Source organism: Mauremys mutica, chromosome 4, assembly GCF_020497125.1.
Source record: "Mauremys mutica isolate MM-2020 ecotype Southern chromosome 4, ASM2049712v1, whole genome shotgun sequence".
Lineage (NCBI taxonomy): Eukaryota > Metazoa > Chordata > Testudines > Geoemydidae > Mauremys > Mauremys mutica.
Window position 1 is genome coordinate 136,670,247 of NC_059075.1, and position 128,251 is coordinate 136,798,497.

The 128,251-nt window shown below is 50.9% G+C and overlaps 1 protein-coding gene across 4 annotated transcripts; it reads left to right on the plus strand.

Moving 5' to 3' along the window:
• Positions 1-19,670: 19,670 nt before the first annotated feature.
• ATP2B4 (ATPase plasma membrane Ca2+ transporting 4) lies at positions 19,671-116,858 on the plus strand. Of its 4 annotated transcripts, none has more exons than XM_045015293.1 (22): positions 19,671-20,266; positions 65,865-66,454; positions 77,272-77,469; positions 80,131-80,388; positions 81,123-81,248; positions 82,003-82,128; positions 85,437-85,472; positions 87,954-88,115; positions 88,824-89,038; positions 89,752-89,994; positions 90,990-91,231; positions 92,412-92,646; positions 94,672-94,851; positions 95,047-95,134; positions 95,806-95,912; positions 99,317-99,508; positions 99,788-100,001; positions 101,795-102,006; positions 103,294-103,401; positions 103,926-104,108; positions 108,792-108,984; positions 116,127-116,298. In XM_045015293.1, exons 2-22 carry the CDS (start codon positions 66,259-66,261, stop codon positions 116,150-116,152), a joined length of 3,540 nt encoding a protein of 1,179 aa, XP_044871228.1. In that variant the 5' UTR covers positions 19,671-20,266; positions 65,865-66,258; the 3' UTR covers positions 116,153-116,298. The 4 variants fall into 4 exon arrangements, with proteins under 4 accessions (XP_044871228.1, XP_044871229.1, XP_044871226.1 ...); XM_045015294.1 differs by having other exon boundaries at positions 19,673-20,266; positions 108,792-108,908; positions 116,127-116,858; XM_045015291.1 differs by lacking the exon at positions 108,792-108,984 and having other exon boundaries at positions 19,677-20,266; positions 116,127-116,858.
• Positions 116,859-128,251: the final 11,393 nt, after the last annotated feature.

A 128,251-nucleotide genomic window follows, 5' to 3' on the forward strand; every position in this document is an offset into this window, starting at 1 on the left:
GCTTGTTAGCTTTAGCGAATTTCATTGTGCACAATGTAAATAACTGGGTTGCTATCCTCCCGGCAGGCCCAAATGTTCCCTTAGTGGGATCTCACCCTTCTCCACCAGCCACCAGCCAAGCTGAATGGGTCAGGAGGTTGATTCTTTAATGACCCGGCCTGGCATTCACTAGCAGCTTGGGATAACAATACTGAGCACTGACCCCATCCAAAGTGCTCTCCAGACATAATTCATAAATCCTCATCCAGAGATGGGTGCAGGTACCCTCCTGGGATGGACCAGGAAGACAGCCATGTGACAGGGACATGAAGAAACTGGCATGGGGCTATAGGAACTGACAGGGACCTCAGGTGTTTCTGGCATGCAGGCCGCTGCATTGTAAACCTCAGTGTTATCCACACCACAATAAGGTCTTCACAGGCCAGGAAGAGCCTGAGGAGGAAACAGGAAGTGTGATCCAGAGGCTTTGGGTGGGATGCTGATAGCAAAAGGTTCTGTTCCTGGATTTGCTGTCACATTGCCTGCTCCGTGACTCAGTTTCCGCTCTGTACAGTGGCGCCAGTGATGCTGTCCCACCCTTACAAAGTGCTTTGAGATGGCTGGCAAGAGCAAAGCGTGATTAACGTGAAGGAGCCTGTTTCTCTCTTGCAACTTCTGCTTGGACTGACCCTGCTGACATAAAAGCAAGACAAAACCACTGGTGCCCTGCAAGGAGCACAACAAAGAGCCTTGAGACCCTTAAAATCTCTGTGGAAAGTTACTGTAGGAGTCGGAATGGCTTATAATGAAACGTAAGATTGAAAAATGAGTCTCTACTGCCAGTTATTAGAAACCTCGCCAGCCGTCACTTCCCTTGCGCTGCCATGACCATTATTCGTCTGAACCCCATGCGCTGGGGATTGCAGACAAAACCAGCAACAAAGAAAGAGGTTTTCAGGGCACACAATGACAATATTGGGTGTGGGTTTGGAGCCCAAGCACTCCCACCTCATCACGTCTGGCTTCTTTCTTCCCTGCCACTCCCCCCACATCCCCATAGTAACCATGCCTTCCCCATCCTCACTTCTTGGAAAAATAAAATGAAAATCCCCAGCAAGCTGGTAAATGAGCATGACATTGTAGGCACAGCACCAAAGCACTGTACAAGCAACAGGCTGTACCGCTTCTCAGCTGTAGTGCAATGCAGCTTTCTCTGGGGTGGGAAGATGGCTGCCAGCATATCACACAGCAGTGGACAGAGAGCAGATTTCGGCCTAGACACTGTTGCAAACATCTACTCTTAAGAAAAAGGCTCTGGAGTAATATCACACAGAGACACCTAAATACCCCATATATGTGAGAGCCTGCATAAGACAGTGTTGTCTACTGGTTAGATCAGTGTGGCCTGGAATTAGGACTCCTGGGTTCTAGTCCCACCCCTGGAAGGAGAGTGGGGCCCAGTGGGTTATAGCAGTGGGGAACAGGAGTTAGAATTTCCTCAGCTCTATCCCTGTTCCAGGAGGAGAGGAAAGAAGAAACCCTGCAGTGATGGGTTAATGCACCAGCGAGAGAGATTATTTACGTTACAGCAGTACTGTGACATTACCCAGGGTACAATATGGACCAATGAACAGCTGTGTCCCCTCAGTTCTCCAACCTGGAGTGCCTTTTACTCTGCTTTGCTGTGAGAGTTACCACGCCTGGTTTGCTCAGACTCAGCCTCCAACATGTAAATTCATCCCAGTTATACCGGATGAGTACTACGGCCAGCCACCGCAGCAAAGCAAATTCCCAGTCCCAGATTTCCCCCCAGAAGTGTACATCTTGTACTTCCCAGCTCTCTCCTGGACCACACAAGCTCATATAAGTCCATCATTTTATTAATGGAAAAGGATATGCAACAAACTCTGTTATCCCAAATGGAGTTTCCCAAATGCTTCAGTCCAAACACACTAGTCTAGATAAAACAATTAAAACAAGTTTGTTATCTACAGAAGGATAGATTTTATGTGACTACAGTTAATGAGTCATAAAAGTCAGAATTGGTTACAAGTAAATAAAAATGTGACTAATGCCTAACTTAACAAGCTAAGTGATTTCAAAGCCAAAAAAGGCAGCTCTCACCACATGTTCTAGCCATCTTGCTAGCTGACTTCTTTCAGCCAGGATTCCTCCCCCAGCCCAAAGCTGTTTCCTTTGTTCTCCAGGTGTTATGGATGCTATGGGTAGTAAGAAAAGGAGGAATACTTTAGGAGGAAAAGGAGGCATATGATCTCTCCTTATAGTCCTTTCTCTTCTTTGACAATCATCTCCAGCTAAGGTTCATAAAGTCTATGTGGATGGGAACCCCCAGCTGTTTCTTTTGTCAAGATGTAGATTTTTGCCCACATCCTCTTTCCTGCCCAAAGAATGACCCCTTAACCAAGTGATGGTCCATTTGATTTTGTTAACATCTGGCTGAGGTGCCGGATAACCTTTTGTCTCTCGGGAACTGGTTTGTGACTCTTCCCCAGACTCAGAACGTGTCTTTGGTCATATCATACATTAGCACCCTATAACTTTCCATACAATGTTGCCACACATATTTTACCAGGACAATAATGATCAGTAAAGTATGAGTTTTCAAACAGCAGCTCACAGGGCATACTTTGTATGAAATGTATCATAGTCATGTAAAAGGGGTGAACATAGGGGTAACAGGCTGTCACAAGTACCTAGACACCCCAACTGAGATCAGGATCTGAGTGTGCTAGGTGCTGTACAGATGTAGTGTGATAGGCACTGCCTGCCCAAAGAAGCTTGCAGTCTACAGGTATGTCTGCACTGTAATCAGGAGGTGTGACTGCAACACGTGTAGACAGAACTAGCTTTGATCTTTGCTGTACTGAGGGACCCAGGCAGGCAGGGCTCACCCATGCCACAGCTTGTTACTCAGGATTGCTCACGAATGTCTACACATGCTGCCATCACACCTCCTGGTTGTAGTGAGACATACCCTAATAGACAAGGCTGATAGAGGACATAGCTGGGTAGTGACTTGCCCAAGGTCATACAGGAGGTAAGTGGCAGAGCTGGGACTAGCACCCACATCCAGGCTTGTGCCCTAACCATTGAGCTACTCTGCGTACATCCCAGAACACATCTATCAGCACCAACTCCCATAGCAGCCACTGGAAAGACTCTGCCCGTATGTGAGATTACGCCACACAGGACAGGAGAGGTGGGTGGGTGAGAAGCCACTTAGGCCGTTGTGTGTGTGAAAAGTAATGTGTTTTCTGCATTTGCATGATTAAAATCCCCCTTTCTGCCCCTTTCCCCCCCACAATTACACTCATTTATGCAAATCTTCCCATTACTTCTCAGACATAAAACATTTATGATTCCCTACATTAGGGCTTTTTTTTTTAATGTCTTCCACTCCGGCTCCCTGAGCTCTGCCAAGGCGCGCCACACGAGGAACCGTTTCGTTTTAATATAACCAGTGAGCAGAGAGGCTATGAGGAATAATTTAGATTTTGCTCAGGGAATGTAATGCTTTTTTAATTGCCGTCAACTGCAGCTTCTTAGCAATGTATTATTGATAGATATTATTCAAATAAAAGTCCCTTTATTTTCCTTGTGTACGGGACTGGTGACATTTATATTGTTCATCAGGCTCTCACTCTCTCTCTCTCTTTATCTCTTCTCTTCCCATTCTCTTTGCAAGGGTTTTCTTATTCCCCCTTTCTTTTTGTTCTTTCTCATTCTGTCTTCCCCACTTCTCCCTTTCGCTTGATCTCCCATCCTCTCCTTGTTTCCCAGTTGGCTTTCTCCATGATCTCCCCAGTTTATGTAGCAAGCTTTCTTTTCTTACATCTTTTTCTCTCGTATCCTTATTTTTCCCCTCTTTCTCCCTACCCGTCTGTTTCTCTCTTCCTATCTGCTGCCTCTTTTTCTGGCCAGTCCTCTCCCTCCTGTGTACCGCACATAAGCTGGCACCTTCCAGGCAGATTCCAGAACCTTCCTGCCCTGCTGCACGATAAACTGGGTCAAAATTGAGGTCCTGAGTCTCAGCACAAAAAGCACGCTCGATTAACGCAGCCAGCTACCGTCAGGTCTATGCCAGGAGTACTGTGCCAATACAGCAATACCACTACACTATACCAGCAAAGCACTCCAAGTGTGGAGGCAACTCATACCAGCAACAAACTTTTGCCCATATAGCTTATTCCAGCCCCCTCCCACTCAGTGAAAGAAGCTGTATCGGTAAATGGAGGCAGCACTACCAGCAAAGCACTAGAGACACTTTTTAATTATATTGTCCAGGGGTCACAGAGCAGCCTTAATCAAGGCTTTGGGTAGCCCCCAGCACGTTGGTGAGTAGTAATCCCCTAAAGTCTGCCTTCCTACAGCGAGGCTGAGGAGGTAAGCGCCTGCCCTTATTAATGATAAGTAATACTAGCCCTGCAGGGTATAGTGAAAGTTGGTGCCGATGGGATGGTTCTAACTCCAACCAGACCCACCGCTCTGTGCAGGGGTGATCGGTGATGGGAGATGTGCAAGGGATGTAATTGGCTGCTGTTGATGCTGTGCTTTGATCACTGCTTTGGGTTGCGAACCAGACAAGGTTTTCCCTAGCTGAGCTGCCAGGAAGCAATCCAGGACAGAGGAGATCCTTTCATGCTGCTTTTCTAGTTCTCCTGAAGACAACTTGTCCCTATCCTTTGTCTTTTGGCCATTCCTGACCCTGCTGTGATTAATGGATCTAAACACATGGTATGAACACTGGGGACTTCCTAGCATGCATTCCACTCTGCTTCTGACCTCAGCAGCAACCTCTCTCTGCAATTTGACTGTTTTCTCCTGTCTCCAGCTGATCTGGGAAGCAGTGGTGGTGGTGGCAAGGGGAGGAGAGAAAGGCGAATGCAGAGGTTCATCTCCCTTGAAGGACATAAGATTAACCAGACCAGATGGGTCCAATGACCTGTCAAGTCATCTGCTCTGATGGGCTTTTTTGGACTGGGTGTTTGTGTATAAAGCACGGTTGCAGACATGCAATACATTTCCAGACATGGCAGTGCAGGGATTCCCTAACTTATTAGCAGCAAGCTTCCAGATCTGGATGAGGGAGTTATAGGCACCTGCTTCTCTCTCGTTTTCCTTATCTAAATGTAGTATCTTTCCAGTGACTAATATATGCTGGCTAGCATATAAATGTATATCGTATTAATAATATGTATTATCCACACCGTAGATACCTGTTAGAAGGCATTAAGTACCAATAACATTAAGCACAAATAGTGTAACAGTGATATAGCTTAAACTGGCCTATCCCATAATCCTGTTCACTTATGCTAAGTATCCCATAACTCCTTGCATTTGCTGAAGTAAGGATCTGGCAGAAGCGGATAAGAAACTTGTCAAAATCAAGATACAGTCATTCTACGTCTTAGTACAAGCTTGCGCAGTACCTGGAATGTGAGCATAGGCGCCAGCTTCCTCCGGGTCCGGGGGGTGCTCAACCCCCCGCTCTGCCCCAGACCCCGCCCCCACCCGCTCCCTTCTCCAAGTCCTCACCCCCGCTCCCTCTTCCCGGCCAATTTCGCCCCCTACCCTGAGCGTGCCCGTCCCTGTTCCTCCCCCTTCTTCCCAGAGCCCCCTGCACGCTGATTGCAGTGGGGGGGGCCTAGGAGGGAGGGAGAGGAGTTGATTGGCAGGGCCGCTGGCGGGCAGGAGGCACTGGGGAGGTGAGAAGCTTGGCTGCCAGTGTGTGCTAAGCACCCACTAGTTTTTTTCTGTGGGTGCTCCAGGGCTGGAGCGCCCACGGAGTCGGTGCCTATGAATGCGAGTATTCAAAACAAAGCTAGGGAAGGAACAGAACAACAAGTTAGGGAAGTGGGACAAACGGCTGGGTTGGATTTTAGTGACATGTAAAGAGATGTGTAACTTGTAAAATTATATAAATACCAGCCGCTGAAATGGGTTACTTGGGGAGCGCACCTTCTGTACGAGGTCAATGTAACATCGCTGCACGGGGCTGCTCTTTGGAGACTCCTCTACCACATTAATAAACCAGACCGGCATTGGTTATTTGGGCTCTCGGGTATATTTCATAACAAAATAAGGAACCAGCGTGTGATTAAGCAATTGACCATACAATTTCTCAACAACTGGAATGCAGGAGACCTGGGTTATATGCCCAGCTCCTCTACTGACAGCTTGCTGTGTGACCTTGGACAAGTCTCTTCCCTTCTCGGAGTTTCTCCTCTCACCCTCTGGCTGCATTGTCCATGACATTTTAAATTCACTGGGGCAGGAGCAGTCCCTTACTATGCACCCAGCGCAATGGGACCCTGATCTCAGCTGGGTCCTGTAGATGCTACTGTCATACAAAGATTCATAACGGGCTCTTCCATCCTCTAGCCTCTTGTGCAGGCTGTATCTGAAACACCCTAGAATTAAAAGAAAGGATGTGAAGGGACAATACTCATTTGAGATAAAATTGAGACCCCTCCACTACTCAATGAAAGGCTTCCCACTGACTCATGAGAGGTGGAGTGTGAATTCTGACCGTGTCCATTAACATGGCACCAGTCATGAAAAAGTCAACATTCTACTTACATCATCACCTTGGGATTTCGAGATACCAGAGCATTTCCCTGAACTTGGAACAGGAGACCATAGAGGACGCATCTCAGGTGTTCTTCTGCAGCAGCTCTTGGTAAATGTAGACGTTGCAGGGGTAGAGACTAATATATATAGGGTTTGATTCTACTCTGGACAAAGCTAATGGCAGAACTGAAGGGTAGGATTCCACCCGTTCTCAATTATCCAGCCCCAATAGGAAAAAAATATCATATCTCAGTTTTTATAAAAGTCTAATAAAGAACTGCTCGGTTTAGTGAATGATTTTGACTCATCATTACTTTCATAAAGCAAAAATTTGCCCAAATCCCTCCTGTACCTTATTGCCAGTTGTCCCCATAATAAAAGTAATTGCGTAATTAGAAATTAACAGGGCTTTTACAGTAATTGATAGCAGTGACATTCTAGCAGATTAGTGCTTGACAGAGTAGTAGTGGGATGTTCTGTGATTCCTTTTGTGGGCTCAGAAGTGCTGTCGATTCACTAGCAGAGTTGCTTTTCTTGGAAGTTTCTGCTTTTGTTGCACTGAGGGAGAGAAAGAGACGAGATCATGGAAGGCAAGCTAGTGAGTCAGTCTAAATAGCTTAGGAAAACAAAAAGCGGGAGGGGTGAAAACAGAGGCACAGAGAGGGGAAATTACTTGGGCACCATGAGAGGTGATGCGGGAGAGCTGCTGTTCCACCCGCATCCGAGTCGCTCTCCGACAAGCAGCAGCTGCGAAGCAGAGGGGAGGGATAATCTTTCTGTTCTGCAACCTTCATTTGTTTAGACTGTAAGCACACTGGGGCAGCGACTGCCTCTCACTAGGTGCACGTACAGTACCTTGCACCTGATCTCAGCTGGGGCCTCTAGGGGCTACTGAGCTACAAACAATAACCAAGAGCCCCATGCAACAATGAAGAAAGCATTGGCAATGTGGGACAAGGCATATTGTGCGGGCTGGTGAGAGAGAAAGTGCAATATAATAATAATACCTCACTCTTATACCCCACTTTTCATTATCCCCATTTTACAGATGAGGAAACTGAGGCACAGAAAAGTGAAGTAATTTACCCATGGTCACCCAGCAAGGCTGGGACTAGACCCCACATCTCCTGAACTCCACTCCAGTGTTTTAGCCAACAGGCCACTTTGCCGAGCCCCACCAGAAGCACTAGATTGGGGAGGACGGGTTTAAGAAGTCCTGGCCCCACCACTGCACTTGCTAGATTCAGAACAAGCCCTGAGCCCTGCATGGCTTCATCTGTCACCCGTGAGCATCTTCTCAGGACTAGTCTATATGAGAAGTGCTACAGTGATGCAGCTGATCAATGCAGCTTTGCCGCTGTAGCGTGTCTGGGGAAGATGTTCTGGCGACAGGAGAGAGCTCTCCCATCGGCATAATAAAACCTCTTCCACGAGCAGCAGTAGCCATGTCAGAAGGAGAAGCTCTTCCGCCAACATAGCGCTGTCCACACCGGTGCTTAGGTCGGTGTAACTTACATTGCTGGGGGGGGGTGGCTATTTCCACACCCCCAAGCAGGGCTATAACCAGGTCAGGGCGAGCGGAGCAGCTGCCCAGGGCTCAAAGCCATAGAGGCGGCAAAAATGAGGTGGAGAAATAAAGGGAAAAAACGGTAGGGGGCAGAAATCTGCTTGCACGCCCCGGGCGCTAACATGCCCTAGTTATGACTCTGCTCCGAGCAACATAGGTTCTACTGACATAACCTGTAGTGTAGACAAACCCTTCTTTCAGATGATTACATGGCCATTACGATTGCAGGTGTTCTTTACTCCTTTCCCACGTGGAAAGGGCTTGTAGAGGCTGGTGGACTCTTCCATAACCCCCCGGCATATTAAACAATCCCACTCGCCACACCAGCGTGTTCAAACATTTATGCGTCTACAGGCACATAAAACGGAATTACTCACACTCTCGCCTATATTTTGCCCGGACTGGAGAGAGATTTTACAGCCTCCCGGCACTGTCTTGGGTTTAAGAGTAAGTCCCTGTTTCCATTAGAAACCCTGAGAGTCAATTCTGCTCTCCACTACCCCAGTGCAAAGCTGGATGAACTCCGTTGTAGCCACTCTGGATTCACCTCGGTGTAGACAAGATCAGAATCTGGTCCTGGGTTTTGATGGGTTTATAACCTGGCTGATTTAACTCACTGCGGGTTAATATGCCACTAACAAGTTCCCAGCCTGGGAGACATTGAGAAAAAAATCATTATCAAATTCCTTATTCTTTTTAAAGGGGGCACCACCAGCTAACCCCAAGGTTTTACAGATCAGCCCAAAGCTCTTTTCTATTTTGGGCAAGTGGCTTCTTTGTTGCCTGTCTCTTTCTGTCTTGTCTTTTAGTTGGAAGCTGTTCGGGGCAGGGAGTGCGTTGTATTTTGCATTTACAGCCCCTAGCACAGTGGGGCACCGTTGGGGTCTTCAGGTGCTACCAGGGTACAAGTAATACAAAGACTCATCCCTGTTGCCTCTGAACTCCAAGGTATAGGCCAAGCAACTTCTCACTAACAGGGCTTAGGGAAAATCTTTCCCAATGGGCAGGTTTTCCAGTCACTGCCTACTGCGGCAGTTCTTATGCCCGAAGCAGCCAGTGCGGGCCACTGGCAGAGACGGGATACCAGGCTGGGTGGATCCTGCTGTGATCCAGTCTGACAATCTCTATGTTCTATATCAGGGGTCGGCAACCTTTCAGAAGTGGTGTGCCGAGTCTTCATTTATTCACTCTGATTCAAGGTTTCGTGTGCCAGTAACACATTTTAACGTTTTTAGGTCTCTTTCTATAAGTCTATAATATATAACTAAACGATTGTTGTATGTAAAGTAAATAAGGTTTTTAAAATGTTTAAGAAGCTTCATTTAAAATTAAATTAAAATCCAGAGCCCCCCAGACCAGTGGCCAGGACCCGGGCAGTGTGAGTGCCACTGAAAATCAGCTCGCGTGCCGCCTTCGGCACGCATGCCATAGGTTGCCTACCCCGTTCTATATTCAAGTCAGGTTCCACCGGGAGCTTTTTGTGGCTGGCACCACCAAGGTTCTGAACTAGGCATGTCGTTGTAGCTGCGTTGGTCCCAGGATATCAGAGGGTCAAGGTAGGGGAGGTGATATCTTTTATTGAACCAGCTTCTGTTGGTGAGAGAGACAAGCTTGTAAGCCACACACAGCTCTTCTGCAGGTCTCTCTAATGTTCTGAACTGTCCCTTTATAGGGAAGTTTCAGACATCTCCTCCTCCCACCCCTTCCTGATACTTTCTGATGAACTGCATCTGAGCGCAAAGCATCTGCAGCAACATGGCAAACAAATCACGACCTTACCCATTGCGTTCTGTTCCCCTGGGTGCTTGTCGGGCCTGATTCTCCCTGCCCACTGGGCAGAGTTGTAGACTGTGCAAAGCAGGTGGGAAATATGGCCCTCTCCGTGCCCGGGTATAAACGACTGCACCTTATCCAGGGTGCAGGAGAATCAGGCCTCTCCTCTGCCCATCCTGAGGCTGCTCTCCAAAGAGCGACCTTATCCTGGTGCTTGCTGGGCTGTAACCGGATGCCCACCCTGCAGCCATGTGCCAGGGCTCAGAGCAGGCCACACGTGCTTAGCGCACGCAGCCAGAACCGTAGCTTATTCTCTGCTGAACAAAAGAGAACAAATTAAATATCCAGCCAGCATCCAAGAGAAGGAGGCCAAAGGTGCAGGCACAATGCGATGGAGCTGCTCCACCAAGGCTTGCCAGCAGGATCCCTCGGCACTTGGCCATGTGCACTCACCCAGATCCCCATAATGAGCAGCCTGGCCCCACCACCACCATCTTTATTTCAGAAAGTGCCCGGGTCGATCTCCGTTTCTCCGGCTCAGGACTGGCCTCACGTGGGACAAGTGGCTGCTTTGGGGATCCTTGCTTCCTCACAGCTCGCTGCCCCCTTTCCAGCAGCCTGACCGCCGAAGAAAATCACAAGCCCCCCTGCCAGTAGCGAGACCGTAGGAGGCAACAAATCATGGGACCCGCAGTCAGTGGGAGCCAGGGCCAACTTTAGGCCAATTCAACCAATTCCCCTGAATTGGGCCCCGCCCCTAAGAGGGCCCCACACCCAAGCCCCAGTACGGCGTACTGGTAAGAGCCGATGCGCTGTACTAGGGTGGCCCGGCTTCCCCAGGGGGCAATTTAAAGGGTCTGGGGCACCCAGCAGGGGCTGGAGCCCCAGGCCCTTTAAATTGCCACCAGAGTCCCACTGCTGGAGCCCTGGGGTAGGGCTGCGGGGCTCTGGGGGCTATTTAAAAAGTCTGGGGCTCCCATTGCTTCTACTGCCCCGGCCCTTTAAATAGCCGCTGGAGCCCCACCGCTTCCCCAGGGCTCCCGTGGCTATTTACAGGGCTGGGGCGGTGGAAGCAGGGGAGCCCGGGCCCTTTAAATAGCCCCCATAGCCCTGGGGTAGCGGGGGCTCCAGCTGCCTCTGCCACCCCGGTTCTTTAAATAGCCCCCGGAGCCCCGCCGCTTCCCCAGGGTTCCCTCGGCTATTTACAGGGCCGGGGCAGTAGAAGCAGGGGGGCCCTGGGCCCTTTAAATAGCCCCCGAGCCCTGGGCTGCTGCTGCTACCTCGGCTGGGCCCCGCACTTCCTAAAGCCGGCCCTGGTGGGAGCTGTGGGTGCTCTGTCCTTCTAGGCATCTATTATCCTCCCATCACGGGGTGTCCTCTCCTTCCTGAAGCTGCGTGCCTGAGGGTACGTCTACACTGCAGCTGGGACCGTGCTTCCCAGCCGGCGCAGGTAGACAGACGCGCGCTAACTCTGCTTGAACTTGGCTGCAGCGGCATGGGTGCCGGCTCAGGCTAGCCACCTGGAGTATGTACCCGGGGGCTGGGCGCAGCGGTACTTGGGCCTGCTGCCGCGGCCACACTGCTGTTTTCAGTGCTCTGGCTCTGCTCAAACCAGAGCACGTCTGTCTGCCTGGGCTGGGAAGCACGCACCCAACGGCAGCATCAGAGGGGCCTGAACTGCAGTCGAGACAAGCAGTTCGTGCGGGAGCTGCACGCCCACGGCCGCCCACTCCCGGCACAATGCCCCGTTTCTAGCAGTAGCAGGGAACCCCAGTCTCTAGGCTCTGACACCGAACCAGGACGCGAAAGCCCTTTCTGGCCCAAGCAATGCAAAGGACATCCTGGCAGCAGCTCATTCCTGCTTGGGGTCCTGTTCCAGGGAGCCTTGGAAAGCCTGAGGCCAATGCAGTGCCCAGGCTGGAGGGCCTGCCCGATGGACGCTGCACCTTTTCTTGGGGTTTTGGGGATTGGAGTGCAGCAGGCAGGAGTGGCACAAACTTTCCAGAGCACCCAAGTGGGGAGGCTTTGCCCCCTTGTGACGGGACAGGGCAGCCCCGGGCAATAGAACGGAAAGGAACAATGTGATACACTTGATGGAATGGGATGCTTGGCTACCTTTCATCATGCAAGCCCCTGGCTATCATTAGCTCACCCGCAATGCCCCCTGGGAAGTCAGAAGTGTTCTGCTCCTCCCAGGGGGAAACTGAGGCACACAGCCACAGTAACTTGCTACAGCGTAAATGAGAGTGACTGCTGGGATCAGTTGGGAGCTCAGGAATTCCTGGCTCCCAGGCCTGTGCTCAGACCACTCCCCTCTCTTGTATGTGGTGCCTGCTGCATGTCCCTGGCGGATTATTGTCACTTACAAGGCTGTCGCATTAGGGCCTTAGTGTGTGAAGAGCTCCAGGTGGGGGACCTGTGATGTTTTTACCTGCTCCGGGCCAGCGACTGGAGAGGGGAAGATTGGGCCAGCCCACACATTGCCAAGTCAGCGCATGGCCCCAAGGCTTTATTCCTCCCTAAAGCTGTCTTTGGAGTGTGTGGCCAATAATAGTAGGAAAGAAAAGACCCGCTTGGGTCCAGTGGGGCTTGGCAGCTCCCTGGCAGCTGGCACTGAGTCACCAGGATTCATTCCTTGCCCCCGGGCTAGCGTGAGCAGAGGCTGCAGGTGCAGCTGGGAAATTTCTGCATCAGAATCACTGCTGGGCTGGGAAATAGAATAGTCCCTTTCTGCCTTCCCTGTGCGTATGTGCAGCCTCATGAATTCCTCAGGCGACGGAGCAACCTCTGTCTCCCCAGGCATTGGCCTAGGAAACCGGTCACCTTAATATGGCTCTGGTGTTTCCGTTGAGCAGGTCAGGCATGGATTTTTCCAGCTGACTCTGTGTGGCCTTTGGATGCTCTGCGCTGGCTCACAAGATTCCCCACCTAAGACACCAACTTCTTTATGGGAAAAACTGAATTTTGTGCTGGTGGGAAAAAAAACAAAGAAGAAGGGCCCAGTCCTGCAGCCACAGCTGTGCTGGCCGAGCTGTGCAGCCCTGAGCGCATGGGCCTGCCCATCCTGCTGTGGGAGTGGGGCTTTCTAGTCGTGGAAAATAATGCCCGCTACAGAAGAGGGACCATGGGCAGCGGCAATGCAAGCATCTCCCCTGTTCCAGCCCACCACTCCACCAGCTTTTTGCAGGCTCCTGTCCCCATCCGGGGGAAGATTAGGCTGGATCCCTTAGCTGTATCATCTCCCACTGATCAACCGCATCATGGAGATCCCCATTAGTAACACCTCATGTGGCACTGAATGGAAAATGGACCGGTACCCCCTTCCCTCCCGTGCCACACCCCACCCCTAGTGCTGGGACAGACTGTCTGCTCTCCTCTAACAAATGGAATTTAGGGGCTTGCTGCAACCTCTGAGGTCACATGACATTAGAGTTGCATCACATGTTGTGCCCCTTGCACTCTGCTCTGCTATGGGGAGTGTTTATTTAGAGGGATCACAAGATAGTGACAGTGGGTGGCCTTGTGACCTATTACATAACGTTGGCGGGGCAGCGAGACACAGCTCTCAAGTGTGCATTGTGCTCTGGGGCTGGGGGGAGGGAGGAAGCGGGAGGATACCCGCTGCTACGGCTCTTTAGGGATTCAGCACGTTCCCTTCCTTTGCCAGCCAGATCTACTTGCTGCAGAAGGAAAGGAGCAGAGCCAGAGCACCATTTCCTCTCCATGCCTTTTTGGGTGGCTAGTAGCACCGTATGTAACTTGCAATGTGCAGCCTTTGGGCCTCAGTTACACTAAGGCCCCTTGATGCCACTCGGGCAATGTAAAAGGATCTAAACGTGGGAGCAAAGGTCCCCTGAAAATCCCCCATGGGCAGGGGGCCTCCCAGGCCATGTCCTAAGGGGTGAATCAGGGACATATCTAGAGTGCCCTGCACTATGGCTTTTCTCTGCTTCCAAGGACTCAGAGGACTAGCCACCAGTCCAGAGGTCGGGGACAGCGGAGGGAGGGTTATGATGCATAATTAGTCCATGGGCAACGTTTGTGAAGCCAGAACCTTGAAAAATCTGGAGTAATTTGATTGTCTTCAAAAAACTACGGGGAGCTACTCCAGGTTTACACTGGTGCAGCTGAAAGTAGAGTCTGGCCCTGGGTTTGCAAATAATAATAATATTAAGGGAGAGACTAGAAGTGAAATAATATAGTTTATTGGGCCGTCTTCTGTTGGTGGAAAGGACAAGCTTCCTCTTCCAAGACCACCAAATCACACAGGGAACAGGATGACTGCCTCCATAAGCACCTAACCATAATGTGTATGGAAAATAGTTGAGTGATCATGGGGGACTTCAGTGGATGCTGGAGGTCTCATCTGGCTAGTACTAAAACATCCTTGGAATTTCCAAACATTATAGGTGACACCTTTCTAACTGGGAAAGGACTGCAGCCAACACAGGGGAATTCTATACTAGACCTTCCCGTAACAGATAAAGAGGATCTGATCACAGAACTAAAAGTGAATGGTAGCTTAGGTACAAATGATCATGACTTGATCACATATATATGGTGCTTTAAGGGGAAATTTCACAAAGACAAAAACAATTATGAGTCAGATCTGTTGGGATGAAGAATTTAATCAGAAAAATGCGACTGATAATTGGGAATCTATTAAGAACACCTTAGTAGATGCCCAAAAAAGTTAAGGCAGCTATAAATACAACATGCACGTTTAAAAAGAGCTGGCGGAGGCGTTTGCTGGACCATTCATGTTGATTCCAGAAGACTGTAATGAAGCTATTGTTGTGTCAATTTTTTTAAAAAGGGTAAATTTGGAATAACGTGGTTAATTATAGGCCTGTCAGCCTGACTTCGATCCAGAGCAAGATAATGGAGCAGGTGATAAAGGACTCGATTAATAAAGAATTAAAGGACAGTAATGTAATGAATGCAAATCAACATAATTTATGGAAAATAGATCCTGTCAAACTAACTTGATTTATTTGGTAATATTACAAGTTTGATTGATAAGGTAATGGTGTTGATGTAGTAAACTTAGACTTCTGTAAAGCATTTGATTTGGTACCTCACAACATTTTGATTAAAAAAAACTAGAACAACATAAAATTAACATGACACATGTTAAATGGGTTAACAACTGGCTAACTGCTAGGTCTCAAAATGTAATTGTAAGCAGGGAATCGTCATCAAGCAGGTGTGTTTCCAGTGGGATCCCACAGGGATCAATTCTCGGCCCTACACTAGTTAATATTTGTATCAATGATCAGGAAGAAAACATAAAATCATCACTGATAAAGTTTGCAGATGACACAAAAATTGGGGGAGTGGTAAATGATGAAGAGGACAGGTCACTGATTCAGAGCGATCTGGACCATTTGGTAAACTGGGAACATGCAAACAATATGGCTAAATGTAAACATATGCACCTAAGAACAAAGAATGTAGGATCCTATTCTGGGAAGCAGTAAGATTTGGAGGTCATGGTGGGTAATCAGCCGAACAGGAGCTCCCAATGTGATCCTGTGGCCAAAAGAGCTAAGGTGCTGTTGGGATGTGTCGACAGGGGAATCTCAAGTAGGAATAGAGAGGTTATTTTACCTCTATATTTGGCACTGGTGGTGCGACTGCTGCTGGAAGACTCTGTCTTATTCTGGTGCTGACAATTCAAGGAGATGTCGATAAACTCAAGAGGGTTCAGACAAGCCCTGAGAATGATGAAAAGATTAGAAAACCTGCCTTATAGTGAAAGACTCAAAGAGCTCAATCTATTTAGCTTACCAAAGAGAAGATTAAGAGGCGACTTGATTAGTCTAAAAGTATCTACATGGGGAACGAATATTTAACAATGGGCTCTTCAATCTAGCACAGAAAAGTGCAACATGATCCAATGGCTGGAAATTGAAGCTAGACAAATTCAGAGTGGAAATAAGACACATTTTTAACAGTGAGGGTAATTAACCACTGGAACAATTTACCAAGGATCGTGGTAGATTTTCCATCACTGACCATTTTTAATCAAGATGGGATGTTTTTCAAAAAAGCTGCTCTAGGAATTATTTTGGGGAAGTTCTATGGGCTGTTATGCAGGAGGTGAGACTAGATGATCACAATGGTCCCTTCTGGTCTTGGAATCCGTGAATGCTCACATTAAGTGATCAAGAGCATAAGTGTTCGCAGGATCTGTTGTTTAGATGGTAAGCTATAGTAAACAGAGACTGTTCTCTTGCTATGTGTGCATGCAGTGCTTAGCACAACAGGGCCCTGATCTTGGCGGGAGCTCCTAGGTGCTATTGTAATCCAAATAATTAATAACAATAAAATAGAAATCCAAAGAGAGATTTGCAAACGTACTTTCAAGTCCGCTGTTGAGCACATTGTAACCTTTTCTTTTCAAAACATACACCCACGACTGCGAGCTGAAGTGATGTGTGAAGTGCAGTGATTTATCTGTGAAACACCTACAGGGGGAGGGAAGCCAAGCAATGGGCTTACGGTTGCTGCAGCAAGGTAAATAGTGAGTCATAATGCACTGGAATAATAATAGAAATCACAAGAAACAGAGAGGGGAGAGCCAGGAAGGATGGTCTGTTGGTTAAGGTGCTAGCTAGAGATCTGGGTTCACTTCCCTCCTCTGACATTGATTCCTGCATGACCTTGGGCATGTCACTCAGTCTTTCTGGGCATCAGTTAATAATAGCACTACACTGCCTCACAGAGGTGTTGTGAGGATAAATAGAGATAGTGGACATGCTCAGATACTATAGCTAGGTGGATATATGGTGGGAGGCGACCAGAAAGTCATTGACTCAAGGAGGATAAAGATCAATGATCTTTTTTAAATCAGAAGAATTGGATTTTTTTAATGTAAAACAGATTTTTTTTATTTAAATCAGATTTTTTTGATAAAATGTTTTTTGAGGAAAAACCCTATCTAAAGATAGTTTTAATTAAGATACATTATAGCTCAAAGATCTCTCATCATGAAATAGGGATTATAAATTCTATTTCTATAGTATGAGACAATATATTCATGTAGTGTTTAAGAAAAGTTTTATAAGTGAGTTCCAATAGTTCATGGATTAGGGACCCAATTTTATGGGGTTCCACAGGCTTCTGTATCTACCCCATGGGACTCAGTGCTCAGTCTAGAAGATACCATCAGAGATGCTTAGTTTTGCAATTCTCAAACTGTGGATTTGTGTCTCCAGAGATAACATGTGTGTTAACAGCAAAAATGTTTTAAAATAAATAAATAATATACAGAGGTGAGAAATAACAGACCTCAATCCTACTGTCCCTCTGCAAATTTGTGTACACAGAATCAATCCCTTACCTCTCTCTAAAAGTGCAAAATTTCAAAAAGTGCAATGAATGGAAGATCGTTGGGGGCAGAACAGATCTGGACAAGGAGAAGTCTGGAGATAAATGTGAGAAGCGAGGGACATATGCTTGTTTTTTTAAATATTATGTTTGCTTTTGAAGAAAACAATCAGGGCCGGCTCCAGGCACCAGCTCAGCAAGCAGGTGCTTGGGGCGGCCAAGGGGAAGGGGCAGCACATCCGGCTCTTCGGTGGCAATTTGGCGGCGGGTCCCTTGGTCCCTCTCGGAGGGAAGGACCTGCCACTGAATTGCCGCCGAAGAATGAAGCAGCGCGGTGGAACTGCCGCCGATCGCAGCTTTTTTTCTTTTTTTTTTTTTTTGCTGCTTGGGGCGGCAAAAACCCTGGAGCCGGCCCTGAAAACAATCCAGAATACTTAACATTGTTGTTTTAGTTAAATAAAACAATTTAAATGTTTGTCTGGTGATGTTCTCCTCCTAATACAACATGGCAAGAAAATCCTCCAAATATTAATGATTAACCTGTCGAACTGGAGATAGTTCACCTCCCAATGACTTCATAAATATCTGCTTCAATTACCTTTGGTAAATGAAATAACCAAACAATCGTTCATTTTCTGATATAGCTGTAAAACTAACCTGAAAAGTTTTCAAAATAAATCACTGTTTAAAAATGTATAGCATGTACCTTCTAAAAATGAAACCTACATCTATCTCTGAGTTGTGAAGAATATGCATTAAGGTTATAACAACCAACAAGAATGCACTTTTATGTAGAAAACCATGATTAAATTGAGTCTTCCTGACTAGTGATTAAAATCAAATCCACCCTGCATTGACTATTTAAAGGATGGAAGCAGCTAGTTTAGAACCCATCATTTTGTATGTTCAGTTGGAATTATGTTTTCCAGTGTACACTACTTTGCTCTTATCAAAATTATATTTAATCTGTTTTGTCACTCTTTTGTGAGATCCCTTTAGAAGTCTTGAATTATTTTGTATCCTCTGCAAACTTTGCCACCTTATTGTTTTCCCCCTGGGTCCTGGGTAGATCCTTGGGGGACCCTGCTATTTACCTCTCTCCATTGTGAAAACTGACCATTTATTCCTATTGTTTCCTATTTTTTAACCAGTTACTTACCTATAAGAGGAGCTTTCCTCTTATCCCATGACTGCTTAGTTAGCTTAAGTGCTATTGGTGTGGAATCTTGTTAAAGACTTTCTGAAAGTTCAAGTACACTATCAACTGGATCACACTTATCCACATGCTGCTTGACACTCTCAGAGAATGGTAACAGATTGGTGAGGCATGATTTCCCTTTACAAAAGCCATGTTGACTCTTCCCCAACATATTGTGTTCATCTATGTCTGATAATTCTGTTCTGGACTATAGTTTGAACCAATTTGCCTAGTAATGAAGTTAGATTTTCCAGCCTGTAACTTCCAAGATTGCCTCTGGAGCCTCTTTTAAAAATTGGCATTACATTGGCTGTTCTCCGGTATGAATTTATTATTTTGCATGGAGCAGTCTTCAGATCAACAGGATCGTCTCCATAATTAGTTCTTGCTTTACAAGGAAGCAGGAGGATTTGGTATATACATTTTGGACTACTTGTCTCTTACGGTTTGCAACTCAATTTTTTGGCTGGGGCATGAAATCTCAAGAGTGAAACCGACTAGAAAAAAGTGGAACTGATCAGCCTACTTTTCACTGTCCAACCTGAGTGAAAACACAACCGAAACCATCACCAATAACAAACTATACCCCCTATCTTGCAATGACCTCTGTACAGGCAAAGCTCCCCTGCACTAATGTCATGGCAGGCTCGGGGCCCCAGATGCTTAATTTCTTCCCATTTTACTACTCCAGGCTCCAATCCTGATATCTAATCCACATGGGTGAACCCCTGGGCAGGGGCCAGCTACCATGATTCATAATGGAATATTTACTAACCCAGGGAAAATTAGGTAGAAATGTCTTTTTAATGTTTTTCAGTAAACTGACAGGGTGCATCCATTTTTCTCCTGCTTTCACTGAGTTTGTAAAGATAGGAGGCCTGGCAAGAGATGGCAGGGAAGAAATGAGCAGTGTAGCGTGTGCCCCCCGTTAAAGATTAAGAAAGCTTTCTGCAACACCCAGCCCTACCATAAACCCCACAACCCTCTCCCAGCACTGATCTCCCCACCGGTTTCCTGCTCAGAAGCACACATGGATCTATTAAAGGGGTGGGGTTGGGGGGGGCGGACTCTAGGAGAAGGGAGATCTGCCTTTTGCCTCTCCCCCTTAAAAAAAGCAAAGCCGAGAACCAGCAGCAGCGGGGCTGGGACTGTGTCTTGTGAAGCCACCTTAAGAGACTTCCTCCTCCTCTCTGGGATGGGGCGAGGCTGGCTGGGCTAGGCAGCAGCGTTGCCATGACAAGCATTTTCTTAAGCGAGCGCTGCTCGTGCAGGACTCGCTCAGTTTGCAAAGGGCTGGCTCTGAAAACGGGGAGAAGAGAGGGCGAGGGAGAAGAGAAAAAACAAACCCAAGCCTCCCCCCCATCTGCTGATTAGCTTCGGTGCAGAGAGCGCTGTGGGCTTGCTGCTTTTTTTTTTTGTTTTGTTTTCTTCTTAAAGACCTTCAGCGTTAAAGGACATTGGTCTCTTTCCAGCTTCCTGCTTCCCTCCAAACTTTGGGAAGAGCACAATCAAGCGCAGAGGGGGAGTGGAAAAGGAAGGGCAGGGGGTGGAAAAGCAAATCCAGGAGTTTGGGGATTTTTTTAACCCCTTCCCGTCCATGGCAATCCAGGGGGGTTTCCCCGCCCGTGGAAGGCTGGATTACTGGAGGCGGAGGGAAAGCAGCGAGAGCAGCCGCAGCCTATGAATTGATTCAGTCGTGCAAAGCCATTGCATGGCCGCTGCCCCCGCCCGCAGCCTGCTCTTCGCCAGACTGAAGCGCCCCAATTTGAAGCAGCGGGGCGGGCGGTAATCCTCGGGCTGGAGGAACCTCGCCTCCCAGGAGCACGGTAAGTGGTTTTTCCTGTTGTGCTGACAGCCTGTAGCCTCTGCCAGTCCCCTGCCACCATGCACGGAGCTGCTGCTCCACGCAGGGGCAGGGGCTGGGATTTCTCTCTTTGGGGGGGGAAGGTGGCTGCCTGGCTTCCTCTCTGGCTGAGGAACAGGCACAGAATGGAAAACTGTTGCAAACATATTTTCCGTGTCTGTTTCTGTCTGCTCTGGTGCTAGTTGTCCGTAGAGCGAAAGGAGGCAGAAGAGAGACTGTCACCCGGGGAGGCTGGAAAGCAGAGTTGTGTGTCTGTCTCAGCTCTCTCAAAGCGCTGGTGGCAGCAGCACGAACAGCTTTTTTGAGGGGGGAGGAGGAGGAATTCCTTTCTCCACGGAAATCCAAGCCGGTGACTCGCCCTGCCATGCTTGCAAAAAACAGCCCCTGGGAGCCCTTCGGAGTTTGCAAGTTATAATTAACTGTGGAAAATTCAGGGAGTTCCCTTAAGTGGAGCTGGCTTTAAAACCGAGAGAAAAGCACTGTTGTCGGGGGGGGGGAGGGCTTCTAGGAGAAGGTATCCGGGGAGCGAGGAAGGAATATTTGTAAGAATGGAAAGTGTTGTGCTGGTATGTGTTTTAATCAGGCTTAGGAGGGTGACAGGGCTGGTTACTGGCTGGGTTGGTTGACGTCTTTATCAGACGCGGGGGACTGGGACAATTTTTGTAGAGGGGGGCCTGAGAGCCATTGAACCCAACTGTAAACCCTGGATATAATAGAAACCACAAACCGCTTCAAGTCAGGGTGTGCGGGAGCACCCCTAGCACCTAGGATCAGGGGAACTTTCAGTTTTATGGAGGGGGGCTGGGGCCCATAAGGCAGAAGCCTCTGGTCCTGATGACTTGGTTTTTCGCAGGTTGGGGGGAACTTTCCCCCGGCTCCCTGGACTCAGATCTGATCAGGTGATGCAGCAGTATTTTCTCGTGCATTTTTCATCCTCACATTTTTTTCTACCTTCCTTCCTTCTACCCGCCAATGTGTCTTGCACTAAGAGCCTCTCACTGAAGAGGGCAGGGAGGTGGTAGTGGAGCTGAATCCAGGCCGGCGTGGAAGATTTCTCAAAGGAGGACTGGGCGGTGGAAGAGTGTTGGGAGCTAGCCAGCCTGCCCCTGTGAAATAACCGACAGCTTAGACAGTAAAACAGGCCGTGTGGAATTCTGCTTACCTGCATGCGGGTGCCTGCCTGGCTGGAGCAGACTACAAGTTCCCTGGGACAGGGGCTGTCTCTGGCTGTGTGCACTGGAAGCCTGAGCCTCGCTGGGGCCTCTGGGCACTATGGTATATAAATAAGGGGTGTGTGGGGGGGGTCCGTCCGTCATCCTCGGCACTAGCACAGTGACATGCTGCTTTATTGGTTGGGAGCACAATGCCGGGTCTGTCACCCCTACCATGAGCCTGGCTTCATCTGAAAGGGGGGAGCTCATTGCCCTGCCTCTCCTAACCCCCACCCACTGGGAGGGCTGCCAGGCAGATGGGGAAAGTGCCAGCTAATTGGGTGGGGTGTGGGGGGATGGGGTCAGAGAAACATTTTGCACCCCCTAAGGGACCCACCAGTGTCTAGTCTATAGGGGGATTTGCCAGGGGAGCAACAGGACACTGGTCTGGCTGGGATGCTGTGCTGGGAACATGTGCTCCCAGGGCTCTCCTGCTGCTAGGGAGGGTGTCAGCTGGTTCCGCCACTGCAGAGTTCATTCATCAGGGAGATGGCTGGAGGCACTATGTGTGTGCAGGGGGGGGGGGTTGCCCTCCCTGCTCGCACATGATCCTGCTGTGTCGCAGCCTGGCATGCTGTGGCGCAGCAGGTGGGATGGGGGATGCTTTTAAGGAACAAACAGGTCATGGGAGGGGGGCTCAGCCAGGAGCCAGCAGGTTGCCCCACATCTTTGCAAGAGACATTGGGGAGAGGGGGCGGCTCCTGGGGGTGCAATGAATGACAGGCATGAGGACAGGATGGAATGGGTGGAGGGAGAGGCTGCTGCCTCCATCCCTCCAAAGCCAAGGAGGAATTGCACACTGTGGGGTACAGAGATGAGGGGCAGAACAGGCCAGCTCAGGCCACCGAACTGGCTCAGCCTGATTTCCAACAGGTGCCAAGATCTGGCTTAGCTCTCCTTTCAGAAGGGTGGGCTGCCTCTTCCTTGCTCCCCTCAGATCTCCAATAGGGGGCCGTGGGCAGGGTTCCATCCCAGGGGGACACCAGCAATGACTACGGGGAGAGAGTATGGGGCCTATGCTGGCAGCAGAGCTAAACTAGTCCCGGTGGGGTGTGGGACATGGACAGAGGTGGCTTCAGGGGGCACACCTCTCCTTTATGCCACTCGATGAGAGGATCCCACCCTTGCAGCAGGGTGCTCCAGGGCCCCCTGGGCTGGCTGGGTTCAAGCCCTGCAGTCTGACCCCACTGATCCATTGTGCTGGAGTGGGTGGGCAAGGAATTGAAGGTGCCTCTCCCCTGGCCTGCAGCATCCAGGCAATCCTGGTTGACTCTCCGCCAGCCTCGTGGCAGGTGGGAAGGAAGAAAACTCCAGCCGGGGAGACTCCCGTCTGTTACTACACTTCTCCTTGGGAGAGCTGCAGTCATATACCTCTCTCCGGCTCCTGCTGCTTGGTGTCTGGGTGGGTCTCCCTGACCTTGTTAGGCTGCCCTTGGGGTCATAGGGAGCATCACCATCTGGATTCCCCCATGTCCCTCTGTTGCTCAGGAGGGATCACCCATATGTCTTGTCTGGTGGTCTGGGGTGGCTGGCTGCATGCAGCTGCAGGATAGATAGATTCATTAGACTGGCATGAGATGGGCAGTGTGCATCTTTCCCCTCTGGAGTGCTGATCCTGAGCAATCTGGCTTCAGGCACCAGTGAGAAGAGGTTCTCGCGATCTCTCAGCTGGGTGATGCTGAGCCATGTGGCACTGTTGCTGGTCACTGTTGGGGAAGGGCTGAAATAGCTGTGGGGCCGGGGCTGCAGGTTGGGGTTGAGGCGCACTGTTTGGCAGGGCTGTGTGGGAGTCCAGGACTGAAATAGTGGGGGAAGGGAAGAGCATCAGGTGTGCTGCGAGGCAGCAAGCTTTGAGGTGCCCTGGTAGGGCTGTGTGAGCACTCAGCTCTGGAACAGGCAGGGATGTCACAAGTGTATTGGGAGAACCAAGCTGGAGCAGCACAGGGCAGAAATGCAGGTGGGTGGGTGGACGAGCCGGTCCTGGACTAGCAGGATGTGTTTCAGGGTGGGATTGTGGTGCATTGGCAGCGCGATATGGGCGCTGTTTGCTCCATGCTGTGCCTGGCTCTATCGCGCCCTCCCTCCTGTCTCTTCCCATCCGTCAGATCAAATTAAAATAAAAAAATAAGCAAATAAGGCAGCAGGAAAAGCTGGATTGCAGCCCACATGGCCGGCAGACAAATGACTGAGAATAAGTACTCTTCCGGCTCTTATCTCTCCCCTCTCTGCCCCCAGCACCCTTTTTGCTTCTTGGTCCTGTGCTCTGTAGGTTTGGAGCATTCTTCTGTCACACTGAGCATCTGGTTTGAATCTGCATGCTTTGTGGAGTGGTTCTTCTTGTTACACAGCTGGGAGGAATGTGCAGCAGGAGCAAGGCCCCCTGTGCTCAGTTCACAGGCTCACTAACCTGCCCCAACCCTTGCTTTTCACTTGAGGGTGATGCTGAGGGTCTCCCTGCAGCTCAAAGAATTAGAGGGAGCTTCTGTGGGGGAGGTTGAAATCTGGGTGGTCCCTCCCTGCTTGGCAGAGGCAAATTCAGACCAGAACTGAAAGTAAAGGGGAAGGGCGTGGGAGCTGGTACAATGGGTTATTGTCCTTGTATCTCTGGGGCCCTGGGCTTGAATGGGGCTTAGATCATAAACAACATTAGTTTGGTAAAGTCGATGGGATTTTTGTCTGCAGTGCAACACACCACATTAGCGTACACCATGATTGTCAAGAGTCAGTGACGGAGAGGAATTGCAGTGGGTGAGTGGGGCTACAGCTGGGATTGAGGTAGATCACCAGAGCTTGAGACTGGAATAGTAGGGAGGGTTGCAAGTCAGGCTTGAGGGGCGTGGGGAGCCTGGGGTTGGAACAGCAGTGTGGGAGAACTGGCTCAGGCTCAAGATGCGTCGGCCAAGTATTGGGGGGAGCCCAGGGCTGGAATATGAATGGGGTGGAGGGTCAGGATGGCAGCCCCTCAGCACAGCCAGGCAGGAGGACTGGAAGAGCAGGGCAGGAGCTGGGTGTGGTGGCAGTATTTTGCAGGCTGCCTCTGCTCTGCCTGGATCCAATCAGTGCCCTCAATCCTTCACTTCTCTGAGCACTGAAATGCACCTAAATATTGAATGAGAGACGCCGACAACCTTGCTGCCCTCACATCCCAGTCAGAAGCAGTGGCATGAAACTCCCTTCCAGTGCCAGCGACCAATGAGGTGCTGCTGTGACCTCTGACCTGGCTGCTGGTGACTCCCCCCAGGGAACTGCAAGATAAGATGCAGGAAAGGGATGATTTGGGTGTGGGGTGGGGGTGGGGGCAGGACTGCACCATCTCTGGGTCTTGGCTTGGGGGGTGATTGTGAGTTTCTTTCTTGGTCTGCTGCTGGCTTCTTGGAGGCTGTGTGTAGGGAATCCTCTCAGCTCCTGTAGAGTGTCCGACAACCTCAGAGCCTTTCCTGAAACCGGTTGTGATGCCCCTTGACCCTTGCTGAGTTCTCCATAGGGCACCCGTCACCATGGTTTCTAGGTGTTGGTTTTTGGCAGGTAGAGGAACCCTCTTCTTGGATTCCCAGCAAGTGAACAGCTCAGCTGTGCCAGGGTTGGCATGAAAGGTGCCCAATCTGTGTCTGGTGGGGAAGGGGACTTTTGCTGTCTGTGCAGGGCATGCTTCTGGCATGACTGCCCAGAACTGCCAGGCTGCTGCACTCTGGGTGGAGTGGTGAGAGGCAGCAGACTGACCACTTTGGAGATCAGTCCTCTGCATCCGTGGAGCAGTGGCAGGGTGAGCATCCCCTGGGCTCTGAGCTGGAGGCCCTGCCTCTCTCCCCGGGGCAGATGGAAGTTCCATGTCCAGTCTGTTCAGCCAGTGATGACCCTGCTGATGCTGCAGTGTTGTGACATGGGCACCAGTCTGGCTAGATCTGCACTAATACCCCTGCTGGGAGCATTGCTGGGGAAAGGAGTAGCTGTGGGAGGAGATTAGAGGAGGGCCTTTGATGGCAGCAGGAAGGGGCGAGGGTTACTTGGTGATACGGAGAGCCAGACATATCTCCCCTTCCCACTCCAGACTAAACATGCGTCCTTTCAAGTGGGAATTCCCTGCCCTCTTAGTCTGTAAATCCAGGTGTCTGGCTGCAGATCTGCCTGTTGTCAGCATGCCCAGGGACTTGTCTGTCCCAGGCAACCCAAAGGTCCCACCCGGGCTATTCTTGTGGCAGTATTGGGAGTCCTAGTGCAGACAGGCCACTGGCACCCAGCAGCACGTTAATCATTGGGTCCTCGAGACTGGCATCAAGCACGTGGCTGAAGCTCCAGTGCCTTTTCTACACTAGCCCTCCCACTGGCAAAGGCAGAGGGAGATTTGAGTGGAGAAAGAACTCCTGTAGCTGCAGCAGAGGAGAGCGAAGCCAGCATGCAGGAGAAGGCAGGGAGGGACTGCGCTATTGTCCTCTAGGTAGGAAGAAGCTGGGTGGAGCAGCTGCTGTGAATGGAGCTCGCTCCTACTCTTCCTCCCCAGGAGTGCAGTTCCCAGAGGCCCTAGGCTGCAGGGCTGCCTGCACTAGATGAGCCTTCTCCACGTTTTCTGTTGGCCTAGCCCCATGCACAGGAGCAGCTGCAGGCATCCTGATGGCTCTGTTCTAGAGTAACCAGGTAGCAAACGTAAAAAATCAGGAGGGAGTGGGGGATAATAGGCAGGACTGTCCCTACAAAATCAGGACATCTGGTCACCCCATTCTGAGCCTACCTTGTTCTCCCACCCACCTCTGCCTGTTTTGGATAGCTTGACTCAGGGGGGCAGGGTCTATTGGCTGTCCCTTGTCTACAAAGCACCTAGCCCCTTAGGGGCCTGATTCCAAAAGTGGTACTCGTGTAGTGTAACTTGTAGTAACTCTACCATCCAACCCACATGGAGCAGGTGGCCAGTGCACCAGCAGCTGCTAGCATACTGTGTACTTGCATGTCCCCCAGTGCTGCAGTCACAGGTGGGGCTGACGTGGTGGTGACAGTAGTGGGGAAATGTAGCCTGGGCTAGGCTTGTTTGGTTTCTCCAGTGTCTGCCTTTTCCTCCTCCCACTGCTCAGCTTGCATCTGAATGAGCGGTGGGAAGGGGGTGCTGTACATCTCTCTGGGGACCTGGAATGGGGACACGTTTAGAGGAGACTGGCTGCATCTAATCCTGCTGTCTCCTAGGTAGGGCCTTTCTGCACGAGCAATATCCTCAACTCAGCCATCAGTGTAGCAGGGGGCCCAAAGTGCTGATGAGGATGTGCCAGGGTTTGCACTGAGTGGACTAGTCAGAAATTGTTACTCATAAAGCCCCCCTGAATGCCATCATCTGCACTAAGGGTCAGTACTGTTGCATAGACACCAGTTGCTGGCTCAGGGTTATCCCTGAGCATAGATAAGACCTGTGTCTGCTTTAGTAGGAGGCAGGTTTGGGGGAGCAAAGCTTCTTTGACCCCATTTTCCTTTTGCTCCCCTGGGCTCCACAAGGCTGTTTCTCTTTAGGCCGGTCAACTGCAAAATAAGATGTCTGGGAGGCCCCAGTACAACATGAGTTCTCTGGTTAACGTTGCAAAAGTGGGCCTAACAGTGTTTCTCATCCATGCTCCAGCCCCAGGCTCTCCATAGCTGGAATGCTATTAGGGGAGATGATTACATCCCATTTACTGAGCTGGTCTTGGCAGCATTGGGGAGCTTCTGTTTTGTAACGGCATCCCCTAGCAGGCTTGCCTAGCGATGCCAGTGATGTTCTTCCACTCCCTGTTGCTCCATTTTGTGTGATTTCCTCTGCACCCATCTGTCCTTCCTCCACGTTCTCTCTTCCTTCTACTCTCATGTCTCCTGTCTCTTGTACACAGCCCTGGGAAGGGCCAGCCAGGACTGCAGCATGTCTGGACAAATGCTGCTCCTCCCAGCTGGGGAAGGCTTCCCTCTGCTCTTCCGTGGACCTACCTAGCTCTAGGAATGTTAGCTGCAGGGGGCAGGTTCAGATAAAGGAAGATGGGGCTAAATCTCCTTCAGGTTGCAGAGGAGGAGAACCAACACAGTGGCCCAGCTTTGCTGATTCTCTGCCCTGGGCGGATCTAGCAGCTCTGACTGAACTTGTTACCTGCTGCATCAACAAAGCCCTCAAGGTTGTTTTTATATTTAGGCATGAGAAGCCATGTGGGAGGGAGCAGAGTGGCAAGGGATTGGTACCTGCTTGGTGAGTTTCCCCTGCAGGGGATTCAAAGGTAACTCCAGGTAATAGAACAGAGATCCCAGGACCAATGACAGGAAATTGCCATTTAAATACAATGAATGCACTCTCCTCTGGCTTTGGGAATTCCTGGACTGGGGGAAGGATTTCCTTCCCCATAGACCGCGCCCCAGCCTGATATTTCTAATACAGGAGTACCTTGAGGCTTCAAGGGAGATTGCACAGCACCCAGTGCACTGGGCCCCAAACACATAAGCTTCTGGCCCAATGAAGATCTGGCAGCCCAGGCTTCAATATGGGCTAGCTGCCTGAGTAATTGGCTTGTCCAGAATCCCAGACTGGCTTGTGAGCCTACTCTGCTGCGGCTTTACTGCTGTTGTGCTACTAGATCAAAGCTACATGGGTAGGTCTACACCTGCTGCCATCCCACTTACAAATGCAATGTAGACATGCCTCAAATGACTAGCTTAGGGAATCTGTGCCAGAGCTGGGAACTAAACCCAGTTCACTTCAATCCCAGTCCAGTGCCGTGGGCACAAACCAGCCTTCCTCGCCTCTGGTTTTCTCTCTCTTCTTGCCATTCACCCTCCTATACTTCCTAGCAGGGTTTGCCACTGATGTTGTTGGTACCAGTACCTGAAGTGCTGAGATGCTCCTTCACAGAAGATGCCCTTAATAGACCTAGTGGATGATCTGTCTCCTTGGAGGTGGTGGTGGGGATGTCTGATAGTTACACAGCATGTCATTCCAAAGGTCCTGAATAGAGCTGGTCCAAAAACCAGAAAAATTCCTGAAATTTCAAAATTGGTTCAATTTGCAGGGCTCAAAAGGGAACCATTCCCATGCTCAGATTTTCTTTAAATGTCTGTTTTTTTTAATCCAGTTTAGTTTTGATGTTTTCTAGCTCAGCGCTTGTATTGCAGATTGTGCATGGGAGGAGCTGGGGATGGCATGAGAGAGGCGGTTGACTGCACATGGTGGGGACCTGCAGGGAAGAGTGGGTGCCCTGTTGGGAGCTGGGGGAATAGGAGGTTCAAAGTGCACATGCTAGGGACCTGTGGGATGGGAGAAAGGGGGTTCAGATGGCAGCTGGGGAGGGCAGGAATGTAGGGGATGGAGAAAAGGGGCATTTACCCCAAGGATGGGGAGAAAACTGAGTGGGTAACACTGTCTCCCAGAAGGAGCGGGGCTGTACTGTTGTGCTGGAGGTAGGGGGGAGGGGAGGTCAATCAGAACATCTGAAGATGGTGGTGCCAGGGCTCTGCTAGCCTGCCCAAAGTCTGTAGTTTGCATGCATCTGAAGAAGTGAGGTTTTTTACCCGCGAAAGCTTATGCCCAAATAAATCTTAGTCTTTAAGGTGCCACCGGACTCCTTGTTGTTTTTGTAGTTCACCAAACACCCTTGGCCAGTCCCAGGCTATCTGCAGCAGCCTCTGATGTTTACCCAGGTGGGGTGCTTGGATCAGGGTGCAGTGTCCCAGTTGCAGGTCCTGTCTCAGTGTTTTCCCTCTGTTCCAACTGGCTGCAGCAGCTGCATTCCCTGGCATCCCCTGCAAGGGCTTTCTGAGGCTGAACTCATAAAACATCTGACTTTGATGCTGTTTTAATTAGTTGCTTTTGGCGTTAATGTGCAGGGATAACAGAGTTTCCATAGACTTATAAACCTGCCCCGCTCTTTGTTTTTTCTTTAATCAAGGCTTTTTTTTGCAGTGGGCAAAGGCTTGAGATGCACAAAACACCACAGCCATTTGCTCTGTGTGGTACAACAGTCACCCCTGGACAACAGCGGATTAGATATTGATGGTGATAATACTTTGCCTTCTGCAGCACCCTGTGTCTGAGGATTGCATAGCTCTTGGTAGACAAGAATGAGTTAAGCCTCCCATCACCCTTGTGTGTAGGGAGTCAGAGTTCTGTTTTACAAATGGGGAAACCGAGGCACAGAGAGGGGACGTGACTTGCCCAAAGTCTCGCAGCAGATCAGTGGCAGAGCAGGGAAGAGAACCCAGGTCTCAGTAGATCCCAACATCATCCTCCCAGCCAATTTTTCAGGCTCTTCAATCCTGCAATAGAGAGTGAATGGAAAGGAGGTGTACTTGGTGTCTTGGATGCAACTTTTCACCCCTCCATGCCTCGGTTTCCCCACCTCTAAGATGAGGATGCTGCTGCTTTACCTCCCACAGAGGTGGGATTGGATTGCAGGGGTGGGTTGGTTAGTATTTGTAAAGGGCTTTGTAGATGGAAACCCTGAAGGAGGATTTATTCCACACACTAATCAATGTCAAAACTAATCATCTACCCATGATCCCTGGAATCAACTCCTGACCCACCCCTAACGCGAGTGACCTGTGCATGGATGTGACACAAGGCTGGGGCCATGATGATAGGGCTGCAGATGTCCAATCAAGACTTGCAGGCAGTTCTATTAGCTGTCCAGGGTGATGGCAGCTGCTCTGGGGGCCCCTCACAGGGCGGAGTGGGGACTTCATGTGGGCCCTTGCCGTCAGAGTCCTTTGCTGATAGCAGCAGGTTATGGGGAGTGGGCAGGCCACGTGGGCCAGTGTGGAGAGCACAGCACAGATTCTGGACACCTGACTTTTCTGCTGACTTTAGGAGAGTTGCTTCCTCCCTCTGCCTCATTTTCCCTCACACCTTTGCCCGTCTGGTCTGTTTAGACTTTAAGCTATTTGGGGCAGGGATTGTCTCCTGCTATGTATACGCACAGTGCCGAGCACAGTGAGGCCCTGTTCTCTGCATAGGTGCTATTGTAAATGAAATAAGGCGCTTGTTTATTTCCAGAATGAAGGCAAGTCCAGATACTCCAAGAACAAATCCCAGCTGACCTCAGGAGGGTGGATGGTTTAGCACCTTCTTGTAATCCAATTACCTTTTACCATGTGGAAGATCCACTTAGAGAAGTTGAACCCCACCCCTGGATCGGCCTTTCTGTACCAAATAGTCCAGGCTTGAAGGCAACCTTGCGGGCATCCTGTCAACATCCCCTTCCTACCCCTGAAACTCACAGCAGTGATGGGCGCAAGTGGCTATAAGTTTTGTCCTCCCCACTCTCTCCCTCATGTCAGTGCCGCTTGTTGGTGGGAGCAGCGCATCAGCTGGGAGCCTGCGCAGGAACAGCTGTCAGAAATGGTAAGGAGCTTTCTGAATTCTTAATTCAGGCGATGATTTCATGTTTCTCTGCATCTCGCTTGGAGCATGTGCTCAGAAGCGTGGAGTGTGGGTTGGTTTTTTTAGAGAGATTGAGCTACACCTTCCAAGGAGCTATGCTGATTTACACCAGCTGAAATCAAGCTGAGGATTTGGTCCGCTGACTGCATGCTATGCTGATGGGGCAGGGGGAACTGCGTGTTGAATGTGTATGGCAGAGAGATGAGTCGGTTTGTTCTGAGCAATCAGGGACTCTTTGGGCATGTCTACACAGCCGACAGTGCTTTAATGTGGCTGGGTAGTTGTAGCTCCCAGCACTGTAGCTTCACCCCCGTAAGTGAAGAAAGTTTCAGCATTGTATGTGGCAGTGTAGGCAAGGCCTTTAGAAATGCAGGGCTGGAAGGGACCTCAAGAGGTCCTCTAGTTCAGCACCCTGCGCTGAGACAGGACCAAGCAAACCTGGACTGTCCCTCACAGGTTTGTCCAACCTGTTACTAAAAACCTCAAATCGGGAGGATTCTACAACCTCCCTTGGAAGCCTATTCCACAGCTTAACTATCTCTACAGTGAGAATTTTTCATAACTAACCTAAATCTCTCTTGCTGCAAATTAAACTCATTCGTACTTGTCCTACCTTCAGTGGACATGGAGAACAATTGATCCCTGGGCTTTTTATTACAGCCCTTGAGACTAACTATGCCCAGTTTTCTAAACCTTTCCTCACATAAAATCTGACCTAAACCCTTTATCTATCTTTCCTAAAGTGTGGCATCCAGAACTGGACCCAGTACTTCAGCTGGCAAATAACACCCAACTGCATCTATAGCCAGTGTGGGACAGTGCTTCTCAAACTCCTCTTTGCAATTCCGCTCAGGCCTGTTCTGCCAGGGCTGTTCCAGGCTTTTGGAATTGACTACAGCAGCTCCACTAGGCTGAGCACTGTACAGGTACACCAGGGGTCGGCAACCTTTCAGAAGTGCTGTGCCGAGTCTTCATTTAGTCACTCTAATTTAAGGTTTCACGTGCCGGTAATACATTTTAATGGTTTTTAGGCCTCTCTATAAGCCTATAATATAGAACTAAACTATTGTTGTATGTAAAGTAAATAAAGTTTTCAAAAGGTTTAAGAAGCTTCATTTAAAATAAAATTAAAATGCAGAGCCCCCCGGACCAGTGGCCAGGACCCGGGCAGTGTGAGTGCCACTGAAAATCAGCTTGTGTGCTGCCTTCGGCACCTGTGCCATAGGTTGCCTACCTCTGAGGTATACAGAAGAATGTCTGCCTGGAAGAGCTTACGATCAGAACAGAAAAGACAGACAAGGTGGGAGAAAAGAAGGATTTTTACAGATAAGACAGATTTAAGTGAGTTTCCTGAGGTCATCCAGGAAGTTTATGGCAGTGCTAGGAATCAAACCCAGATCTCTAGCATCCCAAACCAGTGCCTTAAACACAAAACCAGCCTGCACCCCTCTCTCTGCTTGCTCTGGGGAGTGGTGCCTTTAGTCCCCAGGGCTGCCAATACTATGTGTAGTGGAGGAATCAGAGTGGGACTAGAACGCTGCTCCATACAGATTGGTTCCTTGGCCCACTCTCTGCCCTCAAGTTGGGGGAAGTGGTAATAGGAAGCAGCATTTCTGAAACCTCCTTCCTTGCCAACGGTCAGAACGGAGAGATCCGCTCACTGGCTCCTTGATTCCCAAGTCTAAAAATAAGCCTGCTGGCCCTTGGAATAATGAGACTTCGTATCTGTTATGAGCGCCCCAGCCCTGGAGCTGCATGGGGGGCTGGTAGAGAATCTGAAAAGCCAGGGAAGGGCTGGAGGAGGTGGGAACCCCAGTGTGTTGGCAAGGGACCCTGGATTTCCTTCCCATCTCCTGAGCGTTTGGGTCTGAACTAAAGCGCACGTCGTTGCAGCTTTCTTAAACGCCCAGCAGTGACTCCTGAGTGACTTTTGCTCTTTCTTTGAGCACAACTTGGATCTAGCGATCAGATTTTCAGGTCTGTCTCAGATTTTGGACAAGGTGCCTGACTTTGCAGAACAAGATTTCCCAGGAGACGTGTTAAAGACCCCACCGTAACTGCTGAAGCTTTCTGTCCCCATGTCCCATGGATATAAAAGACAGGCCCCTTTCCTCTGCTTCTTCCCAATCACCCCCATGCTTCTCTGCACTGACTGCCATCTGTCCCATTAACCCCAGTTGTATCCATGTCCCCCACTCACTGGTCTCTCATTGTTTGCCAATGCAGCTTGCTGACATCAAATGCCAGAGCTCAAAACAGATTTCTGCAAACTTTTCACCCTGCCCCACAACCCCTGTTTCCTCTTCTACCATCTCATCACTGCAAGAGACTTAAAATTGTTTAGTGTTTAACTATCACGCCCCTTGTGTGTGCAGGGCTCCTCAGGCTGTGCTCGTCTCTCCTCTCTCCCCTGGCACTAACTACTGAAAGCAATCCCTGGATTGTTCTAACACTTAGCTGTTGTGGGCAAATCCGGGGCCTGCCGATTAAACTTTCCTGACCCACCTCCTGATTCTCCTCTCGTGTAAATCGGCAGTAATTCCACTGTAGCCAATAGGACAAAAGGGAGAGAGTTGGCCCTGCTGTGTGCTTTCTTGCTGTGCATTGCATTTTGCTTCCTATAGAGAAGAACCAGAATCCCAGGCCTGAGGTTTCTGATCTCAACTGTCTGACCACTTATGCTGGACTCCACCTCCAGCTTAGACTCATTCCATTTTAACCACATAGCCAGAAAAGAATTCCCTAGCCACTGGGGTAACTAGTCATTCCAAATTGTAATTAACACCTCTCTTGTGGCCAGTAAGATCTCCAGGGCAGGGACTCTTGTTTTTCACACTGGAAAGGACGATGGGTGTTCATGGGCTCTGTATAACTTGGGTTGTAAGCTCCTCAGGGCAGGCTCTTGTACATCTGTAACGCTCCTTGTAAACCACTGGCACTAGATAGAGCAGATCCTACATTAAACTGCTGTTAAAATGTCACTGCACTAGTCTATTGCTCTCCATGATGCCAAATGCAGTTTGCTCTGCTCATAAGTTAAAAAGAGACTTGTTTGTCTTTTTTCCTAATTGCCAGCCCTGCAAACTCACCCTGGGATCTGAGCATCAAGCTGGGTTTTGTGCCTCATGTGCTCATACCCATTAATAAGCATTTTGCAAGTGGAACTTTAATAATTCTCAGACTCCGTGATGATTAATCTTTGAACTCCCTAGCCTAGACAGATAGATGTGTGACACAGATTAGACATGAGCTTGCACTCCCATAGCTGTTTTACCCTAGCACCTAGGAACCTCAGGCATGGACCAGACCCCCATTGTGTTAGGTACGACAAACATGCAACAAGAAGACAGTCCCTACCCCAAAGAGCTTACAACTGAAGTGTAAGACATGACTAATAGTTATGGACAGATGGGGGCATATTAGCCAGCCTGGTCTCAGTGCACTACTGTTCTAACTGTTCTCAAGTTGTTTGTGGGCATGTTGGCAAAGTGGAGTTTTAAGGAGGCATTTGAAGGAGAACAGTGAAGTGGTTTTGTGGATATTCAGAGCTCCTCTCAAGTGTGAGGGGCAGCATGAGAGAGATCATGAAAGCTTGTTTGCAAACGTAAGTGGCAATGGCAGCTGGCGTCATGGGCCGGTGGGAGTGGATATTTTGATAGTGAATGAGAGATGATGGGTAGGGTGGGGATGGTCCACAAAGGGCCTTGAAAGAGAAGACGAGTCACTTCTGTGGGATGAGCTAGAGAAGGGTAGCCAGTTGGCTCTGCAGTGCTAACGGGAGTTTCATGAATATTCTTATTCTTTTCACTACAGTCTCTTATAAGGCACTGAACTGGGATTTGGGAAATCTTGGGTCAATTCCTGCCTCTGCCACAGATTCCCTGTATGGCCTCGGGCAAATCACTTCCTCTATGTCTTGTCTGTAAAATAGTGCTAATAATACTCCTTACCTCACAGGGTTGCTGTTCAGATAACTTGATATTTGTTCAAAGGTCTCTTATATGGCCCTGTACAGTATGAAGTGCTGAGCAAGCAAAGACCTGTACAGTAAGAAAATACCTTTTTGACATTCTTTCCATGATCACACATTCATGTGACAGCCAAATGCTACAGACACTTTCCAAGAACTTCGTAAAAATGCAGTTTATAAAAATGGAGTCTCCTTTTAAACGAGCGAGCAAGGGCCAGCTTTCCAGTGACATGCATTTTGACACACCTGCTGCTTTTATTGCCTTTGTGCTTCTGAAACTTTGGACCTACAAATATAACTGGGCCAAGTTTCCCTTCATAAAGGGGCTTTAGCCAAAGCGGTGACATTGGCAGAAGTGATGAGGTGAAACAGAGCTCGCTAAGGTTAGCACCACAATTAGCCTGTAAAGAGGAGCATAGCTCTGTGCCCACTCTCTTCTGAGAGAGGAGTTGCTGGAATAACCATATCTGAAAAGCTGGTAGGATGGCTTCTGTAATCAGAGGTCATGTTTTGGGTCATGCCTTGGAAAATGTACGCTTTGGAAGAGATCACTGATTTTTAGGTGCCCAGCTAGAGTCTCCTTGAGAGGTTTTTATTTTCAGAGGGTGAAGGGGTTAGTGCTTTCAGAAAAATCAAATCCCCTTTAAAATGTCTCCACTTGGGTATCCAAAAATGGAGGCACCCAAAATGGAGAATTCAGGCTGTACAAATCAATACATAACCCTTAGTGTGTGTGTCCATATACATCTGCATGCTCATGTGTCTTTTGTTGGGTATGTCACGGAGTCCCAGGCGATGATTTGGAACTGCTCCCCACAAAGTCAGTCAGGACTTCAGGGAGCTTCCTCTCCCTTGGAGCAGACTGTCTTCAGGGCAAGAAGCTCACACGGCTTCACCTTCCTGGGTCTGACCTTAGAGCATTCAGCATATGCCCCTCCGTGCGCTTCCCACAGAGAGTCCACCCAGGCGGGGTCCTGGGGAAGCCAGAGGGTCCTGCACGCACCCCCACTTTGCAGTCAGACGTGACTCTTAGCCAGCCAGTAAAACAGAGGTTTATTAGATGATAGGAACACGGTCTAAAACAGAGCTTGTAGGTACAGAGAACGGGACCCCTCAGCCGGGTCCATTTTGGGGCCCAGCGAGCCAGACAACCCCGTCTGCCCTCACATCCCGTCCCCACCCAGCTCCAAACTGAAACCCCCTCCAGCCCCTCCTTCTCTGCTGAGTTCCTGTCCTGGGCCAGGAGGTCACCTGACCTCTTTGTTCTCCCACACCTTTAGCATCCCCTTGCGGGGGGGGGAGGGGCCCAGGCCATTAGTTGCCAGGAGACAGAGTGTCAGCCAGAAACTGAGGCACCCACACAGTATTCAGAGGAAAACATTAAGAAATGTCCCACTTCGTCACAGGATACAACATGTCCTGGTGAAGGGGAAATGGCAAAATTTAAAGGAGGCACGTCAGTGTTCCTTAGAAAACAGTGAGATCTGTTGGGAGTGAAGAAGTTAGCTGAGAACGTACTTGGAGGAGGTTCTGGACAAGGAGGGGCTGTGGTGGAAATCTGCTATTGTTCCCGCCAGGATGAAGGCGAATGAGGACCAAAAAAATCATATTGAGGAGCTGAAAGTCACAAGCTTCTATATTCATGGACATCTGCTGGGTGACAAATGCAGTTAAACATGGCTCATGGGGTGGGGACTCTTACATGCCTGCCTCGCCCAGCCACCAACCCAATTAACGGCATTGTTCAAGGGCAGAGGATGGAATGAGCCTTGGTGACTGGACTTTCTCCTTGCCCTTAGGATAGGTCCCTTCAGGTCAGAGCTGAGTCATGCTGGCCGGGTGGAGGGGAAATTAGCCCTGTCACTGCTCATGGTGGATCTGCTCTGTGGGGAACCAAAGGCCTTCAGTCCCCAAGGGTCTCAGTACAGCACCTTCCATCAGTCCCCAAAGCTGCTTAAAAACCTCCTTGAAAGGGAGTTGAATCTTTGTGGAAAGTGCTCTGGAGGATGCTACCTTGGGGAGATGTGGACTTGCCTGCATTCCTTGAAACCAGTAGGATCTGGGGGTAAGTCAGCCTCTATGGCCTTTCCCCTGGAAGAGCATGACTAATATTTAGTCCTGCTGTGAGTGCAGGGGACTGGACTAGATGACCTCTCAAGGTCCCTTCCAGTCCTACAATTCTATGGTGGTGGTGTCCCACCGGGCTGTGTTATGGGGGCTCAGTGCCCACAACTGGTGCCAGATTTTCCTATGAGCATGGTGTCCAACATGCTGAGCTCCCCTGACGATCTCCCCCTGCCTCTGGCTTGCCTGAGGAGTCTGTGGCAGAGCCAGGAATTGAGCCATCGCTGCCCTGTGCCTTCACAACAAGACCCCACCCTTCCTCCTAGTTTCGATGCCAGCAGCTGCATCCTCCTGCTAGCACCCCTCCCCCAGCCCCACCAAGCCCTGTTGCTTTATGTGCTGGAGGGTGAATTCCTGCAGTGACTCACCGGACCGCTTTAATTTTTCTAAAGCTGTGCTATCGGCACTGTCTCACAAACACTCTCACCAGCCACCTGATGAATCTCATTTCATTCTCTTCTTTCCCTCTTCTCGCCTTTATTTATCCTTGCCTCTTCTCTTCTTCCTGCTCTCCATCTGAGCCAGCCATCTGCAGTCAGTTGCACTCTGCCTTCTCCAGGCACGGGCATGCATCTCCAAGTGCCAGCTCCCCTGAGCACCGGATCCTGTTGCTTGTTTATCTGGCCTTACATGGCACAGTGTAAGGTTCATATTTAGCAACGGTCAGTGGTTCCAGAAAAGAGACTGGGTGGAGGCAGGGGGGAATCTCTCCACCTCATTTCCTTCTGCTGCCCTTCCTCTGCTGTACCTGCCTGTCTCTCTGCAGGGCAGCTGGTGGGGAAATCCTGCCGTCACTGCCTCGTCCTGCAGTCAAACGTGTAATGCATTAAGTCCCTGCAAGATGCTGCAGATTATGCTGACTTTCTGCAGCACAGGGCGGTTCGTTCTGCAGTGCTCTACAGCAATCGGGACTGCCAATGCATGGGCTCTCCGCGGTGCTATGTGTCGCCTCTGGGCAGATTGTGCAGTTGTCTCAGAGGTCTGGGCTGGAGGAAAGCTGGGGTATTGTCCTGCCTGTAGCACTCAAATGTATTGCCATTTCCTTTTATCTTTGGAAGGGACCGGTCAGATTTCCCCTCTCTCCAAACACCCTTTCCTGCTTTCTCTCCCAGACAGACGAAGAGGACAGAACAGCTGTTTGCACAAGATCGTGGGGAGTCTGCTTTTATGGGCTACAGGGATAGTTGGGCGTCCTTGGTGACTGCTTCTAGCTCACCCCCTATTATTCCATCTGCTGAGGTGGGAACCCCAGCACAGTTCCTTCAGTGTGTGTTTTAAACCCTGCTGCAGATCCATCCCTGGTGTGAGGCCTAGTGATCTGGGAATGATTAACTCACCTGGGCTTTTCAGCTAGATCATGGCTTATATTTGTTTTCCCCAGAAAACAGGGTTGGGGGAGGAGAATTCACCCAATCATCATGTCAGAAATTCCTCCTATGTTGCATTCAGATCTTCAGGTTATGCAAGGCTCAAGAGGTTCCTGGGTTCCCTCCCAATGGCCTTTAAACTGGAGAGCTGGCTTCTTTCTGGCATTATTAATGTGTGTTTCTTAAAGTGCATGAGATATAGGACCTATGTAACTATGCCCCTGGCTGACTTAATCTCTGGATCTAAAAGCATCAGCCTCTGCTGCTAGAGGTAAAGGACCTGGTCCCTTAGGCTGGCCCACGGTAATTAGACCTGTTTCCATGTTGGAGATGCACATGAGGACCTTTTACCCCTGCACTTGCAGCCTGGCTGTGTCCAGAGTGTGAAACATTCATGTGCATGTAGGCTTCTAACTATGTTATGGGAACCTTATTATAGCCCTGGTCTTCTCAGGATTGTGGCTCAGATCCCTTAACGTCCATGACAACGTGGTTCGTTCTGGTCTGCCCATGCAAAACCCAATCACATTGCTGACCCTCCATCACACAAGCAGTGCTCCACTGACATCTTTGGGACCATGTGTAGAACCAGGCTCCATCTGGGCCCCATTGTAACAGGCTTGGAGCACCCCTGGACTGGAAGTCAATGCCCTAACATGACTGCAATTGCAGACTGCACCTGATTTGCAGAAGTAACTGAGGCTGAGACATGGTCACTGTGAGGAAGGTTTGAGTTCCCTACTTAGAAGACAAGAGAGGAGGGCTTCCAGGCCTCTGCTGGAGTCACCCAGTGAGTGACTCAGCAAGCAACGATTTTCCATTAATGCGAAGAATGGAAGTCAATGGGCAAGACTGTTGCTGGTCACATGGGTGTAAGCTATTCTTCCAAACATTCGCTGCAGTATTTGAGCATTTTCTGCCCTGTCTCCTCGCTCCTGCTCGCTTCACTCTGCTGAACCTCCCTGCAGTTTGAAAACTGTTCTGGGGTCCTGCTTCTGCAGAGTGTTTGATCTTCAAATTCTCCCCCGGATGGGAGTCTAAGGGTTGTGTAAAGCAGTGACACAGAAGGGATTTGTGAAGGAGCATGCCACAGCTGTTTGTTCCAGTTCAGTGTGGGATGACACTGAAAAACCAAGGAAATAGAGGAGGAGCTGTAGCATCAAAGGTATGGGTGCCAGGTTACTGTCACTGTCTCTGTTTTGCAGGGTTGGAAGCAGTGGCAATACTGCCAGGAGGGGGTGCAAGCTCCCATTAGCTCCAGGAATCCTGCCCAAGCAGAACTCAATTAGCAATTAAATGGGTTTGTGCTAATGAGGAAGACAGCTCTCCCTACTCCTCCACCCCCTCATAGTTTGATAAGTGGAAGTGGAGAAAAGTGGTCAGGTTTCAGAGCCGGGTGTGCGCAGGAATGTAGGCTGGGCCCTCGCTGTTAAGCCAGTCTCCCTGGCCACTTAGCATATTCAGTAAAGATCTTTCCTACAACTGCCTGCCTGCCATGTGGCTTATTGCTAATGATGCCTTCTGACACTCAGATTGCTGCGGTAATCGCCTGCCCTATCCCTTCTAAAGCTGTCACTATCCACAGATTAGCATTAGGGATTAGATACGTTATAAAGCCTCGCAAAAGGCAGAAACCATTGCAAAGCTTCCCTTAAATGGTTAAAATGCCAAGGGGTCCAACCTGTGCAAAGTTGTTAAAATGTCCAGCAGTCGTCCTGCATAACGCCCGTGCTGTGCAGAGCTCACAGAGCATGTTCGCAGGGGCACTGTAGCTGTCTCTTCTCTTCCCCTGTGTGTGGGTTTTTGTTTTTCCTCCCCCTCACCTCCCCACACACATCCAGGGATTCCAAGCAGAGGCACTTCATTTTTTTGTATTGTGTTAGCATCTAGGAGCCACAGGTGTGAACCAAGACCCTGCTGCGCAGGTGCTGTACAAACACCAAACAAACAGTCCCTGCTCCAAAGAGATTACAATTGAAACGTAAGACAAGAGACAGCAGGTTGGGGAGTATAAGGAAACCATGACAGTGTTGCTCCGCATGACAGGCCATGCTCTCAGTATACCAGCAGCCTGTCAAGTGTTGTGGTTTTTTTTTGTAGGCCTCACTGTTCTGCTGTATGGATTTTGGGCTGATAGCCAACCGACTGGGACTGGTAGATGGGTTACTTAGAATGTTAGGTCAGTTGGCTGTACTATCTCCCCGAGAAGAGAACAGCTCAGGTGGCTCATTGCTTTTGGTTCAAGGGCAAACAGGTTGGGGAGGTCTAGCTCGCATCTGCCCTGAACTGTGACAGAGAGCCCCAAGCCCCGCTAACGACAGGAGGCTCGCATCTGCCCTGCTGTGACTGCCCTCTTGACTGACTCTAGGGTCTGCCCCTGTGTCTGCAGCTTTTCCATCTTAAATTGAATGACCAAGCCCCAAGATGTGTAACCCAACTCAGTCCAGCCTGCCCCTAAACGGCTGCTGAACAAAATCCCTTCCTGACAGTGGGACTGTGGAAAATTCATCTTGTAATTTACATTCCCTCTGCCTACACTACCAAGCTCCTTGGGGTGGGGCAGACATACAGGGACTCTAGTTGCCACTGTCCTATCAGTGATGTGATAGTCAGTGCTGAGCTGCTAGAGGGAGCTTTGGTGGTGGGGGAATTCAGAGGCCCTTCATTAGAAAGGGAAGCTGGAGATGGAAGCGGTGGAGTCACTGCACCAGGGCAGTCAACCCATTTGCTAAATGGAAGGGCATGAGATGGGTGATCATGGCTCATGACTTCAGGTTGGTGGTTTGGAAAGGGGTGTTGGGGTTTTTTTTTGGTTTTTGGTTTTTGTTTTCCTTCTATTTTGTATTCATGCAGCCGGGAACCTGTGAGCCATTTCCCAAGACAGGAGCAAGAAACCGCACGATGGGGTTTGGGATGCTGCTGCAGTAAGTGGGAGGAGAATTATAGGTCAGAACCAAGCCCACTGTAGGCACAAAAATGTGTGTGAGTTCAGAGGCATGTTGAAGGTATAATTGGGTGCGGGGGGTGGGGGGGAAAGGAAGTACAAGTAGGCATTTAAATGTCAGTCTGTTCTCTGCTACCCTGCTTCAGTGGGAGTGGTTCTGGATTTATTCTGGGGTAACTGAATCCAGCCCAGGGTATAGAAAGGGAACAGGAAAAATGCAAATGCCTGGATGCACTGAAAAGAGACCAAGGCTTCCTTAGCTCAGGCTTCCAAAATCCTCAAGGTGGCAGTTCCATCCCAAGCACACGGTAAACCGGAGCCCAGCACAGGGGTGGAAATCTAAACATGCAGGGAGCCTCCTTGAAGCCAAGGTGAGCTGCAGCAGCACCAGTGGCTCTACAGGTGTAAGTAGTGTCTATGTGCAGACCTTGTCTTGGGTCAGGGAAGAGAGGGCTCTTAAATGTGCTAGCACTTAAAGCATGCTAGTGTTTAAAAATGCATATGCACCGTGGGTAGGCAGGTCCTAATCTCTTCAGCAATGTGAGAGCTGGTTGCAGGATTACGCTAGGAGGCTTGTGGTTGACATGGGGAATGAGCATTAATGGTCAACTGGCAGCATGTCTTGCATCAATCCCCATTTCAGCTGCCTGCCCCTGCTCTTCACAGGCTGTCACACTAGTTGCTCCAGCAGTGGTTGGTATTTATTCACTTATAAACCAGTGCACATGCCGTTGTGGACGCTAGTTGAAACCTGGCTCACGTGGGCTCAGCTGTGCTGGGAAACTTGCAGGCATAAGCTGAACTGCTATAAATAGTTTGTCACCGAGCAGGGCTTCTCCCCAGCTCCAAACTACACACTGTCATGCCCAGTCTTTCCAGAGTTTATTTGTTTTTCTGTTTGTTTCCTTCTATTAAGCAATCTTCTTTTAGCTCTCCTCACTTCCAGGCTTCAGCCCCACCTCTCTGACCAGCTCTGCCCCCTCTCTGGGACAATAGTCTCAGGGCTGTCTCCCTGGGCACCTAACCCAGGAGTTAGTGCTACTGTCTCCACTATGGCTTTCCCTCCCCAGGCACAGGCTGTCCCATGCCATCCCCTTCACCCCCTTCCACCTCCCATTTGCTGCCCTCTGGCAGCCCTTTGTAGGCCTAGGGGTGGCCCAGCCTCCTTGAATGGGCTGGATTGGACACAGCTGTTCTGAACCTGAGGGGCTGGGCCTAGTCCACCCTGTCTCAAATGCGGCCACCAGGGGGTTTCCCAGCAGCCACCGCAGCTTCCTGGGTGGTGAGGTGGGGTGGGGGCAAAGTGTTGCTCATGAATGTGCTACTCTGCACGTCTCTGGAGACAGGTGGAGCACAACGCTGAAGGACCAAGGTGAGCTCTCTACCTGTGAGGGGGAGACGGGCCTAGTGGGGCTCGGATTTCAGCCCTGGGTGGTTGTGCAGCGGGAACTTAGGCAGCCTGGCTGCAGAGTAAGGCTCCAGCCATGGGGCTTCAGACTCCAACCCCTGGCCACGCAGGGGCAGGCTCCGATCTCTGGCCATGTGGTGCCCGACTGCCATTTCCACCGGCGGCCGCTGGCCAGGGATCAGAGCCCATTGCCACGCGGCCTGGGGTTGGAGTGCGCTCCGACCCTCAGCCCTAGTCACTGTCCCCATGTGCTGGCCCCAGGTGCTGACCTTTGGCTCCAGCAGCTGCCAGCCCGGGGTGCAGATCCCCGGCACTGGCCTTGGGCTCTGGTAGACGTTGGCTCTGGATGCTGACCTCTACCTGTGGCCATGCAGCAGCAGGCACAGCCCCCAAGTGTCAGCCCCAAACCCTGGCAGCAGCCAACCCCCAGCAACACGCTCCGATCCCCAGCCCTGGCCGTTGACCTTGGGCACTGCTCCTGGGTGTTGACCCTGGGTTCCAGCAGGTGTTGGCCATGGGCACCAATCCCTAGCCATGGGTGCAGATACCCAGCAGTGGGCACCAGCTCCAGCAGGTGCTGGGCCTGGACCCTGACTCCCAGTCATGCAGCAGCTGGCTTTGGCGGGTGCTGGCCCAGGATACTGATTCCTAGCCCCAGGGGTGGATCTCAAGTGCTGACTCTGGGTGCTGATCCCCAGTCACACAGCAGCAGGTGTCCCCGGGCACATAACTGCGGGCACCAACCCCCGAGCCACAGGTGCAAACCCACACCTCCGACCACACAGTGGTAGGGCTCCCCATCCATCACCCTGGCCTCTGCTGTCTCACCCCCCACCCCTCCATCCAGGTCTTAACTTGCCAGGACTTGCTGTGAAAAGTGATATTAACAAATGTACAAATACCACTTTTTCACAGCAGAGTATTTATTGTCCCTGCAAAATGCCCCACATAAATTACAATGATCTGGATGTGTATACATGCATCTTTATATAAGCAAGAGTTGGTGGCTGCACTCTGAGGCCACCAAACATTTGTAGAGAACCCCTCACCTAGTCTATGCACAGGGACCAGCTATCCTGTGACACAGTTGTAAACTGATATAAGAGCATCCACACAGAGGTTTGCATTGGTTATAAAACTGGTTTCAGTTAAACCAGTGCAACTTGGTAGAGGAGGGGGGAGAGGCCTGTGAATCACATGTGACAGATGTTTGTCACATGGTTTAGCACACAGCTCCGGTCACTAGAGTACCTGAAGAAGGACTTGCATAGAACCTGACAGATGGTTCCCTGGTGCTGCGACACCAGTGGCTGAAATCCTAGTTTAGAAATAACAGTGCAAGAGTGGGGTGAATGGTCCCCTGCTGTGTTGCACTAGCTTGAGCAACTGGCTCCAATCGGCCCTGTTCCCTTATTTATTGGTGCCCCGATCAACTGTTTGCAAAGCCGCCACTGTGCTGGGTCTGATCTCCTGATGTCACAGGCATTGCTCTGCAAGGGTTGAGTGTGGTGCCTTGGATGCAGGCTTTCTTCCTTCTTACAAATATTGCCTTTTGGTCTTTTCTGCGTCTCTCTCCCCCTCCCTTTAATTGGACTTCTTACTGCATGGAACAGTTTGCAGTTATATATGGAAAACAGCCTACACTTTCCCAGGAGCGGGGCATGCCGGGAAGGGAAGCTGGGCTAGCAGCAAGCTTGCTCTCCCTGGGAGAGTGTGTGGTTTTCTTTCCCCTATTACAGCTACACTCTGCGGTCTTGTATTTAACCATTTTGGGGGGGGTTCGGAGGAAGAGAAAGTGGGTGGGGATTGCCGCCTCTTTCCTTTCCTGAACTATTTTGGCAGAGATGCCCAAAGTTCTAGTTTGAGTCCCGTTTAAGGGGAAGTTCCTACCCCAAGTTGATCACTGCTAAAGATAGGCTTGGCGCCACAAAAACTTGAACTGGATTTTGATTGCCTCTGTTTTGGGGGGTGTCTGCATCTGAAGCTCTGGAGAGCATGGTGAGATTTGGCTTTCAGGAACCCCCGAGTTGGGGAACTTCTGACCTGGTTTGTGCCCATTTCAACCAAGAGCTGGCACAGGGAGCTGTTCCTATTCCTACATGGATGGCCCCATTCCTAGTTTGCCCACAATGGGGGATATCTCTGGGCTGCACCCTAAGTCTCTCCCGGTCAGGACTACAGCCATGTCTCCTGGCTCCCTTGCCCTAAGAGTTCCTGTTGACTTGCCAGGGCAAGGCTGCTGGTAAGGAGATTCTATGCTGCGCTTGCTACCCAAGCTAATCCCTTCTTCTGTATGGGACCCTGGCAGTCCAGGGAGGGGAGAGTCTGACTGGCCAAGCAGTGCCGCAGCCAGGAGAGGGACATGTTCTTAATCCAACGGGAAGCAATGGTTTCAGCAGAGGGCTGGGGAGTCTGGACTTCTGAGTTCAAATCCCAGTGGTAGGAGGGAGTGGATTCTAGTGGTGGGTGGATGGGGAACAGAGTTAAGACTCCAGGCTTCTTGTTTGTGCCACTGATTCACCATGTGACCTTGGACAAGCCACTCCCCCCCCTTCTGTGCCTCAGTTTCCCCTTCTGAAGTGGGGATGATAACACTGAACAGTACAGGCAGTCTGTCAGTAAAGCATGTCACAGCTGTGGAAGGGAGCAGTATTACTGCAGTAACTAGCTTGCCCCAGTGAGATGCTTTCCAGTGTCAGTCATGAGCCCCTCTTTGGAGGTGCAGCCAGGTAGAGGACATGGTGGGGGAGAGGGGGCACAACAGGAGACTGAAAAGCTATGGAGGGGCATAAAAGGAGAGTTTAAAGCTATGTGGGGGGGGGGACCCTGCCCCCTCTTCTCCCCTCTTCTGGTGGCCGTATTAGTAGCCAAATAGCCAGTTTAGACATGAGCTGATGTGTGCCACTGTGCAGATGGGGCCTCTGGGAGGAGCTCCATTGGTCTGTGTTCTCATCCAGCAGTGCCCAAGAGACACTACCGTGCACGTGCTGCCCATGGCACGTCTTTGAGGCCCATAGCATGCAGCAGCCACCCTGCCGGCTCCCAGAGCCTGACCTGCTGGCCCCTTCCTGATCCCAGCCCTGGAAGCTGCTTGCAGCTATGCTAGGAGGAAGTGACAGGGCCTATTTTAAGCTCCCTGGGGACCTTCAGGATAGGAATCCCCTGGGCCATTGTAACTCATGCTGCCAAAAATAACCTAGCTGTGGCCATGTGTGCTGGCCGGTAACAGACACATCTGTCTCACCCAGTGTCATGTCTCTAGCCTTCTGTTCGCTCTCTTGCTCTCCTTCGTGATCTCTGTGTCTGTCCCCTCTCCACTGGTCAGATTCTTGAGCTTGGGTGCAGTGCTCTGAAGAGCAAAGCTCCTTCACAAGCACCCTCTGGTTCCCTGCCAGGGCGTGGCACGTGGAGGGGGAGGGAATGCTTCAAGGCCTTGCTTGTGCGTGTTGCCTTTTCCCTTCTCTTCCCCCCCCCCCCCCAAAAAAAAAAGTGTGCAACTGCCTTCTGAAGCTGCTGCATCTGCAGGCTGGGCTCCAGTAGAGACCTTGTCCAGACGGCCGGGGTTGGGGAGTGGCTGAGAAGGCAAACATGGCCAAAGAATTGTGCCCGGCAGCAAGGAGCTGTTGTGATGGTGGTGGGGGCAGGAAGGAAGTGCAAAATTTGGGGCTGCTGTGGCTCTGTGGATGGAGATTTGAAGGAGGGGGGTGAGATTTGGGGGTTTCATGAGCCTGGATTCTAGCAGGACTGCATGGGGAAGCTCTTGTATAACAGCCTGATGCATGGAAGGGGCTGGGTTGCACGCAGAGGGAGGGCAGAGGCACAGTTGAGTTCATGTCTCCTGCAGCCCTGGGGAAGTTCCAGGAATTGCTTTGTCTGTTTGTCCAAAGAAGCAGGGCTGAGCTTGTACACACCTCCCCGTGTGGTGCTGGTGCACGCCAGGCAGACCTGCTCAGCAGAGGTACAGAGCCATGCTGGGGGGATTGAGGCAGACTGGATGCTCCTGAGACTGGAACAGTGTTTGGGGAGAGGCTGTGGGTCAGGACTGAGGTGCATCAGCAGACCTGGGAAGGAGGGGAGTTCCAGGACTAGAATAGCAAGGTGCCGTGGGTCAGGATTGAGATGCATGGGTAGAGCTGTGCCTACAGAGCTGCCGGTTTGGCAGGCTACATTTCTGACAGCTAACTTCATATCAGTGTGTCCCTTGTGACCTTTAGCTGCCTGAAGAAGAGCTAGCCTGGCCCAGCCAAACTTGCTGCAGGGAAGAGGGGTTCTTAACTCCAAGCTGAGGAGACAGGAGTCATGTCCCCTGCCTGTCACTTCTCGCATGTATTTTTAATACTGTCCTCGCTCACGTCCTCTCCAAGTTGCTGCCGTTGCTGGCTGGCTTCACACAGCAGAGAACACTGTACAACAAGCTTCAAAGGGGGCAGGGGCTTCCTCTGGCAAACTCCCAGCCTCTGCATCAGCCTGCCCCTGCCACTGCTGTGCTGTGCAAGCCAGGCAGAAACTCTGCTGGGAACAGCCCATCTGCCTGGCTGGGGGAACTCCCAGAGCCTCCTGCAGTCTGCTGTGAGGGGAATCCTGCTGGGAGGAGGTGAGGAGCAGGAGCCTTTGTGTTTTGACAGGATTCTGTCTTCCCCCTCACTGTAAGATGAGAAATGCCCTGGGGACCTCGCTCTGCATGGCCCAAGCCCAGGGCTGAGAGCCAGGAACTTTAATAGTACTTTGCTCTTTTTCTAACACCTTCCATCTAAGGATCTCCAAGCCCAGTGAATTAAGTCTCCCTGGAAGGTAGGTTATGAACTGCACTATGCAGATGGGGAAACTGAGGCACAGACAGGTCCAACTTGGGACACCTTAAGTCTGGGACTGTTTCCCTCCCCCCCCCCCCTTTTCCCCCAGAAGAGCCAAGCAACTGTCATTCTATCTGAAGCCAATGCAAGCTGTACCTCTGAACAGCAGAGCCCATGTATTTCCTAAAAACCAGAGGTCTCCCCAATCAGAGGCTATGCTTGAGAATTTGTTCCTTTGCGACTTGCCCCAGGTCAGCGGCAGAGCTGGGGATAGAACCCATGTGCCTTAACCGCGAGACCAGATGGACTCATAGACTTTAAGGTCAGAAGGGACCATTATGATCATCTAGTCTGATCTTCTGCACAATGCAGGCCTCAGAATCTCACCCACCCACCCCTGTAACAAACCCCTAACCTATGTCTGAGTTATTGAAGTCCTCAAATTGTGGTTTGAAGACCTCAAGCTTCAGAGAATCCTCCAGCAAGTGACTCGTGCCCCATGCTGCAGAGGAAGGCGAAAAACCCGGACTGAGCTCAGGGCCCCCCATTGTGCCAGGCATTGCAGAGATGCCCATCACCAACGAGTGCTCCTCGTGCCAGGTACTTACTGAGATTGGTGCCCTCACTGTGCCCGACGCTGCACAGACCCCAAACGAAAGCAGAGCCTGATCATGCCTGTCACTGTACATATGCACACTAAGAGACAGTCCCAAACCTGACCACCTAAATAGTCAAAGGCTATTTCAAGCCATTGGACAGGTGGGGAAACTGAGGCACCCTCTTGCATTGTAATTTCAGCTCTGCTGCTCAGTCTGAGGCCTGGTCCTAGTCATTTGAACGGATAACAAATAATGTAGTTTATCTAACGCTGATCCCATAGATGTGACAAACAATGCCTTATTAGCAAACTTTAGAAAGCTAACCCACCTGGCACGAACGCCTGGTCTACACCGAAAACTCAGCCAGCTGTGTCACGTCGGGGATATAGTTAAGCTGAAGTAAGTTCTGGTGTAGACACCACTGGGTAAATGGAAGAATTCTTCTGTTGACCCAGCTACTGCCTCTCAAGGGGTTGGATTTACTACAGCAATGGGAAAAACTTCCGTCGCTGTACCTGCAGTGTTGTAACTGTGCTGCTGCAGTACTTGTAGTATAGAAATACCTGTAGGAACTTGGACACTGGCTAAGCTGCTCATTCAGGTTGTGCATTTCTCTCCTCTTGGACAATGGGAGCCTGCTTCTGTCTTTGGCTCTCATGCACTAGCAGTGTCTGTGATGTTTGGGCGGTGAATGCTACAGTTCACAATGGATTTTTTTGTTTTTTTCAAAGGCTGCCGGGACGAGGCTTTCTACTTTGGTGATGAGTCTTCTTGCCTGGCTGGGCAGCACCTCATGATACAGGGCTGCTCCCAGCTGGTTTGTGTGTGGTGGAGAATGAGGAGAAAACCTCACTGCTTGGGTTTCGTTGGCTCTGTATCTGGTCAGTGGAAATCAAGCTCACCTGAGCCCTCCCACGACCAGCTTTCAGCCTTCTGGGTTCCTTCTCCCTTCCCCATCCCTTCATCCCCTGCTTCCGCATTTGCTGCATTGAGTCCCCTTGGATCATGACCCTGTGCCCATGTGTTAGGGGGTGGATTTAATATTCCAGGGCATCAGTGGGGTTTGAACCTGGGTCCTTCAGTGTTGGCACCATTCTGTTTCACTGTAGTTTTCGTAATGGGCTCCAACTCTTCTGTGGACTCGGCATGTATCACACTCCTGCTGCTTCTCCACTCACCTTTGACACAGCCCCCTCCTCGGCCTGCCCCAGACACGTCCCCATGCCCAAGGCTGCAGCATAGGGCCTGTTAAGGGGCAGGCCCAGGAGGGATCGTGCCAGTGAAGGGTGAGCCTCACCGAGATCTGAATACCCTGCAACTTGGTGGGGGTAGTGGAATCTGAACATGGCCCCTTGGCTCATTTCCAGTGTTGATATTGGTGGTTGCTCCCTGACACTGGCCATGGATGTAACAGCTCCCAGCCCAGAGGAGTTGACAGTCACCAACACCCCATGAAATGGTGAGAGTAGATTGCTTTCTGGAGTAGGTGGGGGGGGGGGCGTTATATGGACTGTCGGCCTGCTTGGCTTTTGACTACAGGTTGCACCTGAGCAAATGTCATGGTGTCTCTCTGAGCTGTTTGTCTTTTCGCTTCACAGCGCAGAACTGAGACATTACATGATGGTGCTCGGGAGCAGAGGGAACGAACATGTATCGATCAGATGTGCTGTGTTAGGGACAAAGTCCATCCCCTTTGTGCTAGTCTCTTGGGTTTTCTTCACTACCTCATTCAGGAGGCTAATGTCACTATTTGTCACTAGTTGTATGATGGTGGCACGTTGGGGCCCTGAGCAAGACAGGCTCCTCACCAGTCAGCTTTGTGCAAACACTGAGAGTCCTTGCCCTGAAGAGCTTGCCATGCAAATAGATGTGGGTGTGAGGGGAGACTGAGGCACAGGAGGGGGAAGCGAGTTGCACAGCAAACCAGTGATAATAGAATCCTGGTTTTCTGAGTCCAGTCAGTTGGTTACCCACTAGCCAAGTGTTGCCCAACCTTTTTTGATACTAGGGGCCAGCTTTCTGTTTTCCTAAACTGTGTCAGAGAGATCTCGGGGACTGGCAATAGTCCACAGGCCGGTCATTGAGAAACCCTGCGCTAGGCCACACGGCCTCCCAAAAGTGGCAGACCTGAACCAAACCTATCAAACTCTTCGGGGGAGTTGGGGTAAAACGGAGCCTGGATGCAGACAATCCCTGATGTTGGTTTTGCAAAGTCAACCCTGCACTCAGCCGCCTCCTGCATGTTTCTAGGGCTCTCCCGTAACCCACTTTCCAGCTCCGGCGCTAACTTGTAAAGCACAAAAGAGTTGTAAGGGGAACTTGGGTGATTTACTGCAGGCGCCAGGGGAGAAATACCAAGGCCTTAGATGGAAACGTTTCCCCTGACAGCTCGTCTAGAGATTTCCCCTCCTCAGATTTTTCTGCCTCCTGTATGGTGCGGCCTCCAAGAGGAAAGCCCCTGAGGCTGGGGGTACTGGCAGTCGGACTGCTTCCCGCATTCCTGACTCATGAGTGAGGCTTCTTCCAAGTGGTTCCGCTTCTCGGCTGCCCTGTGGCTTTTGCCCATGTATGAGTCTCACCAGGGCTCAGGCGGCAGGGTTAGTCAGAGGATCAAGTAGCTTAGATGAACAACCGGTTTAGCCCTGCATTTGGGAAACCGGTTTTGGCAGATAGCTGTTGCTGACAAGGTTGTTTGAACCAGTGAGGGCTGGGGGGGGGGGAGGATTGAGAGACACTTCCCACCAATCCTAGACATTCAATGTCTTTCCTTAGCACTATGGCTCCCACCTGGTTGCCAAAGTCCAAAACCTTGTCACTCCTAAAAGGGGAGAGGGTGCTTGCTTGCTTTGTTGGCTAACCTGTGGTCAGAGCCTAGTGAGGTCAAGGCAGCTGTAGTTGTCACAGGTGTGAGCGGGTCAAGGTAAATGTTACAGGGAAGCCTGGTGTTCACCTCAAACTGCACAGCTGCCTTGTTTTGGCTAGGGTTTCACATCATGTTACTCACGTTCGCTAACCCAACTAAGAGATCACCTTTTCTCCCTAGTGCGGACACTCCCAAAGCCTGACCCTTGTGGCTCTCCATATCTGTGAGTCAACGATGCTGTAAATACCGTTAATGGCTGAAAAATCTGTTCCAAAGCTCTTGTTCAATGTATCATGCAGGTTTTTAAGCCTGACTGGCAGTTCCTGGAACATGCTCCTAAATCTTCTGCTGCAGGAAATAAGAACGCCCAGGCTGGTGGCATTTCCTGTATTGCTGGAGGGTGCCTCCGGGCAGAAGTTTCCCACACCTTCGCTGCCTGGCAAGACTGGGTTTCAAGGGGTCCCTGTAACGGGGGTGCTGTTTCACCTTCCCAATGTCGTGACCTCTGCTCCTGAGTTCAAGAGCCTCCGTAATGGCCCTGAATTTGAGCCTTCAGCACCTCTGACCTCCTGAGCACGCTTGGTATGTCTGGGCAGGCTTGTTTGGCTGCTGATCGTCGTGCTGCTTTGTTCCAATGTCCTCTGCCCAGGGCCAGGTTCCTAGTCCATCTGTGGCTTAGTTCTCAGAAGGGGTTTTTACTTCTGCAGGAAGTCAACGTTGGGCAGCTAGAGGAGGGAGGGGAGCTCATCACAGCCTCCTGTGCTTGGCCCAGGGGAGGACTGAGGTGCATTTGCTGTGCTGAGAGTGCCGGGGATGGTACAGCACCTGTCTCTAGCCTAGGCTCTGCTGCTGCCTAACTGCAGTGCAGGGATAGAGTAACAGGGTCAGGGCAGAGGAGGTACAGCAAGTTTTCATGCAGCTCTCACAATGAGTCTTCCCAACCCCTAATGGCCCTGTTGTTCTGGGATCCTTACTCAGCTCTGCCATTACCCCCTTGTCCAGATCCGCAGAAGTCCCTGCTATTCCAGTCTTGAGCCCCTTACCTCTCCCCTGAGGCGTGCAGTTCTGCCAGTGCACTTCAGTCCTCACTTGCAGCACTCCATGTTAATCCAGACAAGCTGTTCCCCATAGTCCCCGTGCTCTCCCACATGCCTCCCCCACACAGCTGAGCCCAATGCTCCTCCATCCTGCCCTGCAGCCCCTCCTTCTCTTGCTCTGAGCCCTGGCTTCCTCTGGCAGAGTGCCAGTTGTGTCAAACTGTACAATGGCTTTCCTCTAGGGCAAGTTTTTTTTTTCCCTCAGTGGGGATTAGGCAGAGACCACCAAAGTTGTCCAGTGCCCTCTCTAGGGCTCAAGTGACGGCAGGCGTTGAACGCCGCACAGTTTCAGATGTGGGACTGGAGGGCCGTTTTGCAAATCTGGACGGTCCAAAGGTTGCCTGAGATAAGTGGCCTCTAGCAAATCTGAGACTGGCAAACCCCGCTCCCTGAAATGAACCTGGGAGCAGCTTGGAAACTGCCCTCAAAGAAGAGCCAGGCTAGCAGCTGTGGCTGGAGAGACATGGAGGACCAGTGGCTTGGTGATGAACCAGGACAGGTACTGGAGTTGTGGGAGGAGGTGGTTGGTTTATCTGTGGCTTAGTCCCTGCCCAGACTAGGGAGACCAGCTTTGAGGAGGGAAGCCAGGAAATAGGTGCTGCTCGTTCTGCAGCGGGTCAGACTCTCGCTGACACCTGGCTGAACAGGTACATGATGCTGACAAACCAGTGCCTGTGCAGCTGACCCCCTGACTAGCACACAGACAGGCATGGCCACGTGCACCAACACACAGATGCGACTGACACACACACGTGTTCAGCAGATGCAGCACTGCAACCCCCATGTGTGCATATGTATGTGCCTGCAGTGTGGATGCGTGACCGACGCACATGGATGTTGAATCCCTCAGCGTTGAGCACCCAGCACCCCCACACTCAACCAGCCGGTACTTATGGACACAATCCACAATGGATGTGTAGATGCTGATGTTCACAAGCACCACTCCTCCCTGCTCTGGAGACCTATGCACTAGCACATACACGTGGGAGTAGTAACTCGGGCACTGACACACGATTCTCACTCCCACCTCCAAGGGGCAGGAGAGCCGTGAATGCGGGGAGAGGGACAGCTGGCTGGCGGTGGCGGATAGAGCTTGGGTGGAGCAGGGTGTGGCTTATTCCAGTTTTGCACCATCTGGAAGGTAGAGAGCAAGCGCACTCTCTGCACTGCACCCAATAGCTGTGTTCTCTTCCCTGCTTGCTCTGGAGTCCCAGCTCATCAGAGTGGGTGCTGGCTGGCAGGGAGGAGTGTAGGCGTCAGCGCCATGTGGGAGCTGGGGAATGGTAATGCAATCGTTTTCTAGTTGCTTTTGTTCCAACTTCCCAGGGCTCCGCTGCTGGTGGTGGGTGAGGATGCCATGCCGTGTGTGAAGGGGACAGAGAGCATATGCTCCGTTTCCATTCAGGAAAAGTCAGAAGCATGGAGGCCTGCACAAACACACCAGCCCAGCTAACAGTGCCCTTTGCAGCGAACGCTGCTGAAAAGTTAGCCAAAGGAAGGCACTTGGGAGGACTCTAGGGTCTAGTGGTTAGAGCCAGGGCCTGGAGATTGTGTTCCTGCCTTGAGCACTGGAGCAAGTTGCTGTGCCTCAGTTTCCCTTTCTATAAAATAGGGCTGATGCTGACCTATCTTTGAAGCCCTTGGCTATGTAAATGGAGTTAGATGAATTGGCAGGGGATGCACGGGAGCTAGTTTTATCCCAGTTGCAGTCTAAATGGCCAAGTGGCTTTAGGAGAGCAGACGGGCTCGCCACTCCAGAAGGATAGGAGCTGGGATGCTGGTCCCATAATGATCAATGCAGATAGGAACCGGATGCGGGAGACTGTCACCCAGCCATGGCATGAGGGGGACTGTTTAGGAACTCAGCAGGGAAAGGAGGTGCTGTTCTCTCCTGGCTCCCCCTTATTTTAACCCTCACATTTCCTATGCTCCTGGGATAGGAGCCCATTCCCCTGAGAATCAGTGACATGCATAGCTGCTGCCCTCTCCCACAGCGGGCACAGAGCTGAGAGGGTGCTTTCCCGGGCAAGCCAGCCAAGCCTGTGCTCATAGGTGGGTGGGGGAGGTCCTCAGGGGGTTCCCCACTGACACACAGCTGTGTTGCACTGGGGTGGATTTGCTTCCCTGGCAGCAGCATTGGTGGAGGCACCTGCGACAGGGGGCTGCCAAGTTCCTCCACATCTCCTTGGTGTCTGAGATGCTGCTACAAACAGGCTGTTCTGAAGCAGTGTTGCTGGGAGGAAACAGATTCCAAGGGATGTCTGGCAGAGGGAGATCCCAGCTCTGCAGATGAGGAGTTGGTGGGCTATTGGGGGCTAAGCTGACATATTCTTGGGGTGGGGTGGGTGAAGGAGTGTCTTCCCCCTCCTGTCTCTCCCTCAATTTCCTGCTTCTTCCTACTCTCCGACACCTCCCTCTCTCCATCCCCTCTCAGTTTGGGGTTGCTGGGCTCCACCCCTGGTGCCAGGATTACCAATCTCTCTGCTGCCTGTGCCCTTAAGTGGTGGCGGCGGCAGCAGCAAGTGCTGGCAATGGGTGACTTTTGCTGCGTTCTCCATGGGCTGCATTAAATGGCTGTCTTGGTTCCAAGCCAGGTGTCCCTTTCTTGGTTGGTTGTGAGCAAGGGTGAAGAAGAGATCCTGCCCCCAGCATCTATAGACTGCTCCCTTCCCCATCTCCACCCTATACCCGAGCCAATCCACCCCGCTTCTTAGCAACCCCAGTGCCCTGGGAGCCAGGCTCCGGATAACCCCTCCCTCCTTCCGCTAAATCTGTGGTTTGTAGCCATGAGTCACCTTCTCTGCTCCTCTCATTAGTGACTCTGGATGGGTTATAAATAACCGGCTGAGCCTCCTCCGCCAGGGCCCTGAAAGCCATTGGCATTGCTGGCCCACCCCGGAGAAGTTAACCTCACCCCTTCTCCCCCGCAGCACACACACATGCATGCCGGACCTATGTGGGACTGCAGCCAGTCGGCGTGTCACAGTTGCCAGGGGTGTTGCTGGGAGTTTGCGGTGTGTGCCACCATCCGGGCACTCAGATGTGTGGGGGAAGGAAGGGTGGACGTGTTGGTGTATGTTCAGCTCCTCCCACACCCTCAAAACAAGCCTTTAAGGCCCAGATGAACTAGGGACGCCGATGCGAAGCAGGGATGGATCTGGCGTGGTAGACTCCCTTGCCACCTCCTTCCCCAAGTCTTGGCTGAGTTTTTGTGCTCTTCATCTGCTCCTCTAACACCCTGCTCAGTCTGTGGGGACTAGGCCTGGTGTGTGGCAGCTGAGGGGCAATGGGTCAGCTCCCTCGCCTGTATCAACTTCAGCTTATCTATGCTCTCTTGTGTCAAATTGCTCAATGTCTGCCGGACCAGATAGGCTGGGGACTGTCAGGAGAGGAAGGCTGGTTTGGGGCTTAAGACACTGGCCTGCATTCAGTTCCCAGCTCTGCCCAGACTCCCTGGGTGACCTTGGGCAAGTTGCTCTGTGCCTCAGTTTCCCCATGAGTACAATGGGGAGAACAGCCCTGCCCTGCCTCATGGGTGGAAGGAGAATATGTTCATTAGCATGTGAGAAGCACCTGGGTATTTAAGTGATGGGGGACTAAACTGGAATTTCCCTGTCCCCACTCCATTGGTTAGAAGCAGGTCTCATTCTCCTCTCCTGCAATAGCCCATCATTCCCCTGCCTTCTTCCCTGAAGGAGATGAACGGGGCTTCTCCATTGCAGCCTGGGGTGGGGGGAAGGCAGCTTGGCCAGTTTGAGTGGCTTATCCCACTTGGCCAGCTTTTCTTCTTCTTTTTTTTTTTTTTTAAAAAAAACAAACCTCCATTATCCTGCCAAGATAAATTTCTTTCCAAAATTCTAATCTGCACTATGCTGCTTTATAAACTAATTTCATCTGTCAGCACTCTGCTTGCCTCTTAACTGTCTGGGGAGTGGTCTGTGTGTGTGTATGTGAACAGATGGTTGCCACAGCATGGGGGGGGGGAGCCCCATTTATTGTGACTCACTGTAAATGCGGGAGCAGCCGGCAGGGTTGCCTATCGTTATAGGGAAGAGCGCACCCTGAGAATGGAGGGAATGCATTTTTGTCTCGCAGCTAGCAGTGGTTCCCAGAGGCAGCTGGACTGCATTGGAGCACAAATTTATGCAGGAAAATCTCAGCAGTATATAGGCCTGATTCCCTGCTATGCCTGGGCTCCTTTATGCCATCCTGGCAGCATAAAGGGGCCTTAAAGTGGGTGGAAATGCCCCCCTTGTGCAGACAGCCTCCCTGGCTGTTGAGAGCTTGTGCTGGCTCTGCTCCAAGCCATGCTGCTGGATGTAGGAGGCGTATTGGGGTATGACCAGAGTGCTCTGCTTCCCCAGGCCGATAGGGGTCCATGAGAAACTGTACAAGTTAGAGCAGCCCTGATGCTGCTCTGATTTAGCACAGGGCCCCAAAATACAGGAAGCCCCACTTCAGCCCTGCCTGAAGTGCAACAACAGAGGAGCTGAGAATCCAGCCCAGTGCTCTGACATCTACGCCCATCTGAACATGGAGTCAGAGCTGCTGCACCCACGTGGCATGTTCTGATCTACAAATAACTCCCCAGAGGTAGCACTTAACACATCTGTTTTCCCTCTGTGGCATCACAAAGTCACTTTTGCTTTTTTGGGGCTTTTTTTTTTTTTGGTATTTATTCCTCTCCCCTTCCTGAATCGCTTCTGCGGAGGTGAGTCAGCCCTGCAGCCCTGCGCTCAGAGCCAGCCCGGTGGTGAGTGTTAATTAAAGGAGGTGTGAGTAGAGCTCACGCTGCATGAAGTGGCCCTGATTCCCATGCCCCCCAACTGGGTTCATTTACCCAGGGTGCTTTTGGGCACCAGTTTGTTCTCTCAATGGGCCTTTTTTTTTCTTGTGCCCCTCTGTGAGCATCTTTCCCCGCTTTGGATCTCTTTCTCCTTCCTCCTCCTTCGTTCTTGGCTGAGCTCCGCTCTCCCCGGCTGTGGTCCTGTAGCGATGTTAAGAGCTGGGCTTTTAAAGATTTTTTTTTTTAAATCTTAAACCCCAAACTGGGACACTTTTTTTCCATTTGGTGGCATAAATAGCATCCTGTGACAAAGCTTTACATTGAGTTTGCCATAGCAACCTACAGCAAAGCCAGTGTTTATAACACCCTGTCACCATGGCTGGAGAAAACAAGCAGCTGCTGCCAGAGCAGGCTGGGGTGACTCTCTCCAGTAAAAGGGGGCGGGGGCGTCCACCACGAGGCGCTTCCGGTGCTGGAGCTGAGTTCCTCTACAGGGCCCTGACATCAGGGCTATTGTGGGCTCATGCAGTAATCCAGCTGTGGGCACATCGAAACGTGCCAGGCAGCTGCCTCGCTGAGTGGAAGGGACGGGGGTCCCAATGCCGCATGGACCTGGTCTTTCTCACTGACTTTGTTCCTTTAACTTCCTTGTAGGAGTAAGAGGAGCAAATGGTTTCATAGAAGCACTTGGTTTCATAGAAGCCAGCCTGTTACTCCCAGGAGAAACTTGGGGAAGGTTGAAATTGGGCTCTGAAGGCAGCAGCCTGGTTCATTTTTAAGTGGGGCATGATCCTTCCTTGCTTCACCAGCCCTTCTGTCCTCGAAGCAGCGAGCTCGATCCTGATCTCCCAGCAGCACAACGTGGGAGAAAGGCCATTTGACACCAGGATCAGGCCCATTCTTCCTCCCTTGGATCCCGAATCACAGCTTTGATATCTGTCCACAGGTGGGGAAATACCCAGAGGGACTCAGAATCTGAGCTGATGAGATGCTATTTAATCTTGGAACTCAGAGTGCGGGAGGTCAGGGAGGGGGGTGATAGGGATGGAAATTCGAATTCCTATCCTCTTCCCCATTGAGGAGTGAACCATGGAGATGGCTGGGCAGTGAGCCTGTATACCGCCCGCTACACACTCCTGTCCGACGCTGAAGTGACTAATCAACTGTGCTTGATCTCTAGACCCACGATCTCTGCCTGGCTGGGTCTGCTTTAATCGCCTTGGTCTCTGGGAAAGATCATCCCTATCTATGTAATCTGGCTAGAAGCTTACGCTGCACTCAAGGCTGTAGCATCGGAACACCTTCTGCTAGTTGCTGGGCATGGGCCTGTGCCAAGACAGGGCGCCTTCCCAGCATGGAGAGCCAGGATTGGCAAGGCAAGGCCACCTAGGGGGAGAAGGGGAAAAAAAGCAAAACCAAGGTAATTGGGACCCTCTCTCAGATGTGCAGCGTCCACTGCCTGTGGGTGTGTCCACGCTGAGCCCTGCAGGCTGATCCCAGCATTTCTCCAGACCTTGGTGTCTCCACCCTGACAAATAAGTTGTGTGCATCTTTCTCCTTAGTCGTGAAAGGGCAGTAGGTAGGGTGGTCAGAGCTCAACAGCTTGTTCCTGACTTCCCTCTTCTCCACCCCCCCCCCCCCAAGAGCATCTTGCTTCCTTGAGAGCAAAGAGAAACTGCCAGCTCCAGGAGATGGCCTAGTAATTCCCTCAGCCAGGGCCAGAATCCATTTTGGGACTTACAAGTACCTGTGAGCATCCCAGGCAAGCCATGTTGGCTGAAGTATTGGCTGTGAGCAAGGGAACCCTCTCCCCGAGTGACACTCTGGGGGAGATACAGGGAAATGCTGGCCTGGACCATTGTCTCGGAAGACAATGCTGCGTACAACCCTTTCCAAAGACCCCAGGAGAGGACAGAGTTGTGCTGGGATCTGCAGACCTGGAGCCCAGGACAGGGAGCCAACAACTTTTTTTGTTTTTAGACCATCTTTATCAAAAGGAGTCAGTGGCTTTTGGATGCCTGCATCTTTTTAGGTGCCCAGCTTTGGACCTCTCCAGCCTGAGCAGCCGCTGCTTCAGTCCAGCCCCAGGCCAATCATCCACCCCATGCTGGCCACTGATCGCCGCCGTCCCAGATCTGGGAGCTAGGCCCTTCTTCCCCCCACAGGGGACATAGGTCTGCATGAGGAGTGAAGCCTCTAGTAGGGGCATGGGGAGCTACACCAAAGTGTCTGAGCTGTGGAGAGAGGCAAATAAAACACTGTCCTGTAATTGCAGGCCACAGAGAGCCCTGTCTAGAGGGGAGGGGGGAAATGCTCCCCCCCCCCCTCCGACAGGTACTTACTGGATGTTAAGTCTGGGCCTGACTGTTTTAGAGAGGAGAACTTCTCTGGCTGCCCACACCAGCCTCACACCCTCATCTGCTCCTGCCCAGGTGTCACTTCCCTTTCTCTCACATGGGAATGCCCTGCATTCCTAGGAAGAGGTCTGGGCCCCAGATCCCACTGGCCATTCTGGGATGGTCCCTCCAGTGGAGAGATGGTGCTTAGATGCCATCAGCTGCGCCTCTGCCCGCTTGCCTCTTGCTTTTCCGCCCCTGGGAGGGACGCCCTGTCTCCCTGATGCCAGTAAGCGTCTTCTCCCTCTGCCAGGCTGGAGGTGTAATGCAGCCGTTTATTATTCCGGGCAGGTTTGTCTGCAGCACTGCATCAGCTCCATCATTCCTCATCAGCCGCTCCCTCCTCCTCCTGCTCCTGCCAGCTTCTCTCTCTCTCTGTTCCACACCCCCACACTCCCTCCCTCCGTACACACTTCCCTGCCTCCCTCCCTCTCTCCTTTCTCACTTGGCTACACACCGCCTGTGACTGTGCTGGGGAGGGCGATGGGATGGGAATGATTGGGGTGCGGCTGGGGGCAGGAGTCTGCTGAGAAGGGGGTTTAGTGGGGATGGAGAGGGGGCTGTGTATGTATCTTTGTATGTATACATGACAATGATTTTTAGGGGGACCCAATCTCACCCTCCCCTGGATCCTGTTCCCTTCAACCCAGGTGTAGAAAGGAAGGAGCCTGCTGCTGTGCTGGCCTCTCCGGTCAGCAGACCCCATGCTCCTCTCTCTCCCCCCCCCCCTTATTCTCCTTCCCCCCTTTGAAAGGATCCGTTTGGCTTTAAATCTCCATCTCCCATTTTTTGATGCCTCTGCAGCGGGCCGCATAAACCCCAGCCTTGCCAGTGGGGCTGTGGCCCAGCTGCCAGCCCTACATTACATCCACTGGGTGTCTGCCCAGCCAGCACCCACCCTTCCTCAGCTTACCCGACCGTGAAATGTTTCCACGCTTCTGCCCTATCCCTGCCCCTGCGCTTGCAGATGTGGCTGGGCTGGGGCGTGATCAGGTGCAGAGATGGGTTCAAAGGCCGTGACCCTGCTCCACCAGAGGGTATCGAGGCCAGTTTAATGCAGAGGCGTTTTAGCGTAGGCCTCCTGGGGCCTATTCCCTAGTCTCCTCTTGACATCCAGAAAGCCTTCACTTGCCATACCCCTCTGCTAAACAGATCCCCTTCTGGAGGACACCTCCTCCAACCCCCTCTTCTTTCCTAGCCCCAGCCCAGGGCACGTAGCCCTGGAGAGCTGGATTTAAAGCTTGCTTATGATGGTGAATTCAAGGGAGTTGTTTACATTCACTTGCCAGGATGACAGTTGGTCTGTGGCTTATCACAAGGCAGCACCGGTGGCTGTTTCTGCTCAGCAGGACTGGACTAGCAGGGAACTGGGGCCAAGAGGCACTGGCGTGGCTGGACAGGGTGGTGCAGGGGGAGACACAAGAAGGCAATAGCAGAGGGGAGCAGCAGGTCGGGAGTGAGGCGTGTTGGCAGAACTGTATAGAGGAAGCGCAGGGCAGGAAGGAGGGGATTGCTGGTCATGGGAGGCATGCTGGTGGTGCTGATGCAGAGGGTGGGAGATGGATCCTTTTTCCCTAGGGCTCGCCACATGTGGCTATTGCAAAATGATGACAGTGGATTCATCAGAATCCAGACTCTGGGTCTCACCCAACCCCCAGAGCTCTGGGACAGTTGAATCCCAGGTCTCGGGCCTGTCCAGCTCAGAGACCCACTGGTTGAACAACCACCTCTTGATGGACCCACCCCTAATCCTACCTGAATCGGGGGACAGATGTGCTAGGAGCCCTCTGATACCAATGAAGACTCACCTGTTGGGGACTTTCCTCACTTCCTTTGGGCTATTGAGGGGTCAGTTGGGGAACAGAATCCCTGCCCCTCTTGTCCACCCCATGCTTCACATGACCCGTACTAGGTGGAAGGATGCAGCCTTGTGCAGTGGCGTCTCTGCACTTGGCTGCCAGCAGCTGAGCGTTCGGGCTGTTTGCAGCCTTCTTCTGGTCTTCCCCACTGCCTTTCCCTCCCACTGTCGCTCTCCACCTTACTCTCCCTTCCGAGGGAGGGACCCTGGGAAAGTCCAGCTTCCCTCTTTGGTGCCTAGAGGCTCTGGAAACTAATTAGGAGAGTTAGGGACAGTCGGCTGAATAATGCCAGAGTCATTAGATGCTTGTTAGAGCGCTGCTCTTGGAGCTTTCCTCGGGCTTTCCTCCTTCGTTCCTTGGCCACGGTGGGGCTGGAAGGAGATTCAGGAGGGTCACCCCGCCCCATGGGGTTCTTTCTGGCCCTGGCAGGGGCTCTGGGGCCATTTGTCTGGCTCCACAGAGCACCCTAAGCAGGTACATTTAGTAGTTCCCAGCGTTAATATTTAACGCCCGAGAGGGGACTGGCTGGATTGGGCCTTTGACATGTAAATTGCCTGGAATGACATGGCTAGGTGGGTGTTACCTTAGTGTCCTCTGATCTGCTGTCTGCATGGTTGGGGCAAACCTGCTGTGGTGGTCTTTCCACTCCCCCCATTAGGGTGAACCTGACATACGTAAGAGTGTCACTGGGGCAGTGTGAAGCTGTAGTCCTCATGGGTCAAAGTGTGCCCAGGCTGAGCTTGCACCTGGACTCCCAAATGAGGGGGTGGCAGTCCTTAAAGGAGACTGAAAACTGCTTTTGATCCATCCCGGCTACACCTGGATGCACAGTGGGAGCATATTTCCTGGGCATGCCTCGGGTCTGTCCTTCCCAGCTAAGAGTCCCGGCTGAGCTCAGGGCCCCAGTGTTGCAGGCATGGTACATGCACCTCGTCCCTGCCCTGGAGAGCTTGCAGTCAAAGTAGAGCTGACAAAAAAGATTTGGGGAGGGGGGGAACAGGACTTGCCTAAGGTCACCCAGCAGGTCTGTGGCGGAGCCAGGTCTCCTGACTCCCAGTTCGGTGCCCTACCCTCTAGGACCACGGTTCCACTCCACTGGGCAGCAGTGCAGAGTAGAGCCGTCTGAGTGTAAGCAGACTCTTTCCTCCCCCGGGAATCTGGTTTGGTTTTTTTTCTTTTCTCTTCTCTTCTCTTTTCTCTCTCCTCCACCCCGCCCCGCCCCCCCCCCCCCCAAAAAAAAACCTCCCAAGAGGAATCCCTGGTGCTCCAGTTCGGAGGAGGAAGGGAATCTGGGGAGATAATGATAGGTGCCCTGCAGGCTCCTCCGGGGTAATTATGGATTCTGCAATTCCAGGATTAATTAGCTGCCTTTCTCTTAACCTCTTAGCTCTTTTCAGAAGATGTTATTTGCTATGAAAGGGAAAAAAATAGGAAAAATAATCCCCCCTACCCCAACACGCTATTAATCAGCAGGGGTCTGTTTAATTGGATCTGCCATCACGTACCTCCTCCCGCAGGGAGCTTTAACGCCCTTAAATGATAGATGAGTAACGGCTCCACTAGAGAGGCTCCTGCATGCCTGCGTGGGGTGGGGGTTGGCAAAGCTACTAGATGGATGGACAGATGCGCTTTCTTCTATAGCACCAAGCCATGACCTAGAGTTGCTCCCTCGTCCCATACCAATGACCTACTGCAGGGCTTCCTTAAGGGGTCTTTTGTTTTAAGGCTGGGAGGAGGCAGACTCTACATCCCTGAGGTTGGCCTACTTTTTTAAGGGGGACCCTGCAAAGTAATAACGGCCTATTGGAGTTCCTTCCTCTAAACAAGCAATTTGTTGGTCATCCATGTGTGTCCAGGGCCCAGCACAGTGGGGCTGTGGTCCCTGATTCATGGTAGCACCTAGAGTCCCCGGTCAGGGATCAGAGCCCTGTTCTGGGAACTGTTCAGGCAGGGATCACAAAGACCATCCCTGCCTCAAAGAATCTACAGTGAAAAGTCTAGATTCCGCACGCTGTTCTGCTTGGCTGGACCCCATGGGTGCTGAGATCCACCTGTATGGGACAGCGTGTGGGATTGGGACCTTGGCTTATTAAAAAGATTCAAAAGGAGGATGAACAAACAAGAGGAGGTGTGGTAGCAGTGAAAGGAGCAGGGGTTTCCTGGAAAACAGTAGCTACAGGTCCCCACTTCCCCATGTGCTGCTTGGGTCTGCTCTGGGTGTCTTGCTCAGCCTGGGTGGTTGTGACACTAACTTGATTGGCTGGCTTCCCTTTTAGTCTCTGTCCCTGGTTCTCCTGCACTAACATGATGCTGCCTGTGTTTCTGGGAATGCCCCAGGGTGACCTTGTTCTCACAAAGGCATCTCTTGAAGACACTTCTGCCCTGTCACATCTGACATCTGTAGCAACTCTTAAAATTCCCTTCAGAGGCTAAATTTGCGGGCACACAGACGGCATCTGTCAGGTTCTCTGCCCCAAGTGAGGAGAGCATTTCTCTCCATATCTGTCTCTCTCCTGCCTTATTGCATGCTGATTCCATATCTTTAGCCACCAGCCCAGAGTCTTCTCTTATCCTGTTTCCTTATCTCTAATCTCCACAGCCCAGTCTGTCCCTGTTTTCCCTGAAAGTAGCTGAGTTATGCAGGGGGATGGGTGGAGTCATGACAACACCCCACTCTCTGGCCTAGCGGGATGTTTTTTCTGAGAATGCAGCTTGGATCATGTGAGTCTTTGCCTCCGGGGTTTGGTTCCGTGGGATCTCTGCCGTCCTATTGCTTATGGAGGGAGTTGGCGCATCAGAGGGACTGAGACTTTCCATGTTGCATTCAGAGAGAAGGGAAGGGGATGGGGTGAACAATTCCAACAGTGAACAGTTCCTAGCAGCATACCCTGCCCTAGTCCCTCCTTCCCAATTTGCCCATCTACATCCTTGTGCTTCTAGTGACCCCCGCCCCTCCCCCCCCTTAGGTAGAGTGTTTATCTAATTGTGTTGCATTCATACCCAAAGGCTCCATAGGAAGAGTCTCTGCCCCTGCCCCTCAGAGCTTACGGTTTAAGAAACAGGGTGCGTCAAATGACTGTGGTAGGTAGGCTGCTGTGAGCTTCCTGGTCTCCCCAGTCCAGCTTCAGGACAGATGCAACCCTGAAGAAATCCCAAATGGCGGTTGAGATAAGTCCGTGCTGTGCATGCATTTTCAGGGTCAGTGAAATTGAGCAGACTGCAGTCCTGAGTCCAAGCACTAAAGAAGGCACAGGTTCTCTTGGGCTGTGGGTAGAGAGAGCCCCCTCTAGCAATCTGGGGAGGGGGACACCCTCAGGTGTTCAATTCCCCAACCCCTTCCTTGCCAGCTGCTTCCGCTCTTGGAGATGGCAGGGAAAGCATGGGGGCCCCAAATGTTTGGAATCCAATTGGTGTATGATGTTCCATCCCAGCATTTCCCTAGAATGGTTGCAGGTGAGTGGTGTTTAGCTGACCAACACTAGAGCCAAGGGGAAGGAGGATTTCCTCCTCCTGAGTGAGGAGGAGAAGAAACTGAAGTGGATTTCTCTGCCCATCTGGAATGGGCTCTTGAATCCTCCCCAGTTTTAATATTTCACGCTCCGTCACCCTTCCTGCTTCAGGGAACCCACTGAGACTTGCTCTGGAATTCTCCCTTCCATGCAGGATACAGCTGGAGCTGACTCTAACTCAGCTGTCATCTGCACGTGGGGCTTCATTGCTGAATAAGTCATAGTATTTCTCTCCTTCTCGTTGCCCCATTCTAGGTAATGGTAATAGAGCTAGTAATCCTTGTACAGATGGGGAAACTCAGGCAAAGAAGCCAAATGGATGTAGTCTAAAAATCTGTCTGTATTTAAATGTTTGGGGTTTTTTTACCCATGTTAACTGATAATCCACTCAATAACTTAAAAACAAGGCCTTTTAAGCTCCAATTTATTTGTCCACATTTATGTTTGTTTACATCTTTAGCTTTGTCTCCCTTCCAGACGGAGGAGAGATCAGTGGAGTCATTTTCACATTTTATGTATAGTCAGTTTCACAGCCAGATTCTCAGGGCGTCCCTGGCATTGCAGAGGGGTGTGTAAGAGACAGCTGTTTTCCACTGGAAGTCTCTGTTTTTAAAACAAATGAATGGAAATATTTCTCTTCCTCTCTGCGTTGGGCCAGACAGCTGTGGATGGAGCAGAGCGTCACCTGGGTCCTCTTCCTGCCTCTGACTCAACTGGCAAGTCACTTGTTCTGGGGGCCCTCAATCTTCCCTGCTGGGTAGTTAGGCCAGTGATGCTGATGCACTTTGAAACGCTTTGAGATCGAGAGATGAAGGACCAGATCGTCAGCTAGCATTTAGCAGCATAGTTTTGTTGAGGTCAGTGGAGCTTAGATTTTAAGCTCCTGGTGGTGAAGAGACTCTCTTGTTCTGTATTTGTACAGCACCTAGTGCCATGGGGTTGTGGGTCATGACAGGCTCCTATGCTCCCCAGTAATACAAATAATAGACCCATTTCTGCTAGCTAACAGTCCAGCTTGAAAAGGACTGTGTACTAGTGCTAAAGTGGGCATGTCCCTTTAAGATCCTGCCCTAAAACAGGGTAGAGGTGGGATTAGAACCTGGGGGTTCCTGGCTCCAGTGCTCATTCCTAGACCTTGCTGCATCCCAGTATTTCTTGCATAGGTGCATCCTTAGCACCGTGGCTCTCGGTCCCCCATTCCATGGCACATGCGTCTCGGCCCTCTTGCTAATGACAGTATTTTTGTTTTAAATCTGTCTTGCAGCTCCTGTTGCCGCTGGTATCCAGGGAACCCTCCTCCTTCTCCAAGAGATACACACTGGTTGTTGCTAAGGTCGCTTCCACGGTAACATGCACATCCTGTTTACACCTTTATCTGGAGAAGTTGGGCTCAGCTAGTCACGCCAGCTTCACCTGGGAAGCTGTAGAAGGAAGCACCCACTTCCCCTTCCCTACTTCTGGCACCTCCGCTAGGATTCTCCTCTCTCTGTCGAGGCCCCGCCATCCAGTCCTCTCCGGGGCTGTGGAGCTAAGGCAGCTGCTAGGAGCTGCCAAGGACCGTCTGTGTCCCTGTTGGGACTTCCAGGGGCGGGAGGTGAACAAATAGGAGCCAGCGTTTTTCCGCACACGTCTGTTGTGACTCACGCTATTTTGGCAACATGACGAACAACGCTGCTGACCACCATCCTGGGAATTCGGTTGCCGAGGGCAGCCATGAAGGGGATTTCGGCTGCTCCCTGGTCGACCTGCGGACCCTCATGGAGCTTCGGAGTGGCGAGGCTGTCGCAAGGATAAATGACATGTACGGGGGTGTGCAGAACATCTGCAAGAGGCTGAAGACGTCGCCGGTAGAAGGTAAGGGGCTGGGCTGGCCCAGGCAGGTTAGCAGAGAGGGACTGAAACGGGAGCTGGTTCTCCCAAGCTCCCGTGTGCTCTGGAGGATCAGAGGGGAACCGTTCCTGATCTTGCCTGTCATTGGTCAGTGATGGGTTAGAATTTGCAGTCTTGTTAGGCCTAAGCCTGTAAATTGGAGGCCATAGGCCTATACTCCCCATGTAGTTGCGTGGCTCGGTAGTTGTGAGCATCCATCAGATTACGGTAAGTACCTAAGTGGCCCAATCCGAGATCAGGGCCCCATTGTGTTGAGTGCTGGCCATACGCTAAGTGAGAGACAGTCTCTGCCCCAAAGAGTTTACAGTCTAATTAGACGCTACAGCCCAAAGAAGTAGTAGTATCCCCATTTTGCAGCTGGAGGGGGCTGAGGCACAATGATCAAATGACTGACTTGGGAGTAGAGCCCAGATTTCAAGAGGCCCAGCCTTAACCCCAAGACTATCCATTCACATTCTCCCTACAGCCTCCGGCTCCCTTGTCTTTGCCGGGTCCCCAAAGTGGGGCGCAGACTCCAAACCTGAGGGAATGGACGAAGGGTTGAGTACTTCAGGAAGTGTTAAAAGCTGTGGGATTCCTTTCCGCAGCTGGCCTGGTGCCCGTGAGCTTTGCTCTAGCGTTTCTGCCGTTCAATAATTGATGGCGCTAACAGCGGGATAACGCTGGGGCAGTATGGGATGGCGGTGAAGGAGAGTTTAAAGGTAGGTTAGGAACTCAGCAGCCACGTCCAGCTACTAGCCAGACAGCTGTGACTCTAGCTGGGCTTGTCACATGTCCTTGCAAAGCTCGCACACTAGTGTCCTGAACAGCTGTGTATGTAACCAACTGTTCCCCAGAGGCAGACGCTTACAGGGGATGCTTCTAATTTGGACACACCCATTCACCAATTCTCCGGGCTCCTAAAAGGCCTCATAAGATCTACATGTAAAACCAAGTAACCCCTGGGTGGGGATGCTCCCCCAACAGCCATGCTGACCAGGTTGCTGCCTGAGCCCCCACAGAACGCTTCCCAACAGAAATGTGGTCCTTGCAGTGTTAGAAAGTCATGCCGGGGGGGCTGATGATGAGTCTAGTCGGCCTCACAGGCCAGGTTTATGTTTACTGGAGTGTGGCACTCCATAATTTATTTTTTATTTCCCTAGCCCCAAACTCTTTTTTGCAATCTAGGCTTGGAGGAGGCAGGATAGCTTCAATGCATGCTGGGAAGCTGGTGGCCCTAACAGAGAAAAGGGAGGAAAAGACAAGGAAAGTGCCTTTTTAACACCAATGAAGTGTGTTGGGCAAGGATTCCTAGAAGGGAAGCTAATGCTAAAGCGGTAGGGACTGGGCTGGCTGAGTAGGCTTGGCCATTGCCTACGGTAGGCAGAGGGGATCGGCGCGGATGGCAGCTGCATTAGCAAGGGCAAGACTCTGAAATCAGGCGTTTTTTCTTCGCTTTGAGAACTTGTTATTCTTAGCTCCTTCATGTTGTGGTGTAAGTGCTGGATTAGCATATTTCACAGCTGTGCCTGGGAACGGGAAGGTGTGGTGGGGAGAAGGGAAGACAACACAAGATGTAATGGGGAGGGAGGGGGAAGGAGACGTCCTGTTTGGAAATGCCAAATTTAGATCCCAAAGGAATGTGTTTCCCATGCCCAGCGGGGAACGCACATGCATGGTGGGGTGGGGAGTTACACCCCAGGTGCTGCGCCGTGCTCTTATTTCTGTTTGCAGAGAAGAGAGCTGAAAGGCAGCTGTCCTAATTCCCCCAGTCTCTTTGCCTGTTGACTCTCCCTTGTTTCCAGACCTGCATGTCCCTCCATCCCACACAGCCCCAGTGTTGCTCTCACTTGGGTTTATTTCCATCCGTCGCTCCCGTCGCCCGGTGCTGAGGTTACAGCGAACGCTGAAGGCTGGAGTGCTGCATCCCGCCGTCTTTCCGAGTTGCCTGCTTTTTCCTGGGATCCTCCCATGTGGCCCCTTTTTCTGTTGTCTCACTTTTGGATCTTGACAGGTTGAGAAAAAATTTTCGTCATTGTTGCCTGTGACAGAAGATTTTGAGGTGATCGATGGCCCTGATGCAAGAGGCATGTCCTCGGGGCTACGGAAGACAGCATAGCCAGCAGCATGGAAATGATGTCATTTCCCTCTGCATCCCAGTAAAGCTCATGCGTGCATTCCATGAGAGAGCCTGTGCACAGCTTGATTCATCCAGATAATGTCACCACGGGGACTGGCTAGGGAAACAACCAGCAGGTCAGAGAGCCTGCAGGCCCAGGGTAAATAGCCCAGCGTGATATATTTAGTAGATGGCAATGCTCTCTGCACAGAGAAGTACAGCCCTGGGTGAAGGGAATGGACTCCCCTCACTGGCAGCTTAGTGAAGCCAGCATTTTCAGCAGTTGCTGCTGATTTGGGGGAACCTCAGTACTTGAGAGCCCAGCCTGAGACGCCTATTCAGGAGGTGCTGAGCACCCATGGTGCCAGTTGAAGTTGATGGGAGCTGCAGGTGCTCGCACCTGTGAAAATCCAGCCCGAGGTGTGTCATGTTGGCTCCTGATTGTAGGTTGAGATGGATTCCTGATGGGTCCTCCAGCATGGCTGGGGATCAGTCTATTAAAGTGTAAGTCCCTGCCCCAAAGAGCTCTCTCTTGTACAGCACCTAGCACCATGGGGTCTGGTTCGTGACTAGGGTCTTAGGCACTACTGTACTATAAACCATTAATAACGGGGGAGCACGGAGTGTTTTGGTTTTTGTTTTTTTTTTAAACTCCGCCTATGGAGTGTCTTTTATACACACATACACACACACACACAAGTTACTGGGGCTACTGCCTAGATCTAGCAGTTCCTCATCCCTTTTTTAAGTAGATACAGGCTAACCAGTGTTCAGGACCCACCTCCATTAGCCAATCCCTTTTATTAAGTGGTCCATAAAGCAACCCCATGGTTCGCCTGCTGAGTGCAAAGAGGTGGTGGTGGTGAATGTGGTTTTTATATGGCAGTGACACCCAGAGGCCCCAGTCAGCCATGGGCACCATCCTGCTAGATCCTGCACAAACTGAGGGGAAGTCATGATTGGTCTGTGACTCATTTGTCCTGGCCATTGGTGGTTGTGTCAGATGGGTTCCTCTGACCGTACACATTCAGCCCAGCTCTGTGGAGTCCTGTGCCCCATGCCCGTGCAAGCCCCAGGGTAGAGCTTGGAGGGAAGCTTGAACTTGCTTCCCAGGAGCCAAGACCCTTTGCGTGTTGGTCAAGTTCAGTTCCATGCTCTGCAGGTGGCCCCTGTTTTTGTCCTGGGCTGAGCCAACGCTTTGGTTCCGAACCGCCCACCCTTGAACCTTCTCTCCCCCACAGCTTGGGGCCCATCTCTCATATCAGCAGGATGCAGGGATGAGGCTGGGTTCGACCGTGGTTAGACCTGCCAGCCACTTTTGGACCAAATCTTCTCTGAAACTTTATTCCGCCCATCGTTTTTCATCTCTTGTGGCAGCCCCTGTGTGTCTGACTTTTGTTGGGATCAGAAGAGCGTAATGACTGAGAGGCTGTTCTTGGATCCGCCCAGTCCAGAGGGACTCTGGCCTGGAATAGCAGGGGGAGCAGCGGATCAGGACAGAGCTGCAGCAGCAAGAGTGGGATGGGGGTCTCAGGACCGGGTAGCCCAGATTGCCGCAGGTCAGGATGGAGGTGCAGTGACAGAGCTGTATGGAAGCCCTAGGATTAACACGGAAACATCCTCTTAAGTTCAGAGGAAGCTACAGAATCTATTTTGCCGATATAATTTGTCCCCTGGGACCTTCTGCCTTGACGTATTAAAATATAGGAGCCCTCTGCGGGCAACTTCTAGTATTGCTGAATTCCGGCTTGGCTGCCGGGGAATGTACACGTCCAGGGTGTCTCACTGCCTGCACTACATCTCCTGCTCTTCCCTGCATTGCAACAGAAGGTGCTTTTGGGCAGGGACTTCGTCCGTGTGTGCTAAATCTTGTCAACAAATTGTTAGCGGCAAAGGCCATATTCGCATCTCAAGGCATCTACAGCCAAGTCCAGTCTCCCTAAATGTTGAATCATGGGGTTCAGCAAGAGGGTGTTCACCAGTGAGACTCTCCTAGGGTGTCTAGATTGCCTGGGTCAATCTAGGGTGCTTTATTCGACACTAGAGTCCAGCTCCTGTCCCCTCTCTATGAACTCCATCTCAGGAGGAGCATTGAGGATTCTCCACACACTGCTCTCTGTTGGAATTGTTGCATTTTGAAGCTTGAGCTTCATGGCTCAGAATGGCCTCTTCCCAAGAGCTCGCTGCTAAGTTTGTGTATCCCAAAGCATTCCATGACTTCTTGGGCCAGGTGGATATTTAGAGAGGCCCTGATGGACTGTGTGGTTGGGAGCTAGAGAACCAGAGGGTCTGTCTATCCAGCAGCCTCCATGAAAGATCCCCTGTACAGTCATGACAGCTCTCTTCTCTGCCACAAGGGACACTGGCAGGGGAATCGTTCTGTGCTGTGGAGTGTAATTTGGCTGTGTCTGTGCCATGTGGGGGCCCACTCCATCCAGGCTTGTGACCCCTGCCTCCTGCTAAGTCATCTCTGCAAACTGGCCCCTCTGTGTTTAAGCCAAGGAGGGCTCTGGCCAGCTCTTGCTCATGGTGGGACCTGAGTCAACCACCCGGTGACTGTCAGGGGATGTGGAGGATATGGCGCATTGGTGCCAGGAGGGGATGGTAAGGAGGTCCCTGCTGCCAGGCGATGAAGAATGTCCCCTGTGGCAATGAGTGGATTGCTCCTGAGCTCCTAGCTGCTTCAGTCCTCTGCCCCTAGCTGCTTCAGTCCTCTGCCCCTTTGGGTATTATCTCATAGGCATGTAGACTACTGTTCCTCAGCTGGCCAACGGCTGTGGCATTAACCCTCTGCTCTGTGAGTTTGGAGCGAGGCTGGTTTGTGGTGGCGAGGGAGGTGGGGTGGGAAAGGGAGCTGTACGCGGCAGTTGTTGCCCTAAGCAAAGGCTTGTTCTCTGAGTCAGTTTGACGGGAGTTTCTCTCACTTTCCTATCTCCCCTGGGGGATGAGAGTGTCAGCAAATCCAGCCTTGGCTCACTCGTTGGCAATAACCGCACCAGAGTCCCCTTTTCCTCCCCTGGTTCACTCTCTCCCTCCTCCGGCCTGCAGAGCTAGCATGCAGAGTCCAGCGCATAATCAGGGATCTCTGGGCTCAAGGCTGGCTTAGCCAGCCAGTCACCTCGCCCCAGCGTCCATAGAAGAGGCAAATTTTCCCGCTGACAATACAAAATAAAAGAACCCAGTGGGGCATGGGGAACAGCAGAGGCAAGCCATGAGAGAGACCTTTCCAGTGCCCAAGGATTGCAGCAGCGAGAGCACAGGGAGAGGTAAAGAGCCAGGGCCGGGCACCTGACTAGTTTTCTGTGTATGTGAACGAACCTGGAGAAGGAGAGCCACATCCAGTCAGGAGAAGAGTGGAAATGGGATGCTGCATGCTGGGGGGGAGAGATTGCCGTTTGGGTCCCCCTCTGCGATAGTCTCAGTGCTCTTTTACTCCTGCCAGAGGCCATGTCTACACTAGAGCCCTGTACTGGTATAGCTACACTGGTATGCTATACCGGCAAAGCACTCCTAGCATGCATGCAGCAATCCCAGCGTAGCTGTGCCTTGTTTCGGTGTAGCAACCACCTCGTGAACAAAACAAGATACCTCGGTGAAAGAGCAGCTTTGCCAATATAGCTGCACCTACGCTAAGGGCTTCTGCCAGCACAGCTTTGCCAGTTGGGGGTCTCACATCTTTACATCGCTGGCCGGCAGATCTATGGTGGCTAGAGTCCACTGGCTCCTCAGGCCTCTAACCCATTCCCCTGTCCACCCAAACCTATTCATGATTGGCTGCTGCTAGTCCTTGCCTTCCTCCCTGACCATGAGACAATGGCCACAGTTGACTTGATGCACAAAGTGGCAGGTGCGTTATTTTCAAACCTCTTTTCCAGTCTGTAACTCTTCTCACACACCCCACCCGCCATTAACCCTTTCTTTCCTTTACTTCCTACTTTAACCAGCAAACGTCCTGGGGATTGCAATGGCCTATAAGAGTCTATCACTTTTTTTAATCTATAATTGTTCTTGTGTCTAGAGGTCCCTGCTGAGATCAGGGCCTCATTGTGCTCAGTGCTGTACGTACAGGGTAAGATTGAAAATCAACGGCAGTTGAATGCCTAACCCTATTTCAGAGGCTTTTGAAAACCCTAACAGACGTTCCTGAGGTCGCATGTGGCATCTGCAATAGAGCAGGGAGTTGAGCTCTGATCTTCTAAACCCCTGGCCAGTGCCTTAATCCGAAGACTAGTCTTCCTCCTCCACAGCCCAGAGTCTTGCACAATTCCAGCAATGGCACCATAATAAACTTGGGAGCTTGCAGAGTGCTGCAGCCCTGGAATGTCAGAGGGGGCTGTGGAGATCTCGGATGGTTTGGCTAATTTCAAGACCGCAGGTGACCCTGTCACCGGCTCATCATGGCACGGATGCTCCCACTTTCCTGTGGGCCCCCAACTCCAGGCACTCTGAGGCTCTACTTTTCCCCAGGACTGTGGTGAATTGGTCCCCTTTGGAAGGGGAAAGGGTGTGACAGTGCCTGCTGGCAGGAGAAGGACTAGTGGAATGAGATTAGAGGGTGACTGTGAAGAAAAAAATATTGTAAGTGGGGGAGAAGGAACAGGGCAGAGCAAGAGGGTGGGGATGGTTTGTGAGGAGACGGGCGGCTGGTGTGTATGTGTGAGCAGCAAGTTCCCTGCCAGGGCAGGGGCAAAGCAGTTAAAGTGAATGTGGGGGAGTCTGCACTGATTGGATTCTGGGCTGGCACAGCCTGTGGCGATCACCTGCTGTGGCCCAAAGGGGGTCTGCTTGAGGGTAGAGGGAGAGCAGATCTGCTGGCATAGGCATAACTGGGGAGACAAACCTGACCCACGGTCCATGTTTGTGCTAGCAGTTGAGGGGAACAGTTAGGGGAACTTGTGGAGTGGGGACATGGGGGCTCTCTGCCCCTGGCATGCAGCTGGGTCTGGGGAGGGGGCAGCAGACCTGGGCTGTGAGGTGCTCTCTCTCTCCCTGTGGCAGAAAGTCTGTGTGTTTGAGGGGTGGGGGTGGCAGGCGGCAGGTCCAGGTGGGGAAGGTGCAGGGCCGAGTTGTGGGGTGGCAGAGCACAATCTAGGGTGTGGGGGCCCAGCCTGTGAGGCTCTGGGGGGAGAGCTTCAGGGCTGAGTTGTGGGGTGCATTCTGTCACTCTGGTACAGAGCCAGTGTACATTTGGGGCTGTGGGGCTCACCCCCCTCCCTATGGCACAGAGCTGGGTGTGCCAGTGGGGCTGCAGCTGTCCTTGTTCTCTGACTCCATGTGCCTGGCATTCCTCCCTTCCCCCACGTGCTGGGAAGCGTGCGCTCACCCTCCCCTCCCAGTCCCTGGGCCATGACACCGCATGAGTCAAACCACCCCATTATTTTCCGTCTGGTCCAGAGACTTTGGGTGGGGCTCATTCCCAGGCAGGCTTGTAGGGACACCCGGGCTGACTTCACTGACCGGCTTTCCTCTCCCTGGATCCTGCCGCCATGCACCTCCGTCTCCCTTCAGACTGCGTGGTGCCAGCCAGCCTGTGATAGGAGGGGGGCCTTGTCTACCCTCTGCTCTCCACACCTCCAGCCCCCTGCCTCTGCCAGGGCTGCTCCCTCCCTGGCCCCCCTCCCCCCGATCTCCTGCGGGTGGCTGCAGCTGGGTAGAAGGGGAGGATTTTGTTCTCCTCCTCTCCCCAGTGGAAGCACCCGGGGCTCAGCCGGCTCAAGGAGGGGGAAACCCCCTCAAGTGACAGGGAAGTCAGTCTCCAGCTAGAGGGTCTGGCAGGGTTTCCAGGCTGCCCCAGCCCTGGCCCACATGTGGAGGGGAGAGACAGTCCAAGTGGCTACAGTTCAGAGCACAGCTCCGAGTCTGACCTCCCCTGCCTGGTGCATCTCGGGAGTTGGCAGGAACCTAGCTGGGGCACCCTTAAGGTGGAAAATGCAGGGCTCTGAGCTTTTTAAGGTGGAGCTGGTGAGGAAGCAGGGGGTTATTGGCTGATTTCATTTAAGTCCACCCCAACGTAATGCTGGTTAAAGGGGCTGGGTTGACAGCCCCCAGGAGACAATTCCTGTGTGTCGCAACAGGGCGGAGATGGCTTTGTGGTGAAGGCACCGGACTGGGGCTTGAGGACTGGGCTCAACTCCTAGTTATGCCCCAGACTTTTCTGTGCAACCTTGGGCAAGTCACATCCCCTCTCTGGGCCTCAGTTCCACATCTGTAAAAGGGCGGGGGGAGGGGTAACGCCCCCTTTCCCAGATATGGACCTGGGGCCCAGCGCGGGATGTGACTTGCCTCACTGCCCAGCTGAGGGCACACCCATTAATGGCTGGAGCGGAGGGGACCATGTGCTGCAATGACAGGGGCCACATGAGCACCTTGATTTATAAGCAGTGGCGCGTGGCCAGCAGGGCCTTGACCATGGGGGTTGGGGGCAGCCCCATGCATCTGACTGTCTCTTGTTAACCCTTCTTCCCCACCCCCCTTACTGCCAAAAAATCCGCATGGCAAAGGGGGCGAGAGGGAGAGGTTTCGTTGTGATGGACTTGCACCAGTATTAGACTCGTGGAAGCAGCAGCTGGGCTCTGGAGGTCTCTCCCCAAGCCCATGTTTTCCCTACAGCATCAGCCCAGCAACATCCCCCTGCCAATGGGGCTGAATCTACAGGTCCAGCCCTGGCATGAAGAAGCACCCATTACTCTCCCTGTCTGTGTGGCTTTCTGCGCTAACTCTTGATTTCCCTCCTATGTCACAGTCCTTTTTTGGAGTCTTGGAGGGGGGGACTGCAGGTGGAAGGGATGGGGAGGGTCTCCTACTTGATCTGGCCCACAAATCCTAATCTGACTCTGCCAGCTTCCCATTGGAAAGATCTTAGAGCTGGAAAAGCCCTAGGACGTCCTGGAAGAACTGGGTGTAGTTGATTGTGCGAGGCTGGGGAAATCAGGAATGATGCCTTGGATTCTCTGCCACCTTGCCTGGGAGCTGGATGCAGCACAGATCTGGTTGTCTGAGGCTTTGTGGGTGGTACCTGCTGCCCACATGCTAGGCAGAAGACTGATTCCTCCTGAAGGCCTGGGGCTGCAGAGAGCTCTGGCAGCCGCTGCCTCTCCTGTGAGCTGGAGAGAGATACTGAAGCAGGCAGCTCTGATTCCACACCTGTTATAAATGCCAGATTCACAGCTAATTTGATGCAAGGTGTAAACAAGCCAGTGAGCACCAGCTGGCATTCATTGGCCCGTGAGGGGTTTGCTAGGTGGAGGCTGTGTCGGAAAGGTGGTGAGAATCGCTACCTTTGCTTTGTTGATCCGAGTTAGTGTGTCCCTTGTTCCCTCTGGCTCTCACCCTTCTTTGTATGATACCTGGGCCCAGCTGAATGTCTCTGAGGGTACGTCTACACTTGAAAGACCCACCTGTGCTACTGAGTCTGAGCCCAGGTCTGGTGATAGCCATGTAGACATTGGGGCTCAGGCTGGAGCCTGGGCTCTGAAACTCTCCCCCTCGCTGGGTTACAGAGCCCGGGCTCCAGCCTGATCCTGAACGTCTACACTGATGTCTTTAGCCCTGCAGCCCAGTCCCCGCGACCCTGTCAACTGCCCCAAGCTCTGACACTCAGCACTGCGGGTGTTTCTCCACAGTGTAGATGTACTTGTAGGGACACCCCAGCTCACGTGGTGTCACACCTGCGACTCGCCCAGTTTGCCTCATTCTCTCCTGTCCCTTTGCTGACCAGTCACACACTTGCCCTAGCAGGCTGATCTGGGTTGGTGGGGGAACCCCAACTGGGAACCAGAGTAAAGCCACCCACTGGTCTAATAACCCACTCCATCCACTGGTCTAATAACCCACTCCACCCACTGATGGGCCCCTGTAGTGTCGGGGGTAATTGAGAGCATAGCAGGGGCTCCCAGGTTTCCGTCTTGCTGCATCATTCAAGGGAAATCAACCACCTGGCCCCAGCTGGGCTCACTTTTCTCCGAGGGCAGCTCTGGCCCTTGTAACCTCATTGCAAATCAGTGCCGTTTGGTATGGGTGGAGGAAGCTTGCCTGCTTCTGCGCTGGAGCCTGATCTCGCCAGGGCCTGAGCGCCCTCTGCTGTAGAGGCCCAGCCAGAAAAGCACATGCATGGGAGTAAACGAGAATAAGAAGCAGTACGGTCTAGTGGATGGGATATTAGGAGACCTGAGTGACTTTGGGCAAGACACTTCCCTGCTCAGTGCCTCAGTTTCCCCTCCCACCATCTGTCTGTTTTATCTGTGTAGGTTGTGAGCTCTCTGGGACAGGGTCTGTCTGTACAGCGCCTGACACAATGGGGCATCTTGGCTCTGCTGTGATCTAAATAAAAGCAGCAAAGAATCCTGTGGCACCTTATAGACTAACAGACGTTTTGGAGCATGAGCTTTCGTGGGTGAATACCCACTTCGTCGGATGCAAGTGAATACCCACTTGCATCCGACGAAGTGGGTATTCACCCACGAAAGCTCATGCTCCAAAACGTCTGTTAGTCTATAAGGTGCCACAGGATTCTTTGCTGCTTTTACAGATCCAGACTAACACGGCTACCTCTCTGATACCTGTGATCTAAATAACACTGAAGGGAGTGCTGGAGAACAAATGTACCCAGGGATATCAGCTGCAGGGATGGGGATGGCAGGGTGACTTTCCTCTCCTCACCTCTCCTTCTTGCCTTCCTCTCCAGGCTTATCTGGGAACCCAGCAGATCTGGAGAAGCGGAGGCAGGTCTTTGGCCAGAACTTCATCCCGCCCAAAAAGGCCAAGACCTTCCTGCAGTTAGTCTGGGAGGCGCTTCAGGACGTCACGCTGATCATCTTGGAAATCGCAGCCATAATCTCCCTGGGCCTGTCATTCTATCACCCCCCGGGCGGTGACAGCGAATGTGAGTGCCCCACGGCCTTGGAGGGTGGGAGGGTAGGGGCAGTGTCTCCTGGAACGTTCGCTCAGAACTGGCATGGAAGGGGTTGGTCATGCCAGGAGCAGCACCATCATATCCCCCGGGTTGTATCATGTGTGTTCTGGAAAAGGCTCTCTGGTCGCTGCTTTAGGCTTCCTCTTTAGGATCAATCCTCAGCTGGTGTGACCCTGGAGTTCCACCAGCTTCATGGCACTATCTGGATTTGCACCGGCTGGGGATTTCGCCCAATGCCTTCAATGGAACTCTTTGGCTTTGCACTAGTTGGGGATCTGGGGCCTCATTTTCCCCCTTCCCCCCACTCCTGCCCCGGCACACACGTTACCTGATTGACTAGTAAGCAGATTTTCCCTAGCTGAGTTCCCTAACATACAGCTGACATCACTGTGTTTTCCTGCCCGTTTCCTCGCCAGCACACCTCTCCCACAGTACAGCTAGATTCTACAGTGCTGGTTGTAGGGTGACCAGATGTCCCGATTTTATAGGGACAGTCCTGATATTTGGGGCTTTTTCTTATATAGGCTCCTATTACCCCTCAATGGGTAAGAGTCCCATTAACCTTGAATGGGCTTTGAGTCAGGCCCATAGACAAAAAGGGCTAGTTCCTATGTCCAGACCACATTCCAGCTCTGTTAATTCTCTGCCCCTTGCAGTTTCAGGGAGATACAGGATTCACTTACTGCAACACCGCTTAGAACAGGGCCCTGATAAACACCTTCGAGGCTCCACCTCAGAAACAGCTGCATCTGAGGGATGGGGGAGTCAGGATTCCTGTTAATAGTGTACTGGAGAGTGCTTTGGGATTGTTTGGGCTTAAAAGGCACTATACAGAAAGATACAAAAGCCATCTTCCGAGTGCCCATTGTCCCTGCGAGGAGAAGTCAGTGGCACGATCCTGGCGCTAAGGGATGCTGTGGGTTGGACGTGCGACCCTAGGCTGTGGTGTGGGGGGTTTGGAAGCCAGTACTTTTCCTGCAAGCTAGAAAATGGAGCTGAGTTTTCATCCTATGGAACCCTTCAGTAGAGGAGGGGAAACTGCAGCATGTCTCGTACCCTGTGCGTCTCCGCATCAGCTTATGGATTGAAATGAATCAGAACTCTAAACACAAGGAAGCCAGGCGGGCTTGACAGGATGGGCTGAGAAAGGCGGGCGGGGGAAGGGGGGAGAAATTCTGCTCTTGGCCAGAGATAGCAAAATAATCCCGATTAGAGGCCCCAAGAGAGAAACAGCTCCCTGACCAGGGGCGACAGGCTGAAGAGGGGCTGAAGAGCAGAGGGGCGGTTTGAGTGACATGCTGATCAGGGCTTGGTCTGCACCCCTGGTGTGTGGGTAGCTAGATAAATGGAGGCAGGCCTTCACTGGTGTGACGGCAGCATGCAGGGTCCAGCTGGTCAAAATCCTGCCTTTTCTATGACCCCATCTGACACCCATCCAACTCAGTGGGAGTCATTCCATTGCCTCTGATAGGAGTTGGAGCAGGCTCCTTGCAGCCAATACGTGATGCTTCAGAGGAAAGTGAGTCCCCAACCTGTGATCCTGGCTATGCAGCGCTGTATGCCTAGAACAAGGGAGGAAGGTTCTCAGGACCTGTCATGTATCCATACTGGTGTGCTTATAGATGTGTGTGTGAAAGCTCTGTCTGCCACCAAGATACCAAGCACCCACCTATGTGTTTATTAGTAGGCTTAGAAATACTTGAGTGATGGTCTGTAAATCCTGACCATACCAGATCCCTGTGTACATGCATAAACCATAGCTAAGATAAAAGCACCCCCATCCCCTTAACCTCCTGATCCTAGTGCATGATCATTTATATTTTGTGTTCGCATTGGTGGTCATCCTGCTGTATGCTCAGCCCCTGGGATACCTACCATGAAGCAGGCTATACGGGGTCGATCGTAGCTGTCATGAGAGAGAGACACGTTTCCCACAGGCTGATCTCATGCCAGAGTGTATAATCTAGCACCTGTGATCCAGGAATCTAAGTCCTTTGCCAGAGGCATAATCAAGACTTGGCAGTGTCCCTGTCAGGTGGGCTGAGAGGTGTGGTCTGGCCATGTGACTCAATTCCAGCTCCGATGCGGTGCCCCTTTGTGGTTTTGGAGGTGGATGGGCAAGGCACTTCGCCTCTCTGAGCCTCTGTAAATTGGGGCCTTAATCTGTGAGGATTAATTGGTTACGGGTTGCAAAGTTCTCTGCAAGGGCCCAGTGATGGGGCTTGCTTAGTTTTTATTGGCTGCTGTTTTGTTTCTTAGATGGTGGCTGTTTTGAAGTATTAAATTGGGATAACAATTGAGGAAAGCGAGACACAGAAATGACTCATTCCCAAAGTCACACCTAGAGAGGGCATGTGAGAACCGTGAAAAGAACCCTGGTGTCCTGATTCCCAGGCTCCTGCTCTGTTAGCCCAGCCTCTGCCAAAATATGCAGAAATGGCTGGATGGGCAGTGTGCCCATGGGGGAAGAGAGAGACCAGAGGGAGTGACTTGTGGGAGAAAGGGACAGGGAGCATCTGTGCGTATGTGGGCCTTCCAGGTCTTTTGCTGTGCAACACGCTGACAGATACACCAAGATCTCTTTTATGTGACTGAATTTTCCTCTTCTCTGTGCTTCCTGCCGCCCGGCAGTGTGTGGCCAAGCAGCGGCGGGCGCGGAGGATGAGGGGGAGGCGCAGGCTGGCTGGATCGAGGGGGCAGCCATTCTCTTCTCGGTGATCATCGTGGTGCTGGTGACGGCCTTCAACGACTGGAGCAAGGAGAAGCAGTTCCGGGGCCTCCAGAGCCGGATCGAGCAGGAGCAGAAGTTCACGGTCATCCGCAAGGGGCAGGTGATCCAGATCCCTGTGGCCGAGATTGTGGTGGGGGACATTGCGCAGATCAAATACGGTGAGTGGTGGGAGGGGAGCCAGCCCACAAAGAGTTGACCTGGTCAGTTCAGGCACTCCTACCCCCTTCTGTGCCTGTCTCACACCTTGCCCCATCCTTCCTTGAGTCGGCTCAGTCATGGAGCTGCCCGCAGCAGAAACTCAGCCGCCGGCTGCCTTCTTTGCTGAACGTCGGCCTGTTCCCCACTTTCTCCCAGCATGCCTCAGGCCTGACCTTATAGGGGCTGGTGTCCGTGGAGGATAATGTCGCTAGCTCCACTCTCCCTGCCAGCTTTCACCCTGGGCTCCTCATGCGCAGAGGCAGCGGTTGGTGCTAAGTTGAGCTCTGTGAAGTGCCTCATGCTGTAGCCACTTCCCCAGCAGGGACTCTCACCGAATTGCTTTTGCTCAGGGTCATGCTTTCATTGCACTGAAAAAAAATGTTTCTCCTGTCAGCCATCTTCTCCCCCCGCGTCCCTTTGCTGTCCATCACCCACCACTGGGAGTTCGTCTCCACAGATACGCTGCAAGGAGTGATTTGGACAGGCAGCATGGTGCTTTCTTGTATGGTTTTGGTTTGTTTGTTTTCCCCCTCACCGTTCTGCCACAGCTTAGCCATGCCTTGGGATTCTGGGTAATCTCCCTGGCATCAGGAATTCTTCAGGCCTTGCCTCCCCAGCCGCAGACTGAGAAAATGGCAGGACGAGCTTTGTGTCGGGCACAGACGGGCCTGTAACGTGTTCCCTCCTCTCTCAGGTGATCTGCTGCCCTCGGATGGGATCCTGATCCAAGGCAATGATCTGAAGATCGACGAGAGCTCTCTGACTGGGGAATCGGATCACGTCAAGAAATCAGTGGATAAAGACCCCATGATGCTTTCCGGTGAGGCCACCAGACGTGACCTGTGACCCAAGCCCTCCGCGCTAGGGCTGGACACCCCAGCCAGCTGCCCAGCCTCTGGCTGCTTTGGGGTTCGGCAGGATTCATGTTGAGACGACCCAGTGCTGGTACCCTCCCAGTGCCAGCACATGTTAGACCAGGTTCTGCGTGCCCATCCCTGGAGCATGGGCAGCAGGAGATGGTTAGATCTCCTCTTCTGCCCGTTTGTGGTCCTAGCACAGCATAGAGTGGCCCCTCAGCTACTGAACAGACCAAGAATGGTCTTTGTGGATGACCAGCCTTGGAGGGTGAATCCCCTTCCAGAGCAGGGGCGGCATGGGCATGGGCAGCAGCAGAGCAAGCTTCCATTGCCCATTGCTCCCTGCCAGCCTGCTTCAGCCCTGTCCTGGAGGGGTTTCTGTAGTGTGGAGGCATGCAGCTACTATGTGGGTTGGGGCCAGTATAAGAATCTAGCTAGACTGACCATTGTGATGGCAATGCCTGTCCCAGGGGAACCTGGAATGAGATCCACTTAACTTAAAACGAGGGTCTGAGCAGCTGTATTCCAGCAATAACTTTGGGTCTCGGTTGACCTGGGCCAGATTTGAACTGGTGACCCAGAAGCAACGGGCTCTGTACCCCATCCCCCCGAGTCAGACAGTTTCTCGCGTTAAAATAGTCAGGAAGTTGACTGTTAACGTCTCCTCTCCCTGGCTCATGTTTTCCCTTCCCCTCGGTGCTTCATTGCCCTGGCCAGGTACCCATGTGATGGAGGGCTCCGGACGGATGTTAGTCACAGCTGTGGGCATCAACTCGCAAACTGGAATCATCTTCACTCTGCTGGGCGCGGGAGAAGGGGAGGAGGAGAAGAAGGTGAAGAAAGGTAAGGAGATCTCTGGGAGCTCTTTCTTTCTGGGATGCAGTGAGCTGTGCCCATGGCTGGCAGCTGAGGGGGGACACGCAGGCCCGTTTAGCGTGAGTAACTGAGCTGGGCCTGTCAAGCCTTAGGAGATGAAACTGGGGGAATCCCACTGCTACCACCATCAGGTCATGATGCAGCGAATGCAGGGAGCATGCAGCATGAGAAGGTCCCTTCCATGCTTGGGCACCTCGGGGCACTGCCTGGGCTCCCCTTCCAGTGCCTCCTTTATGATGCACCGTCCACTGCTCTGTCTCCATCCAGCCGCAGCTCAGGAGCTTGTGGGACAGAGCTTCAGAGGCAGAAAGGGCGTGGCTCTGGAGTTGCTATCAGAGCTGGCTTTGGCAAGGAGGCTGTTGATGGGGTTACTATTGCTCCAACCCCATGGCGGGAGGTGACTGATAGCTGAAATGATCCATGTCCTTCAGAGAGTCCAGCACCCGAGGGCTTCACCAGCAGCAGCTTTCTTTCTCTCTCCATTTGTTTTCTCTCTCTTTTTCATCCAAAGACATACTCCCCAGCCCCAGGGGTTGACCTGGCAGTGTGGGGGTGGGGAGGACTTGCTTTGCTCTGCTGTCTGAGATCCTCGGATGGTAGGAGTTTGTGCAGGGAAAGGGTCACTCCTGGCTCCCTGACTTCAGTGGGTGGGGAAGTGCTCCTTTGGACCTCCCCAACATCGCATCAGGCTATTGTGAACCTCGAACCCATTCCCATCCCGACCACCCATTTTCCCCAGGAAGGAGCTGTGGGGCCTTGCGGTTAGAGGGTTCAGCCCTTTGCTCTGTCCACTCACTGGCTCCAGGTCACTCATAAGCCCCTTGCAGTGGTGTGAGCTACAGTGCTAGGCTGATCCCAGTGCTGCTGTCTGAACCCCTGGTGTTCTGAAGGCCGACTGCACTCTGGTGGGGAGCCCCACTGTATGTGTGTATGGGGGGGGGGGATGCGGCGTGTGCCCACAGGGTGCGGGGGGGCACATCTTGTCAGGCTGCGCCGCTCACCTACACAGAACCGACTGTGCCAGAATCCAAACGCTGCCCTGCCACCACTCCGATGTCTTGCTGCTTATTCCACCCACTCCGCCCCGATCCATACCGATCACAGATGGCTCAGAACCGTGCCGCCTCCTTTCTGGGGCTCCGAGATGATCCAGCCACTCCCCACTCACTTTGGGGTTTACAGGATGCTCGAAAGAGCCCGGAGCTCGTTTGGGGGGGGCTTGCGAGGCAGCGTCGTGGCATGATGGCCTGCGCGGCAGCATGTCTCCATGCAGGCAATTCAGCAGCCCTGCCAGCTGGTTGGGCCAAGACTTGGCTTTGGGCACATAGGCAAAGCGTCACTGTGCTTTGGGGGAGCCCCATCTTAGGAGCTGGGGTCTATGGGGAGAGTGGCAGGGCTCCCACATAGACAGTCTAAAACTCCTCCCACTCCCCGCCTCCTGATTATTTATTCCGTATTGTTTGTCCTGCCTCAGGACAAGTGACTCTGCTGGCCAATGGCTAGAAGAGGCTGGGCACAAAATGGGGCTGGAGGGTTGAGCTGGAAGAGAAGCCTGTGGGTGCATCGTGCCCTTGTACTTTCATTGCCTAGCAGATTGCGATGTCGCTCGAGCCCCTGGGCTTTGCCACCAAACAGAAACCAGACAGGGAGTCAGATCCTCAGCTGGTATAAATCAGTTTAGGTCTATGGGAGTCCATGGATCAACACCAATGTACACTAGCTAAGGATTCCAGCTTCTGAAAGTGTGTCTGGTGTTCCCGTGCTCCCTGGTAGAGGCCGGGTGCAAGTGGCAGAAAGTACGTGGCTTATCAAAGCAGCCCAATGCTCCCTCTCTCGCGGTCTGCAGAACAGGCGTTTGTGCCCTCGATCCGCTTTGGCAAACCATCTGGGGATTAGTAAAAGGGACCGGATGATGGGCTGTCCGCCGTCTCCCCTACAGAAGGGCTGCTAATGGACAGTGCTTGTCAGAAGGATTAAAGAGGACAAGACAGAGTGAGTGGAGAGGCAGCCGTTCATCTCCCCTCCCGCTAGCCAGACAATCCTGTATCTCCCATCTCCAGAGAATCGCTCCTCTTGCTCAGGGAGTAGTCTTCTGTCTTGCTTTTGAAGCTGTTCCCCTCTGTCTCAGGAAGTGGCGCCCAACTTCTTATTTATTCTGCTTCCTGAAAGTCGCTTGGCATTTCCCCTGTCCCCGGGCTGTAGCATTTGCTGACCGTGCTTGACATCCGGTGCTGTCCCCAGATGTTGAAAGCAGGGGGTGGGTGGGCCGAGAGTGTTGTCTCTTGGGGCCCGTTTCTCTCCACATCACTGGGCGGGGGGTTGTCTAGATAAATAGTCCAACTTTAGACCCACCAGGCAAAGCCCCTCCGTCCTGCAATGCGGATTCGTTCCCAACAGCTCTTGGCTTCTTGTTACTGTTTGTATCGCAGTAGCACCCAGGGACCGTAGTCCTAGTCAGGGCCCCATTGTGCTCGGAGTTGTGCATTCACAGAACAAAGACAGTTCCTGCCACAACGAGCTTCCAAACTAAGTCTAAGACTGTTTCATTGTTACTTGTATTGTGGCAATCCGGATGGGTCTTCTGAGCTGGAGCAGTGTTTAGATGAACGGGAATTACGGGCTTGATGCAGAAATCAGCATGTGGATCTCTGGCCTGTGTTCTGCAGGTCCGATGATCACAATGGTCCCTTTTGGGCTGGCCTTAAGTTCTGTCTAGCAACACCTGCAGGCCCCAGCTGAGATCAGGTTCCGTTTGTACTAGGTGCTGTACAAACACATAGACAGCCCCACTCATGACAAGCTCATACACTAAAGAGATGAGACCACAGGTGGAAGAAATGAAGTAGTATTTTCTCCATTTCAGACTGGAAATTGAGGCACAGGGAGATGGAAGTGACTTGCCCAAGGTCACACGGAGTCTGTGGCAGAGCAGGGAGCTGAGCCCAGAGCTCCTGAGTCCTACCCTAGTGCCTTACCCATGAGACCAGCCTTCCTCTGGCAGAGACTTCCCCTGCGCTATGGCTAAATGCTCCTTCCAGCATCAGGGAGAGGAGGGCTGAGACCTGGCAGGAGAAATCCCCATTGGCTTTTATGGGTGGGGCGGCACCTTTGATCTCCTGAGTCATGGCCAGTTATGTGGAGCTCAGCAGTTGTGTGGGATTCCCGCTGTGTGAGTGCCAGTGTAGAGAGCACCCAGGGTGTGTCCTGCCGGCAGGGACGTTGATGTCAAGAACCGTGTGCTCAGCACTCCACCCTTTTTCTCTTTGTCTGAACAGGTAAAAAAGCAGGAGCCCCTGAAAATCGCAACAAAGGTAACCAGCCTCTCCATCCTTTGAACCAGCACCACACTAACTACCAAGCATTCCTCCTTCCTTCTTCCCATGAGTCTGTGCTCTTCGCCGCTGCAGCGGGAATCTCGCCTTGTTGTCCCAGAAGAGGGTGTAACAGTCCCCACAGTGCTAACCTCCACGCTTCCTTTACCCTGACCCCCAAGCATCCCGTCTAACTAGAGGCCAGCCTCAAACCCCAGGTCTGTGCTGCTGGAGTTGCAGCGCCCTCTGCTGTCAGCCTAGGGTTCTAATGGAAGGGGTTTGGGGTTTTTTCCCCACCATTCGTCCTGTGATAGGGGGGTGATGGTTTTTTCTGTGCCCCATGTGGCGGCCTGGACTCTTCTGGGAGGAAGACAAACAGCAGCACATTGAAATCTGTGGGAGAGTGGAAGGGGGAAGCCCTATTATTCAGGGAGGCTTAACATCAGCCTAGACATAGACCGTTCGGGACCAAATCTGCCCTGGATGGTTCTGCCCTGTCTCTGATCTGGGATGTCAGTTTCCACTGCCACCTTGTACCAGCAGTAAATTGACCGCGTGGGATTGTTCCACAGCACAGCAGCTAGTGGTTCCTCCCTCCATTGTTCCGGGATGAATGGGGACGTGGAATCTAGTGAGGAGAGTGCTCCGTGGCAAATAGGAGATGGGGATGGGGTTTTAGTCTATGAGAATGCTGCTCCCCTCCCCCAAGTTTGGACCTGGATCAGTGGTGGGTTTGGCCTGTGAAACTGTTACACCCTGTTCTTCTCATGGCCTTTTTGAATCAAAGTGAGCGTCTACTTCTCCAGTATGTTTCTCACAGTGTTCTTTCCAGGCTGTGTAGAGGAAGCCCATTTCTGCACCTGTCTGTTTCTCCACCTCTCTCTCTCTCTCTCTCTCTCTCTCTCAGCAGTTTACGTTTCCTTCCTTCCAATCTGACATGTCGGGTTGTTTTGGGTTTGTGGGTGTTCTGGTTTTTTGTTTCTGTTGTTCTCTCCTCCCCGCATTTCTGTTCTGTCTGAAAGTCCTAACCATGGAGGTCACAATTTTGGAGCAACCGTGAGTTCTTCTGAATCCATAACACTTTGGTGGTGGAGGCTAGAATGGGGAATCTGCTCCGAAACAGCCAGAGTTGGCTCCGTATGTGAACCATGGCTTGTCTGAGTTGTTGTTTGGCTTTTTTTAAACCCAAGAACAAGAACTGAGATGAAGCAAATAACTTCCATTATTTTTGTGGGGTTTTCTACTCGTCTTCATCCTCCCTCCCCCGTCCACACACAACTTCCTGTTTCGTTGGTGCTCTTTGGGTTCAAAAACTGAACAAGTGTAGGCCAGCGGAGCTCTATAGACCCGGGGGGAGCTATATCCGGCTGCACCATCTGAGGATTTGGCCTTTTTATGTCTTAAGGATCCTAAAGAAATTTTTTGGCTGGATCACAGAGGGCTGAGGGTAAAGGAGCCGGTTCACTCCTCCGCATTAATGCGTCAGTCTCCACCCCCAATCCTCAAACTTCCCTCCCCTCCATTCCACCCCCTCAAATGCTGTCTGCGTAAAGTGACTCCCGCTGAGCTTCCATGAAGGCATTAAAGAGATCATCCTTGGCATGTGCATAGAACAGAGGAGCTGAGGAAGGGAAATAGCTTGTGGAACTCATTGCCACAATCTCCTGGAGGTGAAGTGCTTAGCAGGATTCCAGAAAGTACAGAACATGCATATGGATGTTAATTATCTGGAGTTATAAAATTTAGGATTAAAGATGACCAAGTGTTTTGGAAGGGATCTAAACTGTCATGCTTCAGGGCATCAAGCAGCCTCCACTGGGGGTTAGGAGGAAACTTTAATGTATTCCATAATGCCCTACTGTAGGGGTTCCTGCACCTTCCTCCGAAGTAGTTTGTGCTGCTGGCCACTGTGGGCGAGCGGATCCTGGATTATCCTGTAATCCGATCCAGCCTGGCCATTCTGATGCTCCTGTATTCAAAGGGCTTTACAAACACTTAGTGAATTAAGTCTCCTAACGCAACCCTGTAAGGTAAGTATTGTCAGTTGTATGTCACAGATGGGTAAACTGAGTCACGAGGCAGTGAAGGGACTCTTGCCCAAGCCCACCCAATCAGGGTCACTGGCAGAGCTGGGAATAGAACCCAGGAGTCTCATACCCTACTAAGGCTATCCTTCCTCCTCCGGTGTAATCAAGTAGAGACGTTTTTTCCTTACCTGGGAAGTGGGGTTGGGAAGGCAAGTGAGCAGATCCCATGAGCTGTTCCAGGCACCTGCCCTACGGGGCGGTGGGGCAGGCTCCCTGAGCCTGTGTAGGCTTTAACCTTAGTGTTTGCCTGTGGGGGCCAGGGGAGTCTTTTTTGCTCTAGGTTTCTTTCTCTCTCTCTCTCTTTCCCTCCTCCATCTCTGTCAATGGCGTCAAAAGCTTTCCCCCGCTGCCCCTCCCACTCACCCACTGTGTCTCTCTTGCCCCCGGGGTGTAGCTAAAACTCAGGATGGCGTGGCCCTGGAGATCCAGCCCCTGAAGAGCCAGGAAGGGGTGGAGAATGAGGATAAGGAGAAGAAGAAGGTGAAGGTCCCGAAGAAGGAGAAATCGGTGCTGCAAGGGAAGCTCACCCGTCTGGCGGTGCAGATTGGGAAGGCAGGTGAGCATGGATGAGGTGGATCTCGGCTCTCGGACAGCTCCACACTGGGCTTCTCCCCAGTGATGTAGCAGTGGCAGGATGTTCCACTAGATGAATTGGCTGTGACCGGGAGGGACAGACAGCGCTGGCTAGAGACTGGCACGGTGTGAGATGGTCCCTCAGCTGGCTCTGCTGCTGCCCCTCAATCCTAACCTGCAGCACGTCCTGCCATTCCAGCTTTGGATCCCCACACTCGGCTTTGCTGGTGCCCCTTCATCCCGACAGTACCCACTGCTATTGCTGGCTTGGGGACTCCCCAGGCCTATCTCTGCTCATGCCCCTCAGTCCTGAACTCCAGCTCTTCCCTGCCATAGTCTAGTCCGAGGTCTCCACGTAGCTCTGCTAATGCACCTCTGTTTTCACCTGCAGCCCCTTGGCTAGTCCAGCCCTGGGAGTCCATGAGATCAGAGACCCTCCTGTGAACACACTGAAATGCCGGGGCAGGTTTAGGTGTGGATGGACACACAGGCAAAGAGCCCCCGGGGCTCGTTCTGCACAGGTCGCTTCAGCGGGGTTCAAGGCCCCGGGAAGCAGAGCTCCAAGAAACTCCTGTCAGAGCGGCTTTCCCATCTCGATCCCCAGCCTAGGAGTGTGTGTGCGGGTGCCTATTGCGGGGGGCGGGGGCATCGCTACAGGTCCCGCTGGCCTCTCACCTGTCTCCTCCCCTAGGACTGATCATGTCGGCCATCACGGTCATCATCCTGGTGCTGTATTTTGTGATCGACACCTTCGCGGTGCAGCGCAGGCCCTGGCTGGCGGAGTGCACCCCCATCTACATCCAGTACTTCGTCAAGTTCTTCATCATTGGCGTCACTGTGCTGGTGGTGGCCGTGCCTGAGGGCCTGCCCCTGGCTGTTACCATCTCCCTGGCCTACTCGGTCAAGGTGAGGCCCCAGCCTGGGTGGGGAATGGTCGGGTGACTCTGTTCACCACGAGGACATGGGTTGTTCCTCTCTCCAGAGGGCTGGGGCGAGGGGAGTGTTGTGCGGAGGACAGAAGTGGGTTCCCAGTTTCACCAAGGCATACAGAGGGAGCGCTATGGTCACTATGGCTAGAAGGGCTTGGTGGGGCGGAGTGCAACTGGGGGTGGCTCTCCTCCCCACAGGAAGGCCGGGAGCGGAGGAAGCAGAGGCCTGTTTTTTCCCATCTGTTGTGCAGTGGGGCCAGCGTTGAGCCGTGTTAGCTGCCGGGTGGGGAAAGGGACTCTCAATCACTCCGCTGCTATTCCCCTGCCCAGTGTCCTGTTCTCAAACAAACCCTCTCTTCCCCTTGTTCTAAGTAAGCCAGGAGCCTGGCCCGGCACTGCTGGAGGTGCACGTGGCAATAGTGCTTCCTGCCAAGCCAGTGGAGAGCCCCAGAGTGGAGCTGGGAGGGTGCGGGGGTGTTGTGCCGGCCCTACAGAGATGGCATCCCTCGCTGAGGTGATGCTGAACGCAGAGGCCCACGGCCCCCCAGTTCCTCTGTGTTCCCAGTGCCCTTGGCTCCAGGATCTGTTTGTGGGGTGCGAAGCATGGCTGTGCGCCCTGTGAAGACACAGGTGGGGAGAAGCCTACCTGCCTCTTAACACTTTCACTGCCTGTCTTGTGCCCCGCTGCAGAAAATGATGAAGGACAATAACCTGGTGAGGCACCTGGACGCCTGCGAGACCATGGGCAACGCTACGGCCATCTGCTCGGACAAGACAGGCACGCTCACCATGAACCGCATGACCGTGGTGCAGGCCTACGTGGGCGACACCCATTATCGGCAGATCCCAGACCCCGAAGCCATCCTGCCCAAGGTCTTAGACCTCATCGTCAATAGCGTCGCCATCAACTCAGCCTACACGTCCAAGATCCTGGTGAGTTGTCCTTCCTCTGCTACTCCAACAGCACTGCTTCTAGCCCCTCCCAGAGCTTAGTTGGCTGGCGACCATCCAAAGGAACAGCACAGGGAAAAACACGGAGCTGTGCTAGGATATGGGGGATGGGATATAAGATCTACTCCCTGGTGAACAAGGGTTTAAGACCAGCTTAGCACCCTTTGTGTCCTCTACACAGCTGGTCAGAGGCTCTAGTTCAAATAGGAATGAATGGCCCCTGTTATGCAGGAGGTCGGACTAGATCGAGGTAGGCAACCTATGGCACGCATGCCAAAGGCGGCACGCAAGCCGATTTTTCAGTGGCACTCACATTGCCTGGGTCCTGGCCACCGGTTCGAGGGGCTCTGCATTTTAATTTTAAATAAAGCTTCTTAAGCATTTTAATAACCTTATTTATTTTACATACAACAATAGTTTTGTTATATATTATAAACTTATAGCAAGAGACCTAAAACCATTAAAACGTATTACTGGCACGCGACACCTTAAATTAGAATGAATAAATGAAGACTCGGCATAGCACTTCTGAAAGGTTGCCGACCGCTGGACTAGATGATCAATGGTCCATTTTTCCCTTAGAATCTGTGACTTTCTGTCACCTTGCACGGTCCCTTACACTGGTGTGGTGATATGTGATGGTGCATGCAGAGAGTCTGAAACAATGGGCCAGGTCCACAGCTGGGGTTTACACCTCTTAGAGCTCCGGGGCTGGGGTTGACCACAGTGGAGCTATCCTGATTTGCACTAGCCGAGGATCTGGCTCCGGGGCTCTAAGAAGTGGAATCTACTCCCGTTCATCTTGGTGCGTTAACTCTGGACCCTGCTGATCACAATCTAAAAAATTCAACATCCATTCTATCCCTGCAGATCAGACTTCCAACTCCTCCCCCTTCCCCTACCTCAGTGGGCCTGGCCGGGAAGATTTTATTGACTTTTATTTCCCCCCTTTTCTGCCCACTTTGGGAATTTCTTAGCCACCGGAAAAGGAAGGGGGCCTCCCGCGGCAAGTGGGAAACAAGACAGAGTGCTCCCTGCTGGGCTTCGTCCTGGATTTGAAGCAAGACTACCAGGCGGTTCGGAACGAGGTGCCAGAGGAGAAGCTCTACAAGGTCTACACCTTCAACTCGGTGCGCAAATCCATGAGCACGGTCTTGAAAAACTCGGACGGCAGCTTCCGCATGTACAGCAAAGGGGCCTCTGAGATCATCCTACGCAAGTAACTACCCTCCCCTCCTACGTTGCTGAGTAAGCCATTCCCCTGTTGGAGCCAGTAGTGGTGCTTCTGAATGCAAGTTCTCCAGCTGTGCTCCACAGGCCACTGATGGTCTGGGGTGCCCTTCCCAGAATGAACCCAGCATTGGGGGGGGGGATTGCAGTGGGGAGGGGAGGGGACATTGGTGAGAGATCTCTCTTGTGGACGTATCTTTAGAACAGGGAAGAATAATCCCTAGTTCTTCTATAGCACTTTTTTTTTTTTCGTCTGTAGCTCTCATAGCATTTTACGAAGGAGATCAGTATCATTATCCTAATTTTACAGATTGGGGAAGCTGAGGCCCAGAGAGATGTGACTGGATTGGTCACCAAGCAGACTGGGAATAGAACCCTAGTCTCCCAAGTCCTGGTCCAGTGCACTCTCCGCTAGGACACACTGCCTCTGGGAAAGCTTTGGGTAGCACCTAGTGAGGTGAAAGGTTCTCTGAGCATTATAAGAGCATTGCCCCCTGCAGGACAGCCCTGTGGCTTCATCCTCAGTTGCCTGGTATAAGATACAATATGTTAATCATCAGAGGGGTAGCCGTGTTAGTCTGGTTCTGTAGAAGCAGCAAAGAATCCTGTGGCACCTTATAGACTAACAGACGTTTTGCAGCATGAGCTTTCGTGGGTGAATACCCACTTCTTCGGATGCATCTGACGTCTGTTAGTCTATAAGGTGCCACAGGATTCTTTGCTGCTTCTACAATATGTTAATCGGGGCTCAAGCGGAACCTGTTGGGAGGGAGCTGGACATATTTGCTGAGTAAGTATTTTGTCACTTCTACTGCTGCCTTTGCGCTCCTGGAAGCCAAAATGCCATGCAAGAAGCTGCGGTGGTGTCTGCAGCCAGGTAGTGTCATACGTCGGGTAGGGAGTGTGTTCCAGAGAGATTCCCAGCCCAGCTTTGCAGCCCAGAGAATCTAGGCTGGTTCAGGGAAGGAAGCATCCACCTCTTTCTTTCTGTGGGCTCACCTGAAAACTCTTGGGGTTCATGCCTAACTGACAGATGAGAGGGGCTTGCTAAATCTCTGTGGCACAGTTTCTTCTGCTGTGTGGTTGGTGCTGGGAGGCTTGCCTCTCTAGTTAGTCTGCTGATGCCGAGCCGTCTCTCTGTTAACTTCTGAAACCTCTGCCGTGTGCAGGTGCACAAAGATCCTGGACAAGAATGGGGACCTGCGGGTGTTCAAGGTGAAGGACCGGGATGAGATGGTGAAGAAGGTGATTGAGCCGATGGCGTGCCAGGGGCTGCGCACCATCTGCCTGGCCTTCCGCGACTTTCCTGCTGACGCCGAGCCTAACTGGGACAGCGAGAACGAGATCGTGTCTGACTTGGCTTGTATCACCGTGGTTGGCATAGAGGACCCTGTCCGGCCAGAGGTACCACAACGCCCTTTTATCACCTTGACACAGGCCGTTCGGCTGCTTTGCTAGCTGTGTGTCCCTTCCCCCACCCTGCTGCGGGCATGAGCCCTGTTCCCCTTGTTATGCCGCTGCTGTGGGGTGATTGCCCTTTCAGAGAAGTGGATGGGGCATCAGCACCCCAGAGAGATGTTCTGTGGTCCCTGTGCCATGTGTGAGTGCCAACTCCTGAGGTGCCCTCACTCTATGCCACTATTTGGAGCACTCCATGTGCCTGGGGTGTGCACTTCCCTCCTTTGCCTGTATACCAGATGCCGGTGGCAGGCCTATCCCCGCAAAGTGTCTGGGCGCGAGCGCTTCTCCAGTGCCAATGTCCAGGGGAAGGGCCAAAATGCCATGCAAGAAGCTGCGGTGGTGTCTGCCACAGGTGAAAGGTTACCGGGGGGAGAACTGATTTGCTGCCCCCTAGGGTGAGAGAGTACCTTTTACAGGAACCTGTTTTCCCCAGTGACGCCCACCCGCTCCTTCCCCCCTGTTCTTTCTCACGGCTCTCCCGGGGGTGACAGACAGACCGCTGGGCTAACGCAATAAGCAGTCCCATGCCTGCCTCTTGATTACATTTTGGAGCCTGCCTTGCTCTCGTCTTTCCCTAATTAGACGTTGAAGTATCTGGGCTCAGGAATTGCATTACAGATGCCCAGTCTGCACCAGCTCTGGAGGCCATGATTCAATTTGCCGATTTCTCAGTAATGTTTTTTCACACACACACACACACACACACACACACACACACACACACACACACACACACACACACACACACACACACACACACACACACACACACACACACGTCTCGTTCTATCTGAGGTAAACCCATTAGCGCAGTGATGTGCTGCTGCAGCCAGAGAGGCCAGGCCAGGAGAGGCCCGGGCTGCTGTCAACATGCCATCCTGCTCAGCAGGAGAAATAAAACGTCCCACGTCTTGACTGGATTGCTCATCCGTACCTCAGCACCAGAGGTTCCTGAGCACTGTGGAGGAGGCAATGAGGTTACATCTCCCTGTGGGCAGTAGAAGAACAGCACCATGGCCAATTCCAGGAATGGCTCTGAACAGACCTCCTTGAGCAGTGGAGAGTACCAGCTCCTTGGTTCAGAACCGCTCAGCCAGTGCCTCCTACACCGAGCTTAGAAGTGAGCCGGCTCCTGCCAAACTCTCAGTAACTTGAGGCCCCTGTGTGCAGCCTGGTACGATGGGGCTCCAGTGCTTCTCTGTTCTTCTAAAGTGCCCTTCGCCACAGCATCTAGGCTCCATAGACCCAAGTCACCATGCCCCACCTCCCTGCTCCTGTAGAGCAAGATGGAGACTCTCCGCCCTGCCCTTGAGTTAGCCGCTGCCTGGTTCTTGACTCCAGGGGGCCAGTGCCGAATCTGCCTTGGGCTTGGAGGACAAGCTGTAGAAGCAGGACTCTGGTTCTTTCTGCTTTTTGGTTCTTGGGGATTCCACCATCTGGGGCCTTCCTCTCAGGCTGCCCTGAGCCTTCCACCCTACGCAGCATCCCTCTGCGTAATCCTGCTGTCAGTGGCCGGCCCAGCCCAGCGGTGTATTGGGACCAAGGGAGGCCTGAATTCATCAAAACTTGAACGAACCTCCTGCTCCAACGCCCTCAAAACATCTCTCAGGCCCACCCTGGGCTCCTTGATCTTCATCCCCTGGACCTTCTCCCTGGATGGGCTCTTCCCACCCCCAGCTCCCTCGTGCACCCAACTTTCCCAGACACTGCTCTTCAATTTGCCCTGGCTCACTGCTGGCCAGGATTCCAGCAATCCTGCCTTAATCTGCCGCTGCCACTCATTCCCAAGGAGGCCTCCTGCTGCATCACAGCTGCTAGCGTGTCCCTCCATTCATGCTGCCCAGGTGGGACTCCTTGAGTCTGTCTGACCCTATGGGTTTGTTTTTCCCCAGCTCCTCTTTTTCCGGTCTGTGTCTCTTCCCCCGTCTGTCTCTTTCCCACAGTGTCTCTCTCTGACCTTGCCCTTAGGTGCCAGAGGCCATCCTGAAGTGTCAGCGTGCTGGCATCACCGTCCGCATGGTGACAGGTGACAACATCAACACCGCCCGCGCCATCGCTACTAAATGCAGCATCCTGCTGCCCGGGGAGGACTTCCTGTGCCTGGAGGGCAAGGAGTTCAACCGGCTCATCCGGAACGAGAAGGGAGAGGTAGGAATACAGATAAGGGACCCTGCCTCCACACCTGAAAACTAAACTAAACCTTTTGGACCCACACTGAATAGTTTGTTTTTCAGTTTTTCTTTTCGGCCAGCAAATCGAGTAATCAATGATTCACTTGGCTCTAGTTTTCAAACGCCTGCCTGGCCAGGTGACCGAGTCTCTCTCTCTTGGTTGGTCCTGCAGGTGGAGCAAGAGCAGCTGGATAAAGTCTGGCCCAAGCTGCGAGTCCTGGCCCGTTCCTCCCCCACGGATAAGCATACGCTTGTGAAAGGTAAGGGCAGCCGGAGAGCCAGCACACATGCTCCTGCACAAATGCCCACAGGGTATGGAACATCGAGCCAGGACGCCTGTGTTCTTTTCCCAGCTCTGCCATTGACTCACTGTGACCTAGAGCAAGATGCTTTTTCCCCCCATCGTCCCTTGTGCCTCACATTTTTTTCCCCATCTGTATAACAAGGCTAATTGGTGCTGATCATCTTCCTAGCGGGGGGCAGTAACGCTTAAGAACTGAGATCCTTGCAGGGAAGGTGATCTGGAAGGTGAAGTATCAGCAGTATCCTGCCATAGGTGCTGGAACTGGAGGTGCTGGGGGTGCAGCTGCACCCCCTGGCTTGAAGTGGTTTCCTTCATATACAGGGTTGACAGTTTGGTTCAGTGGCTGTCAGCACCCCCTCTCCCCCCATATAAATAGTTCCAGCACCCCTGCCAGAAGAGATGCTGGATGAGTCTTAAAACAGTGCCTGTCCCCAAGGAGAGAGGCAGCCCTGCAATATTCAGTGGCTGACAGGTGTCCGCATTAAGAGAAGATGTGCCACTGTTGTATCGTTGCCACTTTGTGCAGATCTAATGATTCCCAGGCCAACTGCTACCCAGTGCAGCTCCATCTGTGCGAGGAGCCCATGCTGGGGCCTGTTTCCTTTGAACCCTGTCTCTGTGTTTCAGGAATTATTGACAGCACTGTCGGAGAGCGGCGGCAGGTGGTGGCCGTGACTGGGGACGGGACCAATGATGGCCCAGCCTTGAAGAAAGCTGATGTCGGATTTGCTATGGTATGGAAGAACATGGGTTTTTCTCTGTGTGCTGCATTGTTAGGAAACATTCTATGGATTTGAAGAGGAATTAAAACCTTTATGTGGTATAGGAATCACTCAAAGGCACACAGGATGTAATAGAAGAGATCATTTTAATCATCCTATAGACTTTTATCCCTGCTATAAAAATCTCTATTAAATTCCATAAGATAGTTCAAAAATTTTGCAAGGAGGTGATAATTTTGTATTAAGTGCTATAGGATTTTTGCCACAAAGGCCCTGGAAAATATCGGGTACCGAGAAACAATCTTCTTATCCTGGCTTAAAGACAGACCCTCCCTCCTTTTACGTTCTTAAGGGGAAATTGTTAGGTTAAAAATCATGGCCTTAACTTTCAAATGTGGCTGTTGAAAGCTAATGTCCTAAACCCATACGTAGGCACCTAAATAAACATAGCCTGGTTTTCATAGACGCGCGGGACAATGGTAGGTGTGGATGTTCAGCACCTCTGCAAATCAGCCACATGTATTTAGGAGCCTGGCTTAAAGGACCCAGGCCTGGAGTTACTGACCTAGACTTAAAATAAACAACCTGAGATCTTACTTATCTTTCTGATTAATGCATTAGCTTATTTACCCAGAAAGAATTTGAAAATCTAGTTCTCTTTGCAGTTAACACTGCTTGCCTACTCTTTTTGCATTTCTTTCAAATGGAACCATGAAAATAGACTGGTCGTTTCCCCTTGTTTGTAGTCCGTTTTATGTTCAGGTTGTGGTACACTAGCATAAGGTTGCAGTGTTTGGGTTGCAGCCACTACAGAGGAATGTATGTATGTTTAAACAAACAAATTCCTTTTTGAATTTTTTTTTTTATACAAAGATATGTTGGAAGCCATTTTGCAGGCCTTGGATTTTAAATGGTTTGCAGTCCTACTGAATCCTCTAGAGCCCCTGCAACATCAACATTTTCTGTCTTTCTCTCACTCATTGATTTAGTCCAAGCAATGGACTTGATCGCTGGCTAAAACTAAGGTCTTGAATCTGCATGGTGGACATGGGAGTTCCACAACTGGAGAGGTGACTGGATCGGGTGCTGAAATCTGGTGACCAATCCTTTTGGGGCTGAATGTTGTGCTGAGAATTGAAAAGAACGGCTGCCCTGCTGCAGTCTGAGGATAGACTTTCCTATAGGAACAGGAAACTAAGGGCCCCTTACTGCATCTCTCTGACAATGGACTCCGGAGACTGGGAAACAAACAACATAGTCAAAATTCAGTTTCACGTTTGCTCTCCTACCAAAACCAGGGAATTCACAGCTAGGGACAGAATCTCCCAATACCCAGGCTCAACAGGACCCAGCAGGAGAACATTAGGGAAAATGGTTAAGCGGCTTCCACTTAACACCTCTCCTGGCAATGGCAGCATCTGTGCAAACTGAGCGCCTTCTAGTGCCCGCTACTGATTACTGCAGCCTAATCACTTTTAAATGCCCATTGTATAGTGCCTTAGATGTGGGTGGCGCTTTGCAAAGCAAACAGAGGGAGTCTGTGCCCCAGAGAGATTGCAGTGGGCACAGGGGTCCACTGCTGAATTACAGTCTAAATGAAGACCAGAGGAGCAGGGAGAGGTGACAAACACAAGGGAGAGTAATCCTCAGAGACCTTTACCAGCAAATTAACTATACTGGGTGCAATTGGGGGTGGGGGGAAAGCCCCATCTGTTCCTCTGGAGCTCCCTACCAGAGAGAGAGAGCACTTCTGAATCCCAATGGTCTCTGTTTGTATGAATGTTTAGCAAAAAGGATGGAGGGGAAGCAGCTACTTTTAAGCCACTTTGTGTGGCTGTTAGCCATAGCATTAACCTCTGAAGGCTCACAAGCCTCCTGCTAGGGCAGCAGCATGCCAAGGGCTCAAGGAGGGAGTCACAAGATGGTTCAATATTCTATGCACCCACCACTGTAAAGCCCCAGTTTGGAGACAAATCAACCCTAAACCAAATGCTTCTGTTCCTTTACTGAGGTGTAACAGCAGGCAGCATGACCCAGTGTTGAGGACACAGTACCGGGATGAGAGAGCCCAGGGTTCTATTCCAGCTCTGCCACTGACCTGCGTGACCTTCAGCGAGTTACATCCCCTCCCGTGTACCTCATTTTGTTCCTCTGTAAGATGGGGGCGATGCCACTGAGTTGCCTTTGTCTAATGCTTTGCGATCTACAGATGGAAAGTGCTTGTGTGCTCAGCAGTATTATTACTACTGTTGCAGTCTGCTCCATTTCAGCACTCAGTGTAGTAAGAGATGCTGGCAGGGGATCCACCACCAGAACTGACAGCCTGCTGTCCCCACATGGGAAGGAAGGCGCTTGGTGCATGGGACGTAGGAAGCTGTTCCAAGCATAGAGGGTGTCCTGTAAAGATAGAGGCGGGCCTAGTCTGATCTGGATCCAAACTTCCAAGGCTTGTCGGCATTGTGGAACAGGCCTGTCTCCGGAAAGAAGCCCAGCACTGGTGTGGGGAGATGGACAGTTTTCCCAGTGACCCCCAACTATACATATAAAATGATGGGTCTAAATTAGCTGTTACCACTCAAGAAAAAGATCTTGGAGTCATTGTGAATAGTTCTTTGAAAACATCCACTCGGTGTGCAACGGCATTCAAAAAAGCAAACAATGTTGGGAATCGTTAAGAAAGGGATAGATGATAAAACAGAAAATACCATATTGCCTCTATATAAATCCAAGGTACGCCTGCATCTTGAATACTGCGTGCAGATGTAGTCGCCCCATTTCAAAATAGCTATATTGGAATTGGAAAAGGTTCAGACAAGGCAACAAAAATGATTAAGGGTGTGGAACAGCTGCCATATGAGGCAAGAATAATAAGACTTGGACTTTTCAGCTTGAAAAAGAGATGACTAGGGGGATATGATTGAGATCTATAAAATCATGACTGATGTGGAGAAAGTAAATAAGGACGTGTTATTGACTCCTTCTCATAACACACGAACTAGGGGCCGCCAAATGAAATTAGTAGGCAGCAGGTTTAAAACAAACAAAAGGAAGTATTTTTTCACACAACGCACAGCCAACCTGTGGAGCTCCTTGCCAGAGGATGTTGTGAAGGCCAAGACTATAACAGGGTTCCAAAAAGAACTAGATAAGTTCATGGAGGACAGATCCATCAATGGCTATTAGCCAGGACGGGCAGGGATGGTGTCCCTAGCCTCTGTTTGCCAGAAGCTGGGAATGGGTGACGGGATGGATCAGTTGATTCCCTGTTCTGCTCATTCCCTCTGAGTTACCTTGCACTTGCCACTGTCAGAAGACAGGATGTTGGGCTAGATGGGTCTTTGGTCTGACCCAGTATGGCTGATCTTATGTTCTTATGACTCATCACCACCCTCTTCTCCACTCTGTTTCCCCTCAAGGGCATCGCAGGCACTGACGTGGCCAAAGAGGCTTCAGACATCATCCTGACGGACGACAACTTCACCAGCATCGTCAAGGCAGTGATGTGGGGCCGCAACGTATATGACAGCATCTCCAAGTTCCTGCAGTTCCAGCTGACCGTCAACGTGGTGGCGGTCATTGTCGCTTTCACGGGGGCCTGCATCACACAGGTAAGGAGGCTTGGGGAACAACCTAGTGGTTAGAGCTGGATGGGACTTGAATGTAGGAGTCCTTGGTTTGGCTGCTGACTCACCATGAGACCTTGGGCAAGTCATTTAATCTCTGTCAAATGGGAGGATAATGGTAATTTGTGGTGGGAAGGTTGTGGTTAAAATAATCATGGCAAAGCGTCCGGTGAGGAGCCGCAGAGCGGCAAAGGCGGCGGCGGTGGTTTTCTGTATTGAGCAAAGAGACCACGTTCTCCATGGGGGATTCTTCTCCCTCTGCAGGACTCTCCGCTGAAGGCCGTCCAGATGCTGTGGGTGAACTTGATCATGGACACCTTTGCATCCTTAGCCCTTGCCACAGAGCCCCCCTCGGAGTCCCTGCTGCTGCGCCGGCCGTACGGCCGCAACAAGCCCCTGATCTCCCGCACCATGATGAAGAACATCCTGGGGCACGCGGTGTACCAGCTCACCATCATCTTCACGCTGCTCTTTGCAGGTGAGTCTATGGGGGCATAGGGGAGGGGGAACCTCCACACCAGCCTCCCCCTCTGCCTCTAAACCATTGAGGTGTAAATCCATGCAGGCTGCTATCTAATCAAGCTGGGCAGGTGCCCACCTACAGTGACCCCAGTTCAGTGAATCGCATTGTCTGCACCAGAATCTACTGGGTGCAGAGCACACGCTGTATCCAAAGAAGTGGCTCCTTCTTTCAGCTCTCTACTAAGTAAAGGGTTAATGAAGTGAACACTTTTTTTTGTGGCTAGAGATGGATTGGCTCCCGGGATTCGTAATGGCCCATAGGACCTTAAAAGCCTAGGTCAGTAGTTCAGTTCTGGCCCTGCTCTGCAGCGACTACACGTGGCTGCTGGGTGGGACTCGGTCTAATTCCAGGTGAGTCAGCATCCACAACACAAACCACGGCTACTGCCTGATCTAAATGGCTGCCTCAGCATGTAGGCCGAGAACCCAATGGGCGCTCAGCTCCCCAAGGTGGCAGCTTCATGTCGGGGACGGCAGAGGGCAGTGTGAGGGGGGGAAGGAAGCTGCTGCTGATGATCCTCTTGGGACGAAGGGAGGACATGGCTATCTGTGGCTGCCTGTCCGGCATTAAATTCCCATCTGTTTAAAGACCTCCAGTAGGGCCCAACACAGGGACATATCCTCCCAGGTGTCTGAATGGGCTCTGCCTGGCTTATCGATGATGCACTGCATTTTGCTGGTGCCCTCGGTCATGCTAACTGAGACAGGCATCTGTTTCTCCACGTTCCCTTAGTCCATCCCCCTGTGTTTCCATAATCAAGCTCCTCCTGCAATTAGAAAGCCAAAGTGAGGGAAGGTCCTGTCTTTTATTGGACCAACTTCTGTTGGGGAGAGACATGCTTTCAAGCTACACAGAGCCTTTCTTCAGGGCTGGGAAACTGACTCGGGCTATGTCTACACTATATCACTTACAGTGCACTTCTGGTGAAGACTCTAAGCCAACGGGGGAGAGCTCTCCAGTCAGCTTAATGACTCCTGCCTCCACAAGAGGCGGTAGCTATGGGAGAAGTTCTCCTGCTGACAGCGCTGTCTGCACTGGTGCACATCACTCAGAGGTGTGTATTATTCACACCCCGAGTGACATAAATTATACCCAAGTAATCTGTAGTGTACACATAGCCTCAGCATCCCTGCTAAATTTGAGGTGGAACAGATTGTTTAGCCTAAGTAGTTACCACATTCCAAGGGACAATTCAAGGTGAAGTGGCCTGTTTATGACTGGAGGGATATAGAGTGGAGAAGGAGGGGGTAGGGGGAAGTAGCTGGGCAGAGTGGGGGTGTCAGTGGGTTACAGATTGTTGTAATATGCCATAAATTCAGTATTTCTATTCTGTCCATGATTTTTAGTGTCTAGCAGAGTAGTGAACTTAAACGCCCAGGCTCTTCTTTTCAAGGTGTGGTGCAGGTTTCCTCTGAGGATGAGGACTGATACAGAGTGATCGCTTTGTGAAAAGTGGTCACCCACAGGTGATGGAGTGTTTTTGTCTTATCGTTTTCCTCTGTGAGTTCATTTGAGAGCGTAGTGATGGTCTGGAGCTGCTATTGGAGCATTTAGTGCGCTGGGTGAGGTGTTAGGCATGTGTAGGAACCATGGGCCAATAAAAGGTATTACCTCCCCTTGCTTTGTCTGTCTCCAATCATGGGACCAACACGGCTGCAACAACTCTGCTCGTCCTGCAGTGTCAGTTCAAATTCCAGGTTACGCGGGAAAAGATGCACAAACTTTCTCTTTCACCTCCTGTCTGGTAGGCGAGAAGTTCTTTGATATTGACAGTGGCCGGAACACGCCGCTGCACTCGCCGCCCTCTGAACACTACACCATTGTCTTCAACACCTTCGTCATGATGCAGCTGTTCAACGAGATCAACGCTCGCAAGATTCATGGTGAGAGGAACGTCTTTGATGCCATCTTCCGGAATCCCATCTTCTGCACGGTGGTCCTGGGAACCTTTGCCGCCCAGGTAACAGCAATGGGCCCTGAGCAGCGTGGGTGCATGTGGACTAGAGATATAGGTAGTGCGTACTGAAGAGAGGAAGGATGGGGAAGTGGTTAGGGCACTAGCCTGGATCTCAGGAGAGTGGGGTTTGAGTCTCTGCTCTGCCACAGACACCCTTTGGGACCTTGGGCAAGTGTCTTAGCCTCTGTGTGCCTCAGTTCCCCACCTGTAAATGGAGATAATAGTCCTTCCTTACGTTGCAAGGATAATTGCATTAATGCTTATGAGCTGCTCAGATACTATGGTGATGGGTCTATAAACCCCTAGATAGAGCTAGAAATGACCTTGAAAACTGGGTTTTGCAGGACCAAGGAGTAGTTTGGCTTTAGGGTCCATTTTATCCAGAGCCCTGCAGTCGAGTTGGGTCTAGATAAGAGGTTCTGGTTCTGGCCCGACTCCCATCCAGATGCTGACATGGATGAGCACAGAGAGTTTCCATTCTGTTGCTCTGGGGCTTAGCGTTTTACAGCTCTGAATTGTACATCCTGTACAAGCCGCTGCCTGGGATGTTCATTTGGTCCTTTTTTCAGTAAAAACGCTTGGCGTGTGCCTAGTTGTTAAGCCTGCCACTCCCTTTTGAGATGGGGAAAATTTGAGTGGCTGGGTGTGTGGCGCAGAAGCCTCATCTTGCAGCATCTGGGGAGCTCTGCTGCAAAGAGCATTTATTGTAGAGAGGGTTTCCAGAGCTGTCCAGACAATGCCCTTTGCTCGGTGTCACTACACTGGGATATGAAAGAGGATAAAGCACAAGGAGAGGGAAGTCGTTGTGGTTTCTTTGACCCTTTTTGGGTCTGGATGAGATACATGCTCCAATATACTGGCCCGACCCGGGTGCAAACTGGAACGGGATTGGGAGAACTAGTCAAAATCTTCTTACAGTGGAAAAAAATTTTCCGGTGAGAAACAGCCTTTTATGTAAATGTCAATTTTTGTTTTGAAATTTTCCGGTTTTTTCAATGAAAACCAGTTGCTGAAAACTTTTTTTTTTTTAAATGGGAGTGACGTGGTGTAGAAAAACTGAACGTTTTCAAGGGGCAAATACTTAATTTCCCTTCAGATGCCTTTGGTGGGAAATTCTTAGCATTTTCCAACCCCCAAGTTGTAGCTTTGCTGTCCTGCACCCAGTGACACTGAAAGCATCCTGAACTGGTTGCTTGAGGAGGAAGAGACTCCCAAATGCCATGTGACCTCTCTGACTGCATGTCCCCTCTAACAGCCCCGTGGCGTGTGCTCTTCTCTCCTGCGCTGCAGATCCTCATCGTGGAGTTTGGTGGGAAGCCGTTCAGCAGCTCCGGGCTCACTTTGAGCCATTGGCTCTGGTGCATCTTTATCGGTGTCGGAGAACTGCTTTGGGGCCAGGTGAGGGCTGGGCTAATGACCCCACCCCCGCTGTATATTTCCAAACCCATTGCCCCCGATGGAAACATCTTATCACTCTGCGTGTACACCTGTATAATACTTAACCCTGCCATGAGTGCCGGGCACTGGACTAGATGACCTCTTGCGGTTCCTTCCAGTTCTATGATTCAAAATCCCCCCGCCACGTACCGCCCCCAAGCACTGCTTGCTTCCTTCTGCTAAAAACAGAGGTAGAGCTCTCCGTCCTCTGGCTGGTGCTGTGAGACGAACATCCATCCTCCCCCCTCCCCCCAATATACCCTGGGGGGGTGCCATAAGGAGTTGGAGGGAGTGCTCTCTAGGCTGGCAGATGAGGGCTCTCCCTCTTTTTAACTACTGCCTTGTGAGCAGCGCAGGGCCGCAGGTGAGCCAGCCTGAGCAATACTGATGGGGAGCAAAGATGTCACATCCCCAGGATGAGGAAGCAGCTCCATTGGTACAGATGATGGCGAGGGATTAACCCATGGGTCCCCATGTCTCTGTAGCTGATCTGCAGTGTTCCGACCAGCCACCTGAAGTTCTTGAAGGAAGCCGGACATGGTACCACCAAGGAGGATATTCCAGAGGAGGACCTGCCGGAGGACATGGATGAGATTGACCATGCTGAAATGGAGATGCGGCGAGGACAGATTCTGTGGTTCAGGGGCCTCAACAGGATACAGACTCAGGTACCGTGTTGGGCACTGAGGTGCCGCTTCCTGTTTTCCCAGGGGCCCTGGCCGAAGCAATCTAGGGTCCTCCTGTTACCTGTGCAGCTCCTCGTGGCCACGGTGACACTTCAGCCCCTCCAGGGTCTAGAAATCCCACTGCCAGTGCCTTTCTGGGTTAGCGCTGATCAGCAAGCCAGGCCTGTGGGCATGCACTGCTGCTTAGCCGCCCGCTTCCCAGTGGGGCCGGGGCCACAATGAGAGTGGGGGCTGTAGCTACTGTCGGGAGGGATCTCAATGCCTTCTGCAGCTGTGGGGGGAGGATCTCAGAGCTGCCTGGCCCTCGGTGTTAATGGTGCTTGGACAGGTGACCGTGTAACCATGGATGGCGCAGCTGGATGGTGGCTATTGGGCCTTTTTCTAAGCATTGTCTGCAGGACTGTTGCTCCCCTAGTGGGAAGTAAATGCTGGGCAGCCTTAGCCAAGCCCTGACGAAAGATCCTGCTCTTGGAAGGCCCATCTACCTGCATCCGGGATGGAGTTGAATACGCTGCGGGAGATGGGGCATTTAGCACCCTGGTTCTCTCCTTGTTTCTATGTTGCAGGTGTGTGAGCCCCATTCGATAGGGATCAAAGCTCCACCCCTTTCCCTTCCCCACCTGTCCTCTTCCCACTGATTTCAGTGGCCTTCGGCTGGAGCCGTTTCAAACCCCAGGCTCAAGATGAGGACAGCAGCCCCAGCTCAGCAGAGAGCCAGGCTGGCTTAGTTTGGTGGAGTAGTAGAGCTGCTTGTCAGGACTTGCCACTCTTGAGTGCCCATCTCTGTTACCAGCAGGGAAGTTGGGGCTCTTCTTTGCCAGCTGGATGCCCGCTGGCCTCGGTCAGCTGTTTGCACAAGAATTATTGGCTGAGCGGTGTTGGCTTTCGCCTCTCTGGAGCCAACAAGGTCTCTTGCAAAGGCAGCCAGAGCAGCGTGGTGGTGGCCCGTACCACGGTGACTTTTTTTTCCACATTCCCTCCCCATTGGTTTTATTTATCTTCTTCCCTGCTGCTCCCCCAGCCTCCTGATAAGTCCCCACTCGTGGGCCCTCTCTTCTTTATCTACTGTTCCCCATGCTGTAGCTATAAGGGGAGGAGAATTGTACGAGGAAAAGAAGCCTGGTTATGGTTTCTTTAATAGTTTTTCTATTGCAGTTTTAAAAAACTTACTGACTTTTTTTTTTTTAATTGTTTTTGCCGAAGAGCATATTTGTCCTTGGGACCCTCCTCTGCTTTTTCCCCCTGAAAGGAAGTGTCTCATCCTGAAGAATACACCATGCACATGAGCTGCTCACGTTTCTCTACCAGCCATTCCCTTCTCAATATTTCTCTTGTTAACGGTCCTCTCCCTGCCCCCAGGGCCTCCTCTACTCCATGCTGGTGGAGGCTTTCTCTGTCCCTCTCACCTCCTGCCCCACACTGGGAAGGTAGAAGGCTGGGGGTGAAGAGGCAGGAGGCAAAGGCCAAAGTGAGGAATGCCATGCCAATGACTTGCAAGCTCCTGAAGCATGCTCCCAGCACTGCCAGCCCCTAGCAATGGGCTCTCCTCCTTGCTTGCCTGGCTCAAATGCCATGCTAGGAAGCTCATGAATTCAGCATGGATGTGAGGAACAAAGAATCCCCACTCTTCTGCAAGTGGCACGTTCATTCCACCTCCTCATCTCCTCTGGGTATTTCCCTTGTGTTGGCCTGTCTGTTCTTCCCCTACCCTCCGGCGTCCTGGCTGCAGATTGGGCAGTTGCCTAATAATATGAGACGTCTGGCTAGGAATAGCAGGGGCTTCTCAGCCCCTTGAGGGGGGCCCAGCATCTGTCGACCTGGAGCATCGCCATTGCCCTGGCTCCAGCTAAACAAGTCTTGGGGGGGTGGGGGGAGGAATTTGATAGCCTGAAAGCATCTTCCTCAAAGGCCTCTGGGAAACTTACGAGTCTGTCTGCTCCCTACCACTACAGCCTCATAGGCACAGCAAGGGCCAGTCCTTTGGTTTCCCTTTGCTCTTTACCCAGCTCCCAGGAACCAGAGCCCAGTGATGAGACACAAGGGGGAAGGGAGCTATTGAAGAGAGTGGGATAACGGCTGAGCTGCCTTTGGTTATTATCTCACATTTATTTTTCCTTCCCAACTCTTCTGCCTTTGTGTCCAAACCCTGCTTTACCAGAGCAGGTTCTGAGGGGCTGGGGATGCTTCCCTCTGGCCTCTGAGTCTGGTGGGAATTTCAAAGTGAAATTCCTCTGGGGGGGGTCATTTGGGTGGGAGCTCGGGGCAATATCTGCAAGGCAGAGTAAGTCCATGGGTGGCACATGGAAAATATGATAAACCTAAGACAAAATGTCTCCTGAGACCCATATCTACCAGGCTATATCCTCCTGGCTTTGTACAGTGGTTTCTTCTTCCCTACCCAAAGCAAGCAAACACCCCCACCCCATGTTCACCTTTTCTTTCCACCACAAAGGCTACTAGAGGTTTCTGAATGTGAAGGTACTAATCTGACCACCTCCACTCCTCCTGCCTAGGGACCTTGCCAGAGTTACTGTCCGATTGTTAAACGTACATGGGATAAGGAAGGAGCCATGTTTGTTTTGCATGTTTCAGAATCATGCGACACACTTGGAATGAGAATTTTAGAGTGGCTGCATTTCAAAGAAACGGGGGAAAGAGGGGGCTGGGGGCACTTCATGGAATGGAGGTGCCGAGATGAGGCCTCAGTATTCTTGTGCACGTTGGATTCGTGAAGCTTGGTCACTGTTTCAGCACAGGTACCTGCTTCCATAACAGTGGCCAACCAGCAAAAGGTCCCTTGAGTCCATTGGACTGGGAGATGTGCCGACGTGGGATTCGCATACAAGTCCTACTTCACACGTGGAACTTATGGTTCATACAGCCATAAGTGTGACATTTTTTTTGCAGCACATAGGAAATGCATGTGATCCACACTAAAGCCACATGCATGTGGTTTTTTTAAAAAAAAATATTGGCGCACGGCCCACATTGAGGTCAGTGTGAGCTGTGTGTGAAAAACATGAGCCGGGGAGTACACATGACTGAAGCCAACGTGATTTTTGTTGCCTGAGCTCCTATTCTTTTAAGCTTTGGTACTGGCTTGTATTGGCCAGGCTGGGTTATTTTTGCAGTGGGATAGGGGAAAACAGATTCCGTTGGGGTCAGATGTTGCTGGTGATTGGGACGCTGGCTGTGTTTGCTAATTTCTCAAGCTAGCCTGCAGCACGATAACGCCTTTGGGAATACCATGCCGTTACAAGAACGATCCAGACTTGCCGGAGTACGGTAGGTAGAAATTTCTGTAATGTAGTGCTGCAGAGGTGATGCAGGTTCTAGGCGCTGTCTCCAAACCAGTAAGATGAATGAGCTAGCGATACCAGTAGCCACCATGTGGTTCCCAACGAGTCCGTACTGGAGCCAGTTTACTTATGAAGCTTTGCGTTCTTGCCTCATGAAAAATGCTGCTTGCTATTGCAACACTATGCAAAGCCCTGGGTTCCTTCCAGCATCATGTCTGTCCTGCAAATCCTAGCAAACCAGCCTGGAGATCAAAACCCTGGAGTTCTAGGCTTCCAGGAGAGTGTCCTAAATACGTGTGCCTTAAAGGGAAATGGCGGGGATTCTTTCACGATTGCCCTCGCTGATCGCAGGAAAACGTCCCTGCATCACAATATGAGAATGAAACAAGGAAATGGCAAAGCTGTGCATGGAATACCCACTGGGATGGTCTGGGAAGCTGCGTGCTGTTCCTTGGGGAGGGCTTTTTAATAAGGATAATGTGACCAGGGCAGTGGCCAGAAACACAAGGAAACTGCAAGGACACATAGCCTCCTGGTTCTACCTGTATGGACCAAGAGATAGCTAGGAGAGTCAAAATTCAGAGCTGTGTAATAAATTCCCAGATGTAACTGGCTACTGCTCTGAGCTAACTTCCTTGGAATGTGTCCGCAGACTGACACTGCGGCTGTTTCCTTATTTCATAGCTGATGGTTTTTGTTTCTTTTTGTTCTTTATATTTAGGGCATTTGCATAAATCACTGTGTGGTTCAGGGCCTGATCCTGAGAGAGGTGCTGAGCGTCTGTGAGCCCGTTTGGCTTTAGTGGGAGTTGTGGACACTCGGCGTGTTTCTGGAGTCAGCCCCTTACTCAGTCCAATGAAAGACATGACTGATTGGAAATGCTTTTCTATCCCATTGCAGTTTTCTAGAATACAGGCTGCACTTTGTGTCTCAGTTGCCAGCTCACACCTACACCCATCCCCTCCCTCTCTCTGTCTTTCTCTGTCTCTCTCTCTTTCCACACCTCCTGCAGGTTGCCTTTATGTACTAGAACCTTTCCCCTGACTGCCCCCACTCCTTTGGGCCTGTAAAGATTGCATCTGATGCAAACTGGAGAGAGAGAGAGAGAGAGGGAGGGAAAGGCTGAAAGCTAACGTCTAATCTTTGCTCCATGTCTCTGCTTTTGGATCATCTGCCAAAACTGTATTTACGGGAATGTAATCTGAAATGGGTTTTTCCTTTCTTCTCCCTGCCCACCTCCATCCTCTCTTCCTTATCGTCTGTTTGTGTCTGTTCCTGTCTGCCCAGCCTCCCCTCCTTCCCACCCCCCATTCCTCTTGGTCTCTGACTGTGGGGCGAAGCTATCTCACTCTCTGATTCTTTACAGATGGACGTAGTTTACACATTCCAGACCGGCGCCTCCTCTTTACAGGGAGCCCTCAGGAGACAGCCTTCCATCGTGAGCCAGCACCACGATGTAAAACATGTTTCTAGCCCAACCCATGTAGCTCTTTCCTCCGTCAATTCCACTCCCACCACTTCTGCTGCTGCTGCTGCTGCTGCATCTCCTACTGCGGGCAGTGAGTGATAGTCTCTATTACAATGCATGACTTCCTAATAACCACAAGAGAGCACTTGCATCGACCTAACGAAACCTGTTCTCTCTCTTCCTCTTTAATCCTTGACTTGCCCCAATGGTTCCTTGTCTCGATGCAGGGGCAGGGTGGAGAGGCCATTTGTTTCTTTTAAAGCTGTTGCATCTTTAACCATGTTTAAAACCTTTCCGGTTCGTTTCCTTCTCTCCTCCTTGTTGCTTCTTTTATCTTTTCTCCTCCTTGCAGGATTTTGATGGATTTTTTTTCCCTTCCAATGGGTGCAAAATTTGAGGTTCTTTAACAGAACCGTGTGGGACGAAGGACCCCAAATAAAATGGGGGAAGCCGTTCTTTCCACAAGTCAGGATTTCTGCCATGGCTCCCCTCAGATCCTCTGAGCTGGTGGTTTTACTTAAGTCTTGGTTTGTTGGAGGCCAGTGGGACCACTAAGCTTTAGCGCTAACTTGTAACTGAACAGCCTCCAGATTGGCCTTTGCAATAACTTGCACGTTGCATGAGCCACATGTCACTGGAAGTGACATCGAGCCCTGTGCAGAGGACTGCTGCTTAAGTCCCCCACAAAGCCCTGTTATGAAGTCTTAGGGCCCTAATTAGGTCAGCTCTTAAGCACATGCTTAAATCCCAGTCAGTTGGCCTTGAGGACATTTTGAGAATTAAGCACCTTTTAATGCTATGGGGCCAATCGCACGTGCCCAGAATATTGGATATTCTAGTACTTCTGGGCACAGTGTGGGCCTACCACCACCTGCTTGGCACCCAACTCCCCTCCACATGACTTTGCATGCGAGGTCATGCCACACGGGAGGCTGCCATTTTGAAGAGCATGCTGCCCCGCCCCCGTCAGCGTGACCCCTGGCAGGCACTTAATTATGGCATCCCCCATCCAATACCAGACAAAACCACATCCAGTTTTGTCTCAGACAGGGGACAAACCACCTCAAAAAAGGACTGCCTGGTTTATAAGCAGACAAATGACCTCCCTATTTAATGCTGTCCTGAGTAGGAAGCACATGTGTAAGTGCTTTCCTGAATTGGGGCCTTACATGGGATGGTGGTGGCATGTAGGCCTGTTTCTGGGCCTTTGAATTTCACCCTGTATGTAAAAATTAGGTAGATCACCTAGACAGCTGATTAAAAATCTTTTTTTACAGAATCCCATTTTCCACTTGCATGTGGAAACACCTGACATTGAGCACAGTTGTTAATGCCTTGCTCTTCTATGGCACTTTCCATCCGTAGACCTCCAGGCGCTTTGCAAATTTAGATGCCAAGTTTGAAAATGCCAAGATCAGTTATAAAATGCAATGGGAGAAATCCTGGCCCTGTTGAAGTCACTAGGAGTTTTGCCATTCAGTGGGGTCAGATTTTCACCCAAGGAATTTATAGGGGTTTGCCTTTTGTTTACTTCTGCCTCCATGCACCAGCATAATAGGTTTCTCAGAAGGAAGTTTTCTTAGTTTGGAGCGCCAGCAAAGGGGAAGAAACATAGTGGATGTCGGTGTGTCCCACCAAAACACCATTTATGCTCATTGATTAATGTTCTTCTTGATTGTGGGAGGGAATCGATAACTTGCAAGGATAGCATGAGCCCTACCAGACGATAACTTTCCCAAAAGCTAAAACGGGTTGCTAAGGATTCCCTCCATTTTATCTAGACTTGGCTCTACTTCCTTTCTGCTGTTCTCTCTTTCTAAAAACTGTATCCCTGAATACAGATTAACTGAGCCCCTCTGACTTCCCCTTATTACTTCCTGGTGGAAAGTCCTACTGTGCCAGATCTCAGCAGTCCTGAATGCTGTGTTCCTGTTGAGTGGTGATGTAACAAAGGGGAGGCCTCACGAGTGAACCACAGCTGGTGGCTTGTAGATTTAGGCTTTGTCTCCATTGGGAATTTTTGCCCTGATTGCAGCTATCGGTGTCCCAGCTCCACCGAGCCCCTAGTCTGAATAGGGTAAAACACTGCGAGTCACACCTTTGCACTGGTGCAATTTACCTCTGTTTCAAGGAGCGGTGAGCTTGGCCAGTACAAGTGGTAGCTTGACCTAGTGGTTTGCCTGGGTTCACCTAGTCCAGGGGCTGGAATTGGGGCAAACTCCCAGTGTAGATGATGCTTGAGATGCTGTGGAAAACCTGGAATCAAGAGGAAAGGCAGGTCCTTGTTCTGGGCATGGAAGATGGGAGTTCACGCTAGATTTTCAGAGAAATTGAAACATGTCATTGACATCACCCTTTGGGTGTCTGCATAGACTCTAGCCACTTCTGTGGATTGCAGACATTTCTGCATAGGAAGTTCTTAAACAGTTCAGCTCCCCAAGAAGTGGCCATAATTCACGCAGTGCTCTGAAAGCTCGCTAACAATGGACAAATTTCCCACGGCTTGGAATTGGGGAGTGGGGGGGATCATTGGGATAAGTTCAGATGCTTGATCCAAAGCTGAGGCAAAGGTGGGCTGGGTAGTCGTGCACCAAAAGGCTTTCTTGCAAGGAGCATCAGAAATCCTGCTTCCAGCTGGGCTGGAAATAAGACCAACATTTCTTGCAGTTTTTCTGAACTTGCACCTGAACCTAGAAGTGCTGAGTAGATGCTTGAAAACAAAAGAGAATGAGAAAAGGCCAGTGAAATGTTTCACCCCACAGAGATGTGGTTCCAGTTTGGAGCAAGGGTTTGGATGGACTTTTATCCAGACTGGTGAACCCATCCCTAAACTGTTCCTCCTTTGCTTGTCTTCCTACCCAGAGATCCTTTTAACAATGAGGTGGAATTTGCATTGGTTTTATGTTAGTTCTGCCGACAGCCAGAGGCGGCATCAGTGAAGCAGGTGCGTGCCTGGGGCAGCAAGCTGCAGGAGGCGGCTGCCAGTCGCCGTGAGGGCAGCAGTCAGGCGGCCCTCGGCAGCATGTCTGCGGGAGGTCCGCCGGTCCCACGGCTTCGGTGGCAATTCCGAAGGCGCGGAACCGGCAGATCACCCACAGAAACGCTGCCGAATCCTCGTGACCAGCGAACCTTCCAAAGGCCGCCTGACTGCCATGCTTGGGGCAGCAAAAAACATAGAGCCGCCCCTGCCGACAGCTTCTTACGATCAGCTGCAGAAATGGCGGGACCTGCCTGGGGGAAGGCAACAAAATATTTCCTTTATGAACTGAGTGGGGAATTAAAATGTTAGAGAAACCAAAACCATTCATGGACATGTGGACCAACCAGTTATGCTCCTGGATGAGTCACTGCCTGCAGAGTCAGAGCCCAGGAACTTTGGATCTAAAAGCATGAGCCTCTCCTATCTGAGCTAAAGGAGCAGCTGTGCTCACTCAAGGGAAGAAGTGGACCAATAAACCTCTGTATGTGATCTAGCCCTGGGAGGGAGACTAAGTGGCATGCTGTTAGTGGAGTTTACCCACTTGTGTTAAAAGCTGAAAAGCAAGTGATGGCACCAGATTTATTGGTGCACATGGATTTTTCAAAGCAGTCTAGGGGGTTTAGCCACACCTGATTAATTGAATGTGTCTAAATCCCTTGGGCTGTTTTGAAAACCTCTAAGCATTCATTATTTTATGCAGATGTATCATTCTTGGTTTGTTTGCTTGCTTTTTGTTTCTTGCGCTTTGTAGCGGTGCAGTGCATATATCTCGGAAGTCTGTCGATTGCTGATCTCTGGGGTTATCCCAGTGTGCACCTAACAGGGTTGGGGTTTTGGTTGTTGGTTTCACTTTTATTTTTTTCTTTTGGCGGGGTGGGGGTGTGACTTCAGGCTTCAGAGAAGTGGGATTTTCTAGCACTAATGCCAGCACGGCTAACTCCCTCAAGGAAGAGCACCTGAAAGTTAGGAGGAGGAGTAAAGTTAAATATTCTGATGGCTTCATGCCATGGCTGATGTAGGTTAGGAGATGGACTAATAATGTCCTGGTATGCAATAAGGCCAAGAACTTTTCCAGTAGAATCCACAAATATCACCCCCTTTTCCCCCTTTTTTTGGATGTATAATGGGCCTCCATTGTCTTTTGGCCTACGTCTTTCCCAGCTCTACCTTACTCTTCCTCCGTAGCTTTGTGGTACCCTGCAGTGTGACGAGAGTTAAGAGAAGGAAATGGGAGTACCAGATTGCTCTGCTTGGAAGGAAGCCCCAAAGCATCTGGGTTTCTCTAGCTACTTTGCTCAATCCATTGATCACAGACGTGCTCGAGTGAGAGAAGGCCTTGAATTCCAGCTGCCCCAATGTTGTCCACCCAGATATAACCTTCCCTTTTCACAGGTCAGGCTGTATGGCTCCCCACTGTGAAGGTGGACACTCAAGTCTTCCCCCGGATCTGTGGTTTTTGCCTGTCGTCCGGCCACTGCAAGCCAGTGTGTTGTGTGCTTATCTGTCCATGTGTGACATGAGGATGGGCTTGTTTTACTTTTATAGATTTAAATGCTGTTTGATTTCAAAGCCCTCATCATGCTGGTGTCAATGAGGATGTTCCATCAAAGTGCTCATGGGTCATTATCCTGCTGCTTGCGGGCGCCATCATCTCTTCAGGGTGGGTAGAGATGCCAGCCCAAAAGCATGTCCCTGTTAAACTGTAGGACATGGGCATCCTATAGGTTGACTTGTGAGGCTGTAAAGTTGGTGGGGGTCTCATCTCAAGCTTCCCTTTGTATAATGCCTTGTTTTCAATGCTTTGTGAATGCTGACATGCTGTCATTGTGCTGACACCAAAGATCTTTGGAGAGTTCTTTTATCTTGGGTATCTGGGAGGTGGTGATGGGAGTGGTTCTGGCTGGTGTCTCCAGTTGAGTCTGCTGGTGATATAGTAACCAATATTTAACCCAGTGAATCTCATGAGTGGTGGGTGATAGTGTCCTGGTTTACCAGGATCGATAGCCTTTTCTCCAAGGTACAGTGAAGAAAGTTTGTTTGCGCACTTGCGAGTGGAGGAATTGACTTTCTCCTTCCACTCCTCCTTCCTCCTTTGCTTTCTGTCCATTTAGCTGGGACGTAGGGCGAGTATTGAGAGACACTGGAAGCTGGTGTAGCGTAGTGGTGCAGGCAGAAGCAAGGAGCTGTCATGGGCATCTTCACAGGTGTCAGCGCTTTAATGAAGTGCTCCACACAACCCCTCCTGGGCTGGTCTAGGAACCAGAGGACTAAGAGCACTGTACTGATAACCTAACTCCACAGGCAGCATCTGAAAGCGGGTAGGTGAAACTGACTATTTAGATGGTGAGCTCAGAGCAGTGGGCGAAGGTGACTCAGGGCTGGGTGAAGGCACGGCTCTCTGCTGCTGGTGGGGGATGCTCAAAGGAGATCTAAAGCAGTGATTTCAGAGTACACTGGAGTGGTAACAATTCCCTTCACTGCAGGAATCCCTGGGTGACTTTTTCATGGAGGAATGTATGCAGGATGTGAGATTAGAGGATGGTCCTTTTTGCCCTCAAAACACAGAATCAGCTCAGTTTCCATCCAACGCAAACGGTTGATTAGAACTCCCCCTCCACTCGCTGGGGGAAGGAGCAAACCCAGTAGGTTGCAGCAGGTCACAACTGTAATGGGATGATGCTGAACATCTTTGGAATGTAACTTTCAATGAGGGCTGACGGGTTGATGTCTAAGCTAAACCAGTGGCTGCAATTCCATGACCCCTGGCACTCTCTAGAGCCCGTTAGCTGGGGAAGGTTGGGACCTGTGGACAGGAGTAATTCCTGCAATGTGAGGCATGCCACTCTGCCAGCATGGGGACTCAGGAATGTGGCCACTGGTAAATTAGAAATACTTGAGGGGTGGGGGGGGGGCAGGCGGATTGCATTTTATTTTGCGATTTGGATCCAGATAACACTTTTTTCTCTGACCTCTCAAGGTTGAGAGAGTTTAGAGTAGTGGTTCTGGTTTTGTCAGCTCCATATAGAAGCCATTTAAACGTACGAGGATGCATGAATTGAATTGACATTTAGAATGCATACACCTGAGTGTTCCTTGCGTACAAGTCACTCATGGGAATGGGTGTGATCTTCCGCACCCAATGTCTGTGCATTGGCTGCAGTGGAATGACCTACATCGCACGCACACACATGGGTTTGGGGTGAGCGTAACCATGGAGAAGTCACCGTCAGCAAAAATGCAGTGTTACCAGGTCGCTGCCTGCTTCACCTTTGTGTGTTGAAAATGTGAATTGCACCTTAAACCTGTGACCGAATAAACTGTGACTTGACTGCAGGGTGGGGCGAGAGAGCTGTAGGCTTTCAGGCTTGGATTTTCAAAGGAGCCTGAGGAACTTGTGAATGGGATGCCTTAGGCTCCTTTATAAATCCTGCCCAACTTGAGATGCAGAGGGCCTTAAAAGTGCTCAGAAGTGCTGAGCCCCCATGACTGTTGTAGGAGCGAATGGGAGCTGTGGGCACCTCATGTCTCTGGAAAGCCAGGTCTGACACATGTCAAGCGGGGCACCTGAAAGCAGTGGCTGCTTTTGGAAACGCTGGCCTTAAACGTGTTGGCGCAGGCAAGGATCGAAAGCTCCTGACCAGAGTCTAGGCTACAGCGTGGAAACTCGCACAGCTTTGGTTTCCTTCTTGCATGCTCGGCTGGGTACGTTTGTTGTTAGTGCCATCTGCTTGGATCTGCTGCTCCACGCGGAGTTGATGAAGCCATGACACCTTTAAACTGATTCCTTTTTATAGGTTTACAAAAAATAAATAACTGAAAATGCATCACTTCCCATTTGCCTAGAAGCCAAATCACTGTGTGTCTAACCCACCTCTCTTTTGAGTTGTACTTCCACTTTTATTTTGTCTTTTTGTTAAATGCACAGAAGCGTGTGCGCGCACGCACCAGAACTAATGCATTTTGATTTCCATTCATTTCAAAGTGATCTGTTTGGAAATGTTTGTCTTTTCTTACAGCTTCTGAAGTCGCCCCATAGTCGGTTGCCCCATCACACACCTACTCCTGAATTTGATCCATGTGGCCATCCTAGTTTCCCATAGTTTCTCTTATTTTTATTGTGTTTTGTTCCGTACTGTTGTGGTGGTGGTGGTGTTGTCTTTTTATTTTTCACCTGAAGTCCCTGAAATCTCCCTATGGCCGCCTCTCACCTCTTCTCTGTTTATCCCCCACCCTCCACCCCAACCTCCTGACAGATCAAAGTGGTGAATGCGTTCCGTAGCTCTTTATATGAAGGCCTCAAGAAACCCGAATCCAGAAGCTCCATTCATAACTTCTCAACTCACCCTGAGTTCATCATGGAGGAAGACGAGCCTCAAACCCCATTCCTCGACGACGCAGAAGAAGACTCCAAGACTGACGGACTCAAAAACCAAGGTGGGAGTACCCCAGGTGAATCCTTCTCCCTCAACCAAAATAACAATGCGGTGGACAGCGATCTAGCCGAGAACACCGTCACGGAGTTTGAAAGCCCCTTAGACGGCCTGGAATCATCAGTTTGACCTTTGAACTTTGATACCCCCTTCACTTCCTTCACCCTGAGTCCCGTGTGATATCAGCACCAATAACTGATATTGCAGAGCGGTCACTTCATGTTAACTGCTCATATGTATACTATTTTGTTTTCCTTTTATGATTTAGTGGCAGGAACCAGAGTACCATGGAGGGGGGAGGGAGCAGTTTGCAGTGGGTACTTGCCTAGGTGGGAAACAGCCAAGTTGATATTTCTTCTCCTTGAGTCAGGTTCCGTGTGTTCGTAGGGGTTTTTCATTTTGAAAAATGCATGTTCAAAGAAAAGGTTCAGATTGTCTTAAATAGTCTTACATGTGCACTCGCCATCTGAGGGTACATTTGTGGGGTGACTTGGGGGTCTTTTAGCTTGTGGGATTTGACCTCTGATAACGTCACACTTGTGGGGTGGGGGTGGGGGTGGGGGGGGAAGCAGCATGAAGGTACAGATTTAAAAATTGAACAGGGGGAAAAAATCTTGAATTGTGTTAGAGGAGGAAAGGGAAAAACCAAACAGGTATTCCCTGCGGGAGACTCTGATGGTTAGAGTATGTAAACCAGTCTTCCACCTTGAAAAAATGGTACCTAACCTTTACTACTTTTCTGTCTTCGTATGTGTGTCTCTCTCTGTTTCCAACATGCTAACTGTGATTAAAAACAAGGGAGGAGGGTGATTTAAGAGTCTTAAATATGTTGGCTAAGATATGATTTGAAAAAGACCCTGCTTTGTTACAAAGCCCCACGGGAGATGCTGCCACCATTGCTGGGAATGTTCTCCAAGAACTGCCGTGACTGGAAATAAGAAGTCTTACTTTCTGCAGATCTTTTTAAATGCATCTTTTTGCTCTTGAACTGTATGATATCGGTCGGCAGGATTTTCGATGGTCAGCAAGAGTCATGCGTAATTTAATAGCAAATCATTTCTGAACCACTTTGGTGAGCAGAGGTGTTTTTGCATGTGTGGTGGTTTGTTTTTTTTAATACTGTCAGATTAAATATTCCTTTGGCCCTGGAGTGAGGCTAGCCGCGGCTAAGGTTCATCCCAAAGAACATACCACATGCTGCACATCCTTTTCAAAGCAGTGGCGGGGTCTGGATGGGAATCGAGTGCCAGCTGCTCATGGAACGGCTGGGGCAACTTAAGGCTACCCATCCCTGCTGCGTTTTGCAGGTCCCTTAGGAAAGAGAAGAGAGACTGTAGTAGGGGAAGCCATATTGGCAGTGGCCATACCTGCACAATCCCATTCAGTGTACATACCTGCCTCATATTGGAATTGTCTTGTCTGGGTCTTTTTCTAGGGTTGGATGAAGCCGTTTGCAAATAGGGGCATCCTCCTGTAACATGGTTGTCTTATTCCTGGGAAGGGCACCTCCATCAGAACTTCAGAGGAGGCTTAATAGCGAGGCTTTGCCCCACTCTCCATTGTCACAAAGGTCCCCTCTCCACCTTAAGCCCTAATTTGCCTCCCCTCTTGCCTGGATCTTGTTGCATCTCAGTACTACAAACAGGTGCAAGAAATGATGGTCTGTGAAGCTAAGGTCATAGCCAATATCACTTACTCTGGAGAAATCCATTCCAAGGTGTCCTGTGCTAATTGTTAATGCGTCTCTCGGGGTTTTTTTAGGTTTGTCCCCTCATATTTAGACTGTGGCAGGGTGGGAGGCCTGGGCTTCAGCTTTTGATCACCTGGGAAGCCACTCAATTAACCACTCTGAGCAAACTCACTTGTGACGCCAAGAAAGGGTCAAATCATGAGTGATGGGAGATGTCTGCAACTCCTGTTGACTTCATTGGGTACTTTTTGTGCCTCTCAGAGTTTGGTCCTAGATTGGTGCCATTGAGAAATGGTGTAGAAGGTTACCTATTTTACCCCCTTATCCAACACTTATTCAATTAAAAGCTGTACCTGGAAGCAGAGAGAGAACCCACTTGCAACTGGCTGTATCAAAGGGTTTGTGACAAAAAAGGGACAGGGGGCTTTGCCTGGCCTCCTTCCTAACAAGCAGAAATATCTTAATGAGCGAGTGAAGGTTTGTTGTTGTTGTTGTTGTTGTTTTTTTTTCTTTTTTTTAAGAACGCACAGCAAAAACTCCCGTGCCTTTTCCACGCACTGCCCAAAGCACCGTCTGCCACTTGGGAGCCCGGTACTTTGCCAAGAAATAAGTGTTCCTTAAACAACCCAACACTGACTCATGCCCTGGCGCTGTCACACTTCATTCCACATCTGTTCAGGGTAGACCGATGAAAGGTCCTTCTCACAGGGTCTTCTGCTCCAAGGCTAGTAAAGAGGAGGGGATTCTAGGCTCCACAAACTGCCAATATCAAGAAGAAATAACCACCACTGTGCATCTTAATTGCAAATCAAAGCCCACCCCTTTCATCCAGAAAAACCCACCTGCTTCCTTCAATTCCTTTCATTCTTCATCTGAGCTATAATTGGGAGGGATTAAGGGGGAAATTTAGCTGTTTCTTGGTCTCTTACGTGACCTATCTGATGGGGAAAGAGAAAAGGATTTTCGTTTTTCTGTTTTGAAGCTTACATTGCTTAAAAGATCATTTTTCTATTTTAAATACTTGCAAAAAAAACCAACCCCACAACAGATGAAAATACGGTGTTCTTGGGCGTTTACGTAAATATTTATTAAATACTTTTGGGGGACACTAATTTTGTTTGTTTGATATTTTTTTATTACCTCGGACCTGTTTAAAAAAACAAAAAACTTTTGGGCGGGGCGGGGGGAACTTTGGAGGCGCTTAAAAAGTCTCTCCCAGAAGTCTCTGTAACTGGCAGGTTACCATGAGGGTCTGGTCTACCTTTTTAGTCAATTTATTTTTTGTTCTAGTTTCAATCGTAGGAAGGGGGGGAATAATTATATATAAATATTATGCAAAAAATATAGTTTTCTTTAGATCAGAAACTGATATTTTTAAGTCAGCCATATGTATTTTGTTTAAAGGAAAAAAACAAAGCTGTAAGTCATGTGTCTGCAATGGAATGTGATCACATGACTGGCAGTTTAAAGTGACAGGTAACTTAAAGATTGGTCAGACTCCAATCAACTTCCTTTCTCTGAGCAGCCATCTTTGTACTAAAAGTTAGTTGGATTACACAGAACTGTTTTTTATATAAATTATGTTGGTATGGCTGGTTGCTTAAAGTATAAGCGTTTATTGTGCATACTTTTTTATGTAAAATATTTTTTTCTATTTAGTTTCAGTGATAAACTGGCAGCAGCTAACTATGGCTTAAGTTATTGAGGAAACTTAAACTGGGGAGAGAAAGAGATGGTGCTTTCAATTTAAAAGGCATGGTAGCCTAAATGAATTTCTTAAAACATGCCTTGAAAGATGGAGAGATGTTTTTATTTTATTTTTTACTGCCAACAGAACAAGTGGGAGGGAAAAAATTAAACAGATAGTGCCATGTCAGACAGGAAATGAAGTAATATCCTGTGATACGTGTTAACTTGTTTTGGAATGCTGTGTTATTAAAACACTCTAAACGATCTTGCATCCAATTCTTAAGGGTAGGGTCTGTTTTTTGTTTTGTTAAATCAAGCGGCGGATTGGTACCAAAGACATTACATCACTTCCTGTGTGCAATGGTGAATATCCATTTGTAGGAGCTTTCATCATGTGATTAGGTTTGGAAGGGGAGTGTTTATTTGCCCAGGGATCTGACTTTAATTTTCAAAGGTTTTGTGCAATAAGTTTTTAAGGAAAAAAAATTAAAACAAAACAAGAAAAATAAAATCTCCAGAAGGAAAAATACTAAACTGAATTTTAGCCATGGGTAGGCTGTAAAAATAAACGAGCTGGGGCAGAGGAACATACTTCCTTTTGATACATGTTCAGTCTGTCCCTCATCTAGAAGCTTTCTCTGTGGAGAGCGTAGACAACTTGTGGCAGGTTTAACTTTGGATCATGCCGAGGAAGAGTCAATTCAAAGCCCACTGCAGACTCCCACAGCCTTCAATGGGTTCTGGATCAGGCCCTCTGAGGAAGGGATTTTCAAGAAGATCGGTTGCTATAGTGACTTCTTCCAGTGTTCCACCAGGCAGGGGCTCATTTTTTTCCCCCCCAACAGTCAAGGCCTTTGCTTTTCATGTATCCCCAGGTTTTCTGCCTTCACATGTGTGTTAGGTAAATGGCTGTTGACAGTTGTCTCTGGGAGCTACAGCCCCAAGAGGAGGGGAAGGGTGATGGTAGGTTCTGTTTGTGCCAGGAGAAAGTCTTACATGACGTCAACTTCTGCTGTCCCCACCTCCTTGTGAATTTACCAATTCGCTGAGCTATCCATAAGGATCTCCTGAAACGTGCTCTGAAAAATCAACTCCCCCGCACATATTCCCGCAGCCAATCTTTCCGAGAGAAGGACAAGCTAAATATAACTTTGGCCTGATATCATAACTGACCATAACTCCTTCAGGCTTACCTAGAATTTATGGGTCAAAAACAATGCTGCTTTGTGGCTTGTGCTGTCCTATTAGTGATGGTGTCTCTTTTCCCTTTCCTTGTCAGTAATTCTGCCCATCTCTTCCTCTTGGCTGTCTGACCTCTTGTGCTTTTGCCTCTGATGTCCCTGCTGCCCCCCCCCAAAAAGGGGGCTGTGATTGGGATGTTAAGTTAATTAGCCTTTCAGCAAAGTCCATGGCTAAAATGGCCTTTAGTTTATTTCCTAACCTTAAATAAATATATATACAAAAATATACACTTGGTATATATTTATCGGACTCTCTTTTAAAAAAAAAACCAAAATAACCAAAATCTTTCTTTTGAAAAGAGCACGCAGGTTTGAACTTGAGTTTCTTTTTTTTCAGTAACTAGTATAATAAGCACTGGTATTTTTGTATTTAAAAAAAAAAAGAAAAAAATGACAAAATAAAAGACTGAATATTATGTGGTATGCATGACATTAAAAACAATGGTGGTTTCAAAGCAATATGTACCCTGGTGTGTTTGCCATATCCTAGAGTCCAGCTTAAAGTGCACCTGATCTGTATTTGCATTTTGATATTATTTAATCTCTATGTACAATGTTTTGCATGTAATTTATATGGTTCTTGGGGAGGAAAAAATACTTTTTTGAATGAATTGTCAACTAGCTGCTTCTGGGAAAATTTGGAACTCAAAGCATAGATAACGCTGTGATTGGAAATGGAAGGGGCAGGGGGAAACTACACAACGGAAGATAGAGGGGGAAACAAAGGGGAAACGTTTTGAATCAATAAAGCTTTTGCTGTTGAGCAGAAACAATGTGCGAGTGCATTGAGAGAATAAAATGTGCCCACACGTAATTGTGCTGTCCTTAGTGTATGTCTACCAGCTTGTGAAGTCACTGATCATCTACTGACGCTGAGACGAAGGGTTGCACTTAAAGGCTCACCTCTGAGCAAAGCTGTAGGGTGGAAACTGGTGGTGGTCTGTTTGTTTCAATCTCACACCATGAAAACAATTTTATTTAAAAGGTTTTCCAACCTCCCTCTTCAGATGTGGGTGACTGTACTGAGTTCTGTTTGTTTCAGTCGTTCTGACTTCTGCCATCTTTGAGCAAGGTCCAGAAGCAGCTGTCAAATACTAGCCAAAGCTAATGCCTTCTCACCGATATGGCCATGTGGACATGTTCCTATTCCTCTGATGGTGTCCCTCCAAAAGCTGTCTCCATCTGCAGCACATGGCAATGGAATTGAACTGCATCTTTCTAGTTTTGACCTCAATTCAGTAATGCCCTTTAAATATCCAAGTCCATCCCTCTTTAGTCACATGCTTAAGTGTTTTGTTGAGTTGGAGTCTCAAACAGCAATTAGCACTCAAAATTGATCGAAAGATGTAGCTGAAACAAGCCCTGATCCTTTGGCATTTATGCTCAGGAATGGCTTTACTAATCTGAGTAGTCTATGGGACTGTTCCCACAAGTGAAATTATTCAGGGGTTGCACCATTTTTAGGAGCTGGGTCTAATTTTGAAGATGTCACAGAGATTTTGACCAAGTGGTTTGATATCCGCCCCCCTTTCATTACAGCACAGTCAGCTCAGGAGACTGACTGACTGACTGAGGAGCTTAGGCTGACGGTGGAGCTGGGGCTAGAAGTGGAGACTTGTGGGAATGAGGGCAGAGCTAGGACGGGAGCTGGTCTGGGGGCAGGGCTGGGTGGCACTCCCTCATGCCTCCTGTTAGGACTGATCTGGGCGCCCTTGCGCACCCCTCCACATTTTCAGTGGTATGCCCCACAGTTTAGGGACCGCTGTCTTAGAGACCAGCAAATCAACTGATGTGAATTAAGCTTAGATCTGAGCTGAGGTGAATGGGAGAAGTGGTTACAGGAGTTGTAATGCAAGTTCCTGGCAGGGTCACCATTGTTCCCAGTGGCGTTCTGTCAAATATTTAACCTCTTTTGGGGATCACACACTAGCTAACCCTTAAGGCCTGTCTTTTTGGGTTTAAAACATACAGTCAGAAATGTAGTTTATTATTAAAAGTAAAAGCTGGTTCTGATTGGATACTATTCAGCACAAATGCTCCCAATGGTTTATGGACCTAGTCCAGTTTTTTCTGAACAGCAGCTGCGATGCTAATTTACATAGTTGTGTGGTGTTGGCTTTTTTTCTCATACCCAATTATTCCAACAATCGTGGCTTACACTGTCAGTCTCTCATTTTTGTGCATAATGTATGTTCCTTGTTACTGTGTTGGCCTGTAGCTCCTTTTGTGCAATAATTTGGTTGGGCATTGGCAGATATGAGCAAGATCATTATTCCCACTGAGCTTGCATCTCCTATTTCCATCCTGCCACTTTGATGGGAACTCAACTGCAATTAATTCTACCAAGATACGTTGTTATGGAGGCCAGGTTACCAGCTGCAGAGGCACTGGCATGGGGTCACTGGTGAACCACTTTGCGGTCCTACAGTAGCCAAACTTGTGTGTGATGGGGAAAGGCTAAGAGATTGGACTCTATGCGTCTCAATCAAAGTTGGGCCCAAACTGAGTGGAGAAGAGAGATCAGGATACAAACTCAGCAGATTGGGCCCAGATCCTCAAAGGTATTTAGGCACCTAATTACTTTAATCTTTTGACAACCTGGCCCTTCCTCCCTTTAGGCTCTGGGTTGGATAAATAGGGCAAAAGTTCTGTTGTTTAACATAAATGGCTTTGCCCAGAGCTGTAGCATTACCTGCATTTGGTGTGAAACAAGTAACTTCATGTTGCTGAAATTGCTAGGTCAGGAGTGTCCAGGGGGCCCTTCATTACTCCATCACTTAAGTTCCTTTCACTGGCTTAGCCTGCACAGTTTTTGTACAAATACATTTTTTTTAATTGGGAGGGGTGATTTCCTACCACTGTAATTATACCAGTAACAAGCCCTAGTCTAGATGTAGTTATACTAGCATAGCTTATTCTGCCTTCACTTAGTGGAATAAACTGTCCTGGTATAAGCACCTTTGTATTGGTATAACTGCATCTGTGTAGTTAGTGGTACAATTTTTTTATGTTGACAAGCCCGTGGTGGTGATCACTTTAATGGGTGGGCATAGCCAATCTTAGCATTGAATTTCAGGTGAGATTCCTTAGGTTTAGTCTACATGAGGAAATTTACCAGCATAATTATACCTCTCTAGTTACACTGACAAATGTCTCCATATGAACACTTACTCCAGATTAAAAGTGCCTTTTTTCTGATTTAATTTAAACCCTTCAAAAGTACTACAGGCAAAATCAGAAAAAAGGCATAATTATTCCAGCATAAGAGTGTCTAGGTGGGGAAATTTTCCAGCATAACTAGCAGTATAATTATGCCAGTCAGTTTTCCCATGTAGACAAATCCTTAAACCCATGGGCCAGATCCTCAGGTGCTATAAACCCACTGGCTTCAATGAAGCTAGGTTGAGCTCTGTTGACTGGCACCAGCAGGCATCTGTAATATTCAGAAGAATATCACTGTTGCAGAAAAGCTCTGCTTTTCAGAAGTGTGAAGCACCTGTGATTCCATTTACAGTTAAAGTCAATGGGTGCTGGAAGGGGCCCAGCACCTCTGAAAAGTTAAGCCAGAATTAAAACTGACTTTTTCAAAAAAGAAAACAACTGATTTAAAAAGGCTCCCAGCTGCATACAAGTGTTTACTTCCCACTGCATGTTATAGTGTGGGCTAAGTATTTCCTGGGCTTTTACCTCCTCATGAGCCAGACTTTTGCTACCTTGGCTAGTTTGCTAACTGCTTTTGGGCCTTGACTCAACTCCATTTCACAAGAGCCTCCTACCTCAGTCTTCATTAACTGAATGGGGTGGTTGACAGAGAACTCCTGCAGCCTGCCTGGGGTCGTGATTTAATTTAAGTGATTAACTTTTGCTGCTTTAAACAGCCAAACAAACAAAAAATTGACCCAGCGACTCACTGCCTTAGTCTGTGGTTTAAAAAACTAAAAATAAAAGCAAAGCCTCATTAGATATCAGTGCTAAGTATTTACTGCTTCTGTCCTCTGTGTCTGTCGGTGTCTATAGTCCTCCACAGTGTGTCTCTGACAAAGCCAGACTGAATATGGGAGGCCATCAGTCATTCATGGGCAAGCATTTTTTAATCCTGTTGTAAATAAAAAGATACAAAAATGTCATCCATTTATTTCCTTCCTGGTGTGTTTGGGCTTCATCAGTGTCAAGCCAAAAATAATAAAAGGTGGGGCGGGAGGGGGGGGAGAAGAGGGTGGCTGTCTGTGTGTGGCTGGTATTTGCTCTCATTTCATAGTCCTGTAGGCATGGAGAGATGTGGACGTATGCCAAGGCAGGTCGGACCTAAGATGCACAGGACAGCTGTGTTTGACTACTCCCCCAGCAGCCCTTTTATTAACACCATGCTCAGTCTCTCTCTAACTTGACCCCGTTGGGTTATTTCTTGGAATGAGTTGGGTCCATGTGAAGCACTGCATTTGAAATCATTAGCTCCACTGGGCTACAGCCAGGACAATGGGACCTTGAGCGATCTCTCCGAGGACTTGTTTCTACGCAGCTACTCCAAATCAGCCGTTGGCTGTCATCGATGGCTCTAGTTGTGCTCCCTCTAAAGGCCTATTGATGCTCGGAAAGCACATTGTGTTAAACATGTCACTCGCCATAGTGTAAAATACACTGAGCATTCACAGGGTCCCTAGGGTTAACCACAACCACCAGCTGAAACAGTGCTAACCCGCTCGTTCTTTTCTAGGCTGAGTTTCACATCATATGAGCTAACATGTCAATTCCGTGTGTAGACCTGGGCTAGTTGGAGTTTGCATCAGTTGAGCCTAGTGCGGTTTAGCTTAGCTTGCCCTTGTCTAGTCTGAGGGATCAGCGCTGGTGAGTTAGGCAGTAGCGGCCAGCAATCAGGCTTGGCCTGAGTGTGCACAAAATCCAGGAAGCTTTTTCTCCCCTGTGATCATTTGTCTTTTCCTGTCTCTTATCTCTGTCATCGCTTCCTGGTTACCTTTTAATTCCCCTCTTTTCGGCTGTGAATACCTACATTTGGTGTCTCTTCGTTTCTTTATCTTTCAGTTAATCACACACCTTTCCCTGCTGCTGACCTCGGGGCCTAACCGGTGGTGCTTTGTGTTGCTGGGCGGAAGCCCAACATTGTTTTTTCTGATGCAGCTGCTTGATGCCTCAGCTGGTAGCTCTAGCGTGGCTACCCTTGGGTTTGAAGGAAGAAGAATCTTAGATAGCTCATTAAAGAGTAAGGCTGATGAGCGTAGGGAAGGGAAACCTATCCAGTCTGGCTCATCTATTCACACTTACACAGGGCTTCATCAGTGGATGTCAAAATGGAGGAGCCCCTCCAATATATCAGCTGTAGAGAATAAAACCTCATCCTTCCCTCGGTTCCAGTGCTTCCTGTCGTATCCCAGAAAACAAGCGCCTGTTAGGACCAGAGCGTTCTCCTCTAGTGCAAGGCAGCCAGTTTACATTCATTGCTATTTTTGTCATGCCCTGGGAGTGCATAAGATAAGATGGGATGGGTCCCAGAAGCCAGGTAGTCTTGCAATCCAAGTTAGACTTCATGCAGACGTACAGGCACGTTTGGCATGCAGAAGGCTTATGGCATCACCCTACCTAAGCTGATCTTTTCTTTCGCATCATGAAAATGGGTTGTGGGGCAGGAGAAAAGAAGCACAATGGGTGGAGGGAATGACCCGTTATGTAGGGCAGTGCTTCTCAGTCGGGAAAGCCCCCTGGCAGGCTGGGCCGGTTTGTTTACCTGCCACGCCTGCAGGTTCGGCTGATCGCTGCTCCCACTGGCCGTGGTTCGCCGCTCCAGGCCAATGGGGGCTGCGGGAAGTGGAGCAGGCCGAGGGATGTGCTGGCCGCCCTTCCTGCAGCCCCCATTGGCCTGGAGCGGTGAACCGCAGCCAGTGGGAGCCGCGATCAGCCGAACCTGCGGACGCAGCAAGTAAAGAAACTGGCCCGGCCTGCCAGGGGGCTTTCCCTGAACAAGCGGTGGCCCGACTTTGAGAAGCACTGATGTAGGGTATAGCTGATAGCTGTTCAACAGCAGATGGGATGCTACACCCACCTGTGCTGCTTGAAAGGCAGGCTCCCTGCTCTGCCACTCTCCCTGGTCTGTCAGAGGAGATAGGAAACTAACGTGCTGGGTTTTAAGGTTAGAAGGGGTCATTCTGATCATCCAGTTTGAGCTTGTGCATAGCCTCATTGTAAGGCAGGGCGGAAAAAGACTTTAAGAGACCATCTAGTCCAGCCCTGAGGTATAGTACGGCCCTCCACCAGTCCCGTTCTGATGCACCAGGTGGGCTGCCCAGGGGTGAATGACATATCCCACAGCCCTCCAAGAAAAAGAGGAGATAACCCTCAGCGTGTGGCTCAGGTTTCTGCACACCGAGCAGGTTCCAATTAGGTGCTGTATGTGCCTACACCATCACTGTGCTACTGTAATATCCTGTGTTACTGTGAGCTCCTTGAATTGATGCCCTAAGATTCATGTAGGTAGATTGCAGATCGCCAACCCCAGAGGCGAGCAGCTTTCAAGACACTGAAAGGACAAAAATCAAAATAACTATTAAGGAAACTGACAACGGTGTCAAGCCACCAATACTCCAACACTGATGCATCATTAATGCAAGCGCCCCAGATAACGGCCATAATATCCAGTCCCTATTTCCTGCCCATCTCGTCCCGAATCGCTCATGAAAAGTTTCCCGCACCTTTGCAGTGTGTAGGCGCCCAAGAAGCTGCGAAAGGCTCTGACAGGCAAGGGGTAAATCTACAGGGAGATTGTGGAATCTCCATCATTGAAGATTTTTAAGAGTCCACTAGACAAACACCTGTCAGGATGGCCTAGATAATATTTAGTCCTGTCATGAGTGCAGGGGACTGGATTGGATGACCTCTCACAGTTCCCTCCAGTGCTCCGATTCCAGGTTCCAAAGTCCATCCCAGAGAAGGCCCTGCCAGCACTGTTTAAAGTGAAGGGGGCGGGGGGGTCCAGCTTTGCTCACAGCCGCAGCAGTTTCACACAGAAAGGGAGGCAGGCAGGGTCACGAGCCACGGATGCATTTGCTAACCAACAGTTTTATCCAACTGCATGGAGTTCATTGAAAGCTCCTGCTCTATTCCCTGCCTTGTGAATCTCTGTCGCACATTTTAAGAGCCCCATGTCACTAATTCAATCTATGGCAGCCACAGAAATATTCCAGTACTTTGCCCTTCTATCACCACAGATGGAAAGCACCAATCAGGATGTCAAGTCTAATGGCTCCCAAGCTAGGATCTGTTGACCGCCATTGGCTTGCAGAGCATTCACTGATGGTCCATGGAAACCTGTCTGGTCA

Bases quoted from the DNA above. Each gene is read 5' to 3' on its own strand.
- ATP2B4 (XM_045015294.1), top strand. From the start codon at position 66,259: ATGACGAACAACGCTGCTGACCACCATCCTGGGAATTCGGTTGCCGAG. The intron at 77,470-80,130 runs GTGAGTGCCCCA...GCCGCCCGGCAG, and splicing joins CCCGGGCGGTGACAGCGAAT to TGTGTGGCCAAGCAGCGGCG. The intron at 104,109-108,791 runs GTACCGTGTTGG...GATTCTTTACAG, and splicing joins TCAACAGGATACAGACTCAG to ATGGACGTAGTTTACACATT.